At 51.5% G+C, this 117,423-nt stretch overlaps 5 protein-coding genes across 6 annotated transcripts in view; 1 reads left to right on the forward strand and 4 right to left on the reverse strand.

The window, feature by feature from the left end:
- The window catches only part of LOC122725844 (fatty-acid amide hydrolase 1-like), a 12,201-nt gene extending 181 nt beyond the window's left edge, over nucleotides 1-12,020 (reverse strand). The window contains exons 1-15 of the mRNA XM_043963187.1: nucleotides 11,545-12,020; nucleotides 10,291-10,404; nucleotides 9,430-9,576; nucleotides 9,101-9,234; nucleotides 8,686-8,892; nucleotides 8,286-8,326; nucleotides 7,670-7,794; nucleotides 7,290-7,415; nucleotides 5,850-5,947; nucleotides 4,581-4,680; nucleotides 4,230-4,270; nucleotides 2,689-2,728; nucleotides 1,588-1,696; nucleotides 757-902; nucleotides 1-255 (exon numbers count right to left, since the gene is read on the reverse strand). The exon at nucleotides 1-255 is cut by the window's left edge and continues 181 nt beyond it. Of these exons, the coding sequence (XP_043819122.1) occupies nucleotides 127-255; nucleotides 757-902; nucleotides 1,588-1,696; nucleotides 2,689-2,728; nucleotides 4,230-4,270; nucleotides 4,581-4,680; nucleotides 5,850-5,947; nucleotides 7,290-7,415; nucleotides 7,670-7,794; nucleotides 8,286-8,326; nucleotides 8,686-8,892; nucleotides 9,101-9,234; nucleotides 9,430-9,576; nucleotides 10,291-10,404; nucleotides 11,545-11,736 (1,749 nt within the window). The 5' untranslated portion in view covers nucleotides 11,737-12,020 and the 3' untranslated portion in view covers nucleotides 1-126. The remainder of the gene's footprint in view (nucleotides 256-756; nucleotides 903-1,587; nucleotides 1,697-2,688; nucleotides 2,729-4,229; nucleotides 4,271-4,580; nucleotides 4,681-5,849; nucleotides 5,948-7,289; nucleotides 7,416-7,669; nucleotides 7,795-8,285; nucleotides 8,327-8,685; nucleotides 8,893-9,100; nucleotides 9,235-9,429; nucleotides 9,577-10,290; nucleotides 10,405-11,544) is intronic.
- Nucleotides 12,021-51,854: 39,834 nt separating this feature from the next.
- Nucleotides 51,855-65,784, reverse strand: NSUN4 (NOP2/Sun RNA methyltransferase 4). Its single transcript, XM_043964646.1, has 6 exons — nucleotides 65,563-65,784; nucleotides 61,905-62,281; nucleotides 56,328-56,482; nucleotides 54,701-54,852; nucleotides 53,976-54,100; nucleotides 51,855-52,535 (listed from the first exon to the last, which is right to left on the reverse strand). The coding sequence occupies exons 1-6, from the start codon at nucleotides 65,659-65,661 to the stop codon at nucleotides 52,259-52,261; spliced, it is 1,185 nt and encodes a 394-aa protein (XP_043820581.1). The 5' UTR covers nucleotides 65,662-65,784; the 3' UTR covers nucleotides 51,855-52,258.
- Nucleotides 65,785-67,570: 1,786 nt separating this feature from the next.
- On the reverse strand, nucleotides 67,571-74,323 carry LOC122754175 (cytochrome b-c1 complex subunit 6, mitochondrial). The gene is made up of 4 exons (XM_044002332.1): nucleotides 74,177-74,323; nucleotides 69,162-69,191; nucleotides 68,426-68,587; nucleotides 67,571-67,809 (listed from the first exon to the last, which is right to left on the reverse strand). The coding sequence occupies exons 1-4, from the start codon at nucleotides 74,225-74,227 to the stop codon at nucleotides 67,777-67,779; spliced, it is 276 nt and encodes a 91-aa protein (XP_043858267.1). The 5' UTR covers nucleotides 74,228-74,323; the 3' UTR covers nucleotides 67,571-67,776.
- LRRC41 (leucine rich repeat containing 41) lies at nucleotides 74,226-85,043 on the forward strand. The gene is made up of 11 exons (XM_044003081.1): nucleotides 74,226-74,326; nucleotides 74,430-74,791; nucleotides 77,797-77,883; nucleotides 78,097-78,167; nucleotides 79,204-80,203; nucleotides 82,895-83,146; nucleotides 83,613-83,777; nucleotides 83,890-83,988; nucleotides 84,241-84,363; nucleotides 84,450-84,525; nucleotides 84,610-85,043. Exons 1-11 carry the CDS (start codon nucleotides 74,226-74,228, stop codon nucleotides 84,833-84,835), a joined length of 2,562 nt encoding a protein of 853 aa, XP_043859016.1. The 3' UTR covers nucleotides 84,836-85,043.
- A 369-nt stretch (nucleotides 85,044-85,412) lies between these two features.
- RAD54L (RAD54 like) lies at nucleotides 85,413-111,746 on the reverse strand. 2 transcript variants are annotated; one of them, XM_044002330.1, is made up of 19 exons: nucleotides 111,559-111,746; nucleotides 108,424-108,506; nucleotides 108,241-108,330; nucleotides 105,369-105,488; nucleotides 101,601-101,661; nucleotides 99,823-99,958; nucleotides 97,474-97,543; nucleotides 97,034-97,322; nucleotides 96,436-96,560; nucleotides 95,211-95,361; nucleotides 94,322-94,448; nucleotides 92,449-92,523; nucleotides 91,806-91,936; nucleotides 89,814-89,924; nucleotides 87,738-87,861; nucleotides 87,057-87,135; nucleotides 86,243-86,422; nucleotides 85,798-85,961; nucleotides 85,413-85,633 (listed from the first exon to the last, which is right to left on the reverse strand). In XM_044002330.1, exons 2-19 carry the CDS (start codon nucleotides 108,424-108,426, stop codon nucleotides 85,432-85,434), a joined length of 2,238 nt encoding a protein of 745 aa, XP_043858265.1. In that variant the 5' UTR covers nucleotides 108,427-108,506; nucleotides 111,559-111,746; the 3' UTR covers nucleotides 85,413-85,431. The 2 variants fall into 2 exon arrangements, with proteins under 2 accessions (XP_043858265.1, XP_043858264.1); XM_044002329.1 differs by lacking the exon at nucleotides 111,559-111,746 and adding an exon at nucleotides 111,273-111,301.
- Between the last annotated feature and the right edge of the window lie 5,677 nt (nucleotides 111,747-117,423).

Consider the following 117,423-nt stretch of genomic DNA (forward strand, 5'->3'; position numbering starts at 1 on the left):
GGGGGGGAAAGGGTGTATAAATTCATGGCTTTAAAGGGTGGGGGCTATTGATGCCCCCCTTGAAGACTGAAGGCTGAGGGCGGCTGCTGAGAAGAGAGGGCCCTGGCTCAGCCCTCAGAGAGGCATCTAGGCCTGCTTCTTGGCCTCCTGGCTCACCCTCTCCACCTCACGCATGAATCGGAGGCAGAGCTCTTCCTGCCACGGCAGGGCCACACACTGGACTGCCACGGGCATTCCCACGCTGTTCTTCAGGGCCTACAGGGGAATAAAAGGACTGACACCTGATGCCCCAGAGAAGAAGAGGGGGCCACGCCAACCCACCCAGCTCCAGCCCCCAAGAGCTGCACGGCAGGGCTCTCTCTCCAATCCCAGTCCCTGACCAGGTATAGGGCCAGGAAGCACCTGCTTCCTAGAAAAACCCACCCCACTCCCTTAGATTGAGAGCTACAAGGGACAGAATGAGCACTAGAGGACTGAGGGGACCTGCCCAGGGCCACAAGTCTAGTGAGTGTCCTATCCACAGGACCAGACTTCCATGCTCCCAGTGGGAAAGCCACGGAAAGACTGGCTACTTAGAGGGGGCTGGCCAGCGTTCTGGCTGTGCCCGACTCACCTGGGAGCCTAGGCAAGAGCCCATGCTGGTCCTTCACCAGAGCCCTCTGGGCTCCACTGTCTCCATGAGATGAGATGGCTGGGTGGGTGGGTGCCCTCCCAGGGCCCCTCCCTCCTTCTCCAGCTGGGATGGAGGAGACTCACCTTGCGGAGCCGCAGGTCCCAAATGTCCCCAAAGTAGCCCCGATACTTCTGCAGATCCTTCTCATCCTCCTGGGTCACTGTGGTGACAGGGACCACACCGGCAGGGAAGTCCAGGCAATTGTAAAGCATGGTATAACTGACGGCCCCTGAAAAAAGCAGGCTTCCAAGTGGCTATGCCACTGGGGCCCAAGTGGCCAGGCCAACTGGGGGCCTGTACCATGGAGGAGAAGGGAGGTAGGGCAGGGGCCTCCACTGGGGGCCTCTCTGGTCCTCAGACTCCTGCTGAGAGCCCTGGGCCTGGACTAAGCTCAAATCTGGCCTCAGACATTTACTAGATAGATGACCCTGGGCGAGTCATTTAACCTGTTTGCCTTACTCCACTGGAGAAGGAAATGGCAAACCACTTCAGTATCTTTGCCAAGAAAACCTCATGGACCACAGGGTCATGAGGAGTGAGACACAACTCAATAATAACAACCAAGTAACACATTATGACAATAATTTGGACCTCATGGTCTCCCTGAAAGGGTCTTGGGGACCCTTTGAAAACTGTAACTCCAGCTAGCTCCTTGGGTCTAGTTGGGTATCTGGCCCATGATGACCTTGGGGCACAGAGACAGAGCTGGAAGGCTGGGGTTCCAGATGCTGGCCTCTCCCGCCTAGCTGATGCCCAGGGACATTCCTGCCCCAGCTGAAGTCCAGCGCTCAGAGCCTGAAATGTCTGGATCTGGCTGGACCAGATCACAGAGAAGGAAGCCTGGATGGATGGTGGGCCCAGTCCACGCAATGGGGGTTAGGCTGCTCAGGGCAGGCCAGGCCACGAAGTCTTACCTGTGACTTTGCCTGGGTAGTTGATGCCCAGGGCAGGACTCAGCATGGGGGTCAGAACCACATCCAAATTCAGCATTTTCCACTGGTTGATGACACTGTGACGGTATTCCTAGGGGGAGAAATGGGGGCTGTGGGCCAGGAGGAAGAGAAGCATGCAGACCAGGGGGCTTTCCAGTCTCCAAAGCACTTTGCCCACAACCCTGCAAGGTCAGTATTACACAGAGCCCCATCTAACAGAGGGTGAAACTGAAGCCCAGAGAGAAGGGACTTGACCACAGTTACAAGGTCCTTGTTAGATGCAGGAGGCAGGGCAGCCAGATGACCCCTCGAGGCACCCAGCATCCTCTCCCTGGTCATTTTGGATGGAGGAGAACAGGAGGCCGGGCTAGGGAATGGGGGCTGGGATGGAGAAGGAAGGATACAAATGAATCAGAAGCAAGAAACTGCAGATTTGGAGCAGGCTGGCAGGAGGAGTACAGAAGGACCTGCCGGGGTCTCCCTCACTGTGCCCCCTGCTGCCCCACACACACCTCCCTCACAGGCCTCCTTTGGGAAGCCCCTCCTGAGCCTGGCTGCCCTGACCCACATCTCACTGTAGCATGGCCATCCCCCAAACCAGCTTGCCAGGAGTTCCCGGGCGGAAGCCCTGGTCTGGCTGTCTCTGTTTCTCTCACAGCTGGCTTGTAGCCAGGGCTGGGCACTCTGAGGCCGGAGAAGCCAAGGACAGACAGGGAGGGTCTCAGAGTAGAGGCGGGTGGTGCCCAGCAGTCAGGGGCACAGCTCACACTGCCGTGGGCATAGGGAGAATAGAAGTAGAGACCCCCAGGCAGAGCATTTCAGGACAGGGGTGGGGGGGCTGGGCTGAGCAGAAGACTCACCAGTCTTGTTCAGTCTCAATCGTCCCCTTAAGTCTAAATGCAAAACGATTCCCACATCAGCCTCAAGTTAAGGTGGGGCTCCCTAGCCTGGCAGCCCTGGCTGACCCTGCTGTGGGTGGCTCTGGTGAGGCCAGCCTGCCATCTCTGGACTATGTCAAACACTGAGTCACCTTGTGCCCCAGAGATCAGCCACCCAATGCCGGGGCACCTGGCCCTCCCTCACCTCAATTTCATGATGTAACTTCCAAAGCTCCCCAGCTGACCTGGAAGAAAGAGAGGAAGAAATCCCCCCCAAAAAAATGACACCCCCTCCTCCCCTCCAGTTTTTGGGCCTGGTACCTCATCTGGTAAACGAATGGGTTAGAGTGGGCCCCCTCCGGCTCCTCCCAACTCCTCCCTGGGTCTAGCCTCCATCTGCCTGAGTTCACCTCTCTTTCAAGGCCCTAGAAGGCATGGGTCCTTCCACTTAGGTCTCCAGGGACAAAGGGAACCCTTCCTTTGTCTGGCTCCCAAGGGCTGGACCAGGAGCAATTGGGGTGAGGGTGGGGAATTGCAATGAGGCAGATTCAGGCTGCCATCCCAGAGTGGAACGAGCTGCCCCCAGAGGAGGTGGGCACCCCCTCACAAGCAGAGGCTGGGTATGTTATGATGGGGTTCCTTTGGGGTAGGAGGACTCACAACCTCTGCCCCTATGGCATTCTGTGACCACCCTCCCAAATGGCCTCTCCCATGCTTGCATTCATAGGGATGTCCGGGCTTCAGCCCCACTCTGCTTCTGATGGAGGCTGCTTTCTGTTGCCCGGTCCTTGGACTCAGGGGACAAATGGGCAAAGCAGGGATGGAGCAGTGTTGGCCTGCCGGACTGAGCCACAGGAAGGGGCAGAGCCAGGGCCTGGAGCTCAGCTCTCAGGGCCTGAAGGGCCCAGATGGCCTAGTGTAACCTCAGGGAGGCTCCTGCCCCCAAGATCTCCCATCATTCCTCCACCCTCTGCCCCCACTCAAGTGAAGCCTCTGAGGTCAGCAAGGCCACAGCAGGCCCCCACGGCCACACCCACCACCCACAATGTCTGGGCCCCTGGGTCAGATATGGAAGCACACCTTTCTACTCCGCAAAGTCCAGTCTGAGATTTCCCAGCCTAACTCAACCAGCTCAGGCCACCAGGGGGCAGCCAAAGCCAGGCCCAGCTCAGACTGACCAAAGTTGATTGGCTCAGACTGATGGGGACCCTGGAAGGATGGCAGGGGCCTAAGAGGCCACATCGCCCACCCTCCACCACTGCCCCATTGAAGGCAGAGCAGGGAGGTTTCTAGGAGCTGCCCAGCCTCTGGTCACTTTCCAGCTTGCCAAGGGCTCAGAAGTCTAGTGGCTCAATGCTGGAAGGAGTCTCATGGGCACCTAGTCGAGCCACACGTGGAAGGGAACCCCCCTATGGCAAACTTTGACACATGGGCCCCCAAAAGGTAAAAAACCAAGGCCAGATGCCCAGTCTGGGGACCAGGAGGGCCAAGAGTAAACGTCAAGGCTTCCCCTAATGTCTTTAAGGGAAAGAACTTGTCCTTGACCCCCTATTGTGGACCTGTCTTAGCTTTCGCATCACAGACCTTCAGAGAGCACTGATCCAACCAGAACCTGAGCAGGAATTCCCTCTTGGACTTCCTGCTTGGGCACCTGCAGTGACAAGCAGCTCACTACCTTTCTGGACCTACTTCCCTGATGGGGAGCTCCCAGTGGGGACTGCGCTGGGGCCAGGGAAGCCTCCTTACCGGGACTTCATGCTGCAGAGAAAAGTGGCCAGTCTTGGGAGCTGCAGAGGAAAAAACACCCCTTGCTTGTAGGCCTGGGCCAGACTCCTGCGCCTTTGTCCACCACACAGGCAAGACGACTGAGAGAAGCCTTTCCCACTCCTCCCCCCAAGCAGCCTGGGAGCCCAGTGAGGGAAGGGGCAGGGGCTCCATCCCCAGGCTGGGCCAAGGCCTAGAATACAGCCAGGGCTCAGAGCTGGCAAACCCGAAGTACGGGAAGGGCTGAGCGACCGCAGGAGCCCAATGGCCTTCCCATGCATGGCCACAAGAAGACAGGAGCAAGGTGTTGGGGAGCACCCTCCCCCAGCTCACCAGAGGCCGGAGTATTATGGACAGCAGCCCTTTCATCCAATTAGGCAGCCTGAGGATGATGATCAGCTCCCCCAAACACGGATCTACAGAGTCGCCTTTGCTGCAGGGGGGGAAGGTGAATGAGGTGCTGGGCTGAAGGAGGAAGGACTCCAGCTCCTGAAGCTAGGGAGGCCACCCCCTCCAGAACACAAAGTACTGAGGGGGAGACATGGGACCTCCCCTGGAGCAGGGCCCCTCCAAGGCAAGGACAGGGAATTCAATGGAGGCCTGCCTGGCTAGGCCCTGGGGGCAATAGGAAGTAACCCAGTGCCAGGCACCGGCTGGGCACACAGGGCCTTTGTGCTCCAGCTGCTGACCAGGCAAAGTGGGGAAGGGAGCTGGAATCTCTGGAGTTACCTAAAAATTAGCAAAGGACTTTACAGATCCCATCTTAAAGGAGCCTCACAGCAGCCTGCAGGGCAGGGAGCGTAAGCTTTCTTACCTTGCCCCTATGCTCTTTCCCCATCTGCAAAGTGGGTGTAATAAGAGCACCTAGTGTGCCAGACTGTGGTAAGGAATTGAGGTGACATTTAAAGTGCTCTGCGGAGCTTCAAGTGCTTTATTAAAATCTAAGCTGTTGTGACAATGATGGTGGAGCAGGGGCTAATGACTCACCCAAAGCCACATAGCCCATAAAACATCAGAGGCAAGATTCAAACCCAGGGCTTCTAACTCCACCCACTGATTGCAGGCCTCTCCCTGGAGAAGAGGAGAAGCCCAGGCCCAAGAGAGAGGAAGGGACTTGCTTTCAGTCACACAGCCCAGGGCTCTCTCCACCAGGATATAAGGTTTCCAGAATCTCCTGGGCCCACTCCCTCAGTTTATCTGCTCCCTAGGCCACAGAGGGTACAGGATGCAGGAGGGAGAAGGCCTGGGTTCAACTCTACTTCCTTTGCTGTGTGACCCAGGAGAAGTCCCAGTCCCTCTCTGTCCCCAGTCAATAGGGAGGATTAATTACATCTACCCCCTTGGCCAGGGTCGAGGAGGGTGGTTTTAAACAACATGGGGGGGGGCAGCTAGGTGGCACAGTGGATAGAGCACCAGTCCTGGATTCAGGAGGACCTGAGTTCAAATCCAGCCTCCGACACTTGACACTTATTAGCTGTGTGACCCTGGGCAAGTCACTTAACCCTCATTGCCCCACATAACAAAACAAAAACAAAACAAAAAACAACACATGGGGTGGGTGCCCCCTGGGCAGGAGTGTTGCAGTTCCAGCCAGATACTCACAACTTTTCCAGGAAGGCCTTGCCTCCATCAGTAAAGAGCCCACTTGCAGTCAGCGTCTCCATGACATAAGCAATGTTGTGGGGCATGAATGGGACAAGCTGAAAGACACACAAGAGGTCCAAGCGGTCACTGGGTGACAGCATCTACGATGCACCTAATGGCCCCCGCCCAGGCCCTACCTGTCTGCCCCTACAGATCCCCACCCAGACCTCCCTGTACACTGGCACCTGAGCTGCCCCCAAGTCACAAATAAAAGCAGGACAGGCCCTGTCTCTAGAGGGCTCATGGGAAACCACGGTTCCACCCAGCCTGGCTATGGGTGAAGGAAGACCTGAGAAAATGTTCCTCCTCCCATCACTGCAGAGGGCATGGAGCAGTCCACACACTCAGAGGCTGGTTGGTTTTTAAAGTAACTTTGTTAGGAGGCAAGACTGAGGAGGGGAGTGACCTAGTCAGAAACAAAGATTGTATAAAAAACCCAGGGCATTGGGGGCAGCTAGGTGGTGCAGTGGATAAAGCACTGGCCTTGGATTTAGGAGGATCTGAGTTCAAATCTGGCCTCACTTGACACTTACTAGCTGTGTGACCCTGGGCAAGTCACTTAACCCCCATTGCCCCACAAAAAGGGGGGAAAAAAAACCCAGGGTATCAATGAAAGCTCATTAACACCAGAAACACCCTTGGAATCAATGACTCCAAACTCTCATTGAGAGGGGAGGAAATGAGGCACGAGGAGGAGGAGGAGAGAAGGAATAGGCACTTATTATTAAGCTGTGTGCCCAGGGCCTGGGCTAAGGGCTTTACAAATATGAACTCATCTGAGGCTTGGGGTGGGGGGCAGCCTCCAGTGAGACTCCCACCACATATAAAAACCAGTCAGCAAATTTCCAGGGGCTGCCAACATCTGGCACCTCCCTACTGGCCCTGCTGACCAGACCAGGAAGCCCAGGAGTCAGTTCCATCAGCCCAGGGGAAATGGAGGGAGGCTGGTCTAATGTTACAAAGAATGGATTTCTTCCTTCCAGTCCCTTACCCCATCTCCTAAGGGTAACGGCATCCAAGAACTAGTACTGGGAGGATTCTGGGAGTAGCCCGTGCAGAGCAGCAAGCATCACCTCCCTCCTAGCTAGCTGTGTGACCCTGGACAAGTCCCTTCATCACTAGGAAGTTCAGTGCCCTCCCTCTTGAAAATGGGGTTGGGGGCAGCTAGGTGGCTCAGTGGATAAAACACCGGCCCTAGATTCTGGAGGTCCTGAGTTCAAATCCGGCCTCAGACACTTGACACTCACTAGCTATGTAACCCTGGGCAAATCACTTAACACTGATTTTCCTGCCCAAAAATTTTAAAATTTTAAAAAAGAAAGAAAGAAAGAAAAGAAAATGGAGTAACTCAAGGGCCAGGCCAGGCATTTCCCCTGGGGTGCGCCAGCGAGGACATACCGTGTGGCCAGCTGCCTCCAGGAGCGCCTTGGTCTCCAGAACTGCCCTCTTCATGGAGGGGCTGGGCATGGTGTATACATCAGACTCATAGTAGCCAATCCGCAGGGGCTTCGTGCTGGCATAGACCTGAAAGGAAGAGCACCGGGCCCAGGCCCTCCCTGAGCCCTCCCCACTCCTTTCCCAACGCTACACAGAAACCAGACATTGGACAAACACCTGGTACCCAATGCTTCCCCACAGTGATGCTTCAGAGCCCAGAGGAGGATGGGACCTGGAGGGGTTAAATGTCTTCTCAGGCCTGAGGGGGGCCTCCCCAAGTCCCTGCTCCATCCATCCCTGGCAGCCTATTCCCCAGGGGCTTGGGTCAGGCCTTCACTCACCCCTTCCCTGAAGGGCACAGGAGGCACCGTGGGATCCAAGTGGAACATGTCCTCAGAGAGCAATGCTCGCAAACACAAGGCAAGGCTGTCGACATCCTTGGCCAGGGGCCCCACAGAGGTGATGACTGGGGAGAGAAAGCTCTGGTCACCTAACCGCAGGTGTGGCCACCCAGTCCACCCCCAATCAGGGCCTCTGGTCAGCCTGGGCATGGCCCAGGGGAGGAGCAAGGTAGGGATACTCTCACCAATTAGGGGGCCATCCCCTTGTGGTCTGTAGCCCCAGTGACTGGCACAGGGCCTGGGGTGCAGCCTTGGCATTTCTTCCAGCCCTGGCCAGGCCCTCCCTTCATCCCCAAACATCCATCCCAAGTTGCAGCATGATGAGCAGAGAGCTCTCCCATTCCTCTTTTTTCACCCTTTATCCATGTTCCACAGACAGGGAAACTGAGGCCCTGAATCCCTCAATGCCCCAGGTTCAGACAGTGGGCCAGCCTGCTGGACAAAGCTGCCCTGACCTGGAAGCAGTTCTGTCTACAGTGGGGAGCTCTGGCCCAGACCCTGCCCCCATGCCCTACAACCACCCACTGAGCTTCGCTCCCCACAAGGAAGGCCTCACCTGCCAGCTGCCCATTGACACAGTTCTTCAGCCCACGCTTGCTAGAAGGTAAGACAAGAAACAAAGTCATTTGCACCGCATGCTGGCTCCTTCCAAGGCTATGAAGAGCCCTAGGGGCGGGGACCCTCTTACACAGCAGGGCATCAGGATGGGGCAGCATGGGCACAGCACGTCCTCCAGGCTCAAGCTCCCTCTCCCAGCAAAGCGGAGGGGAGAGGGAGAGAGGACCGAGGAGGGGGGAGGGGGGAGAGAAGAGAAGAAAGGAAGAGGGGGAAAGTCAAGGGGGGAGGGAACAGGGGAGCCAGAGGAGAGCCCCTGCCTTGCTGAACTACACTCTTCATCCCTAGCTGAGGGCGTCTCCTCAGGGCCTCTTCCCCTCCCAGTTCCCCCAGCCCCATACCTGATCCTGCCTGAGGTAGGCTTGAGGCCACAGATGCCACAGAACGCTGCAGGGAAGCGGATGCTGCCCCCAATATCGGTGCCCAAGCCCAAGATGGATCCACCGCCCGCTATGAGGGCACCCTCCCCACCTGAAGACCCACCAGGGCTCTTGGCATAGTTCCGGGGGTTCAGGGTACGGCCAAATAGGGGGTTGCTGCAGTCGAAGCTGTGGGAAGAAATCCACAGCTGGGCATCCAAAGAGGACACCGCTCCAGCTCCCTCCCACAGCCCCCAAGGGTCACCAGGCCCTGGGGTTCTCCCTCTCCATCCCCATGGCTCAGGCCCTCACCACCACTGACCCTCCTCACCCGGCTCCCGACCCGCCCCGCAGCTTCCAGCCCCCCACCCCCCCAGCCCAGCTCCTGGCCACTGACCTGAACATGGACTGGGGCACGTTGGTTTGCACAAAAGGAATAGCCCCCTGCTTCTTCAGCACCTGCACTACCACGGAGTCCTCCGTGGCCGGGAAGCCAACGTTCTGGCACAGGCCCAGGGACGAATCCTGGTCCTTGGGGCAGAGGGAGGTGGGCTGGGGCAAGCACCAACCACTGCTGTCCAGCCCAGCAGCCCTCATGAAGCACTCTACCATCCCCTGGCTCCCCTAGAAAGCCTGCCCTCCATGCCAGGGACGACACCCACTGGCTGAAGCCATTTAACAGAGGGCACCAGGGGGGACCCCGAGGCGTATGTGTGGGGGCCATACCTTGTACTGTAAACACTCCTTGAGGCTGACGGGGACCCCATAGAGGAGGCCGCCCGCCTCGGGCTGCCGCACCACCTCTGCCAGCTGGGCCTTGCAGTCGCCCAGGTAGTTGGTCACGCAGTTGATCTCTTTGGTTACCTCCCACGCCTGGCCAGGACATGGGCACCAAATCAATTCCTGCCCATGGCCTGGTCCCTCCCCCCAGCTCTTGTGCATAGTCAGTCCTTAAAAGCCAGAACTTCAGAGCAAGAAGGAACCTGAGAGACTGTAAGCCAGCCCCATCAAGGTAAAAATGGGGAAACTGAGGTCCCGGAAGGGAAGAGCACCCGCCCAAAGGTCTTGCTCTGGGTCCAGCTGGGGCCTGCCCTCAGGGAGCACCCCATCTGGCTGCCGCCAAGGTGCAGGAAAATAGACACTGAGGCTGGGAGAAGGAAGGCCCACCCACGCGCACCCAGGACACATTTACACTCAGTCACCCATACATGGTCCTCAGCCACCCAATCCCTACAGGGACGCACACAAGAGGAACCCCAGCCTCATCCTGGCACATCCTGGGCAATGTCCAAGCTCAGGCGGGGACCAGCCTGCACTCTCGCCAGCTCGGCAAGTGTGGATTCAAGGGTGCCCCACCCCCACACAGCATGGTAGGCAGCATGCCCACCTCCCTCTACCACCCACCTGACCCTGTCCAGGGACCCAGGGGTGGTCAGTGGCCAGTAGGTCCACCTCCCCCTGGCTCTGCTGCCCACATGACCTTGCCCCCAGGGCCCAGGGGTGGCCACTGGCCAGTAGGTCCACCTTCCCTTGGCTCTGGCACCCCTGGCAGACATTGCCTGTGCCTTGGGCACTCAGACCCCTTACCTTGCCCAGGTAGCTGTAGAGGGCGACCTCTGGGGACAGCTCTTGGCTCTTGAGCTTCTGGACCAGCTGGGCCAGGGACAGGGCCAGGACACTCTCTTCGTCTAGTCCTGGGTTCTGAGGGCACCGAGAAAGGGACGAGGCTCAGTCCAGACATACAGCCCAGCAGCCCCTGGCCTCCCATACCCACATGGGATCACCCATGCCATGGCCCTCTGCAGGCAGGGGGGCACGCTGCTGCTGCCTCTCTAGGTGGAGAGCCCACAGGAGGGCTCCAGGGCAATATGTGGTCCCTGACTGGGCCAGGGCAGAGCAGAGCCCCTTAGACCAGACTGGCAAAGAGAAGAATGGGAATGCCCTGTGTTATGGAGAAAAAGGAGAATCCCAGACTTAGAGCTGGGTCAGACCTCAGAGATCACTAAGTCCAATGCCCTCGTTTGACAAATGAGGAAACTGAGGCTTGCCCAGTCACATGTCTATTAAGTGAAAGAGGCAGGACTCAAACCCAGTGCTCTGTCTACACTATTCCAAGTTGTTTCTCCAGAAGAGGGAGAAGACCTGGGTTTAAATGGTGGCTCCTAGGATGAGACACTAACCTTCCTCCCTTGAGAGTTTGCCTCTATACAATCCCTAAGAGATGGGTACCTGATTTGGATACTTCAGGTGCTGGGGAGCTCACCACCTACCACAGCAGGCCATTCCAGAGGAAGACTTACATATGGAGGGGAGTCTGCCCCCTCCCTGCCCCTATCCTGCTCGGTCCTGCTCTCTGGGCCAATGAGGCCTTTTCTAATCAGGGCCTATTCCCCCCAAGGAAACCCAATCCATGCTAAGTATCCCCTGGTAGGATGCCAAAATCAAAGACCCAGCTGCAAGAGACTCCGGTCTCCCCCCACCCACCCTGGGGACCCCTTTCCTCAGACCCACAGCCATCCCTATGTGAGTAAGCCAGAGTTGTTCTAGTCTTACAAGTTATGTTAGTGGGCATGAATGGAGGCCAAAGGTCGGAAGGCTGCGTAGTGGGTGGAGCCTTGGGTAGCAGAGTGGGGAGGGGGGGGGCAGGTGGGCTAGCGAGCAGACAGACGCGCTGAGGGCCAAGGTCAAAGCCATGGCGGGTTCCAGAGTGGCGCGAGTGGGGAGGGGGAGATGGGGAAGGAGGCAATGCAGGCTCTCCCCGCCCCAGCCCCGTCCCCGTTCTCTCGGGGGCACCTGCCCGGCCCCGCCCCCGCCCCCGCCCCGGCCCCGCGTGGGGCTCACCTGGCGGCGGAAAGCTTGCACTGTCCGGCCCATGGCCTCCAGGGCCGCCTCCTGTTGGCGGCTGGCCAGGCAGAGCGCCCGCCGGCGGCCCCGCACGGCCCAGCAGCGCAGCGCCACGGCCGCCGCCACCAGGCAGCACGCCAGGGCTGCCCCCGCCAGCCCGGAGCACCCGAGCAGCTGCTCCCGGGCCATGAGCGCGTTCTGCACGGACGGACGGACGGACGGACGGACGGGTGGACGGACGGGTGGACGAGCAGGACCACGGATGGGCGGAGAGCAGGCGGAGCCCGGAGGGAGGCCGGCGGCGAGGGGTAGGGGGGTGGGGAGAGAGAGTACTTAATAGCAGGCCCCGCCCCCCGCCTCGGGCCCCGCCCCTTTCCCAGCGGGAGGCCGCTTGGCGGCGGCCAGGGTTGCCCCGACAACGGCGCGGAGACGGGAGCAGCGACCAAGTTCGCTAGGTCTAGAGGGAGCACCTGCGCGGGGCACGCGCGCGCGCGCACACACACACGTAGGGCGCACACACGTGCGCGCACGCGCACTCGGGCGCCCACCACGTGCAAGGGCCCAGTCACACCTCCCCCCTTCACACCCACAAGTTCACACTCCCCCTCCCCCGAGTTCACATTCACTGTAGCCAAACTCACTCCCCATCCCCGACCCCCACACACACCCCATGTTCACATACACCTCCCCCACTCTCACACGCACTGTGGCCAAACTCACTCGCTCACTCCCCCCCCCCCGCCTCCTCCCCCAGGGTTCACACTCCCCCTCCCCCACTCTCAGACGCACTGTGGCCCCTCACACTCCCCACCATGTTCACGCTCCCCACCATGTTCACACTCACTAGCCAAATACTCCCCACCTCAGTCCTCCCCCCCAGGGTTCACGCTCCCCCTCCCTCACCTCACACGCGCTGTGCCCCCCCCACACTCCCCTCCAGTTCTCTCTCCCCCTCCCCCACTCTCACACGCACTGTGCCCAAACTCACTCCCCACCCCTGCTTCCCCCTCCAGGGTTCCTCCTCCCCCTCTCCATTCCATTCCCCCCCTCACCATTGCGCCCCCCGAGGTCCCCGCGGGCCTCCAGGACTATGGTTCTGGGGCCTCGCCCGCGGTGCTGCGGCTGTGGCTGCTGCTGCTGCCCCGATGCGCTGCCTACTGGGGTTTCCCAGGCTGCCAGCCCAGGGGCAGGAGCCAACTTCCGGGGCACACCCTACCCGGAGTCCCCGTCACCTCCCCACGTGGTGCCCCCAGCCGGCTTCGCGCCTGCGGCCTGGCCCGGCGTCCTCGTGCTCGGAAGCCCCCCCCCCTCCCGCTGGGCTGCTACTGGGCCCTGTTAGGCAAAAGTGCCAATAGGCCCTGCCCTCAGAGAGCTTCCACTGCGCCTACAGATGGGCAGGGAAGGAGCCATGGGACATTACGGGCTGTCCGTGCCATTTTACAGAGAAGGAAACTGAGGCCCAGGAAGGGGAGGGGCTTCTCTCCCAGACTCCCCCTCCCCTCTCGGGGCTCGGCTCTCCTTACTAAAGGCCCCTCAAACGCCATACCTTGCTCCTCCCTCTTCCTGCCCAGGGCACGTCATGCCAGACTGACCACCTGGGTGCCCTCCTGGATCACCTCGCCCCACGCGCCCGGAGAGGGGGTGTCTCCACAAGCCCCCACCTCCCCCCCCCCCCCGCTTCTCTCCATTCTCAGAGCCCCTCACTTTCACCCACGTCCTCATTCCCTCTCACCAGACCACGGCTCTAGCCCCATTTTCAGTGTCCAGTCCTCCAAATAGCCCCCAAAATGACCCTCCTGAGACACAAGCAAACCTAGCCCGTCACCCCTCTTCCCTAGAGTCGTGCTTGGCCCCCTAGTACCAAGAAGATCGGCTGCCATGCAGTGAACCGGCCCCAGGGGACTGTCCTTTCCAGCCTGGAGCCCCTTCCTCTCCTTCCGGGCCTTTTCTGTGTCCTGACTCGAGAATATTCCAGGACATTGGTGGGGCAGGCCCGCTGCACCCCACAAATGTTGGACTGGACAGATTTTGCAAAAGGTGGAGCTAAGCCATGAGGCTGCTTTGGTTGTCAAGAGATTTGGCCTGAGATCCGGCTGATTTTTTTTCCCCTGTCATAGAGCCAATTAAACAGATCGTTTGGCAGGTGAGAAAATAGGACCCCAGACACGGGAAGTCCCGGAGCCGGACTAGACCTTGGAGAGACCCTTGGCCGTTTTCTATCCACCCAAACACGAAATTCCATCCAGATTTGCCTCCCTTGGTCGGGAAAATTCTCCTCCGTGCTTGCCCAGACACAGCTTTCCCTTTTCCTCTTTTCTAGATCAAAACCTGCTTTCCCTATTTGCTGGTACCTATTCATTCTAAAGTGTCAATAGTTAATGGGGCTTGCTTTGCCGTCCCTAATTATTTCACCATCCATTCAACAAATTCCTAACATCTATTAGGCACTGAATGTAGTAGCTAAGTTCAGATAAAACTGTCTCTGCCCTCTTGACGCCTTCCATACAGTAGGAGATAAAATACTACGGTAGCTACACAGCACAGAGAATGAGCTAATAAAAACGCTGATTGAAGGTGTTTCAGAATTCGGGACAAGCGTGTCAGTCAGTCGAGAAGCCTTTCCCAAGGGCGATTTTGGGCAGAGCACTGCTAAGCTCAGGCAAAAACAGTCCGTGTCCTCCAGGGCCTCACAGTCTCATGGGGGGGGGGGGGGGAATGAAAATAAGCAGGTTCATACAAAACAGAGAGAGAGGAGGCGGAAGGCAATCTCAGAGGGGAAGACATTAGCTGTGGAGGGAGGGTGGAGACCTGAAAAGCCGACAAGGAAAAGCAGATGTCAGGGCTGAACTGAATCTTGAAAGAGGAGGGAAAGGGGCAGTTGGGTGGCACAGTGGATAAAGCACCAGCCTTGGATTCTGGAGTACCTGAGTTCAAATCCCGTCTCAGATACTTGACATGTACTAGCTGCATGACCCTGGGCAAGTCACTTAACCCCCATTGCCCTGCCAAAAAAAAAAAAGAAAAAGAAAGAAAGAAAGAGGAGGGAAAGGTGAGAAGGGAGATCACTCCAGGAATGAAAAGCCGGCCATTGCAAAGGCATGGAGACAAGGTATGGAATATGGTGGTCAAGGTAGGGCAAGGAGACCAGGGGAGGAGGATCGTAGAATGCTTGGAAGGGAGAAAAAGGTAAAACTGGCAAGGTAAGAGGGGGACAAGCTGTGAAGAATTTTATATTTGATTCTGGAGGCAATAGGGAACCACCAGAGTTTATGAAGAAGGGAGGTGACAGTGTCAGAGCTGAGCTCTAGGAAGCTCATGTTGGGAGCTGAGTGGAGGATGGACCAGTTCTGGGAGACTTGTGGCAGGCAGCCCCCTTCCCCCATCGACTATTAGAGTAATCCAGGTGTGAGGTGTGGAGGGTCTGCACCAGGGTGATCTCGGTGTCCAAGGACACAAGACTTGAAATGGGGGGTGAGGGAAAGCGGGAGGAATCTAGTATGACCTTTGGTTGGGAGCTTGGGAGACTAGGAGGATGGCAGTAATCTCAACAGTAACTGGGAAGTTAGGGAGATGGAAGGGTTTACTGGGGAAAGAATGAGATCAGTTTGGGACACGTTGAGTTTCAGATGTCTAGGGCACATCCAAGTTCAAGACCATCAAAAGGTGATGTGTGACCAGAGGTCCGGAGAGAGGACTGATCTGAGCATCCTCTGGGTGGAGATGGTCATTGAACCCATAGGAACTGAGGAGGCGACCGTGTGAGATGGCATAGAGAGAAAAGAGAAGCAAGCCCAGGATGGAGCCAGAGGGGACAGCCACCCACAGGTGTGTGTGAGAAGCCAGCAAACACTGAGAAGGATCGGTCAGAAAGGCAGGAAAAGAGCAGAGGGACAAAGTATCCAAATCGAGATTCGAACCCAGGCCTGCCCACACCAAGCGCACAGCTCTTTCCTGCCTCATCATCCATTTCATGCCCCCTAGCTGTGGGTGCCCCATATGGGTTCTCTCCTGCGCCCTCTTCCTCCTCCTCCTTCTCTGTGTGTGTGTGTGTCTGTCTGTCTGTCTGTCTCTCTCTCTGTCTCTCTCTCTGTCTCTGTCTCTCTGTCTTTCTCTCTGTCTCTGTCTCTCTCTGTCTCTGTCTCTGTCTCTCTCTCTATGTGTGTGTGTGTCTCTGTCTCTCTCTGTCTCTCTCTCTGTCTCCCTCTGTCTCTGTCTCTCTCTCTCTCTCTTTCTCTCTGTCTCTCTGTCTCTCTCACCCACCTCTTTGAAAGCCATGGGTTTAAACATCATCTCACAGATCACTTTCGATGACTCCCTGATGTGGGATCCAGCCTTTGTTCCTCCCTTGACTTCAATCCCTCATCATCGGTTCTAGACATTTCATATCGGATGACCCTCCCACAGACCGCTCAAACTGGATATGTGATTTTCCCCCCAAAATTGCCCTCCCCTCTTCCCAATTTCCCAATTTCCATAGAAATCACCATCGTCCTTCCAGCCTATGTTGGTCATCTCAGCACCATCCTGCCCCACATATCCAGGCTAGTCACCAAATCTCACCATTTCTACCTTGACAACACCTCTCCCATTCTTGCTCTAATCCCATGACTACCGCCTTAGTGGATGTCCTCATTACCTCTCACCTGGATTATTGCATTAGCCTCCTACTTGGTCCTTGCCTCAAGTCTCTCCCCACTCCCATCTACCTGTCCCTATGTGCCAAGGTGATTTTTCTCAAGCCCACTGGCCAGGCCACTCCTCTTTAAACTCCTCTAGAGTCAAACCTACTGCCCATTTAGCTTTTAAGACCCTTGACAACTTAGCCCCACCTATCTTTTCAGCTTCACTGGACAGTTCAGCCAAACCAGACACCTCTCTAACCCTTGCCCAGACCCACCATATCCCATCATCCCGCCTTCTCATTGTTCCTCCCCGTGCCTGACACACACTCCTTCCTTACCTCTGCCTCATAGAGTCATTCTTACTATAATACCACATTCCATGTGCAGCCTTTCCTGACTCCCCACACCCATGCTAGCGCCTCAAATCAAGTCAGCAGGCATTTATTAAGCATCGACTATATGCCAGGCACTAAGCTAAGCCCTGGGCTCCCATTTAATTATTTTGTATGTATTTGAATTTGTTCTCCTTATGGTGGGTTTTAAAAAATGCATGTCCTTTGTTGCTGTGCACCACTCCCAACCCCTCCCCCCATCTTGAGTGTATTCAGTTCTTTTGAGCAGGGAGTGTTTCATTCTTTGTCTTTTGTAGCCCCAGTGCGTGGCACACAGTAGGCATTCAATAAATGCCTGCTGGTTGATAGATTTCCATAGTCCCTTATTACCACATCCCTGGGTCTCCCCGTGACAGTCTCCCAGGGCATTTGAGGACAGCTGGAGCCTCCTCTGAACCTTGTCCCCTCATGACAGGGCCCCAAACAACCTTCTTGAACAAGTCCCAGCCCCAGTCCCCAGGCAGGGTCAACATTTCTGGAGATCTTCCCCAGGGGCCAGAGTCTACTGCAGTGGGAAGGAAGTGTTCCCCTACCTGCACCGGATTTCCAGGGTGCCCGTACCTTCCTACCTCTGCCTAGGCCTAGAATGGCCTCCTCCTCTTTTTTTTTTTTTTTTTTAGTGAGGCAATTGGGGTTAAGTGACTTGCCCAGGGTCACACAGCTAGTAAGTGTTAAGTGTCTGAGGCCGGATTTGAACTCAGGTACTCCTGACTCCAGGGCAGGTGCTCTATCCACTGCACCACCTAGCTGCCCCCCTCTTCCTCTTCTTCACCTGCTGATTTCTCCGCAACCTATAAACCCCAACTCTCATATCGCCTCATACAGAAAGCCTTCCTTGCTCAGCAGTCAGAACCCAGAAGCCCACGAAGGCCTCAGGTGCATAGAACAAACTGCCTGGTCCAGTCTGAAAAGCAGAAGGGCTGGAGTCAGAAGTGCTGGGTTCCAATCCTGCCTCTGAAGCTTTTAAGCTGTGCAAATCTGGGCCATTCCCTTCATGTCCCTAGGCCTCAGTTTCCTCCTTTGGGAGCTGGAACAGATGACCTCTGAAGGCCCTGTCAGCTCCAGAGCTTCTAGAATCACTGGGGATCACGGCTAGCATCCTTCCCCAATTGTAGACGCTGTGGTTGGGCCCAGAGGGCATCCACCAAGGGTCTGACAAGCTAGTGCCAATGGCAGAGGCCCCTAGGAGATGTCCCTCAGTGGGGGAGCAACTGAAAACTCAGCCCCCTAGGGCCCACCGTGAGAGGATGAAGAGGGGAAGCAGCCCTGCAGGCCCAGGACCACACATCAGGGCCAGCCACTTCTCTATGGAGTGCTTCCTTCACGGGCCCCTAAGACGCCAGTAGGGCCCGTATCATTATCAAGCCATCAAACCAACTGCCTGTAGATGAAGCACAAGCCCTGCGTCCGGTTCTGGGAGGTTCAGCGACAAAGAATGAAACCCTCACTGTTCACAAGGGGCGGAAACCAAGTGCATCAACCCCCCCCCCACATATAAGGCATCAATATAAAGGGGAGAAGTACAAGGTGGTTTGGAAGGGGGAGGGGGATCAGGAAAGACTTCATGCAGAAGCTGGTATCTGAGCTGCACTTTGGAGTGCCTTCTAGGCATGGGGAATGGGGTTCCTCACTGAGATAGGCCATGGAGAGTCAAGTGAGGAAAAGAAGGAAAGCTAGTTTGGCTGGATGGAAGAATGTGGGAGGAAGAGCAATGTCCTATGACACTGGAAAGGTAAGGTGGGGCCAAACAGTGAAGCTTCATATTACCCCAGAGGCACTAGGGAGCCCCTAAAAATTAAAGAGTAGGGGAGCGATGTGGTCAGACTTGGGCTTTAGAAAAAAATCACCTTGGCAACTCCATGGACTAGAATGAGAAGAGACTTGAAGCTGGGAATAGGCCACTGCAATAATCCAGGTAAGAGGTGGTTTCATAACCCAGCCCCCTCCTGCCTTTCCAGTCTTTTTTTCATTTTACTTCCCACCTCGTACTCTATGACCCGGACATAAGGGGGTTTTTTGTTTGGTTTTTTAAGAAATCACTGATTCAGAGAGAGGAATGATTGAGATGAGAGAAAGGAGAGGGAGAAAGTGAAGACTGGTTTCTCCAGGAGTTTGGTTGAGAGAGAGAGAACAATAGCTTGAGGAAAAGGTAGGATAGGGTATAATTAAGGCTTCTAAAGGACAGGGAGAGTGAGGAGGGAACTAGTTATTAAAACTGATCATCTGAAATAAAAAGGACACCGAAGACCAAGTTACCAAACCATCTGTGATTTAATGGGCAAAGCCAGCATCTATGTATGAAATCAGGTCACTCGACTGCTCAGATATCAAAACCAAGGGGTGACTTACAGAGAGGGTTTTTATAACCAAAAAAAAAAAAAAAGAGGAACTGGGAAAATGACAAACTGCTTTTGAATCGACAAACCTTTCTATTAGACAAGGCAGATCACGCAGCTGTTAGTTTCTCCCAGACTTTCTTAATCCTGTGCCCGATATCCTTTCCTCCAGGTGGTACCTTTTATAACCAGAAAGTATACTGGGAAAGAGGAACTGGTTGGTCAGTGGTTAGCAGCCTCCCCCCCACCCATCTTCCTTAACAGAGTCCATGACTCAACTTAGACTTGAGCTCAAGAAAAAAGAGAGCTTCTATACAAAGGCTGGGAAAAAAATAACAACCTCTGGCTAACCTTTCTCCAGCTGCCAGAAAGGGGAACTTAGCCTCTGGTCAACCCTGCTTTCTGCTAGAAAGGGAGACTTAGCCTTTGGAAAAACCTTGGGATCTTATGATTGTTTTACTCTTTTAATTTGTCTGCTATTATCTTTTCACTAATTCTATAGGTAACCAAGATTTAAGAGACTATTCATGCTAGTCTGGCTTAGTTTAGGGCTAGCTCTTCCTAAAGAAGGGAGTTTAATCCTATGATCAAACTAAAAGTAAATCAAGGGGCAGCTAGGTACCGCAGTGGATAAAGCACCAGCCCTGGAGTCAGGAGGACCTGAGTTGAAATCCAGCCTCAGACACTTAACACTTACTAGCTGTGTGACCCTGGGCAAGTCACTTAACCCCAATTGCTTCACCAAAAAAAAAAAAGTAAATCAAATCAAGAAATAATAGAGGATTTTCTCGTCACAATACAGAGGGAAGAGGGTGAAGATTCAAGATACGGGGAATGATTGAGGTGGCAATATGACGGAGAAAATGGGAGGAGATGAGATCAAGGATAAGGGCCACCTCTTTGTAAGAGACCTGGGGAAAGGAGGGGAGACTGGGAGAGACTAACATAAAATTGTCGGAGAGAGTGGTGAAACAAGCATAGTAATGTACTATTAGTGGGAGCTGGGGATTGATCTGGTGCCATTCTGGAAAATAGTTTAGAACTTTGCCCCAAAAGTTACCAAATTGCATGTCCTTGGACATAGTGATTACTGCTACAAGGCCCATAACCCCAAACAAATCAAAGAAAGAGGAAAAGGACCCGTGTGCCCACTGTCTCTTGTTATAACTGGAACTTAAGGAGGTGCTCACCAGTTGGGGATGGCTGAACAAATTCTGGTATATGAACATAATGGAATATCATTGTACCCAGAGAAATGATGGAAAGGCTGGTTTCAGAGATACATGAAACAACTTGTATGAAGTGAGACAGAATGAAACAAGCAGAGCCAGGAGCATGATTTATATGTAGATGGCAATGTTGTAAAGACAAACGACTTGGAAAGCTTTGAGAATTCTGATCCATGCAGTGACCAGCCGCAATTCCAGAGAAGCAGTGATGAATCCTGCTACACATTTCCAGATAGAGAGGGTGGTACACTCAAGGTAAAGAATGAGAAGTGCATTTGGGGGCCTGGCCGATGTGTGGCCTTGTTTGCTTTGCTTGATTATGCATATTTGTTACAAGGGTTTTGTTTTTCTTTTTTTTCCAATGGGGGGAAGGGAGGGAAATTTGCCAGAGGATGGGAACTAGTGATGATATTATAGAAAGGAAAGAAGGAAGGAAGGAAGGAAGGAAGGAAGGAAGGAAGGAAGGAAGGAAGGAAGGAAGGAAGGAAGGAAGGAAGGAAGGAAGGAAGGAAGGAAGGAAGGAAGGAAGGAAGGAAAGTGTCATGGGGTGCAGAGCACCCCAGAAGTTCTCTGGGGCACATCAAGGAATCTTCTCCTTGAGAAACTAAACCAGAGGACAGATAATGCCTAGAGAGATAAGCTGAACCAAATCAGACAGAGCTATCGGACTGAGCTAGCTTTGGATTCCCATCCTTCATTCTGGTCTCCCTGGGGAGATAAATTTGGGTGTGACTGCGGCCTTTGTGTCCTGAAGAGAGATACATAGCCACCCCTCATCCAATTCCTCTAGTCACTACCAGTGGGGGATGGTCCTCCACTCCTCACCCAACTCCCCCAGCTACCACCAGTGGGGGATGGTCCTCCCTCACTAAAGGAACTTTCCACAGTCAAATGGTCACTCCCCTCCCCCATCAGTCCTCCATAAAAGTACCTGCCAGTCTTCTGTTCGAGGAGATTGGTACCTCTAAGCCATGTGCTTTGTGCCTATCTCCCCATGAGAAGTCCGAGGATTTCTGTCATGGTTTCCCTTCCCTTGCTCCTAAATAAATTACCACCTTATTCTAACTACTTTTGTGTGCAAGAGGGTATAATTCTTTTTTTTTTTTTTTTTTTTTTTTTTAGTGAGGCAATTGGGGTTAAGTGACTTGCTCAGGGTCACACAGCTAGTAAGTGTTAAGTGTCTGAGGCCGGACCTGAACTCAAGTACTCCTGACTCCAGGGCCGGTGCTCTATCCACTGCGCCACCTAGCTGCCCCGAGAGGGTATAATTCTTTAAAGAGGAATTCCTAAGAACCCCAAACCCGTACCCCATTTTCCCCATTACAAAGGGAGAGAGGAAGGAAGGAAAGAAGGAAGGGAGAGAGGGAGGAAGGGAAGGAGGGAGGGAGAAAGAAAGGAAGGAAGGAAGGAAGGAAGGAAGGAAGGAAGGAAGGAAGGAAGGAAGGAAGGAAGGAAGGAAGGAAGGAAGGAAAGAAAGAAAAAGAAAGAAAGGAAAGAAGTGCATTTTTAAATGCACAGAGGGGAACAGAAGGAGATACAGACAAGCGGGACAGGTTTGAAAGCAGCGTGCTAAATTAATGATGTAGCACTCACTCATAGCTCTCTTTCCCAACTCACTCTGTTCTAGTTGATTGGATCACCGTAAAACAATGAATTCTTTTCCCCTCAGGGTTCAATGTGTGGGCGGAGCATTATCCAGTCTTTTCCCCCATGAGCTCCCCAACCAGCATGATCCTCCTACTTCACTTATCATCAATTAGCCAGCTAGATTTAGTTAAAGTTTAGAAAGTGGTATTTGCTATGCAGGAATTGCAAGAGCAGTTGTTACAGAAACAATCCCCCAAACTCAGGGTCATCTCCCCCAAATACATACAGAGTCCCAGGAAAAGTAGACTCAGGCTTAGAGACATGGGTGGCAAAGGAGGGATTCACAGCTCCCAATTCCCAGCCGTTCTTTTCTCCCTTTGAGGAGGCTTCAGGAAGTTTCTCCTCGGTGTGGGCTCTGGGGCTCATTGCTCACTTTGCAGATCCCTGGGGTTGCCTTTCCTTGATGTGGTGCCTGGTGCAGATGCCCCCCCCCCCCATCGGCTGCTGCTCTTCCAAGATCACTGCTATGGATGCTGAGAATTGGACTTGGACGTCCTCTGACCTTTAGAAATTCACACAGATTTAGTCAGAGACTCTCTCCTTCTCACCTCCCCCCAACCTTCCAAAGGACTCTCTTCCATAGGCTTGGCTAGAACTGACCACTCCATCACTGGGATAGCCTGCTGTTGGAACAGTGGAGAGGTGTGCTCACCCAAAGGGCTCAAGAGAGACATTCACTCAGGAGGTCACTTAACCAGCATTTATTAAGCGCTTACTGTGTACAAGAAACAGGTACTAGGGATACAAAGAAAAACAAAAACACAGTGCCTCCTTTCAAGGAGGATTCTCTTCATTCTAATGGGCAATGTAGCATGTAAACTGCTAGAGATATACAAAATATAGACAGAGCAGAGGGATGGCAGGCAGGCAATAGATGGGCAGTGTTTCTGAGCTCCAACTTCCTGTCCACAGGAGGGAAGAATATTGATCTCCTAGGCAGCATGATCCCAACATCAAACTTTCTAATCAGAGAAGGAAGATTTCTCGGGCAGTGACAGTTTCAGGGATTACCTCAAGAGCAGGTCTGAGAGAGAAAGACAGAGAAACAGAGAGAGACAGAGAGACAGAGACAGAGAGAGATCCTGAAAAGGAAGGGGATTGACCTTATGATTCCTACGGGTGGAGAGCAGTAGACATTTAAGAGCCACACAATGAAGAAGGAAGATTGACTCTCTAGTCATCCCAAAGCCCCTGTGGAACAACTAGAGAGTCACTGTAATGTCAATGTTGCCTTGATGGCGATCCCAAGTTCATTTCCTTCCCAGGCTCCCTATGACTATGAGTGCTTTATGTATTTGTGTATCAGTTTCAGGGTCCTGTGAATGCTATAAGTACCTTGCTTGTTTTCTGTGTCCATTGACAGGCTCCCAGGAATTCTTCGTACCTTTCCTATTGCATGAAATAGAGGGCACTCTCTATTCAACATGTACTTATTACCCTGAGTGCTTATACATGAACTGGGATCTCTTTGACCTGTTGCTACAGAAGCCTGTTTAGGGGGAAAAAGGCAAAGAGAAAATCATTCTCTTGGTTCAGTTCCTGAGATGGAATTCAGTTTGTGTGACCCTAGAGCTTGTGGCCACAGAATATACTTGGTGTTTATGGAAGCCAGTAGAACATAAGCACCATGAAGACAGGGGCTATTGTCTTTTTTCCTTTATATCCTCAGAGCCCAGCCCAGTGTAGCACAGTAGGTGCTTAAGTGAATTGCATCATCAGGTCATAGAGCCTAAAGCCGACTGTCTCCTCTGTCCATCACATGTATGTGCCTGCTTATATACATAGTATCTCCCCTGTTAGACTGTGAGCTCCTAGAGGAAGGAACTGTATTTGTGCCTTTCTTTGTATAGCCAACACTTAGAACAGTGCCTGGCACATAGCGGGTTCTTCATAAATGCATCATCTATCTGTCTATCCAAGTCTCTCTATCCATCTCTCTATATATCTCTGTATATATGTACGCAAGTATGTATCTATGTATATATCTGTCTTTCAATCTATCCATCCATCCATCTATCCATCTCTGTCTGTCTATCTATCCATCTATGTATCTATCCCTCTATCCATCCATCCGTCCATCCATCTATCTGTCTGTCTGTCTGTCTGTCTATCTATCTATCATCTCCATCACCTAGTTAGGTAACTAGCTAACCAAGTATCTCACCATCACCAATTATATTGGAGGCCTGCTGATTTCCAGTCCTGTGGGCTGCCTTGCCCTCCAAGTGGTAGATGGGGCAGCCTTGTATGGCCTCCTTTCCTCCCCAGGCCTCCTGCCCCAGTTTCCACTAGGGAGCCTCACGCTGGGCTCTCAAGGCCAAGGCTGGAACCACAGGCCCTTGGGGCCATGATGCCCAGCCCCTGCCCTCTTGCCCCAATCTCTGTCCTCACCAGAGCCTCCAGCTGAGTTGGAGGGCCACAGATAGACAAGGGCACATGGATGCTTCAATTCATGCCCCAATCAGGCCCTAGAGCTGAGTCCCAGGCTAAGTCTTCTGACCAGAGACCTCCCTGGAGCTGGCATCTGGGAGGAAGGCAAAGGAAAAGAGAGTAAGACTGAAAGACTTAGCTCAAGGCAGACATTCTCCATCCCTTTGGTGACCCCCTTCCTCGCCCCCACTCTATGTACCTTGGATACAAGCTAGCGTGGACATCAGTAGCTTCCCAAGCAGTGACTGCCCCTGCAGCCTCCCTGTCAAGGAGTCATCCAGCCCTTGCCTGAAGACCTCCAGTGCCCAGAAGAGAGCCTTAGAGGAGGGATACAGTGGAAAGACCACTGGGCTTGGCCAGTTATTTCCCATCCCTGGGCCTCGGCTTCCTCTCCATTAGATGCAGGCTGCCCATCCCAGTTGCCCTCTGCTCCCCCCAAGAATGGCTGTAAAAGCTTTGCTAACCTTGATGGCAGGAGGACCATAGAGAGACCATGGGTCCAACCTCTTCCCCTTGTGAAATGAGACCCTGAGGCCCAGAGAGGGGAAGGGGAACTTCTAAAGCTCCTGGCTCTACTCCTTTATTTCTCCTCCAGTCTGAGGTCTCAGAGTGAGGACTCAGGTGTCCTGCAAGCTTTAAGTCCCACCTGCTCCACTTCAGGCCGAGTTCCTTCCTCTTCCTTCTCTAAAATCCTGCTTGGGTCCCTGGGGCAGGGGGCTACCATAAGGAATTCCTTGTGATCCTCTTTGCACTTCATGGTCATGGTCATTCTCAGAGGCAGGGGTGAGCTCCTGGTCCGCTGGCTAGCTCTGACTGATGCCCGTCTCTTACTGGCGCAGATGTGATCAGGTTTCTGGAAGGCCTAATCCCAGCAAAAGGCAGCATGAGTGAAGGATACAATGACTGGGTTAAGTTGGGCCAAACACGCCCGAGGTTGGTGTTAAGTGCTAAGGATATAAGTAGAAGCAAAAGAAAAGATATTCCCTACCTTGAGAAAACTTACATTCTAATGGGGGGAGATGACACATAGATGGTAGCCAAGAAGGGGGTAAAGATGAGAAGAAGACCAGAGAGTGAAGAGTGAAGCCAGGAATGAAGTGAGTATGGCCCGGGGACCCGTGAAGCAGCATTCTAGGCTTACCGATCAGAAGAGAGTGTCACAGGGCACACGTATGCCCAGGGTAAGAAGGCTACTGCCGGGGAAGTGATAAGTGGAAAACCCAAAGTCCACCAGGGATCAGGAAGCTCCCCACCTGGCCAGCAGCCAGCCTCAAATTGCAATTTGTAAATTATAAAACTATTTTGGGGGCAGCTAGGTGGCACAGTGGATAGAGCACCGGCCCTGGAGTCAGGAGTACCTGAGTTCAAATCCAGCCTCAGACATTTGACACTTACTAGCTGTGTGACCCTGGGCAAGTCACTTAACCCCAATTGCCTCACCAAAAAAAAAAAAAAGAACATTGATAAATAATAAAAATCCCTAGCTTAAAAAAAAAACTATTTTAGATGAGAGATAGCAGGGTATATGGAGAAAGAGTGCTAGCATTGCTAGCATTGGGGTCAGGGGTCCTGGGTTTGAATCCTGACTCTGTTATTTCCTACCTGTGTGACTTTAGACAAGTCCTAAGAGCTAGGAGGGACCTCAGAGGCCATTGAGTCCAATGTCTTCATTTCACAGATGAGGAAACTGAGGCTCAAGAAAGTGAAATGACTTGCCTCAAATTGCTTAATCTCTTGGGGCCTCAGTTTCCTCACCATAAAACAAGGAGAATTGGAATATATGGCCTAAAAGGCTCCTTCCACTTCTAAATCTATTCTATCAGGCCTAAATATGCATCTTTGCAACAGTCACCCATAGCTCCTTATCTAAACCTGACCTGGGGAACTTTAGCTCTGAGATGAATAGTCTGGAAATGTAAACACTGTTACTGCCAGGGGGTGCTGCCTGCCCCTTACTTATAATCCCATATTTATGCGGGAAGGTATATGCTCCACCTAACACCAGAGGTCCCTCCAGGGAACCATCAAATTCACCATGGCTCTCTGAGAGCTGGTTACCTCTGTCTCTAGCTCTGCCTCTTTCTAGGGCTGGGTGGAGGGTGGGGGTAACATGGGAGGAATGGGGGGGCATGGATGTGGGTGGGTGTGTGTCCCTGCCATGTGGCATATGTATCTTGTATCAGGTTACCCAGAGAGAAAAACTTTCCAGTCCCCTTCCTCTCTTTTCTGAGAGATAGAGACAGGGGCAGCTAGGTGGTACAGTGGATAAAGCACTGGCCCTGGATTCAGGAGGACCTGAGTTCAAATCCAGCCTCAGACGCTTGACACTTACTAGCTATATGACCCTAGGCAAATCACTTAACCCACATTGCCCTGCAAAAAAAAAAAGAGACAGAGGGAGAGGGAGAGAGGGAGAGAAAGGAAAGAAGGAGAGGGAGGGAAGGAAGAAAAAGAACATAGGTATATAGGAAGGTAGGTGAGAAAAACATTGATTAAGCACTTTTACCAGGCACTGTTCTAGGCAGTGAGGCTACAGTTACAAGAGAACAAGACATTTCCTACCCTCAAATATTTCCCTAGACTTGGGCTATTTACCCCAGCACAGACTGTACAATCCTTCACTTGTAGCACAGCAAGAGAGACAAAATCAAACATATTAAAACCACTCCCGGAGGCAGCTAGATGGCGCAGTGGATAGAGCACCGGCCCTGGAGTCAAGAGTACCTGAGTTCAAATCCGGCCTCAGACACTTGACACTTACTAGCTGTGTGACCCTGGGCAAGTCACTTAACCTCAATTGCCTCACTTAAAAAAAAAAACACAAAAAACCACTCCCATGCTTGGTCACATCCTAGGGTATTTTCAGCCTCCACACTGATCCTGCTGGTCTTGACTCCACGGGCACCACACACAGCTTGACCTCACCCCCATTATCTCTGAACAGATAGACTCTGTTCACTTGTAAATTATATCCCAGCTCAAAACCCAGAGGGCTTGGATGTGGTAAGGCAAAGAGGAGATGGGATCTCTGAGACAGCAACAGAAGGAGGGAGATGATGAGGGGTCATGAATAGCCAGTCTCTGAGGCCAGGGAGCCAGGCAGGCTCAGTGGGGCAAGAGGGCCCAAGTGCTCAGAGCCCCTACCTGTGCTGCAGAGAGCAAGGAGATTTTACACCATGAGGCCAAGGGCATAGACCCTGCAGCAGCCCAGAACAAATGACTGTCACTCGGCAAGATTTCTAGTGAAGGGCAGGGTCTGTTATGGGCAGACTTGGGATAAGGCATTGGAATCTGAAGACCCAGATCCCAATTCTGGTATCACTGGCTCCATTCCCTTCCCCTCTCAGGGCGTCAGCTTCCTCCTCTGTAACCTGAGGGGGTCCATCTCAATGGCCTCTGAGGGTGTTCCCCTGCTCTAAAACCTATGCTTCTAAACAGTGAGCTCCCTGTCGCTAGAGGTCTGCAAGCCGGGCCCGGACCCCGAGGAAGCCACAGAGGTGCTTCCTTCCAGCTGGAGCCTTGTGCCTGCATGACTCCCAGCTAGAACTCTGGATTCCCTAGCCACTTAGTTACTTGTGCCTCAGTTTCCTCATCTGTCAAATGAGGGGCTTGGGACTAATGACCTTGGAGGTCCCTTCCAGCTCTAGACCTAGGATTGGGGCCCTGACTCACCTTGCCAGGAGACAGCAAGTGTCAGATGGAGGACTTTGAAGCTGGCCCTCTGCCCATAATGCCCAGCTTCCTGATTTAATAAGAAACTCATGGATATTTCTTGAATTGAATGGAAGAGATGGCCAGACGTGCAAGGATAATGACCCCCAATTTTCTTTTCTTTTTTTTTTTTTTGTGAGGCAATTGGGGTTAAGCGACTTGCCCAGGGTCACACTTCTAGTAAGTGTCAAGTGTCTCAGGCTGGGTTTGAACTCAGGTCCTCCTGAATCCAGGGCCAGGGCTCTATCCACTGCGCCACCTAGCTACCCCATGACCCTCAATTTTCACTGAGACTCAAACAGGCAAGAGATTTGCCCTGGGTCACACAGCAAGTAAGTAACAAAGTCAGGATTGGAACCCAGAGCGCTTGCTTCCAAGTCCAGGACTCTTCCCACTGCAAATAGGATACTGTGGGCTTGCTTTGAGGTCTGGGCTGTGCTCCTCAGAAGGTGGAATTTTTGTAATCTGGAAACAATTGTAAATGCATTTGGCCAGTTCTGCAGTGGAAAGAAACCAATGGGGGCTCTTTTTGCAAGCTCAGAACTTCATAGAGGGGATTTGTGTGCATCACATTCTCAGGTCAAATGTGAATGTTTGTCAGTTGCCTGAGCCCTAGCTCCCCTTCATTGGCAGGGATGGTCAAGGGCCACAGCTTCCCCTCCATGCCTCCCCTTCCCACCCAGGGCTTCCTCAGGGCAGAGGCCAAGCCTCCTTCTTCCTCCATCTCTCCACACAAAGCACCTAGGCCCAGATGGAGGCTTGGGGAATGTCAGAGGCTGGATCTGACCCCAGAGGCAGCAGGATGGTCCTACTCCTCATGTTCTGGACAGCCACAAATCCAGACACTGTGAGACCTAGGCAAGGCAAAACATGTCTTTCTCTGTGCCTCAGCTTCCTCCTTTGTAAAATGAAAGCCTAGATGAAAGCTAAGGGCCCTTCTGGCTTTGGATCCTATGACGAGGAGACATGTCAGCCCCCAGAAGCAAAAAAGACAGTGACCCAGGCACCAGTGGCCAACTCACCTCCTCTCTCTTGAGGGATCATCAGGCTTAGAAGGGAGGTTGGGAGCCAGGAGGGACAGAGATGGGGAGGCTGCTGCATCGTGAAGCCCCAAACTGTGGGGAGTCCAGCGGAGTAGCCAGTCTGGGTGGTGATGTGGAAGGAGGGGAGGGATGCCTTGAGGCAGGATGGAGTCTGGCTAGGGGCCTAGGATGGGGGAGGTGTGGCTGCTTCCTGGGAGCCTGAGACTGACAGCTGGGAAGGGAAGGGAAGGGAAGGGAAGGGAAGGGAAGGGAAGGGAAGGGAAGGGAAGGGAAGGGAAGGGAAGGGAAGGGAAGGGAAGCGAAGGGAAGGGAAGGGAAGGGAAGGGAAGGGAAGGGAAGGGAAGGGAAGGGAAGGGAAGGGAAGGGAAGGGAAGGGAAGGAAGGGAAGGGAAGGGAAGGGAAGGGAAGGGAAGGGAAGGGAAGGGAAGGGAAGGGAAGGGAAGGGAAGGGAAGGGAAGGGAAGGGAAGGGAAGGGAAGGGAAGGGAAGGGAAGGGAAGGGAAGGGAAGGGAAGGAAGGGAAGGGAAGGGAAGGGAAGGGAAGGGAAGGGAAGGGAAGGGAAGGGAAGGGAAGGGAAGGGAAGGGAAGGGAAGGGAAGGGAAGGGAAGGGAAGGGAAGGGAAGGGAAGGGAAGGGAAGGGAAGGGAAGGGAAGGGAAGGGAAGGGAAGGGAAGGGAAGGGAAGGGAAGGGAAGGGAAGGGAAGGGAAGGGAAGGGAAGGGAAGGGAAGGGAAGGGAAGGGAAGGGAAGGGAAGGGAAGGGAAGGGAAGGGAAGGGAAGGGAAGGGAAGGGAAGGGAAGGGAAGGGAAGGGAAGGGAAGGGAAGGGAAGGGAAGGGAAGGGAAGGGAAGGGAAGGGAAGGGAAGGGAAGGGAAGGGAAGGGAAGGGAAGGGAAGGGAAGGGAAGGGAAGGGAAGGGAAGGGAAGGGAAGGGAAGGGAAGGGAAGGGAAGGGAAGGGAAGGGAAGGGAAGGGAAGGGAAGGGAAGGGAAGGGAAGGGAAGGGAAGGGAAGGGAAGGGAAGGGAAGGGAAGGGAAGGGAAGGGAAGGGAAGGGAAGGGAAGGGAAGGGAAGGGAAGGGAAGGGAAGGGAAGGGAAGGGAAGGGAAGGGAAGGGAAGGGAAGGGAAGGGAAGGGAAGGGAAGGGAAGGGAAGGGAAGGGAAGGGAAGGGAAGGGAAGGGAAGGGAAGGGAAGGGAAGGGAAGGGAAGGGAAGGGAAGGGAAGGGAAGGGAAGGGAAGGGAAGGGAAGGGAATGAGGTATTTATAGAATGGGACCATCCAGAGTCCGGACCAAATCAATGCCCCTATGTTACAGATGGGGAAATTGAGACTCAGAGAGAAGATAGGCCAGAGACTGGCCAAAAGCCACTCCCCCACCCCCCCCATCCACTCCACCCCCGCCACCCCCAAAATAAGCGGGAAATGGGAGGAACATTAGAACCCCATTCTTGAGTTTCCCCTCAGGCTTCACATTGACAGTTGTGTGAACTGGGAACTGTGTAAACTGCTTTCTAGTCATGGCTCTTGTCTATGTGACCTTGGTAAGTCCTTTCCCCTCTGGAGACCTCAGTTTCCTGCTCTGTAAGATGGTGACAGAAATAGCTGCTCTGGCTCCTTCACAGGGTGCTGTGATAATCCCAGGAGGTCACGAGCAGTGAGGGCAGGAACGACAGAGGAGCCATCAAAACACAGACCTAAGGGACATTTGACAGAAAAGAAAACTGAGGTTCAGAGAAAGTCGCTGACTTGCCCAAGGTCACACAGCGAGTCGGGGCAGAGATGAGATTTAGACTCAGGGTCTCTGATTTCCAAGCCAGAGAATGTTCTTTCCCCAACCCCTGGGCTGGTCAAACAGAGAAAGAAGCCCTGAGCCCCAAGCAATTCCTGGGCTAAGCAGGATGGAGAAAATGAAAGTAACCACAAGCTGCTACTCTAAACAAAGACATGCCCCCAGCACCTTTGGAAACAAAGGTGTCTGTGCCACCTGTTCCTGGGGAGAGAGGGAGGGAGGGAGGAAGCGAGGGAGAGAGCAGTGAGTGTCAAAGGAAATGTGTCTGTACTTGATAAAGGTCAAGGGTCTGAACCTAGCCTGAAGGTCGGACCTGAAGGCTGGTTAAGAAGGATTAGCATCTGTGGGTCTCCGAGAGACTCTGGGCCAAGTGAAAGGACCCGAAGAATCTGGTGTTGCCCCAGAGCCCAGAAAACCTCACAGGCTCCTGCCACTAAACATCTATCCTTCAATTTACTAAACACTTACTAACCACCTGCTACAAGTAAAGGCTTCTTTATCCTTTCCTGAATGGTAATGAGGACGTTAGTCCAGTAAACATCTATTAAGCCTCAACTGATTGCCACTGTGGTAGCTTTGTGTTGAGAATGTAAAGACAAACAACTGGATGTTTGTGGAATAGATATGCCACAGGAGACTTTAAGTAAATGTTAGATAAATGGATAGATGGATGGATGGATGGATGGATGGATGGATGGATGGATGGATGGATGGATGGATGGATGATGGACAGACAGACAGGTAGGTAGATAGAAAAAAGATTATAGAGATAGATGAAAGAGAGGAAGTGTCATGGGGTGCAGAGCACCCCAGAAGTTCTCTGGAGCACATCAAGGGAACCTTCTCCTTGAGAAACTAAACCAGAGGACAGATAAGGCCTAGAGAGATAAGCTGAACCAAATCAGACTGAGCTAGCTTCGGATTCCTACCCTTCATTCTGGTCTCCCTTACCCTGGGGAGATAAATTTGGGTGTGGCTGCGGCCTTTGTGTTCTGAAGAGGGATCCATAGCCACCCCTCACCCAATTCCTCTAGTCACTACCAGTGGGAGATGGTCCTCTACTCCTCACCCAATTCCCCCAGCTACCACCAGTGGGGGATAGTCCTCCCTCACTAAAGGAACTTTTCACGGGCAGATGGTCCACTCCCATCAGTCCTCTATAAAAGTACCTTCTAGTCTCCTGTTCGAGGAGATTTGGTACCTCTGAGCCATGTGCTTTATGCCAATCTCCCCATGAAAAGTCCAAGGATTTCTTTCATGGTTTCCCTCCCCCCACCCTTCCCTTCCCTTGCTCCTAAATAAACTATCACCTTATTCTAACTGCTTTTGTGTGCAAGAGGGTGTAATTCTGTGTGTGTGTGTGTGTGTGGTTTTTTTGTGGGGCAATGAGGGTTAAGTGACTTGCCCAGGATCACACAGCTAGTAAGTGTCAAGTGTCTGAGGCCGGATTTGAACTCAGGTCCTCCTAAATCCAGGGCCTGTGCTTTATACACTGCACCACCTAGCTGCCCCCGAGGGTGTAATTCTTTAAAGAGGAATTCCCAAGAACCCCAACCCCCAACCCAACCCATACCCCATTTCCCACCATATCATTAGGAAGGAAGGGAGAGAGGGAGGGAGGGAAATGTAGGTAGGTAAGAGCATTCCTTAAGGATTTAGTGCTGAAGCACACAAGATACCCTTGCCTTCACTCTAATGGAGGACAACTGTAAAGGGATTTTGGAAAGGGGGTGGAGAGATGGCATGCTAAGTGGGTCGTGATACGGAGTGCCTGGAAGTGGCTTGGAGGCCTTCTCAACTTGACCAAGTGACACAGTACCTCCTGCCCAAATATACTTGGATCAAGAAAGCTCCTAGAAATCAAGAGTCAGAGGATTTGGGGCAGCTAGTTGGTGCAGTGGATAAAGCAATGGGTCATGGAGTCAGGAGGACCTGAGTTCAAATCTAGCCCCAGATACTTACTAGCTGTGTAAACCTGGGCAAGTCACTTAAACCCAAATGCCTCAAAAAAAAAAAGTCAGAGAGTTCAGAGCTGGCTTCCGAGGCCCCCCTAGTCCAACTCTCTCCTATAGAGAGAAGGGAGTAGCCTCAGAGTGAGCAAACAGATTCGGGGAGGATGGATTGAATTGGGGAAAGACTTGAGATAATGCTGATTATTTTTCTTAAAAAAAAAAATGTTTAATGGAGCAGCTAGTGTTCATCAACTGTTATAGACTTGACTCTTCTCAGCAATACAATGGTCCAAGATAGTTCCAAAGGACTCATGATGGAAAAGGCTCTCCAAATCCAGGAAAAAAAACAAAAAACTGTGGAATCTGGATGCAGATCGAATTGTGAGAAATGGGTAGTTGTCTCCTCTCAATGTGGATATAACAGTCAGTCATACTTCCCTGACCTGTTTGTAGGACAAAGGTCTCAGATCCCCTCCTCCCCCTCAGGTTAGCAAGGTCACATGGTTCAAGGAGCCCTGGTCTCAATTAGGTCCTCTCCAGAGTTCTATCCATATAAGGAAGTATAAGGTCCACTCCTGAGTCATGCCCATATAAGGAAGAGGAGTGGGAATACTGCATTCCAATTAGCTAGTTTTTGCTCGTAGATTGTAACCCCGACCAGTGATGAAAAAGGTCCATTCGAGTTTGGGACTAGGGTATAAAACAGGGCCTGCGAGCCCCCTTTAGGGGCATCCACTAGCTGCACACTAGGGTGTCTCCTTCTCATGAGAAGAAAATAAAGCCTTTGTCACCTCCATGCTGAGTTCCTGAGAATTATTGAGAAGAGGATGGATTTTTCCCTCACAGAACCATACTATTTCTATTGTTTTGTTGTTGTTGTTTTTCTTTTTTGAGGTTTTTCCTTTTTGCTCTGATTCTTCTCTTATAACATGACTAATGCAGAAATATGTTTAATGTGATCGTACATATATAACCTATATCAGATTGCTTGCTGTCTTGGGGAGGGAGGGGAGAGAGAAAAATTTGAAACTAGAAATCTTATAAAAAACAAATGTTGAAAACTATCTCTACATATAACTGGAAAATAATAAAATACTTTTATGGGAAAAAATCACCATTCTCTCGTCTCTCCCCAATTCAATCCATCATCCCCTCATGTTTGTTCACACCTAGCTGCCTCTCTTTCTTTCTTTCTTTCCTTCCTTCCTTTTTTCTTTCATTCTTTCTTTCTTTCTGTCTCTCTTTCTCCTGTCCTTTCTTTCTGTCTCTCTTTCTCCTTTCCTTTCTCTTTTTCTCCCTCCCTGCCTCCTTCCTTCCTTCCTTCCTTCCTTCCTTCCTTCCTTCCTTCCTTCCTTCCTTCCTTCCTTCCTTCCTTCCTTCCTTCCTTCTTTCCTGCCTTCCTTCCTGCCTTCGTTCCTTCTGTAATGGGGGAAATGGTGTACGGGTTGAGTTAGGGGTTGCGGTTTTTAGGAATTCCTCTTTAAAGAATTACACCCTCTTGCACACAAAAGCAGTTAGAATAAGGTGATAGTTTATTTAGGAGCAAGGGAAGGGAAGGGTGGGGGGAGGGAAACCATGAAAGAAATCCTTGGACTTTTCATGGGGAGATTGGCATAAAGCACATGGCTCAGAGGTACCAAATCTCCTCGAACAGGAGACTAGAAGGTACTTTTATAGAGGACTGATGGGAGTGGACCATCTGCCCGTGAAAAGTTCCTTTAGTGAGGGAGGACTATCCCCCACTGGTGGTAGCTGGGGGAATTGGGTGAGGAGTAGAGGACCATCTCCCACTGGTAGTGACTAGAGGAATTGGGTGAGGGGTGGCTATGGATCCCTCTTCAGAACACAAAGGCCGCAGCCACACCCAAATTTATCTCCCCAGGGTAAGGGAGACCAGAATGAAGGGTAGGAATCCGAAGCTAGCTCAGTCTGATTTGGTTCAGCTTATCTCTCTAGGCCTTATCTGTCCTCTGGTTTAGTTTCTCAAGGAGAAGGTTCCTTGATGTGCCCCAGAGAACTTCTGGGGTGCTCTGCACCCCATGACATTTCCCTCCTTCCCACCTTATCTTTCAGGATTGGTGTGAGGATCAAACAATATAATAATTATAAAGTACTCTGCACTATATAAATACTATTATTATTATTACCTCTAGCATCAAAATACAAACTTCTGGAGCATTTAAATCCCTTCTCAAGCTGGTTCTAACCTACTTTTCCAGCTTTGTTGTGTGTGACTGAGTCCCGTGGTCCTCCTCGAACGCTCTGCTCCCAGCCGACCCTCTCACTCTTCTCACTCAGCTATTACATTTCCTTGACGTCGCTAGGCGCTCACACTTGGAACGTGCTTCCTTCTCACTTCTCCCCTTTTGTTTTCTTCAGAATTCAGCTCAAGCAGCACTTTCTATTTAAGGTCCTTTGTGATTCCCCCACCCCCATTACCTTGTATTTATTTTATATAAATATATAAAATACATATTATGCTTATAAATGCTTGGATATAACTTGGATAAATTTATATATAACATATGTAACTTCCATATAACATATACTTTATCTAGAACATACCTTACATATAATATAAATTTTATACATCTTATATATCCTATGTAAGATACATTTGTATAGAATACATCTTACATATAAAATTAATTTTCTATATCTCATATATAATGTACATTTCTATATAACATATATTTTACATCTGACAGATAGATACACATGTATATCTATTTCTAGAGCCACTCGGCTTACCACTAGCTAAGAATAATCCAGCCCAGCCGGCTAAGCAGCTTTGCCTCCAACAGTAGGAGGATGAAGGGGAACAAAGAGGGAAGAGGAAGGGGGGACAACTGCTCTTTCATAAACACCCTCCTCCCCACTCCCAACTTGGCCAATAATGCAACTTCTACAGAGCAGAGACTTTCATTTTCTGTCTTAGAATGTGAGCTTCTTGAGGGCAGGGACTGTGTTGTTGCCTTTCTTTGCACCCTCATTCTGCATAGTGTTGGGCATACAGTAGGTGCATAATGAATGCTTGTTGACACATTCATTCGTTCATTCATTTATCTATTTTTTTTATCCACAACATCTCGTACTGTCTCTAAGGCCTGCTTCATTGCTCAGATTCTCTGAATCCCAAGGGTCCCCATAAAGCTCTGCCAGTCAAGTCCTGCCAGTCAAGAATCACCATCCTCATGAGCATCCATGTCCTCTTCCCTCTAGTGCCCATCCTTCCACTGTTGGAGGCAAAGCTGATTTGGGGGCTGGAGTATTTTTAGCCAGTGATTATCTGAGCAGCTCTATTTGCCAGGGTCTCAGAGCTGGAGCAGGGAGATGAGAAGATGTCTCTCTTGGGGGGATTCAGGGAGAACTTGAGCAATGGGGACACTTCACCCACAAGCAATTATTGAGCACCTGTTATGTAGCCCCAGGCATGATGCACAGCATCAGAGATACTGGGAAAACCAAAGCAGACCCTACTTTCTTTCTCTTTTTTTTTTTGAGGGGCAGTAAGGGTTAAGTGACTTGCCCCTGGTCACACAGCTAGTAAGTGTCAAGTGTCTAAGGCTGGATTTGAACTCAGGTCCTCCTGAATCCAGGGCCAGTGCTTTATCCAATGTGCCACCTAGCTGCCCCAAGACCCTGCTTTCTTTTTTCTTTTTTTTTTTTTTGTGAGGCAATTGGGGTTAAGTGACTTGCCCAGGGTCACATAGCTAGTGTTAAGTGTCTAAGGTCAAATTTGAACTCAGGTCCTCCTGAATCCAGGGCCGGTGCTCTATCCACTGCACCACTAGCTGCCCCTACCCTGCTTTCTTGATACAATATGGCCACAGAGAAATATACAGGGTAAAGAGTGAAGAAGGTAAAGGGGAGACCCAGCTGGCATGGCCTTGGAGGATTGGGGGCAGCCCGGAATGTGAGGCTGGTATAAAAATCAGGCCTGAGGTTCCTGTCACCGGACATAGGGGTACTCAGAAACTTAGGGAGGGAAGTGGGGCAGGCTTAAGGTTGCTTATTAGAAGACTCAAGACTCGAACTTAGCTCTCAGGACCTCTGTTAGTAGGCTGTATCCACTGTGGACAGCTCTGAAATGGGGACAGGGCTCAGGCCTCAGCTCCATCTCCTCTCCCCCTCCCCAGGAGGCCCTGAGAACCCTCGGCTAGCAAAGGAACAGAAGAGTTTGTGTCTGAGGCGACTTGTAGCCCATCAAGAAACAAATGAAATAACTGATCTCATGGGGGAAAGTTTGACCCTGTAGAAACCTGGGAAGCTGGCAAGGGATGGCAGGTGGGGCACCTAAGTACAGTGGTGGTCACTTGGCTGGTGGGGAGAAATCAGAGAAAGAGATGGACTGGAATGCTAACCATGTGTGCATTGATAACCAGATCAAAGAGTCAGAGCTGGAAAGTTAGAGCCCCCTAGACCAGGCCCCTCACAGATGGAGGGATGTGTTGTGGAACTTGGATTCTAGTCAAGGTCTGTGACCTGTGAGGGAGGAGGTCTTCCTGCAACCTGTTGGGCAACTTTATTTAAATGATTTGTTTCCTCTCCTAGAAAAGGAGATTTGAGGAGGGGAAACACCCACGGAAGCTTCAAAGGCAGCGGTCTGGGAGTGTAGGACAGAGGGGAGGGAGAAAAGTCCATTGTGGGGAGGGGGCTGGGAGAGGCAGGTGGAGGCTCCTCTTTTGAAATCTGACCCAAAGCATTGGACATTTTTCTTTTTCTTTCTTTCTTTCTTTCTTTGCAAGACAATGAGGGTTAAGTGACTTGCCCAGGGTCACACAGCTAGTAAGTGTCAAGAGTCTGAGGACAGATTTGAACTCAGGTCCTCCTGAATCCAGGGTGAGTGTTTTATCCACTGCACCACCTAACTACCTGGACATTTTTCTTGAGACACTTTGGAGCTAAGCTGGAGAGGAGAGGGAAGAAGAAAAGTCTTTGAGGGGGGAAAGTCTGCCAGATTCTGGACACTTGGGGAGTGTGGGTGCCAGAGCCCCAGGCAGTAGAAACAGAGCTCAAGTCCTCCCAACAACACTTCAAGAAAGGTGCTATTATTATCCCATTTTATAGATGTGGAAATTGAGGCAAACAGGGGCTAAGTAACTTGGCTGGTGTCATACAGCCAGTAAATGTCTGAAGTTGGATTTAAACTTAGGTCTTCCTGACTCCAAGCCCAGTGCTGTATCCACTGTGTCACCTAGCTGGTTCTATTCTTAAAGATTTGGCTCAGTTCCATTTTTTTCTTATTTACTTCTCTTCTAATTTTAGCTGCATTGTTTTTGCAGAAACTTTTTTATCTTACAAATCAAAATTATCCATTTTACCTCGTGTGAACCTATCTCTTACTTAATCATGAACTTTCCCCTATCCATAAATCTGACAAATAATTTCTTCCATATTCCACTAAATCACTTCTGAGGCCACCCTTTATGTTGAAATCATGCATCCATTTGGAGCTTTTTTTTTCCTTTTTTTTTTTTGTGAGGAAATTGGGGTTAAGTGACTTGCCCAGGGTCACACAGCTAGTGTCAAGTGTCTGAGGCCGGATTTGAACTCAGGTCCTTCTGAATCCAGGGCTGGTGCTCTATCCACTGCACCACCTAAGCTGCCCCATGCCACCTAGCTGCCCCATTTGGAGCTTATTTTGATATATAATGGGACATTTCTATCATGTCCAACAGTTTTCTTAGCAGAGTGTTGGGAAAATTTCCAAGTCCGATGGAGGAACAGAAACAACAAAGTCTCCAAGCCATAGAAAATAGGTTTATTGAGAAAAGGCTTCACAATAAAGCCAGTCATTCAGGGGTTTGATCTGAAAGACACTGAGTTACAAAATCAATGGCTGTTTATATCCCTCCAGAGCTCAAATGCTTCTGTACAATACTAATTAAAAGTATCTAAAATTAAAGCATATTCTTAGGAAATATTGAAACTGCCTATGTCAACATTTTCCAATACTCATATCAACCTTCTTGTGGCAACAGGGTCATAACTCTGCCTGCACGACTCTTTCTAATCAAGCATATCACTAGTGAGCTGCATGACCCCCTTGAGTCAAGCATAACACTCGTGGTTTCTAAAAAATAGTATTGCTGACTATTGTATCTTGTGATATTACTTAATGCTTGACATTGGAAAGTATCATCTGAAATTATTAAGTAGTAAGAAGAGAGACTTAATCTACTAATACAATCAAAATAAGATATCTAAATATAATAAATCATAATTTTTCAGTTAATATGCTGATTATTATCATAATTAAATCACTTTAAATCTCTTATAACTAAGGGATGGGGAAAATCTCACTCACAAGAGATACTGGAGAGGTTTGCCATTTCATTTTACAGGTGAGGAAACATTGTTAAGTGACTTGCCCAGGGCAACACATTATTAACTGTCTGAGGCAGGGTTTGAATTTATGAAGACAAATCTTCCTGATTTCAAACCCTCTATCCACTGCGCCACCTAGCTGCCCTACTCTATATCTAGTTTCTGCCAGACTATTTTTCCAGTTTTCTCAACAGTTTTTGTTGAATAGTGAGTTCTTGTCCCAGTAGCTGAGATCTTTGGGTTTATCAAACACTAGGTCACTGTATTCATTTGCTTCTATTTGTTATGTGTCTTATCTGTTCCACTGATCAATCTCTCTATTTCTTACCAAATTGTTTTGATAATTACAACTTTATAGTATCATTTACAATCAGGTAGTACTAGGCTCCCTCTTTTTCCTGTTTTAAAAAACTGATTCCCTTGATATTCTCTCTCTTTTTTTTCTTTTTCTTTTTTTTTGCAGGGCAATGAGAGTTAAGTAACTTGCCCAGGGTCACACAGCTAGCATGTCTCAAGTGTCTGAGGTCGGATTTGAACTCAGGTCCTCCTGAATCTAGTGCCAGTGCTTTATCCACTGCGCCACCTAGCTGCTCCCTCCCTTGATATTCTTGACCTTTTTTCCTACAGATTAATTTTATTATTAATGTTTCTAGTTCTAAAAAGTAGTCTTTTGGTTGTTTGATTAGAATGGCACTGAAAAGGTAAATTTAGGTAGTATTGCCGTTTTTATTATATTGGCTCAGCCTACCCATGAGCAATTAATATCTCCAATTATTTCAATCTGCTTTTATTTATGTAAAGAATGTTTTGTAATTGGGAGAGAAAAATGGTGAGCCAGGTATCAAAGGAAGGGGAGATCTGTAGATGACAGCTACCAGGATTCTGATTGGATGGTAGATAGGAGTAGTATGTCACCAGCAGGAGATGGAGGGCCCAAGGTGCTAGCATGTGGTGGCCTTCCCTGAGGAGGCTGGCTATGAGGTGCCATCTGGGTGTGAGACAGATGGGTCTTAGAACCTGGCCTGAGGAATTCCCCAACACTGACAACAGGCACAAAATGAGCAGGGGAGTGATGTGTGAGCTGGACCTCAGGATATTATGCTGACATCTGATTTGAGATGACTAGAACAAAGGAAGGGCTTTACTAAGGGGCTTCTAAGATATAAAACAGAAGAGGCGGCGTATGGCAAATAGCCTCTATTTCTTCAGTAAAGTGGAAGATGAAGCCCTCTGCTGAGAGAGATGGGAGGGCATGGTGTGGGAGGGTGGAAGAGAGAAGAGAAGATTTGGAACAGCTGCTGGGGCAGGGGAGGAGGGGAATGGAGAATTAATTAGAGATGAGTAAAAGAATTGCCCAGCCCATTCAGCAGCACACTGAGGACAAAAAAGGCAGCTGGGGTGGGGGTGGGGAGAGCAAATCAAGGTTGGAATGGGATAAGTCATGATTGATTGTGTTTATTTTTTCTTTAAATGTTTTTATTTAAAGTTTTGAGTTTTAAATTCTAGCCCTCCCTCCCTCCACCCCACCTCCCCAAGGCAGTAAGCAATTAGATATAGGTTATACATTTGCAATTATGTAAAACATTTTCATATTAGTCATTTAGTATAAGAAGACTAAGTCGTGATTGATTGAAGGCAGGAAAAGGGACCTAAGCAAAGAAGATGGTGTAATGTTGTACTGATTAAGTGGCATATTAAGATGAGGAAGGAGGAAGGTGAAGTCAGAGCAGGTGATGGCCTAAGCATGGAGGGGTGGGTGGAGAGGCAGGAGAAGACAGTAACCTATTGGTTTAAGAAGACTGAAGTCCGGGGACAGCTAGGTGGTGCAGTGGATAGAGCATCGGCCCTGGATTCAGGATGACCTGAGTTCAAATCCGACCTCAGACACTTGCCACTAGTTGTGTGACTCTGGGCAAGTTACTTAACTCTCATTGCCCTGCAAAAAAAAAAAAGAAAGAAAGAAAAGAAAAAAGAAAAGAAAAGGAGGGAGTATGACTTGAACACTGGGGATGGCTGCCACCAGGATCTGGATGGGTTGACAAGCAGATGGAGGAGGAAGCCCAGTGATGGGGATGAGTGGGTAGTGTAACGATTGGAATGATGCCACCTGCTGGAGACTTACTGTAGAAAAGCTCCGCCAAGAGGTGAAGGTCTCTGAGGGCAAGACCATGCATCTTTTCTTTAGCATCAGGAAGTGACATTTGCTTGTGGGAGGAAGAAGGGGGAGCCTGGTGCTCTGACTCACTTTCTTTCCTGAGGACTCCGGTGGAGAAGGGAGCGAGAAATTCACTCTCCCTTTAATAGATAGGAATCTAGGCCTTTTTCTCTCTCTTTACCAAATTCTTATTCTCCTTAATAAATGCTTAAAAGTCTAACTCTTGCTAAAGCTTATAATTTATTGGTGACCACTCATTAGATATTTTAGACAGTATAGCTAGAATTTTAGCCTTAACAGTAGGGTATAGGGTCTGGAGATTAAATGAAGTAACTGGGGTACAGAGCAAATTTTAAAGAACTATATGTTACGATCATTATCAATTTTTTTTTTTTTTTAGTGAGGCAATTGGGGTTAAGTGACTTGCCCAGCGTCACACAGCTAGTAAGTGTTAAGTGTCTGAGGCCGGATTTGAACTCAGGTACTCCTGACTCCAGGGTCGGTGCTCTATCTACTGTGCCATCTAGCTGCCCTGATCATTATCATTATTGTTGCCATTGCTGTTATTGGCCAGGAGTCTGGCTGAATTTCCTCCTTACCCAGTATATCGTGAGGTGGGAGAGGTGTGCCCAGTGCTGAAGAGAACAGCCAACAATGTGGGTCCATCTGGGGGAAGCTGCAGGAGCTGGAAAGGTCTCTGGCATAAGGAGGTTTATTAATTATAGAATGAGAGTTCCAGAAGGCACAATGGAAGGAATGAACTGAGCTGAGAGGAGACTTGGAAAGAGCAGGAGGGGCTGAGGCAGATAGAGAAGAGAGACCGAGAGTGGGAGAGGGGAGGAGGCTGCTTTTTACTTAGGCATTCTGTATCCTGTGGGGTTTGCTGGCCATAGGATGATCAAGTATTGCTTCCTGGTTGGGCTGCCCTACGAAACTTGGCCTCAGTTCCTTTTGGAGGACCAGGGAAGAAGAATGATCAGGTCTGATGCCAGCAGCCCCACTCCTTCCTCTGTGAGGTGCTGATAGCAAGAGATGTGGTGTCTGAGATTCTGATGCTGGGCCGGCTCCTGCGGGTGGTGTCTGAGGCTCAGGTCTGGCTCAGCGTGGGCACTAGGGAAACAAGTCAAGATCCCTAGAACCGCAGCTCCACTCCCCTGATGATGGCTGATATAGGAGTACTCCCGGCTCTCACTCCTTTCTGATGACTTTTTCCCTATCACCTTGAGTAGGAATACTAGTGAGTTCTATTCAACAAGGGAAAACTGGGTACTAACTGAATGTTAGTTTATGAGAATTCCTTGTTTCTTTTTTCTTTTTCTTTTTTTTTATGAGGCAACTGGGGTTAAGTGACTTGCCCAGGGTCACACAGCTAGTAAGTGTTAAGTGTCTGAGGTAAAATTTGAACTCAGGTCCTCCTAAAGCCAGGGCCGGTGCTCTATCCACAGGAATACTAATAATAACAGATTTCTCTAGTGTTCACCCAGCCATCCAGCATTTATTAAGAGCACATAGTAGGCACTAGATGCTCCCCTCTGGCGATACGCCTTCCCTTTCCAGTACTGGCTGAACCTTCAATCTCCTCATCTCACTGGTTGAGTCAGGGAAGTATTTGTATTTGGAATGAGGGATAAAAAGAAAGGCAAAAGATAGACCCTACTCAAAGAGCTCACAGCCTCAAGGGGGAAAACAACATGCAAACAACTTTGGATGAGTAAAATACGGACAGTAGAGCTCAGAGATAACCTCGGGGGATAATAGAGGGGAATCCATTTGAAATGCACTTTCCTCCCCAGGCTCCACCGAAGAAGTTAGCAGTGCAGATGCTACTGTATCCTTTAACAGATGAAGAAATGGAAGCTTGGAGAAGGGCCACATAGCTGGTCATTGTCATAGCTGCTTCCCAAAGGCAAGTCTCCGATTTCCAATGCAGTGTGTGTCCCACTTGGCTGTAGTTCTCCCTCTAGTTAACCCTCCACTATCCAGACTCATTCAGGTTCCCAGAAGCTGTGCAAGAACCTCTCTCTCTCGTACTCCGTGTGTGTGTGTGTGTGTGTGTGTGTGTGTGTGTGTGTGTGTGTGTGTGTGTGTGTCTGTGAATCCTAACCTGTGACATCATCCGGAGAACTGAGTCACCAGTTCTGAAGAGTTGGAAGGGACCCCAGCAGACAACCCCCAAATGAAAGAATTCCTACTATAGTATCTCACTGGCAGGGTGGGGACTGGGGGGTCTCCCAGACTGCATGAAGCCCTCCAAGGGTTGGGGGGAGCCCACCACCTCTCAAGACAGCCCATGCACTGTGGGACAGTTCTCATTTTTAGGAAGTTTCTCCTGATATCTGGCCTTATGTTACCTCTCTGAAGCTTCCCTTATTTATTCTGGTTTAGAATCCCTTTGGGGCCAAGTGGAACAAAGCTGCTCCCTCTGCCACAGATCCTTGAAGACCCGACCTACCTGTGTCTTCTCTCCTTGGGGCTCAACATGCCCAGGTCCTTCAAGTGATCTTTATGTGGCATGGGAAGGGCTGCTCATTCACCTTTGATACCCATCTGGCATTCACCTCTTACCCAAGAAGCCGTAGAATGCAGAGCAACCACACCCTACTAACCCTCTGGGCAGACCAGCTAAAACAGAGTTCTGAAGTCTTTCCAGTTCTTTTTCTTTTGCATCATTGTGGCTATTCTTTCCATTTGTATCAGTTCATATAGATCTTCCCAAATTTCTCTGAATCCTTTATAGTTGCCACATTTATGCCTTAGTAATATTCTGTTACATTTATATATCTAATAGGGTTGGGTTGTGGTTTTTTGCGGGTTAAGTGACTTGTCCAGGGTCACATAGCTAGTGTCAAGTGTCTGAGGTCACATTTGAACTCAGATCCTCCTGAATCCAGGGCCGGTGCTTTATCCACTGCACCACCTAGCTGCCCCCAGTATGCAAGCTTCTTAAGAGCAGGGACTGACTGTCTTTCTCTTTGCTGGTATTTGGATTCACAGCACTTAGCACAGTGCTTGGCACCTGTCCTCCCACAGCTTCTCCAACAATGGTCACTTTTATCTCCTGTCATCTTTGCAAATCTGATTGACACAAGGGGGAACCTTAGATTTATTTAAATTTTCATTTCTTATTATTAGTGATTTAGAACATTCTTTCATATGGTTGTTTGTAGTTTGCATCTCACTCATTCAACAATTAAGCACTTACTATGTTCCAGGAACTGAAGTAGAAGCAGACCTTGCCCTCAAAAAACTTACATTCTAATGTGGGAGACGATATGTAAATAAATAGGCACATGTAAGATACCTACAGAGCATATAGAAGGTAATCTCAAGGAGGGAACTAGCAGCTGAGGGGGACAGGAAAAGTGTCCTGCAGAAGGCGAGACTTGAGCTGAGTTTTGAAACCAGGGAAATCAGTAGCTGGAGGTGAGGAGGGAAAGCATTTGGGGAAGGAGGACAGTTGGCACAAAGACAGAGAAGATTGGGTGTTATATGAGAGGAAGGAGAGGTAGGTCAATATCAGAGTACCTGGGAGAAGGAGTAAGAAGTCTGGAAAGGTAGAAAGGGACCAAGTTAGAGCTTGAAATGTCCATCAGAAGACTTTATATTTGATCCTGGACATAATAGAGAGCCACTGACATTGACTGAATGTATGTGTGTATGTGTGTATGTGTGCATGCATGCACATGCATGCACGTGAATAACATAAGATCTACACTTTAGGAAAATCACTTTGATACTGATTGGAAGATGGATAGTAGTGGGGAGATCAAGGCTGAATCCTGCTTTCTAACACATTTGGCCATGTCTACATTTTATGGGTGAATTCATACCATTTGCATTCATGGTTATAATTGTTAAGTGTTTTCCCCCATTACAATATGCTGTTTCATTGGTTTTTGTTTTGTTTTATTTTTGCGGGGCAATGAGGGTTAAGTGACTTGCTCAGGGTCACACAGCTATTAAGTGTCAAGTGTCTGAGGCCGGATTTGAACTCAGGTCCTCCTGAACCCAGGGCTGGTGCTTTATCCACTGCACCATCTAGCTGCCCCCTATGCTGTTTCATTGTACAAAAAATATTTATAGCAACTCTTTGTGGTGGCTAAGAATTGGAAATCAGGGGAATGTCCATCAATTGGGGAATGACTGAACAGGCAATGGTATATGATTGTGATGGAATATTATTGTGCTGTAAGAAATGACAAGCAGGATGATTTCAGAAAAACCTGGAAAGATTCATATGGACTGATGTATAGTGAAGTGAGCAGAACCAGGAGGACATTGTGCAGTGACAGCAGTATTGTTCTATGGGCAATTGTGAATGACTTGACTGCTCTCAACAATGCAATGATCCAAGATAATCCCAAGGGGCTAATGATGAAGTATACTATCCACTTCCAGAGAAAGAACTGATATTAATTGAACACAGACTAAAAAAAAAAAAAAGAGTACTTATGGATTATACATATATAACCTATATCAGATTGGTTGCTGTCTTGTGGAGGGGGGAGAAAAGGGAGGGAGGGAGAAAAATTTGGAACTCTAAATCTTATGAAAATGAATGTTGAGGAGGCAGCTAGGTGGTGCAATGGATAGAGCACTGGCCCTGGATTCAGGAGGAACTGAGTTCAAATCCAGCCTCAGACACTTGACACTTACTAGCTGTATGACCCTGGGCAAGTCACTTAACCCTCATTGCCCAGCAAAACAAAAACCAAAAAACCACACAAACCCCCCCAAAAAATGAATGTTGAAAACTACTTTTAAATGTAACTAAAAAAAATGTAACAGAAAAAAAATTAAATTAAAAAATTTTTAAAAAACCAAAACAATATTTTGTTTTCTCTCTTTGCCCTTCCTCTCCCTTCCTTGCATGAAAGAATGTAGGGAAAGAAAAGGAATGAGATTAATGTTGGTAATCTATAATTGGAGTGATCTAATACTATTCTGCTCTTTCTCAATTCATCAAACACACCCATGCACACACCCTTTCTCTCTCCTTTTAATGCTAACCACTTTATAATCAGTCTTCTAAATCTTAAGTAATGAGTGGGCCAAAGAACAAATCAGAAACAATGAATAACTATGTAAAGGAAAATGATAATGATGAAACAATATAATCAGTCTTCTGTAGTTGAGATATTTAGCTTGTAACTATTCCCTTTCCAGCTTTATCTTTTCTAAAACTCCTCTCTTCTCTCTCTTTCTTTCTCTCTGACTAATATATTTTGACACTAACCTTTTTAGTGTTTGCTCAACCTTCCCTTTCCAAGTTTGGAGAAGAGTAAGACTCATGGGATATTTCTTCCTGTGACCTGACCACCTCACTGTATATTCTTCTTTGGATTTGCCTCAGTTGTGAGAAATAGCAACTACCTCCTTCTTCCTCATTTATTCCCTTTTGCATTCTGCTCCTCCTCTCATTTCTTATTCTTTTAGAAAAATAAAGAACAAAACCTTTCAGAGGACTTAATTTTTTTTTTTTGTTCCCTCTTTGACCACTGGGCAGTTAGGTGTTGAAGTAGTTAAAGACCTTGACCAGGAGTCAGGAACAGCTGAGTTCAAATGTGGCCTCAGACATTTACTAGCTGTGTGACCCTGGTTAAGTCACTTAACCTCTTTTTTTGGCCTCAGTTTCCTCAACTGTAAAATGAGGGTAATCACAGCACATCCCTTGAGGATTTGTTGTAAAGACTGATATGGTGGGAAAATGGGGTACGGTTTGGGGTTCTTGGGAATTCCTCTTTAAAGAATTACACCCTCTTGCACACAAAACGTAGTTAGAATAAGGTGATAGTTTATTTAGGAGCAAGGGAAGGGAAGGGTGGGGGGAGGGAAACCATGAAAGAAATCCTTGGACTTTTCATGGGGAGATTTGGCATAAAGCACATGGCTCAGAGGTACCAAATCTCCCTGAACAGGAGACTGGAAGGTACTTTTATAGAGGACTGATGGGGGTGGACCATCTTCCTGTGGAAAGTTCCTTTAATGAGGGAGGACCATCCCCCACTGGTGGTAGCTGGGGGAATTGGGTGAGCAGTGGAGGACCATCCCCCACTGGTAGTGACTAAAGGAATTGGGTGAGGGGTGGCTATGGATCCCTCTTCAGAACACAAAGGCCGAAGCCACACCCAAATTTATCTCCCCAGGGTAAGGGAGACCAGAATGAAGGGTTGGATTCCCAAACTAGCTCAGTCTGATTTGGTTCAGCTTATCTCTCTAGGAGTTATCTGTCCTCTGGTTTAGTTTCTCAAGGAGAAGATTCCTCGGTGTGCCCCAGAGAAATTCTGGGGTGCTCTGCGCCCCATGACAAGACTAAATGAGACAATGTGTAACACACTTAGCACCAGTGACTGGCACACTTAGATGCTATATAAACACTTATTCCCTTCCCTTCCCTTCCCCCTCAGAAGCAGCTGGATTTCGAAGGGGAAATAGACTCTTCTTTCTCGGTTAGGAAGTAAGCAATTCATTATTTAGCCCCTTCAAATAGTTCAAATTAATTTACTTAGCTTTCTTGCCTTCTCATCTCCTATGTTTGTGTTTCAAAGAGTCTACTCAATCCTAGTTTCCACAACAAAAATGCCTGAAAGTTATCTATTATATTATAGGTCTATTTTTTCCCCTATAGGATCCTACTCAATTTTGCTAGATGTTAATCTTAGTTATTGGGGCAGCTAGGTGGTGCCATAGTGCACCGAGCTCATCTTCCTGAGTTCAAATCTGACCTCAGACACTTACTGAGTAATCCTGGGCAAGTCACTTAATCCTGTTTGTCTCAACTTCCTCATCTGTAAAATGAGCTAGAGAAGGAAATGGCAAACCACTCCAGTATCTTTGCCAAGAAAACCCTAAATGGGATCACAGACACAACTGAAACAACTGAACAACAACAACAATCTTAGTTATAAGCTTTTTTTTTTTAAATTTGGCTTCATGTTTATTCCAGGCTTTCTTTTCCCTTAATTATTATATAGTCTTGTGTGATCCTGATGATGGTTTCTTGGTCTTTTCTTTCTTTCTGATAGCTTGTTGTTGTTGTTAACTTGGAAGTTCTCAATTTTGACCATAGTGTTTCCAGGGCTGTTAAATTTGGGATTTCCTTTAAGTGGTGATATGTTAATTCTTTCTATTTTCACTTTACCTTCTGAGCAGTTTCCTTTTATGATTTTCCTGAAATATGATATCCAGGTTTTGGCATGGAGAGTTTCAAGGAGTCCAATGATTATTCAATTATTTCTTCTACGGGGCAGCTAGGTGGCACAGTGGATAAAGCACTGGCCCTGGATTCAGGAAGACCTGAATTCAAATCTGGCCTCAGACACTTGACACTTTGTGACCCTGGGCAAGTCACTTACACTTCATTGCCCCCCCCCCCCAAACCAAACAAACAATTATTTCTTCTAGTTCTCTTTTCCAGGTCAGTTGTCTGTGAGAGTAAATAGCTTGTGTAGTATAATTGTTGAGTGTTTTGATTTTGTTCTAACATTTCTTGTTTTATTAATGAACTTCTATTTTCTACATTTTTGTTTTCCGGGTGTCGAAGGTTTTCTACCTTTTGTTTTTTCTCTCTCTCAGTGCTCAAATGTCCTTCTTCCACTCACTTAAGCTTTTCCTTCATTTTTTAAGTCCACCACTGAGTCCTTTTAGCCAATCCACTCCTTTTCCCCGGGGTTCTACTTGTTTTTGTTGTGGAATTATCTTCTAGAATTTCATCTTGCCATTCTCTTAGTTCGCTTTATTTCTCCACCATACGGTTTTCCTGTTTGCTGATGTATGCAGCCTTTGTTCCTGAACTGGTACTTTGTGACAGGGCCATACCCTGCTCCTTCCTGTGATTTAAGATGGGGTGGCTTGGCTGAGACCCTATCTCCTTCTGCAGTCCCAGAGGGAGACACTGCTGTAATGATACTGGGTGTGGTCCCTTTCCCCTTCTGTCTGGATGCCAGTGCCTTGCTGTAGTTTGGGGTTTTTTTGTTTGTTGGTTGGTGAGGCAATTGGGGTTAAGTGACTTGCCCAGGGTCACACAGCTAGTAAGTGTTAAGTGTCTTTAGGCCGGATTTCAACTCAGGTCCTCCTGAATCCAGGGCTGGTGCTCTATCCACTGCGCCACCTAGCTGTAGTACTAAAAGGACTATATCCTGGCCCTGGCTCCCTCCCCTAGTGCAGTTCCTAGCTTCAGGCTCTTCCGGTAGCTCCTAACAGAGAAGTCATGCTTGCCAAAGCTTTTCTCTGGGCATAGCCCCCAGATAGATCACGATGACCCTAATGGGCCAATCACATTTGATTGAGGTCTCGTTCCCAGGTACCTCCCACTCATTCCCAACCTGAATGCTCGTCAGGCACACAGCAGATGCTATAGAAATGCTTATTCCCTTCCCTTCCCTTCCCCCTTGGAAACAGCTGGATTCTGAAGGGACAATGGTCTCTTCTTTCTCTATTAGGAAGTAAGCGATGGGTTATTTAACCCCTTCAAATAACTCAAATGCATTTATTTAGCTTTCCCAGTTCTCATCTCCTATGTTTGTATTTCAAGGATTCTACCCAATCCTAGTTTTCACCTAGTTTCCAAGCATTTTCAGAAATGCTTGGCAGTTATCTATTCCATTATAGATTTACTAGCATAGGCCTGGATGAGCAGAGGTTCTTACTGATGCGTATCTTGACTGGAACCTTTCAGGTTGCCGTCCTTGCTGAAGGTCTTTTCCTCTTAAATAAGTAAAAATGACAACAGCAAACTCTACCTTTTATAATATGGTTGATATTGTAGCACTTGAGGTCCTGCCCACTTTCAGGGCAGGTTGGCTGCCTGGCTACCCCAGATGTTGCAAGGCACTCTTTATACATATTACATGTGCATGTGTGTGTTGGAGAGGAAGCTCCTTAGTGAAAAGGATTGTTTCATTCTTTGTATGCTCAGGGCCTAGCACAACACCTGATATGGAGTAGCCTCAATGTTTGTTGATTCAGCAGATGCATTTATCTTTAATAGTTAGACAGGACACATGTAATTGGGAAAAATGAAATACTATTAAATGGGGGGTAAAAAGCCAGGACACAATTAATACAAAGTAGGGCCATCTGATGAAATAGAGTAGTAAGCAAAGTCACAACCAAATATCCCCCCACGAATACACAAAGGATCAATGGTAGGAGTAGATACAGGTAAGGAACACCCAGGAAGAGGCATCGCATCTAAAAAGGTCCCAGGGCAATGGCAAGGAGAGAAGAGAGAGACCAAGACCTCCCCACCCCCACTTTTCCCCCCAATAGAAGTAGCATAGGGTGTACACGTCTGGGTGGGTTGGGGTCCGCATTGACCATCACATTATCTTTCCTCTCAACCCCACCCTCCCTTTTCCAAATTTCCTTCTTTCTTTCAAGGGTGCAACTTCATCCTTCCAGTCTCCTAGATTATTATCCTTGTTATCCTTGACTCCTCAGATGTTCAAAGCTACCGGTGATCTCCAATTGCTGAATCCTACGGCCTTTTCTCAGTCCTCCTTCTTGACCATTCTGCAACCTCTGACACTGTCCATCACCCACTCGGTCCTAGGGGGCTGAAAACGATCTTTGTGTGTCACCAATAAAAACTCTCACCCCTGTCCACTTAAAAAATTTGGAAACAAAGTTCTCTAACTCATTTTAAAATCTTCCCAAAAGGGAGTTTCAGTGCATTTGGTACCCGTTTGCCTTTTGTGAAAAATATAAAAATGCAAGACCATTCAATTAGTTTGCAAGAACACCTGACTGACATCCTGGAAGCTAGAAACTTACTGGCCAAATTTCAACAAAACCTTTTAAATAATTAGTTGAAAACAGGATTGAAAAATAAGCTTTGCACTTTAGTAAGTTCCATCTGAAGCGCACAGCCATAAAGAGCAAAGACTGGCCTAAAATGAGCTTAGAACCACACCTCTGAATCGCTGCATCAAAAACTTTAAATTGAGATTAAAAAACAAAACAGTGAGGCCTAGTCATTCACATTACTCTTACTAAAAATATCATTGTTAATAATATTTGGGTGAGGGGGCAGCTAGGTGGCACAGTGGATAGAGCACCAGCCCTGGAGTCAGGAGGACCTGAGTTCAGATCCAGCCTCAGACACTTGACACTTACTAGCTGTGTGACCCTGGGCAAGTCAACCCCAATTGCTTCACCAAAAATAATTAAATAATTAATTAAATAAATAATATTTGGGTGAGAACAATTTTTTTTTTCTCCTGCAACCATGTGTTCAAAATGGTTCTCTGATGGGGTGTGTGAACTGAAGTCTGGAGACCACTGAAAGGAAAGGACTGGGCGGAAAGAAACCTTCTCCAAAGCCTCAGATTCAGTTTCACCTTCCTGAAGGTGTCCAAGGGCACAGCTACCTGTTCCACAGTCTGAGGGAAGAGTCCTGTTCAGGTAGGCTGGAGCTCGGAATCCCTCACTCTTACACAAGAGGCTACCAAGACAAGGGCCCAAGTTGGGCTGTGAGGGAGGCAAGAGAAGCTAGAACCCAAACTCCACCTGCCTATATCACAACAGGGCTAGGCTTCCCTGGGGGGAGGGAAGTCTCCCCCTTCCCAACCTTTTGTAAAGTGGGCTCCTGTATCTCACGTTGTTTGCCCACGGAATAGACCCTCGGCAGCCACAGGCTGAAGTGGATGGAGCAAACAAAAAAACGGAGCCTCCTAAGTAGTCAGTTGATAGGCTTTTATTAAGTGCCTACTGTATGCCAGGCAACATGATGGGCTTTAAGGGAACAAAGGCTGAAAGAGCTGCCCCTCCAGCCCAGCAATACTTGGTAGTGGGCCAAGGCAGGTTAAGGAGCTGCCTTCCATCCCGTACTATGAAAAGCCTCCTCTGAGGAGAGACTGAGCCAGCTACAGAGAAATGTGGCCCAGCCTCTGCTCCCACATCTACAGGAGGCTCCTGCGAGGGCGAGGGCAAAGGAGCCGTGTTGGTGTTTGGGCTCTCCCATTTCCTGTCATCTCTTGCCCACTTGGACAAAGCACACCTGTCCCTCCCAGGTGCCCATGGGGACTCTGCTAGAGATGTGCAGAGGTTCTGCAGGAGAAGGGGGCTCGTGAAGCCGAGCTGCTAAGTCAGCCGACGTAGCCTGCAGAAATACATGGGTCCGAAGTTGGCCCAGAGGACAGGGAGGACCAGCTCCCCCATGCGGCATGACGGGAAGAAGGAGAAGGTGTCCTGGAAGAGGTGGCGGAAGCAGCTCAGGTCTTCCACCTGGACATCGGTCTGGTACTGATTGGCCAGAATGTCAATGGCCCCGCCTACAACATACTCATTCTGCAGGTGGGAGAGGGTGCAGGTGGAATAGACAGCCACCCCTCCAGGCCTGGTAGCAAGGAGGCCAGCCCTGTAACCAGAGAGAAAGGAAGGAAAAAAAGAGAGGTGAAGGGCCAGCCCTAGCAGGGAGTCCTCCTCCCCCAGGAAGTTCTCCTTGACTGACAGAGGACAACTGGGGTATCTCCAGTCTCTCCCAGACCTGGGCCAGGGTGGAGAGCTCACCAAGTGACTGAATGTCTCTGTTCCCTCTCCATGCATCAGCTCAATCCTTTACGGGCAGGGCCTGGGCCTGGGCTTAGGCAGGGGCCCCATGACATCTGTTCACGTTTCACATCCAGTCCTGGGATGTGACCTAGGCCAGTCCCACCATTCTCACCTGCACTTGTCACACAGTTATTACCTAGCACGGGTCCTTGCCATCTCTTACCTAGACTCTACTGTGTGGCCTTCTAACAAGCCTCCCTAAGCTCAATCTCCTCCTTTAGACTTTGTTTTTGTTGTTCAGTCTGACTCTTCATGGCCTTATTTGGGGTTTTCTTGGCAAAGATCCTGGAGTGATCTGCCATTTTCTTATGCAGAGGATTACAGCAGAAGTTAAGTGACTTGCCCAGGGTCACACAGCTAGTGAGTGTCTGAGGCTGGATCTGAACTCAGGTCTTCCTGATCTCAGGCTTAGCGCTCTATCCATCAAGCCACCTCACCGCCTCTGTGCTCTTCAGAGCGCAGCCAAAATAAGCTAGCTAAGGCTTAAGTATGACCATGTAGTTCCTGGCTCAGAAACATTCAGTGATTCCCTACTGCCCATCAGATAAAATACTAACTGAGCCCAGCAATCAAGGCCTCCACGGTCTGGATCCACCCTTCAGTCACATCCCACCCACTCAAGAGCAAACTGGAAAATGTCCAGGCAGGGCTCAGGGGACACTGGCCCCTGGTGCCCAAAGGGACACTTGGGGAATTTTGTCTTCTTTGTCCCATCCCCAGGAAAATTAAGGAGCCATGGCTGCCCAGTTCCAGGCCCCAACCCTGATGGCTTCACCCCCATTGCAGGGACCCAGCTCCCAGTGTGGGGTCAGAGAAATCAATACCAGGCAGAGCCAAAGTCTGTTCAACCCTGTGCAGGCTGCCTCTGTCTGCTGCCCAGAGGAGTGGGGCCTGAGGAGTGGAAAGAAGCCAAGCCCTGGACGTGGTCACATCATTCCAACTGGTACTGCCCATGTCCTTGGCCTGGAGCCAGAACAACAGCTCCCAAGATAGCAGATTCAAATACACGTTAGGGGACTCCCTGCCGGTATTCACTGGGACCTGGCTGGACATTAGTCTCCCCAGTGCTTCCTGCTCACACTGCACTGCAGTGGGCTCCTCCGAGCCCCACCCCCCCCTTCCTTCCCTCCCCTCTGTAGCAGTCTTAGCACCTGCTCCCAGCATGCCCCACAACCCTCCCCCGCCCCAACACACACACACACACACACACACACACACACACACACACACACACACACACACTTACACCAGGAGCTGCACCTGCACCATAGGCAGCATCTGGCGCTCAGCTTTCCGCAAGCGCTTGAAGATGTTATTGTCCTCTTCCAGGACAGAGTGCCGGTCAGTGGTACAGGGCACATCCACCAGCACCTGCTCCAAGAAGAAAAGGTCTTAGAGAGCAGCAGACCCAGTCCTGACAAAGGAGGGGGATGGGCACAAAGAAAGATGGAGAAACACAGTGGCTCAGTGGGATAGTGACCCTGGGCAAATCACATCACCTGCTTGTAAAGTGGGGACAATCACTCAAGGCTCCTTCATATTTCTTTCCTTCCTTCTCTCCCTCCTTTTCACAGGCACCAGCCCGTGTAGTAGAAAATCCCAGCAAACAAATGACTATAATGCAAAGCACAATGGGGCAAGGGCAAAGGAGAATCCAGCAAAGGCTTCTGGGAAAACCTGCTTCCTGAGTGTCACAGGGGGATGGCTGAGCTGGTTCCTGGGGTCCCCTGCTGTTCTAGATCTAGGCTGGTTAATGCAGAACGCTCTTCCTCGTGCACAACATGCAGGTCTAGGGCTCTGAGCTCATTCTGACTGGACTCCTCACAAGGAGCAGAGGAGGCCGCTCTTCCGAGGCCTAGTGGTGCCCAGCCCAAACATGGGCCCTTACGCTCACTCTAAGCCTCCTGGGACTCTGGGGTCTTGAGGAACCTCTTATGGAGTAGCTGGGACCCCAGAGCCAGGGTCACTCACCCGGTCATAGGTGCTCCTCTCCAGGTCTCCCCACTTTCTGCCATCCTGTGATGTGACCCGCACCTGGTTCCTGTCCTGAGGGACATAGCTGTGTAGAACTTGCTTCAATCTCCTGGTTCGGGAGCCAGAGATGTCATTAGCCGCCAGGTGGCCTGGGGGAAGGAGAGCAGACTCAAGAAAGCCAGGGAGGAGAAGCTGGCCAGGCGGGGCCTCAGCAAGAGGCTTGCTAGCTCAGGCCTCAGATACAGATAACTGAGGCCAGGCTAAGCACTCCCACCACCCCCACCCTCCCAGGGGAAGCAGAGAGCACAGGCTCACTGACTTGGTGCTGTGGAGCAGATAAACTCTCCGAACCTGTGTTCTCATCTGTTAAGGGGGGTTGATTACAGTCCTAGGCACTCTGGGAAACAGAAAGGAAGGACAGTCCCTGTCTCGGAGGGGCTTCCTCACTCAGCTAGATCAACATTATCTTGGGGGAGGGGTCTCATCTTTTCTCCCCCCTGTAGAGCTCATCCTTCAAACCGCTGACATCAAGTGACACCACAAGGTTTCCAGGACCCTCAGGCTCCTTCCTTTGTGTGACTGTCTCCAGCCCAGGAGGGAAGCAGTGAAAATGAACCCACTGAGCTTATGGAGGATTAGTGACCTACCCAATGGCACAGCAGTGAGCAGTGGAAAGGGGCTTCAAACCTGCTCGCAGTCACAGACTCCCTGTGTGGGCAACGACCCCAGATTGTGGCCCAGTGCGCCCCTCCACAGAAATCCCCCCTAGAGCATTCCTAAAACGTGGCTGCTCAGGCTCTCTAGGAAGACCTCCATCAAGAGGGCCACTACCACCTCCTGCGGAGGCTTGTTCTACTCTGGGACCTGCTCTGCTAGGGGGAGAGAAATGCCTCCAGGGACCCAGCCTAAAGGCGTCTCTTTGTCCCCATCCCCTGCATTCCTGCCATCCCTGCCCCACCCAGTTCTGCCTTCTAGGGCCAAGCAGGCTGACCCTCCTTTCACTCTGTGAACCCCCGAGGCCCTTCTCTACCCTGGCTGCACCCCAGGGGTGGTTAGACCAGGACCCCTGCCTCAACCCCCTTGACCATACAGCTCCACAGAGACAGAGCACATCTTGTGCATGGACTGTCCAAGCACTCCATACATGTGATCTCCTCAGATCTTCCCAACCACCACTGTGGCTGTGAAGTAAACATCACCGTACAAGGAGGAAACTAAGGTTCTGTGGGGCCAGCTACAAAGGTCGGGCATTCCTGACTCCCTTCAGGGCGCCCTCTCCCTCACCAGGCTGCCTCTGGTCATCTCTGAGGCCCCAGGCAGCTCCGGGATCCTCTGACCCAGTGCCCACAATGCCTTCTGAGACTCCTGTTCCCCAGGAAAGCACTGCTCCCTGCTTTGGGGAACAGTCTCCGTGATCTGAAGCCCAAGGGCATCACTCACCAACCTTTCCCAATCTCATCTGGCCCAGAGAGAGAAAATGATACACAGGGAGGGGAACCAGTGGGCACCACTGCAGGGCAAGGATATCAGGCATCTGCTCTCCCTTCCCCTCCCCAAGTGACCCTGATATTCCCAGGGCAGGTGGGGAGCAAAGAGCACCAGCCTCATCTGCATCTTTACTTACGGCAGCAGCCGGTGAGGAGCAGCGCCAGAGTTTTCCCGCCAGGCCCAGCACACAGGTCAAGGACAGTGTCCCCTGGCTGAACACCCAGGGCCAACACAGGCAGCAAGGACGAGGCATCCATGAGGTAGTAGTCGAGGACCCCCAGGCTGCCCACCCTGGAAGACAGAGCCGAGGGGCTTCAGGAGTTGGGATGGGAACAGAGGAAACCAAGAGCCACAGCCACTAGCTCCGCCCAGGGGAAAACTGCTACCCAGACACATCATGGCCTGAGACAGGGGAAGACAACAGGGCTTCCTCACCCCAGAGGGCCCAGGGGGCCCAGGGGCAGAGAAAAGGCACCTTCCCCCCCACCCCCCACAGGGCCAAGCACAAGGAGCAGAATTCCCTCTGCCTTCGGGTCTCCCAGCAGAGACTAGACAGCCACTGTTGTAGAAGGATTTCCACTGTGGGGCAGTGTGGATACACCCTGGGGTCATTTGCTACTTGTGGGTGAAATCCTCTGGGCCAGCGCAGACAGACAGCCCTGGCCTCTGGAGCTGGGCACCTGAGGACAGCAGGACACGCCAACCTTGGGATCGCAGGCCTCCTTCCTGCTCTGGGGGGCCGGAAGCCCATGTTCCCTCCCTGCAGTCACCAATTGAGTAACAGCACTAAGGAGATGTCTGTGTGTTGTGTTCTGCTCTCTGGAGCAGAGACCACCAGACCCGAGCCTCTGGACCTCAGGTGGGTCACGTGTGTCTCAAACCCACATTACTTTGAATTGACATCGAGATAAAGGCTTGGGTGGGCACCTGTCAGTTTCTTTCTTTCTTTTTTTTTTTAAAAAGAGGCAATTGGGGTTAAGTGACTTGCCCAGGGTCACACAGCTAGTAAGTGTCAAGTGTCTGAGGCCGCATTTGAACTCAGGTCCTCCTGATTCCAGGGCTGGTGCTCTATCCACTGTGCCACCTAGCTGCCCTGGCACCTGTCAGTTTCAAAGGCTACAGGAGCTGGCTATCCTCACCTATGACTTGTCCCAGAAAGTGAAGGTCACAAGGTCACAGCTTCAATGGATCAGTGACCAGACGCCTTCTTACCCAGAAGACTTCTGCACAGCCTGCCTTACATCCTTTGTGGAGGAAACACCCTAAGAGCAGCTGTGTCCTTCCCTCCCTTCCCAGGGAGACCTATGTAGCCCTCAGACAGCCACACCTCTTCCTGTCTCCCTAGCCAGCCTGTCTCCTCAGGCACAGCCCCAGGCCAATCTCCAAGGTCCTAGAGGTCAACAGTGGCCCACAATCAAAAGCCATGTGCTAGGGCGAACAAGACATGGCTTCCTTGGTGGGACTGGCCTGAGATCCCAAGAAGCACTGGGCAGCTTCCTGAAGGCAGCTCTCCCTCCAGTCATCCTTTTCAGCCTTCGGCAGCCTCTGCCCAAATCTGCTTGTCTAGACAACAAACACCATCCATCCTCTTGAGGAAGCCCAGGTGAAGCTTTAGGCTGAATTGGTTTTGCCCAGTCATCAATCTCAGTGAGGAGACTCTGAACCTGAAGGGTCCTGGGCTTTGATACCATTGATATGTCATTCCACCAAGAGGAGCACCTGAGGGACCCCAGCCTCCACAGGTCGAGATCTCTCCTCCACCAACATTCTGGCCTGGGTCTTCTCCATCCCAGGAGCAAACAACATTGGCAAGCATCAACCTCCCTGCTCTGAGCCTGATGGGACATTAATAAGAGGACTGCTCAACTGTGAAATGTGTCCCATAGTCAAAAGCCATCCCAACGGGTGTCCACGTCCAGTCTGCCAATCTTGAACAAGTGAAGTGTTGTTTCAGCACCTCCTAGGTGAACAGCACCTGGGATACAAATGGAGAAGACAGCCACTGCCTTCCTTCCAGGAGCTCAGTCTAATGGAGAGACACCCACCCCTGCAAGAAGATTCCAGCAGCAGGTCAAATGGAGATGTCCTCAGGGCCTGAGGGTGTGGCAGCCAAGCAGAAGGTCAGGCCTTTTCTTTGGGGTCACTGATATCAGTTTCTGATGCCAAACCTTTTGACAGAGCCAAGACTTGGGCATTGGTCCCCAGGCTGCGTCTCCCCAGGGGCTACTGCCCAGGAGGATGGCAGAGGGCACTGGGCTAGAAGCCTGGCCACTCCCCAGGATCTTGGGTCTTGAGCTGTTCCCACTGGAGTCAAGGTTTTGGCAATGGTGGCCTGATCTGCCTAGCCCTACGCTACCTCATGTCTGTCCCTGAGGATGCTACTGCTTCCCCCAGACTGCCTTGTGTGGGTATCACCTGGTTGGCAGTGGGTGGGGATGACTGGCTCCTTCTTTATTGGAGTTACTTTCCCAGGACTGTAGGTCTGGGAGATGCTGTTATGCCCCAGGCTCCTGTTCCCTTCTACCTATTGGTGGCAGTAACCATTGCTTGTGGTGATGAGGTGGGTCCCTTCTTTGCAGTGAATTTCTCCCCTCCAAAGGGGCTGGGCTGAAAGCAGCTCTGGTAGTCTGGGAGGCACTGCTACTCATCCCAGCCTACTTCTCAGTGTGAGGGGGAATGGTGGGCAAGGTGGCCTTGGCCATACTACCTCAGCTGGGCTGACTGCCCATCCCCAACACACCTGCAGGTCATGCTTTTAAGGCTGAGAGACAAGAATGGGGCCAGGACTGGCAGCTCAACTACAATGGAATCTCCAGAGCATCCTCAGGAGCCCCAGTGGATGGATGCTCAGGTGTGTAGCCTCAGGCCCACCACAAACAGGAGCAGTGGTTGGGGAGCAGGGGATGTGGAGCCTTGAGCCCAGAATGTGGAGAGCAGGGTTCCAGAGCTGGCCTCCCAAAAGAGCTGGGACATAGCAAAGTAGCAAGATATAAAATAAATCCACATAAATCATCAGCATTTCTATACATAACCAACAAAGTCCAGCAGCAAAAGATAGAAAGAGAAATTCCATTTAAAATAACAGTAGACAATATAAAATACTTGGGAGTCTACTTGCCAAGACAAACCCAGGAACACTATGAACACAATTACAAAACATTTTTCACAGAAATCAAATAAGATCTAAATAACTGGAAAAATATCAATTGCTCATGGATAGGGCAAGCTAATATAATAAAAATGACAATTCTATCTAAATTAATTTACCTATTCAGTGCCATACCAATGAGACTACTTAAAAATTATTTTATATAGGGGACAGGTAGGTGGCGCAGTGGATAAAGCACTGGCCCTGGATTCAGGAGGACCTGAGTTCAAATTCGACCTCAGACACTTGACACTTACTAGCTGTGTGACCCTGGGCAAGTCACTTAACCCCAATTGCCCCAGAAAAAAAAATAGAAAATAAAAATAATTTTTATTTTATAGAGCTAAAAAAATAATAACAAAATTCATCCAGAAAAACAAAAAGTCAAGAATATCAAGGGAACTAATAAAAAAAAATGCACAGGAAGGTGGGCTAGCTGTACCAACTCTGAAGCTCTACTATAAAATGGCAATCATTAAAACTATTTGGTACTGGCTAAGAAATAGAGTGGAGGATCAATGGAATAGGCTAGGCACAGGAGACACAGTAGTAAATGGCATTAGTAATATACTGTTTGATAAACCCAAAGACTCCAGCTTCTGGGATAGGAACTCAGTATTTGACAAAAACTGCTAAGAAAACTGGAAGATAGTATGGCAGAAATTAGGCACAGACCAACATCTTACACCTTATACTAAAATAACATCAAAATGAGTACATGATTTAGACATAAAAGGTGATACTATAGGAGAATTAGGAGGGGAAGAAATAGTTTACTTTCAGATCTTTGGAAAGGAGAACAGTTTATGACCAAACAAGATTTAGAGCTTATGAAATGCAAAACGGATGATTTTGATTACATTAAATTAAAAAGGTTTGGTACAAACAGAAGCAATGCATCCAAAATTAGAAGGGAGGCAGAAAGTTGGGAAACAATTTTTATAGCCAGTATTTCTGATAAAGGCCTCATTTCTAAAATATATCGGGGACTAAATAAAATTTATAAGAATCCAAGTCAATCCCCAATTGAGACATGGTCAAAGGATATGAACAGGCAGTTTTCTGATGAAGAAATCAAAGCTATTGCCATATGAAAAAATTCTCTAAATCACTATTGATTAGAGAAATACAAATTAAAACAACTCTGAGGTACCACCTGACACCTATCAGATTGACTAATATGACAAAAAAGGAAAATAATAAATGCTGGAGAAGCTGTGGAAAAATTGGCACACTAATGCATTGTTGGTGGAACTGTGAACTGATCCAACCATTCTGGAGAGGAATTTGGAATTATGCCCAAAGGGCTATAAAGCTGTGTATACCCTTTGACCCAGCAATACCACTTTTGGGTCTTTTTCCCAAAGAGATCATAAAAAAGGGAAAAGGACTGACATGTACAAAAATATTTATAGCTGCTCTTTTTGTGGTGGCAAGGAATTGGAAACTGAGGGGCTGCCTATCAATTGGGGAATGGTTGAACAAGCTGTGGTACATGAATGTAATGGAGTTCTATTGTGCTGTAAGAAATGATGAGCAGGTGGATTTCAGAGAAACCTGTAAGGACTTACATGAACTGATGCTGAGTGAGATGAGCAGAACCAGGAGAACATTGTACACAGTGTCATCAACATTATGTGTTGATCAACTGTGATAGACTAGATTCTTCTCAGCAATACAATGGTCCAAGATAGTTCCAAAGGACTCATGATGGAAAATGCTCTCCAAATCCAGGAGGAAAAAAAAAAGGAACTGTGGAATATGGATACAGATTGAACCATACTATTTCTTTTGTTTTTCATGCTATTGTTTTTCTTTTTTGAGGTTTTTCCTTTTTGTTCTGATTCTTCTCTTATAATATGACTAATGCAGAAATATGTTTAATGTGATTGTACTTATATAGCCTATATCAGATTACTTGCTGTCTTGGGGAGGGAGAAAAATTTGAAACTAGAAATCTTATAAAAACAAATATTGAAAACTATTTCTACATGTAACTAGAAAATAATAAAATACTTTTAAAATTAAAAAAAAAAACTGGGACAGGGGTGAGCACAATGAATCACCGGGCACCTGCTGCTTTATACCAGCAAGGCCTTAAGTAAGTCCTTCCCCATACAGGTCATAGGCTTCTAAACAAAGAAGATGAGGGGGCTGAACTGCATGGAGACTGAAGGCTCTTCCAGCTCTGAGCCCAATGCCCTTACCTGTCCTCTCCATTGCTTTCTTTGGCAGTAAGAGGCCACGTTCTCCTTCTCAGCAGTTTTCCCTCTTTTAGAAATCCTGGGAATTAAGCTGTCAGTTCCCTGGCTAGACTTTATCCTCTGAACTCTGGAGCTGCTCCCATAACCAGCATCTGTCTGGTGCCATTTTCCCTCCATAACCGCACACAGGGGGTGGGGCTTAGAGGCCACAGAGCATTTTTCTCCTCTCAGCCTGTTTCCTGAACTGGAAAATGGGGACATAGGTCCATCCTTCCCCTCTCAGGACTGCTGGTAGGCTACAGCTCTAAAGCCCCCTTCCCTTCCCCCCATCAGGGCTCAGGGCATTTGACAAATGTCCTACCTGGACGGATGGAAGCGGCTTACATCCCCTCTGGGAAACGTGTAGCATCGCAGGTTAGGGCTGCAGGGCCAGAAGGCTGCTGGGGGTGTGTGTGTCTCAAGCTCTGGAGGAAGGACTGGAGCACCAGGTTCTTCAGGGAAGGCCTGCTTCTGCATTCTTTGCTGTGCCACCATCACAAAATCTTTGGCCTTGAGCTGCTCTAACTCATGGGTGGTTTTGTCCCACGTGGAGAAGTTGTTGACCAGGGCCCCATACTTCTGCTCTGAGAGGAGACTGACCCGGATGGAGGGCCACAGGTCTCCAAACTGTACCTTGTAGTTCATGTCAAAATTCTGCAGGGCCAGCCGGGTAGAGGAGAACTTTGGCTCTGTGGAGGCCTGCAAAGGTGAAAGAGGGTCCTCAAGCTCTCCCTGCTGGTCTTCTGGGTCTATCCTGGGCCCTACTCATGCTCACAATTTCCATACACATCAGTCACAGGCAGCTGTTGAATTTTGCCTTTTGTGCTAAATCCTAATCCCATAAGTGAAGCAATCTGAGAAATTTAAATTCAACTCAACAAGCATTTTTGTCTACTCAAAGCATAAATCCAGAAAATATCTGGGTCCAAGCCCTGGCTTTGTGACCTTGAGCAGAAACCTCTTAGCACCCTGGGCAACCCTCTAAGACAGGAAGATTCAGAGAAGGTGCTAACCCACAGGGTTGGGTTGAAGTTTTCTGAATTCCGTACACCAATGAAACCGGGTGTGGCCCTCATCCATGGCCCTCTCTACCCTCATCCTGGCCCTGGGCTCCTACTCCCTCTCCCAACCCTTCTTTCCTGGCACCTTTTATGTCTTGTTTCCCAATTAGGATGCAAACCCCTTGCCAGCAGTGATGGACTGGCTTCTAATTTTATCTCTACATTATGCACAGTACACAGTACACAGTAAGTACTTAATAGATGCTTAATTATTTGACTTGAACCGGCCCTTGTCCTCAAGGAGCTCATACAAATCGGGAAAGCAAAACTGGTAGAGCCCACCCCCACCCTCATTTTATGGTGTGCCTTTTTTGTGGAGCCTGGGTAAGAATAATGGATGATGGGACTGAATCTTTCTGCATCATGGGTGAGAACTCCAGAATCCAGAGCAGTACAGACCCTTTGGGGTGTTTTGTATTTACATGGCTGTGCATTTTATCTTAGAGCAGCCAGATGTTGCAATGGACAGAGTGCTGGCCCTGGAGTCCTGAGGTCAAATCTGGCCCCAGACACTTACTACCTGTGTGATCCTGGGCAAGTGACCTAACCTGTTTGCCTCAGTCTCCTCCTGGGTCAAATAAGCCAGAGAAGGAAACGGCAAATCACTCTTCTTCTTCTTTTTGATGAGGCAATTGCGGTTAAGTGACTTGCCCAGGATCACACAGCTAATAATTGTTAAGTGTCTGAGGCCAGATTTGAACTCAGGTCCTCCTGACTCCAGGGCCGGTGCTCTATCCACTGCGCCACCTAGCTGCCCCCAAATCACTCTTTGCCAAGAAAACCCCAATGGGGTAACAGAGTCAGTTGTGACTGAAGCAACTAAACAACAAAGCGTTTACTAATGATGTGGGATGGAATTAGGGTCAAATTGATAGTTATATTTATAGTATAGTAGTAGTAGTAGGCCTCCACCAGTCACAGACGACCATGGATCAGCACCTTGAAGAGCCACAGGCCACAGTGTGGCTATGCAGTCCGATAAGGGAGCCGCAGCTCCTGAGTAACTTATAACCAGTAACTGCTGCATCCCATGTTGTATGAGGAATAGCTGGAGTATCCTCTCCAGGGGGCTGGCCTGGGCGGATCAATATGGAAAACAAGCTGTTGCCCATGCAGCAGGTTTTCCTTCTCCATGACACTGGTGGATCCAAAGGAGAGGCAGAGCCAATACAATTTGGCACTAGTGCCACTGCAGGAGTTGCCAGAGGGATGGGATGTCCAATATCCAACTGCCTAAGGGACTCCGACTCCTGATTTTTGGTGAGGCAATTGGGATTAAGTGACTTGCCCAGGGTCACACAGCTAGTAAGTGTCAAGTGTCTGAGGCTGGATTTGAACTCAGGTACTCCTGAATCCAAGACCAGTGCTCTATCCACTGCACCACCTAGCTGCCCAACTAGTTTCAAAACATCTTCATTTTTAATGTATTTCTAGTCTAAATTTCTATAGCCTGTCATTTTTTCACTGTTATAGTCTAAGGTCTTCATGGCCTCTCTCCCTCTGTTCCCGTTACGGGTACTGATTACTGTGAGTACAAGAACCTGACTTGTAAGTTATCCATTAACTGGGATCTGAATCCCTCTTAGAACTCATATCTGAATTAGAGCTTGGGTCTTGGGTTTTTCTATTAACCCCTTTTTGCCTCCTACATCACTATCAGCTCACAAGCACAGACTGAGGGCCTACTGTGTGCCAGGGACCATAAAGGGTCAGGTCAGACAACAATAAGACACAAGACAAGGCTATGGAAACACTAATGAAAAATGTGAAACTAGCTATGAGAAACAGAAAGAGACATGCACAGAAAAGGCCAAATTTGTCCCCAGATTCACCTTATGACGGGTAAACCCCCAAAACACACCTCCACGGGAAAAAAGGTACCCACCTCGAGGGTTGGCTTAGGACCCCAGGAACTCCAAATTAGGATAAGCCCCCCCCTGTACCTCCTCTAGGTGGAGAATATTATAATGAGTAGGACAGGCCTTCCCCAGTCCTCCAAGGTGGAGATTATGAGACTGATAAATCAATTTATCCATACTAGAAATATAAGTGTCTTTTCTTTCACTATTCGGGAGATACCTTTCCACTATTCTGGTTCTCTCCCTGTGGTCACGCACAGTATTGCAATAAAACTTGGGAAACTGAGTCACTGAGTCTTGTAATTCTTTTGGGACAACTCACGATCAATTTGACCCTAATTCCATCTCACATCACCAGGCACTGGGGACACAGACAGAAAAGAAAAAGTCACCGCTCCCGGAGGAGCTCACAGTCTAACTGGGAAGTCAAACACATCAACTACTCCGTAGAAACAAAGTATAAATAAATCCAGTGCAACTGGATGCAGGGAAAGGAAGGCACCAGCACAAAGGGGGCGGGGCCAGGTGGGGATTTGGGCTGGGACTTGGAGGAAGCCAAGAGGCCAAGATGAGGAAGGGATATCCCAGGAGAGAATATCCAGTCCAAAGGACTGTACAGGAATAACAAGGGGGCGGGGCGCACTGTGATCACGTGAGGATGCTGCACGTGATCCTGGTGATGCCGGGGAGCCACAGGTCAGAGCCTTGGATCTGACCCTCGCGCCCGGTCAGGGACGGGAGGAGGCCTTCCTCCCTACCGTGGGAAGGGCACCTCGAGTGGCTACTGGTCAGCAGCCAGCCCGCAGCCTCTTCCAGGCCACACGAGCCTGTACCCCACCCTTCCTTCCCCGACGAGGCCCAAGGAAGCCGCGTATCAGCCACGCACTCCTCCCAGAGAAGGGGACAAAGCGACCCAGAAACGCTTCGAGCGAAGTCCGGGCGCATGCGCACGCCGCCCCCCCGACGCGGCGCAGGCGCGCAGGCCCCGCCCCCACTTGCACTCTCCTCACCTCCCCCGACCCCCGGGCAGGGGACGCTTCCAGTGGGGCCCGTCACTCACCCATTTTTTCTTGTGCCGCAGCCTCCGTGGAATTAGCCAAGGCCCCGGCTGCCTCAATAACCGGCGCGCCCCTGCTACAACGTGCCAGGACGCCTCCATGTTGGCTACGCGTACGCACGCCTGCGCGTCCGTGACGCCCTCTTCCGGTGAGGCGCATTTGCCGCCTCGATAAGTTCCGGAACCCGGGTCGGGGAGCAAGGACTTTCATCAACATGGCGCCCGCCACGCCGGAAGTCAGGCTGCCACGGCGGGGGGGCGGGGAAGGGAGAAGGACCCTGCCTCACGTGACGCGGAGGGGGGTGGGGCCGAGTCTTAGGGGATGACGTCAGGACCATGGATAAAGGCGCGGCCGCCGGCAGGATCCTTTGTCCACCCCACTCCCACCCGGCTGGGCTCCGGGATGAGGGTCAGAGAGAAAGAGGCAATGCCCAAAAGCTCCCAGTCCCAGGGCCCCTGCCCCGCTGTTAGGACGGCACGCTCCCAGAGGGCAGGGGCTAGCAGCGGGTCGAACACTGGGCCTGGGGGGTCTGCCAGGGTGGTGGTGAGACTGCAGCCGAATCTTGGTATAGCGCCTGGCAGATAGCCTGGCACACGCTCGTCTGTCCTTCCTGCCTCCCCATTCTCGTGCGGACAGGATGGTTCAGTGCCACAGCGCTAACCTTCCGACGGCAGGACAGATAAAGGTCTGGGGGCACTGCACAAATACCTCCTACAAGGCAGGTGCGTGATGATGCCCCCCATTTTATAGATGGGGAAACTGAGGCCACAGGGACTTGCCCAGGGACACACAGCCAGTGAGTGTCTGAGGCCGATGCGAATTCGGGTCTTCCTGGTTGCAGGCCAGGTGCTTTCCACTTCATTACCAGCTGCCCGGCCACTAGCGATGAGATAAATGGCGACTTCTCTGGTTGGGACTCATGATCACAAGGGGTGCTGTGGGGACAGCTCAGAGTGACCTGGCAGCTAACTGGACAACAGCAGCTCTGATTTTAAAATTCCAGCTACACTGTCTAAAATATCTGAGTGGTCACCAATAAATGATAAGCTTTAGCAAGAGTTTAGACTTTTAAGGAGAATAAGAATTTGGTGGAAAGACCTAGATTCATCTATCATGGGGGGCTACAGTTCTCCTGCTCTGCTCTCAAGAGTCCTCACCCCCTTTTCCTCCCACAAGCAAAGGTCACTTCAACACCAAAGAAAGCCACGTGGCTTGCCCTCAGACACCTTCTCATGGCAGAGCTTTCTTTTCTTACAGTGTCTCCAGCAGGTGGCATCATTCCAATCATTACACAGAACCCTCACCATAATCCTGTGTGGCAGGCACTATTATGACGCCCATTTTACAGGAGAAAAGGAAGGCAGTCAGGTGAAGTGACTTGCCCAAGGTCACACCAGTGGTGTTTGAGAGGCAGGATTCCAACTCAGGTCTTCCTGACTCCCAAGTCCAGCACTCACAACTGAGCCACATGGTGGCCTTGGAGGTGCCTGGGCAGAGAGGGAAGAGTCAAGGATGACTCCCAGCTTATTAGCCTGGATGATGCTAAAGCGACCCAGGGAAGTTTGGGAAACTAGACTTGGAAGTCAAGAAGTCCAAGGGAAGGGGCAGCTAGGTGGTGCATTGGATAAAGCACCGGCCCCAGATTCAGGAGTACCCGAGTTCAAATCTGGCCTCAGACACTTGACACTTACTAGCTGTGTGACCTTGGGCAAGTCACTTAACCCCCATTACCCCACCAAAAAAAGAAAAAGAAGTCCAAGGGAGACCCAGAGGAAGAGGGTATGGGAGGGGGCCCTAAGATGGAAGGCCAGGACGGGGCTGGCAACCAGCAGGAAGGTATGGGGAATGAGCAGCTCCAGCCACCCGTGTGCTGGGCTCAGAGAAAGCTTAGTGACCCCCTTCCATGGGAAATCCCACCTCTACCCACCCTGCCCGAGGGGACACAGGCTCTCCCTAGGAAGCCACTACCCAGGGTTCAAGCAAGTTTTCAGAGATGACAGGAGATGCTTCCACAGATAACTGGGTTTTATTCCAATGGAACTGCTGTGAGTCACATGGATTCCAGGCCCAAGCCTAAGGTCACAAGGCCTCATGTGGACTAACAGGACACATGGTACAACAGCATTTGAGATCCAGGGTCACATGATGGGAAGTGAATCCATTGTGAAGCCCCCAAGGAGGCAGAGCCTGGAACAGCTGACAGCGTATGCAGATGTTTATTTCACATTTTCGAACAGTGTGTGAGCCACCTGGGGGAAGGAAAAGGGGAAGGTGAGTGGGGCTCTCCCCCCCCCCCACGGTCCATTTAATCCCACATCAAAGGCTGGGCAGTGGCCCAAACCCATGGTAGGAATAACACCCCCACAAGGACACAGCTTATAATTCGAGCCTCCATTTTACAGGTGAAAGAGAACAATGAAGCCCAGAGAGGGCAGGGACTTGCCCAGGATCACACAGCTAGAAGGGTCTAGAGGGCAGATTTGAACTCAGACAGATCTTCCTGGCTCCAAGGCCAGCGCTCTAACCACTGAACAACTGAACAATTGCACTGCAGCACCGCTGGGCACTAGGGATACAGATGAAAACCCAAACAGTTCCACTTCAAGTTGTTGACAGCAAAGGCCTAGGACCCAGCACCCAGGAGCCCACCAAGGGAGATCTGGGTCCTCTGCTCCCCAGGCCAACCCCATGCCAGTGCCTCCTGAGCCAGGAAGTCCTTAGTTCTAGGGTCTAAGTAGGGGAGGGACTTCAGAGGCCATGGAGACCCAGAGAGGAGGAAGGGGACTTGTCCCAAGTGGTGTCTAGGCCCAACAGCAGGAAGCCTGTGCACCTCCCTAAGGGCCCAGCTCCCGATCAGTGACTCACGCAGTGGTCTCGGGCGTGCAGGAAATCAAAGAGTTCCTCGGTGCAGTCCTCCTCAGTGTTGGGGTGCGAAGACACGCGGTCTGTGCACGTCTCCAGCCGCTCGCGGGCCTTCACGCATTTCTCGATCTGTTCACAGTATTCCCTCACAGTGGTCAGGGGGTCCTCAAGAGACACGAGAGGCAGAGTCAGGGGTCTGGGAGGCCTTCATGCACTGCCTAGGGTCAAGGCCTCAGACTGCTCACAGACCCTCCTTAAGCCTTAGACCCCTCACCACCCTCAGCTACCACGAGGCCTTGTCTCACCTGAATGGAATGAAATCCTGCTACTCAGAGGAGAAGGGTCCTAATAAGAGCAGGGCAGTTCCCTCTTCTAGGGCACCCACTTCTGAGAGCTATTGTACAGAGTATCCCCTATCAGAAAGGGGTAGAATTACGGCTCCTTCTGAAATTGGGGGTGGGGGCCTCTGGAGCCTCAACCGGTTGCACAGACAACAGACAACGCCTCTCAGCCTGGCCCGGGGGCCAAACGTTCAGTGCAGAAGCTTTCCAGGTACATGCGCCCCCTGTCACACCAAACACCCCATCTGTCCTGCTGAGGTCTACAAGGTCTCACACTTCTTCCCAGTATTCTCCCCTGCAGCACCAATGACAGAGGGCGTCACCACCTCAAAATCTTTTACCACAGCTTGAACCTTTAGTTTTTACAGGGATGATTTCAATTGTAAAACGATTCTTACCACCAATTCTTCCTCCTCCTCTTCATCTTCCTACAAGAGAAAGGAGAATCATAAGTGGCAGACAGTTCAATGGGACCCCTGGCTCTTGGGGTTCACAAATCATCATCTTTTGTCACCAAACATGAGGCTCACCGCCTCAGGGTCCCAACTCCCAACCCCATGTTCTTGCCTATGAATAGCACAAAGCCTCCCTTGCTGCCCAAACAGACACCAGTATGCTACGGTGACTTCCATGATAAATGTTAGCAGGAGTTTCAAAGGGCAGAAACAAAGACTCAGGAACCAACAACGTGAATGAGCACAAAGATCAGAGGAACGTTTGTATATCCAGGTAATTTACAAAAGCTACAAAGTCAGCAGCAAACTCAAGAGCAGAAGCTCATGACTGTTGCGTAGGAAAGGGCAGGACCATGCTGACAGCTAACATTTCCATAGCTGCCTGATGCGTCACAACTATCATCTCAATTGACCCTCCCCCCAGGTAGGTGCTATTGTTATCCACAGTTTAAAGATGAAGAAGCCGAGGCAAGCAGGGGTCACATGGCTAGGAAATGTCTATGGTAACATTCAAACTCGTGTCTGCCTGTCTCCAGGTCCAGAAGTCTGTCAGGCAAAGAGAAACAATATGGGTAAGGTAGGAAAAAGGATGGATAATGGATGGACAGACTGCTGGCATACTGGATAAGCCAATGGGTGGGCTCTGAGCAGAGACAGTGAATGTGAAGTGACCAAAGTTCAGAAAATTTGTCAAACTCAAGGGCACAAGACATTGGGGTGTAGACAAGCATGAAACCATCCCTGTCCTCGGATGGGCTCTCCCAGGAACAGGTCAAGAAGCTTGGGGTGGTTTGAGGCTAGAGAAAAGGAAGGATAAGTGGAAGAATGGAGGAATGCAGCAGAAGGAGGGAATGCTAATCCCAAAGCAGAGATGGCACTGATTGCCAGAACAGCCAAGGGTCCAGGGTGGCAGGAGCTTAGCAAACATAAGAAAAGGGCAGCTGGAGCAGCCAGTCCAGAGCCTGCTACCATCACATGGCAGCAAAGAACTGTAAACAAAGATGATCCCATTGACTGGGGGACCTGCTAAACAAAGCTGTGCCTCAGCGGACGGAGGGCAGGGGGCTAGAGGCAGGAAGATACCTTCCAAATCTGCTCTCAGACACTTTACTAGCTGTGTGACCCTGGGCAAGTCTCTTCCACTGTAAAACAGAAAAAATAATACCTCCCCTTCCAGGGTTCTTGTGAGGATCAAATGAGATATTTGTAAAGTGTATTACAAACTTTCAATCTTCTATAAACACTACAGGAGACCCCAACTAAGGCAGAATAAAGCAGTAGAACTGGGTAATGATGAGTTTGTCTCCAATGAGGTTAAGCAGACTTGTGCGACACCAGAACGGGTCCTGCCAGACCAATGACAGTGTTACTGACCTATGCTTCATTCACTTCTGAGCAAAGCTTGTCCTTATAGAGTTAGATATTAATATCATTAAATGGCTGGAGAACCAACTGCAGGGCAGTGTTAGTGGTTCAGTGCTCCAAGAATGTGTGCTGGTTCACATTTTTATCAGGAATTTGGATTGAGGCTTTCAAACTTGCAGATGACCCAAAGTGGGGAGGGAGCACTAACACACTGGATGAGAAGCCACAGCACTGGCTGAAATTCAATAGGGATGAATGTCAATTCTTGGATTTAGGTACAACAATCAGTTTCCAACAAATAAGGCATGTTTAGACAGCAGTCCTGAAAACAATCTGGGGGTCTAAGGGAACTGCCAGCTCAATCTTGGGCTGCAAGAAGAGGGACTGGGCTCCCAAGTAAGAAAAATCCCTCTGTCCTGTCCCGGGCCCCATGTATTTAAAGAGGACACTGGCAACCAGGAATAGTGATGGTCTATGACACAAGAAAAAGTGAACATGGTCATTCTGGGGACACATGACAACTTTCTTCAGGTACTAGAAGGGACGTCAGATGGCAAAGGATCGTTGGCTCCAGAAGGTGGAACCGGGAACAGTGGGGAGAAGTATTCAGGCTGAGGTCAGGAACCCTTTCCTGCAAGGTGTCCCAAAACAGGATGGGCTCTCCTTGGAGCTCTTTGAGAAGAGGCCCTAGGCCCAGTGCTGGGTGCCAGTTTATTGCAATTTCTATTGGGGTGCCCAGAAAACCACTGCCCTTCCTTCCAACTCTCCAGTCTGGGGACATGACATACGAAGACCCGTGTGGGTCAGCTGTTTCTGATTTCCTTTAAATTTTTTGATAGGAGGGATGGCTCACTAGGAAGGGAAAGATAGGAAGGTGATATCACAAGAAAAGATACCAATAAAAATTTAAAACTGCCAAAATGCCAACAAGAGCTACACGCTATATCACTTTCGCAGCCAAGATTGGCCCTGGAGAAGATAAGAATTGGTAAAAATGAGCCTCCCTCCCCCTTCACTGCAGGAGGGAACAAGAATTGTGAAATACTGGAAAAGTGATTTGACAAACTGTTTCTGCTGAACTGTGGCACGCTGCCGCCACCCCCCCCCCTCCAATGAGGAAAGACTTATGGGATGGAGATATATTTGGAAACCGACGTGAAGCAGAAACAAGACACCAAATTTAAAAGGCCAAAAGGCCAGACCAGGCAGCTTGTTTTCTCACTAAAGGTTTCTAAGCAGCTTGAAAGGCCTCAGGACAGAGGTCCCCTGTGCTAGAAGCAGCAGCAACACCACCTGAGAATATCCAGCCAGGTGCAACAGGTATTTCAGATATGCTGCCCAGCCCAATGACCTCCAAGCAGTGCCTCACATGGCCAGAATCTCTAGCCCCAATGTTACCTTGCTCTGGCCAATCTGTCAGACTTCCCCAAAGCCCTGGAGCACCAAGCCAGCAGAGGCTCCTAGCACTCAAGTCCAGGCTTCCTAAAGAAGCTCTCAGATCTTGACAGTAGCTTATGGGAGTACAGACTTAAACCTAGAAGGGACAGCCTAAATCACTGATTTACAGATGAACACACATGCCCAGAGAAGGAAACAGCACTGGCCCGTCGGTCCAGGAGCAGAGTTAGCATCTAGCTTCTGCCTCTCATCCCCTGACCCCCAACCCCCCAGCCCCCTGACCCTCTTGGGTGTTTGCTGCCTTCTCATTCTATAACTCCCGGCCCCTTTCAGTGTCCGAAGTTTTCTAACCCCGCACAGGTCCCCTCTCCAATGGGGAAGCTCTTCCTATAAAGGCCCCAGGCTCGATACCCTTTCATTTCCTCCCTCTGGTTTTTGCCTGGATACCACTAGGGTATGTCTCCCAACGAACCCCTCAGTTCCCTATTAGAGACATCTTCGGATAAGAAGATAAGGTGGATAGAGCACGGGCCCTGAAGTCAGGAGGACCCGAGTTCAAATCAGGCCCCAGACACTTAACACTTACTAGCTGTGTGACCCTGAGCAAGTCACTTAACCCCAAATGCCTCACCAAAAAAAGATAAGCTCCCTGAGGGAAAGGCTTTCTTCTCCTTGCATATCTCTAGCATTTAGCAGTCTCTGGTGCTCCTCCCCCTACACCACTGAGTCAAATCAGGAATCCTTTGAGGGTCCTGAAGACATCTGGCTCAGAAAACATGAATCTTGGAGAGAGCCGCTGAGTGAAGAGGTCAGAGGCAGACCCAGAGGGGCCGCAACTGGCAAGCCCAGACAGCTTTTTCTAGGAGTTGACTGAAAAAGGGTAATAGCTTGAGGCCTACAACAGTGGAGAAAGGGTTAAGCATGGGGGACACTCAGGGGGTTTCTAAGCAGCAGAGAATGAGTTAGTTAAGCAGGAGAAGCTGAAGGTGAGGGAGTGAAAAGGTTTGAGTGGGGGTGGGGAGAGGGCTGCGGAGAAGAAAGAAGGGGATGGGCTCCTGGGGGCGAGGGTCGGCCTGGACAAGAATGGCTGCAGTGAATGGGCGATGACGTCAAGGGATTGGGAGGCGAAGTGGAGAAAAGGGGGAGCCCGATGAAAGATGCCATTTTCTCCGTCGAGTGGAGGGGGAGGACAAAGAGGAGGTCCGAGCAGCAGCTGCGGAGAGAGAATCAATTAGGGGCAGTGAAAGGGCCCTGGCTGCAGAGGGCGGGCGGGGCGGCGGCGGAACCTGTTCGGGAACAAAAGGGAGGATGGCGGGAGCGGGGCTGGGTGGCCCCAGAGGCTCGAGGGTAAAACGAGGGCCGGTTACAACCGGAGCGCGGCCCGCCGCGGGGATGACCGGGGAGGGGTGACCCCGAGGCAAGTCGCCATGGGGGGAGGGCGCGGGCGTGGTCCCGCAGACGCCCCCCCTCCCCCGCCGGTGCTGCGGTGGGGGAGGGGGTCGAGTCTCCCGCCTTCGCCGGGTCCGGGGATGAGGATGGGCAGCAGGGGGAGGGGAGCCAGGGCAGCAGCAGCGGGTGGGCCCGGAGGGACCCAGGGCCAAACCGTCCGGGTGGGAGAGGGCCTGGATGAAGATCCTTCCGAGAAGGTCACGCGGGGAGCCCCTGAGGAGAGCGGGGTCAGCAGGGTCAAAAGCTGCAGAGGGGGAGGGAAAGGTGATCACTCACACTCCCGCTGCTGAGCTTGCAGTCTGCTAGGACCCCCAAATCTTCTTCGGACAAACGGCCTCGAATCAAGCGTCCCCGTGTTCACCAGCTTGCCCCTATACAAGGCCCTGGGTCCGCATCCCGCCACTGCCACCTGCGCCTTCTTTATGGGGTCTCTCAGCAAAAGGAGGCGGACTAGGGGATCCCCAAAGAATGTCTGCGCCCCGAACCTCCCCTCCCCCGCCCTACGGCCTGATTCCCTGAAACCCTCCACTAGACCTCCGGCGTGAATGGGGTATGTGAATGGCTCCCCCACGGCTGGAGGCCACCCAGAACCTCGAATCCTTTCCTCGGTCGCTCCTCCCGTAAGGAAGGCCGAAGGCCTGAGGGATCTCAAAGTGCGTGGGCAAAGATGCAATTCCAGGCCTTTCGACGATGAGGAAACCCGAAGCTGCAACCCTAGGGCTCTATAGCTCGCTGTGTTCCCTCACCTTCTTGGGGTCCCCGCCGCCCAGCATCTTCTTGTCGCTCCCCCACACCATGGCTGGCGTCCGCTCCGGCTTCTGCGAGCACGACTGCTCCCTGCGGGCCAAGAAGGACTCGCCAGGGTCACGGACCGGAAGTCTAGTCCACTACCGGAAGTAAAGTGGCCTCTTCCAACGGCGTCTCTCGAGGGGGTGAGCGGTGCACCCGGAACTTCTGGAGGCCCTCAGGAGAAGGCTGGCTTTCACGTATAACGGAAAGCCTAAGTAATCTCGTTGTCCGGGCACAAGCTCACGGGTTCGTGGCCAAAGAGCGGGACCGGCTTTTTATTACCTCCCCGCAGAGCGCGTCCCATGGTACGTCCCAACCATATCAAAGATGGCGGCCAGTAGCTCTGCACTTGCGCAGGCGCGAGCTACTACCCAATATGGCGGCCTCCGGGCCTCACGACGTCAGCGCAAACCTGGACCTGCGTGAGTTTATCGCAGCGGCCGCCATGGAGGCCTCTTCAGGGGAAAGGAACCTCACGACAGACTTGGAGTCCAGCGGCCCCCCAGCGTTGTTCGTGCTATGTGGCTGGGCTGTGAGCGCCCACATGGGTGTCCTGGAGAGCAGGGTGTGGGGTGAGTGAGGACTTGGGGGCGGGGGAGGGGCAACGGACGGCCCATTACTATGGAAACCGGGGATCGCCATGGGGCTGGAAGTAGCACTCCCATGGAAACAGGAAGCGGCCCAATTGGAGCCCGTGCTGAGTGCGGGCACTGTTGCCATGGAGACTGAGCCCAGGCTCCCAGGCCAGAGGAAAGACCCAAAGAGGCCCTCCCTCTGTGGGAGGCTCGTGGTCCGCTCAGGACGGCCCTCTTAAAGGAGGGCATTGATGAGCTGGGGAGGGCCTGTAGTCCATTCCGTAGGAGAAGCCAGGGTACAGCTTGGAGCAAGGCTCGGGCCAGGCTTTCCTGGGCAGGAAGGGATCGGCCTGGCTCTTCTGGGTGCCAGGGGGCAGGACCAGGACCCCTTCCTGAGAGCTAACCCAGCCTGGAAGATGCTGCCTGGGGAGGGGGCGAGCTCCCTCCCCGGCCCTGAGAGGTTTCCAGTATGGTCACTTGTTGAGTATATTGCGACGTGATTCCTATGAGATGGCGAGTTGGGCAGTCATAAAATCAGAATTTGAGATGGAAAAGACATTTGCAGTGTCAAGTCCAACCCATACGCAGAAGGACCCCATGACAAAGTCAAAGTCGGGAACGAAACAGGTCTCAAGGAGCCGATGTCCTGCTGGGGGACACTGCGCATGGGTGTATGTGTGTGCATGTAGGTATGTGGCCATGAACCTGTGATTTCATTGTCATAGAGAACTCCCAGGAAAGAACCTTCCCCTTACCAGTGCAGGTCACCCCTCCTTTGTAACCTACAAAGTAGACGTTTTCTAGAGCTGCCCTGCCTGCACCCTTCCAGGCAGGCACACAAGAGCTCCTGCGGATAATTATAACTTACACGAACTCATTCATCACTGATTAATGTTCTTTCACCCTGTCATACCATTCCCATCAAAGTGATTCTGGACCTCCAATTGCTATTATTTAAACTCCATTCTCCATCTTCCATTGACCACTCCCATATTCCCATTCCCCTCAACCCAGCCTCCTCTCAAACTCCCACCTCTAAATCTACCCAACCCTTAACACGGTGCTCTCTGGAACGAATGCATGCTCTTTACATAATAAACTTGCTTTCATCTTAAACCTTTTCTGGCTTCTTGCTAATAGAGCCTCCCTGGCTTCCCTTCCCAGCACTGGGTAGAGGATTCTGAACATTCCCTACCCTTCCTTTGCATTTCTGATTCTCTCCCTCTTATCTTCACTCAGTAACCTCTCCTCTTTTGAGATTCATTCAGTCAATATCCATCACCTAATCAAAATCATGGTATTTGTTGTCTACGGATCCCCGTGTACTCCCCTTCTTCCTCAGTAAGCTGTGCTAGCCTCACAGTTTCTCTCCTCTCCAAGGCCTGCTCTCAAACTAGGAGAGTTTAACATTTACTGATAATCCCTTCATTTACTCATTTCCCATGCCCTCCCCCTCTGCCTCACACAAAGACAGTCATTCCCTTCATCTGTCACCCATGAATATTCTACGTTCATGTTCACAAACTCTGAAATTCCTGTATCTTATCATAATCTGTTATGATTCCCCCTCTCTCTGTCTTCCAATCCCCAAACTCTGCCCTTTGTCCTCGCTGTGACCTCCATACCAGTCCCTCAACCTCTCAATTCTTAAACCATCCCCCTTGTGGGGGCTACCCTCTCCTCCTATCCCAATCTTGACCCCTTGGTGTTCCAATTCACTAGACTTTTGTCTTGAATCCCTTGCCCCTTTATTCTTTCGGAAATCCTACCCTTCTAAACCCTAACCTTTGGAATTATTCCCACCATCCATTGCCATTATTGCTTTCCACATGATGCTTAACAAAGCTGGAGAAAATCATGAAATCAGAATGAGTGGGACCATGACAAATGAACCTCAGCTGAGCCCTCACAGCTGCTAGGCAAACCTACTACAGCTTCTTCGCCCCCCTCCCCCTCCACAGCGGCCTTTCCAAATCTTCTCAAACCTCCTTTAGTGCCCCCCCCATCTGAGAACCTTGGCTCATATTTTACTGAAAAAAATGAGGTCATTCACCAGAGCTCCCTCTTCTCCTTGTGTCCTACTCTGTCACTATCTCAGAGAAGAGGCCCTTCTCCCAGCTAAAGCAGCCTCCTCCGCAGGCACCAGGCGTCCGTTCCATGCTGTCTCCTCCAGTAGATTGCCTCCCTTCATCCCCTTCATCTCACTTAGCTTCAGTCTCTCCCTGTCTCCTGGTTGCTTCCCTCCTGCCCACAAACAAGCCGAGGCTCCCGTCCTCAGAAACCCCTTCCTTGATCCTCCGTTCCCACCAGCTCTTGTCCTGCATCTCCATCCCTTTGTGGCTAATCTCCTCAACTGGATGGCTGCCATCCTGCCTCAATTTCCTTTCACTCTCTTCTAACTCCTTTCAAGCCAACTTCCCGCCTCGTCCTTTGACCCAAGCTGCTCTCCCCCAAGTCGCTAACAAAGTTACTCATCGCCAAATCCAGTGACGTTTTCTGGATCTTCCTGACCTGTCGGCAGCCTCTGACGCTGCAGGTCACCACCTCCTGGAGCTCTCTTCTCTAGCTTTTCAGGAGAGGCAGGGAGGGGACTCAGGAGCTGGAGGTGGTGCTGGATTGAGCTTTAAAGGAAACTGGGAATTCTGAGTTGGAGGGGAGGGGGAAGAGCATTCCAGGCACCAGGAGCTGAGAAGCTGGGAGGCTGCTTTGGCTTGTCTGTTACTCGTCGCAGTATCAACTCCTGGAGAGCAGAGGCCGAGGCAGCTTTCCGGTTTTGCCAGCAGGGTTTTCGCCCACAGTGGGTATGCAGAATGCCTGAGCAGGGACACTCACTCCTGCACTCAGCAGTCTCAGAGGGGACGAGCCTGGGACCTCTGGCCAAACATCCCCTCTTGATGCCGAAGGTGCTTCATGCAGGGATCAAGTGTGGAAACGAGATGTGTGGTGAGGGCCCGTCTCCATCTCTCTGCCTCCGAACCCAGCATTTTGTCTTGTTTTCCCAGCTCTTCCAGCTCCCATACTTCAAGGCATCTTACCGCTGCTCAATATCTATTACTTGGAGAGGGTCGAGCATGCAGCCCAGAGGAAAGGTGAGCCATGGAGAGGTATGCTTGTGATACCCTGGCAGGTATCAGCCACACCCTTTCCCAGGGGAGTACATGGGGCAGACCCTCTATCCATTCCCCAGGGGACACCAGCAGGGGGTGGGTAGAGTGTGGCACAGGGCACCAGGCAGAGCTGCCTACCCAAGTCTAAGGGGCCCCTGGGAATTACAGGGCGCATGGTTTTTCTGCTCTCCACAGGCCTCTCCACACAGGCCATCTGGCATCAGCTCTGGGACGATGTGATGAGGACAAGGCCACCCCGTTCTGAGGTAAGGGGAGGGTCTTCAGCCAGCCCCTCCCAGCACTGACATAGTGCAGAGGGGAAGAGGCAGCCCCTCAGCCACACACTAGAGCTCCAGTCCTGGGCAGCCTCACGAACCCCTGCACAGACCACCTGCTCCAAGGACCAGGAAACAGTGGGGTCAGGACCCGGGGTGGGGGTGGGGTGGGGCCCTCAGGGCATCTTTTGAATGAACCAGAATGTGGGTTTAGACCAGAAAGTGCTTTGGGAAAGGAGAGCTTGTGAGAGAAGTCACTGGGCCTCCAGGCTGACGTTACCCAGTAGCACAACTTCAGATGTTTCTGTGCCCAGGATGGGCTGATTTGGGCAGAGAAAAGCCTTTAGCTGTGGCCTGGAATGATTGGAATGATGCCACCTGCCATGAGGAGAAGGCGCCTGAGGGCAAGACATGTGGCTTTTCTTTGGCATTAGGAAGTGAGGTTTGCTTGTGGGAGGAAGAAGGGCTGAGGCTAGCTCTCTCTCTTTCTCCAGGACTCTCATGGGGAGTGGAGCAGAACTGTAGCTCCCCGAGATAGACAGCTGAATCCAGGCCTCTTTCTCTCTCGCTTCACCAAATTCTTATTCTCATTAATAAATGCTTAGAAGTCTAACTCTTGCTAAAGCTTATCATTTATTGGCGACCACTCATTAGATATTTTAGACAGACTAGCTAGAATTTTAGCCCCTTACAGGCCACTGGCCAAGCCAGCAGAACGCAGGGACAAGGCAGTGACAGTGAGAGTAGCTCAAAAAAGGCTCTTCCTTCCAACAACCTTGAGCCCAGGGAGTGTTAAGTAGTGAAGAAGCTGAGGACCTTGGCCTAGGTCTCCCAGCCAACAGATGTTGGAGCTAGGGTCCAGAGCTGGATCAACCAGGACCAGGGCCTGGGGCCTAACTGGGTGGCACAATCCTGGGAGCTGGGAATGGGGCTGCTGGGACAGGCTTCAGCCTGGGGGGACAGGGCCAGCCTGGCCCACAGGAGCTTGGCCTCACCAGTCTGTCTCTCCTCCCCAATCTTGCCACAGAGCGTGCCCTGCTGGCGGGCCAAGTTCCTGGAGACCTTCTTCTGCCACGTGCTCCGAGGGACCCTGGACCCGGCATGTGACTGGCGCCTCCAGGACAGCCATTTCTCCGCCCTCCAGCACAGTGCGCCCTATGTCACCCAGCTCACCATCTGCAATGCGCTGCAGGGAGTGGGGGAGCTGGTGGCCAAGGTCCATCACAAGGTGCTAGAGACCCTGGCCCACTCCCTGCACACGCTCAAGTTCCGGCACCTGCTCTTCTCCGATGGAGCTGCTCACCAGGCCCTGCAGGGGCTGCTGCACCGACTCATTCACCACGGGGCCGTCCGGCAGGTGTCCATGTACTCCTGGCCGGTGCCCGAGACTGCATTGTTCATCCTCATCCTCACCATGAGTGCGGGGCTCTGGCAGCCCGCCCCCTGTGATGAGCCTTGCCGTCTGTGTGGGGAGCATGCCCCAGGGCAAGCCTCGGACCTCAGCGAGCCTGCTTTCCTGCTGGGGCCTGGCTGGCCGTGCCGGAATACCACAGAGCGGTCGGCGGCCGCCCTGATGACCACTCGGTGGGAGAGGGAGGCCAGGGAGGCTCGAGAACAGGCCGTGCTAGTGCAGGAGAGCCGGGCGCTGGGTGAAGCAGGCCCCGGGAGCCCCCCTGCCCCATCATCAGGCCCTTGGACACCAGCCAGCCCAGCCCCGCAGCCCCGGGTGGCTCCCAGGAGGAAGAGTCCCTGCCCCCAGCCCTGGCAGCGGCCCGGTACAGAGCCGGATGACCTCTATGACTTTGTCTTCCTCATTGCCAGCGAAAAGGAGGAACAGGAAGAGAAGAGGCAGAGCCGTCCGTCCTCTAGAACGTGGGACCTTCCTTCTCTGGACAGTGCCCAACGCTTCCGTAGCATCTCTGCTCTGGAGCTGTTAACCATCCCACTGTCCACGGAGTCGACGCTCGTCCTGTGTCACCTGCTGCGCTCCTGGGTGTCCTTGGAGAAGCTCACCCTCTCCTATAACGGTAAGGCATCCTCCGGCCGGGCCCATGCTCTGCAGAGCACCAGCCATGGTTCCTGGACCAGTCACAAACCCGGCCTGTCTTTGCCGACACCCAGGAGGCAGGCAGATGGGAAGCGAGGATCCCCGCACCCCCATGTCCCCAGATCACTCCAAGCGCTTTCCATGGGACACCCTCCCTGTCTTCACTCACCCACAGGCAGGTCAGGAAGAGCTGTGGGAAGCGCCAGAGCCAGCATTTGACTCCTGCCTCCGGCCCTGGGAAGTGTCTTGTTCAGTGATGATCGAGGGACGTGCGGTCTAGGTTATGGTCATCCCTTAGTGACCCACTCCATGCACTTGGTCCTGACGCTCCCCCTTCACAGACCTGAAGGCCAATTCCTCCATGCTATGTCACCCTCTGTGTCTGAGTCTCGTCCATCCCATCCCATCCCAATGACCGTGTCTGAGGACGTGCTGCCAGATGTGGGTCTGCACCTCATTTCTGTCAGGCTGCTTTCTCCAGGGCCTGCTGGTGGCCCTTTTAGCTCCTGGCTCACCTCCCTCCAGGCCTTCAGTGGGCCCGACCCTCCCATGTCTGTAGTGTTCTGAGGGTTAGTGTCCCCCTAGGAGAGAAAGGGGGAAAGGAAGCATGTATGGTTATCTCCATTGTCCAGAGAGAAAGTAGAGGCCAGAGGGGGCAGGGAGTGTCAGGAGTGCCTTGGAAGCAAAGTCTGATGACCTCTTCACTAGGTTAGATTGCATCTCAGAAGCAAACTCTTGAGTTTTCTTCTCTTGCTTCAAGGCCCAGCTCGTCGGGAGTCCCTTCCCCAGGGGTTAGGGTGCTTCCCACCTCATTCTACCTCTAAAAATAATAAACAAAACTGACGTGTCTCTAGGTTGTAGTTCCCAGTAGGAGTTCCTGAGAACAAGACCGACTTTGTTTTTCTGGTGATTTCACTAATTTAGGGAACTCCTAGGGAGGAGATGCCAAATGATGCAGGTCAGCACCTTCTCTGTAACTTACAGCCCCAGAGGGTTGCCAGGAACCTTTGGGAGGCGAAGGGATTTGTCTGGGGTCATCCATTCAGGGGGTCTGCATGATTGGCTAACTGGCCACTGTCTTTGTCCGTGTATGCCCCGGCCCAGCGCTAGCAGGGGCGGATGATTAATGAATGTTTGCAGAAGTGAATGGAAGAGACTGGATGGGGCTGACCCCTGCCCCCAACACACACACACACACACACACACACACACACACACCTGTTTGGTGCCTTTAGGATGAGATCTGCCCATTCAAAGCCACGTGCAGGTCATGGGTCTCATCCCACTGATGAGTGAACCCTTGGAGGTCCAATCAGCCTCCTTATAATGATCCTCCTTCCTGACTTTGGACTTGATGTTAGGCCTCGGCTAAATGTCTATACTGCCCTGCTGCTGCTTTCTTGGGATAAGGAGTTTCATATTACTCCAGGGTCTCCGGGAGAGCTCAGGCTGGGGACATGCAAGCTTTTCCTGCTCCCAGTGGTGGTCATGTTCTGCATAATCCGCCTGGGGGCTTAACCCTAGTTGGAACTCCCAGTAGACTATTTTCAGCTGCCTAGAAAGCTCTGCCAGTTCAATGGGACCGCAGGCTTCTCCCCAATCTGGAATTCTTGCCCTGGATGTTCTACTACAAGACTCAGACTAAGGGGCAGCTAGGTGGCGCAGTGGATAGAGCACCGGCCCTGGAGTCAGGATGACCTCAGATCAAATCTGGCTTCAGACACTTGATGCTTACTAGCTGTGTGAGTGACCCTGGGCAAGTCACTTAACCCAGATTGCCCGCCCCCCCCACACACACACGACTCAGACTGAGCTGGAGGCCAGGAGCCCCACAGCCACTGTTGGCTTCTGAGCTTGTTCCTAGCTCAGTTCTCAGCCCAGCCCATGTCTCCTGCTGACCCTGGTACACTCTCTCCCTACCCCTCTGTCCACTAGGGTCTGGACCTGGAACTGAGTCGTGAACAAAAGAGCTGCCCGTTGGTTGCTATTCCCATACCCTACACGAGGCTCTCCTTTTATGGGCCTGGGCCCTCTTGGTCTGCTGTGTAGCCTTCCTGTACCCTGAAAGGCACATCCTGGCCATACCCGGGCCACAGTGTCCATGGGCCTGTGTCTTCCCTTGCTGACCTGGAGGAGAATAACGGCTCACTGTGATGAATGAATTCTTGGATTTTCCTGCTCCTGCCTCCAGTGCTTTCTGGCTGTGGACCTTGGGAAAGGTTCCTCACCTGTAAATGGGGACAGTTGCACTACCAAGCTCACAGGGCTGTTTGGGTAAAAGTACTTTGTAAACCTGAGTGGCGGATAAATGAGTTATTTATTTGTGCTTCTTAATAGGGTCTCAGATCAGGGTGGGTGGAGGGGATTGATCTGGGGAACAGATGGGAAGACATCCCTAGTGAGACCCCTGCCTCTGTAGTGGTACAGTAGATAGAGCATTGAGCCTAGAGCAAGGAAGACCTGAGTTCAAATCCAGTCTTAGACATTTACAAGCTGGGTGACCCTGGGCAAGTCACTTCACTGCCTCGGTTTCCTCAACTGTAAAATAGAAATAATAGGACCTCTACCTCCCAGGGTTGTTGCGAGGATCAGATATTTGTAAAGTGCTTAGCACAGTGCTTGGCCCACACATAGTAGGTGCTTAATAAATGCTTGTTTCCTTCCATTGCAGGACTAGGCTCCAATATCTTCCACCTGCTGGAGGGTTTGCAGGCCCTCTCAGCCCAAGCCAACTGTTGCCTCCACTCCTTCCACTTCACTGACCTCTTTTCCCCTCTGTCTGTGCTGGAGCTGGCCCACAGCACCCTCAGGGTCCTGCCCGGGCTGCGCACCCTAGCCATCCGCATCGACCATCTGAGCCCAGAAGACAGCCCCAGATCCCCTGGGAGCGCTAGTCCTGGGACAGGGCACGAGGAGATTCCAGGTGAGGGGACTGGAGAATGGGGAGATCTGGGCAGGCCAGAAGCCTAGGCATGCTGCCCAGAACAAGTAAGGTGAGTCACAGTGTCCTCTGTCCTCAAGAGACCCCGTCCAGCGTTAAGTGCTAGATAAAGTTGTTGATAAACTGCTGAGATCTTCATGGGATCACAGACCCAGAGCTGCGAGGGACCCTGGAGGCTGTCAGGGTGGTGAAGGGGCAGTGCCTGGGAGCTCAGTGCCCTCCTCGGTGCCGCTGAGGCTGCCTGGGGTCTGGGCCCCTGTCCTCCAGTGTAGAGTCGCCTTGGTTCAATGTTCACTTCCACTGGTTAGGCCCCCACTCTGTAGGGGTCACAGCCTGGAGGGGGCACACGGTGGTCTCAGTGTGTAAGAAGGTCCTGGGCCACAGGCTGACTGTCCCAGGGGCCGAGGCTGGTGGTCGAAGCCTTCCACCCTTCCTCTCTTTCTGGCAGAGAACTGCCTAGAGCAGCTGGAGCTGGGCTTTCCCCGCAGGCCACAGGCCAGCCAGTGGCTGTGCCGGGTCCTGGAGGCTTCGCCCTCCTTGCAGCAGCTGGCCCTGGACAGTGCCACCTTCACCTCCCCCAAGGAGCTGGGCCAGGTGCTCCAGACACTGCGAGGTATCTCCCATCTGGGGAAGGGGATGGGCCGGGCGGTGGAGACCCGGGGTCCCCAGCGTGGGCCGCCCCACTCAGTCCCACGGGCTACCTGCCCTCTTCCTCCACCCCTCAGAATGCAACCCAGCCCTGCAGAAGCTGAGCTTCCATGACATGAACCTTGCTGATTGCCAGAAAGAGGTGCTCTTGCTGCTCCGGGACCCCACCCTCCGAGGTGAGCAAGAGAACTGGGAATAGGGCAGGAAGGGACCCAGAGTCAGGAAGATCTGGGTTCATAGACACCTCACGTGCTTATTAGCTCTGTGACCCCCTCTGTACCTCAGTTTACCCATCTGTAAAATGAGGGGCTTGGACTCAGTGACCTCTGACGTCCCTTCTAGCCCTAAATTCACTGTAAAATGAAATGGGGGCAAGGAGTTGAGACCTGAGAACAGGCCGGCCCAAGTGTCCCTCTGGTCTCCCACAGAGCTCACCCTCTCTTTCTGCCGTCTGCTGGAGAAGCGCCGGACCCACTTTCTGCCCAAGCTGGTCACGGCCATGAAGAGCAATTCCACTCTGAAGAGCTTCCGGCTGCCCGGGAACCGCCTTGGTGAGTGCAGGGGCCGGCCCAGACCAACCCAGGCCGGGGCTGGGCGGCTCGGCCTCCTGGCTGACCCAGCCCCTCTCCTCCTTCAGGGAGCTCAGGCCTCGTGTCGCTAGCTGAGATTTTCTCCAGTGACTCCTCCTCCTCCCTCTGCCATTTGGACATCAGGTATGTGGTGGGAGCAGGGGAGCAGGCCCCACCTCCCCTTCCTTCAGGCCTCCCTTCCTGACTCCCGTCCTCCTCCCCTCCCAGCTCCAACTGCATCAAGCCAGATGGCCTCCTTGAATTTGCCAAGCAGCTGGAGCAGAGCCACTCGAGCCGTGAGACCTTCGGCCACCTCTGCCTCTTCCAGAACTGGCTGGACCAGGACCCCAGCATGACTCAGGAGGCCATTGGCCGGCTGCGGGCCACGTTCAGCGTGGTCAGTGACACGTGGGACTCCTCCCAGGCCTTTGCCGACTACGTCAGTATGATGTGACTGTGGCCTTCCTGGACAGAAAGGCCCCAGTCCTAGGCTTCCCCCCAGCCCCTTGTGGGCTACAGCATGGCACCAGAAGCCCAAGTTCTGGCCCAGAAGGCTGACCACGTCCTCAGCAGGGAAAGAGAAAGCAGGCAGGTCCTGGCTCCCCATCTCCTCTGGGCTGATAGGCCGTGCCCAGGGCCCAAGGACCTCAGGGATCAAGGGGAAAAGTGACCCCTAGGAGTACCCGGGTGCCTAGGGCCTGGACCCACCCAGAGCCCACACCATGTGCTCGACTCTGCCACCAGAGGTTTTAATGCCTTTATTATTATTATTCCTCTGTGCCTTTTTACATATTTAAAAATAAAAAGTCTATTCTGTACATGTCTGACTCCTAGCTATGTGGTGGACCCCTCCCCCAGCTGTTGGCTAGTGATGGCAGGAGGGTGCAGGCTGAGTAGCTCTGGCTCCCGGTGCAGCAAGCACTGGCTTTCTACCCAGACCAGCCTGGGTGGCTGCATCCAGTCAACAGGCTGGGCCAGCCTGGCTCTGTCCTTAGCCCCAGCTCTGGGCCCAGCCCCAAGCCCAGGCCAGCCCAGCTGCAGTCCAAGGGCTCAAAGGACCCCACGCTGCTCCTCGTGTGAACGCTGGTGGAAGGCAAAGGTGACTGCAGCATCCCACGCTGCCAGCAACACAGCATCCGCAAGCCCCTTCTTGTCGGCACTGTGGTGCCACTGGGCCAAGTCAGAGGTGCAGTCGGAGCCCTCGGCAGGAGGCCAGACCTGGCGCCCGTTCACACAGCGGCGACAGCGCAGTCTACAGAGACAGGATGCGATGCCAGCCGCTGGGCCCAGCCCTCCTCCCAGCCCATGAGACCCTGGGCCTGAGCCCAGGCCGGCGGCAGAATACAGAGGACACCCGCTCCGTGCTCAGGTCTTGCTTGCCGGGAGGCAGCAGGCCACCCCCCCACCCCTCCTTACTTGTCATGGGTGTCGCTGGGTGTGACCTCATTGAGGGTGAATAGCTCCCGCAGCTCCCCCAGGGAGAAGTGACGCTCCACATCCTGCTCTTCATCCACCACACAGCTGCTCAGAGCCTTCTTGTGAGTCTGACGCTGAAAGATCTTCTCCTCAATTGTCCCAGCCTAAGAGGAGGGGGCGTGGGGGTCAGCTCCATCATCCATCCCCACCCACATGGCCTCGTCTGACTGAGCTGCAGGACAGCAGGAGGCTCAGCGTGGCCTCCGTGGGGCAGCCAGAGATGGTGTGAGCCTGGGCCACGGCAGAGAACTTGTGGTCAGGAGAGAACGTGGCGGCACCGAGGACTGCCGAAGGAAGAGGACACTGACCCGTGGGGTCTCCAGCCCCTTAGCCCAGAGCTTCCCCCCCCCTCGGGCCGAGGCCTTGAAGGCCAGACAGAACTCACCGAGAGCAGGCGGTAGATGTAGCAGGTCTTCTTCTGGCCATCTCGCCAAACACGGGCCATGGCCTGCTCATCGTTGGCGGGGTTCCAGTCAGGATCAAACATGACGAGCCTGTTGGCCCCAATAAGGTTGAGGCCGCAGCCACCAGCCTTGCTACTGAGCATAAAGATGAAGTCTGGGCTCTGGGGAGACAGGGAGGGGAGGGGCTCATTAGCACTCTGGGCGGCAAAGCCCCCTGGAGAAAGGAAGACCAACCGCAACGGAAGGAACAACCCACAGGAGTCTTGTCCCCTACTGAGCCTGCCCTCAGATGGAGGTGAGCAGGAAGGGCACATGCTGAACCCTGGCTTCAGGGAGCTCACTACCTCAGCTCTAGAAAGCCTCAGGCTCCCCTGCAGGGCCAGGGGAAACGCCCATTTCCCTTGCTCCGTGGCCTCCCCCTCCTCCCAAGCCTCTTCTTCCAGTCCTTTCCTGTTTGGGGGATTGGGGGAGGGGTCCCAGTAGCTGGGGAAGATCCAAATGCAGGGACCCACTTGAGGCCTTAGTACCAATGTCACAACATGCCTACCCAGGGGGCCCAGCCTGGGACCACAGGCTGGAATGAGCCTGGCCCTGGAGCTAGGATCTCCCTCAGCCCTCGCTCCCCGCCCAGTGCCTCTCAAGCCCTGGGCCTGGGCCCCATCCTCAGGAGCCCCCAGTGAGCACATTTCTGCTCTCCCTTCTAGCAGCCCAGTGGGAAGGCAGCATTGCCCTGAGCCCCCCACCCCAATCTCTGGCAAGGGGCCAGCTCTGGGTTGGGGCAGCCTGCCCACTCACCGAAGGGTTGTTGAATCGCTCCACCACCTTGGCCCGTTTCTTGATGGACATGGTGCCATCCAGCCGGACATAGAGATACCTGTGCCAAGAGAAGGGAAGCAGACACAGGTCAGCTCACCAGAGCCCAGCCAGAGGTCCCCATTTCTTCACTGACAGGACACAAGGAAAGCAGAAACATAAGGAGGGGAGTGTGGCGACAGTGGGGAAGAGGCACAGGGACAGCCTCAAGAGTGAGGGATGTTCCTTCTGAAGCCCCTGAGGTGGTCAGAAAATCAGATTGGCTTTGCTTGGCCCCAAAACCGGCAATAATGGGAGGCAGGTTTCAGATAGAGCAGAAGGCACTTGCACCGTCTGGGGGTTGACCTGCATCCACCCTGGAAGGAGGGATGATGACGATCTGAGGTCACTCTTGGCTCAGATGCCAAGACGTACGAGGAGGGTCCTGCCATCCCAGCCCTGGCTCCATGCCAGTCACCAGACCCCACCTGATCATGGAGTCTTGGCATCACAGGCCCCTGACCCTCTGACCAGCTCTAGGCAAAAGGGGGCCATGGGAAAGTTCCTCTGTCCGGTCCTGGGCTCTGCTGAACAGAAGGGCCTGAGCCCTGGAGTCGAGCAGTCACAGGGGCCCACCCCAAGCTAACCCAAATGGGGCTGGCCCACCCAGGCTCCAGGACGTACCTCCTGAGCCGGCAGAGCTTCTCAAACAGGTCCAGGGTCTGGGTGTAGTTGGACACCAGGACGACCTTGTCACTGCTGTTCCTTCGAGTCACAGCCAGAATATAGTCCAGGACCAGCATCTTCCCTGGGGAAAGACCCAAGTATGGTCAGGCCCCTGAGTGGAGGAGCCTGGGGCCTAGACCCAGCACTCCCAAGCAACTGGGTTCAAAAAACCACAGCAGGACAGACAGTGCAGTGTCTCCATCCAGAGGAAGCCAAGGGCAGTCCTGGCATCAGACAGGTGCCCTCCCAGCTCTGCCACCACCTGCCTGCTGCCAGGACCTCGACCAAGGCCCTTCCCAGGTCCCTTGTTGGTCTGGGGTAGGGGTAGCTGGGGGGCGGGGGTGGTCCATGAATCCGAATGGCAAAAAAGTCACCTCTCTATTTTCACTCACCTCTAACCGAAATTGGCATTTTCTTCAGGTATTTGTGTATTTACAAATGTGATTCTGCTCCGAGTCCCTTGGGCTTTCCCAGACTGCCTTGCCAAAGGGGCCCAAGACACAACAAAGATTAAGAACCCCTGAACTAGAGGCTCTCCCCAGTCCCTTCCAGCTGTGACATCATACTGTGTGCCAGCCCCAGTCCCAGGCTAGTGCAAGGGAGAGACAAAAGGGAGAAGACGTGCCCGGGGAGACAACGTGCCCGGGCCGACCTAAGCACACCCAGAATAAATGAAGAACGCCCTGCTGGTTGGGGAGGGACCGAGGGGCTCAGAAAGCCCTCGCAGAGCCTGGATGCGTGAGCTGCATCTTGGGGGGAGTGAGGGATGCTGCAAGGCCGGGGCAGGAGAGCAGAGGGGGCAGCGGCTGCGAAGGCAGGAGGTGAGAGCTGGGGCTTGTGTGAGGGACAGAGAGAGACCAGTTTGGTCAGACCACAGGCTGTAGGAAAGGGAGTGATAGGAATGGGGCTGGAAAGATGGTTGGTGGCTTCCCTAAGAAGGGCCTTAGGAGCTAAACTGAGCACCTCATATTTGATCCTGGAGGTAAGAGGGAGGGAGGGCTGAGAGGGCCAGATCTGTGCAGAGGATGGGTTGGAGTGGGAGCAAATGGAGGCCGGGAGGCCAGGAGAGAGGGGAGGAGGCTCTGGACTACAGGGGTGAGCCCAGGAGAGTATACAAGGGTCAGGCTGTGCCAGAAGCTCGAGGCCTGAGCTGTGCTGTCCCCAAGGCTCTGTCTCCAAGCAGGCCGGGCCACAGCCATGTGTTCATGGCCTTCACGCCAGCTCCCTATAGAGGCTGGTAGAGTTTCTGCAGGGACCGCCTCACCCCCGTCCCCCAAAGATGGCAGCTGCTTCCAGCAGTGGAGTGCCCAGTGGAGTCCCCTAAGGAAGTCTCGTGAGAGAGTGCCCAGACCCACCCTGTAGCCACGGCCTTCCTCCCCTCCCTCTATTCCCTCCCACCCCTCATCTCCGGGGCTGTACCAGCCCCCTCTCTGTAGGGACTCTGGTTCAAAAGCCAAGGACTTTTCCCTCAGAAACTCAGAAGTGTCCCCAAAAAAGTGAAGCCTGGGAGGCCTGTGATCAGGTGCAGGCTCAGAGCTGAATGGGCCTCTATGGGTCCTCCAGTCTAACCTCCCATTTTATTTTATTTATTATTTTTTTTTGCAAGGTAATGAGGGTTAAGTGACTTGTCCAGGGTCACACAGCTAGTAAGTGTCAGGTGTCTAAGGCCAGATTTGAACTCAGATCCTCCTGAATCCAGGGCCAGTGCTTTATCCACTGCACCACCTAGCTGCCCCTAGCCTCCCATTTTACAGAGAAGGACCTGAAATTTGGGGTAGGGGAGGGAGGGCCATCCAGGGAACAGCTGGAAATGGAAGCCAGGCTACAGGAATCTTCCTGGCTACCTCCCCATCCAGACTCCATGTTTCCCAGACCTTAACCCGACCTGTGTTCCTGCTCGGTCCTGTAATCCTTGAGGTGGATAATGCAAGGCAAGGCCTCCTCCCCCTCCCCTCGGGCCTTGTGGGGACCAGGCCATAGGCTCAGTTCCCAGCTCAGGCTTCCTGGGGATGATGCGGCCAGGGCAGCACTCACCTGAGAGCTGTGGCTCCACCGACTTGCAGCTGTAGTCAGGGGGAAACAAGTCAAGGGCTCCCGCGAAGCCTTCTTCCGCCTCCACACACTTCTCATAGATCAGGCCTGGGTCTGAGGCCAGAACACTGGTTCAGCACTTGGCAGGCACCCACAGGCACAGCCCCCTGGCCCTACATCCTCCTAAGTTCTACTCTAGCCTCAGCCCTGGCCCCCTGGAGAAGGCCCGACACCAGGGCTCCAGCCCCATCAGAATGCCCAGGGCACGAGGTCTGGCTCCCATAGCCCAGCCTGAGCCCACCCCATCCTTGAGGTGTTTTCTCTGGGTCTCCCCATTGTCTCTGACAGCTCCTCAGCCTGCCATCCGAGGCCTTGAACATCAGGGCTGCAGCCCAGTGGGCAGCCTCAGCTCACCCAGTGCCCTTATTCCTTGGTCACCTGGCCAAGCCATACCCAACCTCATCCCACCGAGCCTTTCCAGCCTCTGCACTTTCTCTTTTTTTTTTTTCTTTTTGGTGAGGCAATTGGGGTTAAGTGACTTGCCCAGGGTCATACAGCTAGTAAGTGTTAAGTGTCTGAGGCCAGATTTGAACTCGGGTACTCCTGAATCCAGGGCCAGTGCCCTATCCACTATGCCATCTAGCTGCCCCAGTTAGCTGTTTCTTTTTCTTTTTTTTTCTTTTTGCAGGGCAATGAGGGTTAAATGACTTGCCCAGGGTCACACAACTAGTAAGTGTCAAGTGTCTGAGGCCACATTTGAACTCAGGTCCTCCTGAATCCAGGGCCAGTGCTTTATCCACTGCACCACCTAGCTGGCCCCTAGCCTCTGCACTTTCTCAAACCCCCAGACCTAGACCTCCCTCCACTCTCCCAACTTTAGAACCTTCCTCCTATGCTCAGCTACCAACTGAGCCAGAGCACCTACTGTGTGCCAAGCACAGGGCTGGCGCTAAGGAAGGGACAGTGGCTATTCTCAGGGGGTCAACGTTCTCTGGGGAGACGACTAGTACAAATACAAGTAGGGGCACAACAAATAGGAGGGAAGAGGGTACTGGCAGTTGGGTAGACAGAGGGCTCCATCATGGGGAAGGTGGGTCTTGAAGGAAGAGAGGGATTCTGGGAAGCAGGGATAAGGACAAAGGGCCCTCCGGGCAGAGGAGACAACCGATGCAAAGGCGTGGAGATGGTAAATAACTGTCATCTGTGTCTCCTGGTTGGACTGTTGCATGTGGGAAGGGGAAAAAAATGGGTTGGAGACTGGGTAGGGCGGGGGGAACTTTAAGAGTCAAAGAGGGCAGCTAGGTGACACTTACTAGCTGTATAACCCTGGGCAAGTCATTTAACCCCCATTGCCCCACAAAAAAAAAAAAAGTCAAAGAAAGGAATTTCTATCTGATTGGAGAAGCAACAGGGACCAGTGGCATTGATTGAGTAGGGGGAGCTTAAGGAAATCTCTGTGACAGCAGCGTGCAGGACAGACTGGAGGGGAGAGAGGCTGGAGGCAGGCAGTGAAGGGGGCTGAGCCAAGGCCATGGTTATGAGAGTAGAGAGAGGCCTGGAAGCCAGAGGTGGTGTGAAGGTAACAATGGCAACACCTAGTACTGAATGGGCAGGAGGTTGACGGGCTCTACAAGAGGTGAGGGGCTTCAGGGAAAGACAAGCTGAGTGCAGGTGCCTCTGGGACATCTCGTCTGAGATGCTGAAGGCCAACAAAGGCTGCGGGACTAGAGCTCGGGAACAAATCCTGGGGCTGGAGGAGTAGCTCTATGAGCCTCCTGCACCCAGCTCACCCCCAGGCCTCTTCTGGATGCCAACGAGGGACAGGGGGGATGAGTCGGGTGGCCTTTCTTGAGCGCATTCAGGACTTGTCAGTACGCAGGGAGGAGGCTGCAAGAGGATGGGGGGCCGAATATCCCTGCGGGGATGGGTCTATGGCTGGCAAGGCTAGTGAGATGGAAAGGACAGGCTGCGTCCCCCGCAGGGAGGCCCACTCACGGTTACACAGCTTCTTCAAGGATGTGATGGAGGACAAGGAGGACACGCTCATTTTGCCCTCTCTCAGCTCCTCCACGGGCTTGGCTTGTTTGAGAAATCGTCTGTACAGCTCCGTCTGCAGCGGGGTCAGCCTGCGGCCCAGAAGAACACGGGGTCGGGGAGGACCCCAAGACATGCCCTGGCCTCCCCGCCACAGCCACGCCCAAGTGCGGCGGCCCCCAGCCCCTCTCGCCTTCAGGAAGCAGAGGGTGGCTGAGGCCCCTTGTGCCCATGAGTCTGACAACAGCCTTGGAAACCTTGAGAGAAGACACGCAGGGACCCAGGGGATCACAGAAAGAGAACCCTCCACTCCCACCTCTCACCATTCACGGACACTCGTGTCTGGGCTTAGACCTTGACATGAGCAAAGAGTTTTTCTCTTTACTTGAGATTATCTCAGGCCCATGAGGGAAAGCCGAGGTCAGAGATAGTCGTGAGCCGACTGGCCAAGCCGGGACTCCAGGCCTGGCAATCCCAGCCCACGATGCTCGACTTCCACCCCAGGCTGCAGGTAGCAGCTGCTTCAGCATAAAGGAGGCCCCTGAATTTGGGGCTCCAGGAGAACAGGCCTTGGGGAGGGCGGGGAACGTGGCATGCAGCATACCTGCAGCAGACCACCTGCTCGATCTTCACAGGCAGGTACTTGGAGAGGATATCTGAAGTCCTCCGAATCAGACACCTGTAACAGAGACGTCAGGGCCGCTCAAGGGCTGTCCCAAGCCCCCAGGGCTCAACTGAGCCATCTCCACCGCCAGCAACGACGGCCATCACCCCCAACCTTCATCTCCTTTGACCCTCACATAGCACTCAGCATGAGCACCGCCCCCGCAAGCCTCGTATTCACAGACAAGGAAGCAGAAGTTCAGACAGATCACTGAGACCACTGAGGAAGGACCCATGCCAAGGTCTCCCCTGCCCCGACGTCCAGCGCCTGCCCCATCTGCTGGGCCCGCCCTCTCTGGGCCTTCCCCTCTGAGATGACCGCCCATGAAGACTGTGTCTATGTGGCTGGCACATAAATAGCTATTTCCAGCTTGTCTCCCCTGCTAGGCTGGGGGCAGGGACCACTGGTGCCTTTCTTTGCCTCCCCAGAGCTTAATGTAGTGCCCGGCGCATAGCAGGCACTTAATAAATGTCTGCAGACTGACTGAGCCTCGGTTTCTTCCCTCGTAAGATATGGGGCTCAGGCCAGCTACAGTAGTAAAGCAGCATGGGCAAAGAGGGCAGGACAGGAGAGTGGTCAGGGTTAGGGGACAGGGGTCAGTCAGCACATCACACGAGACGAGGCGGGCTGGACTGGTGGGCTCACCAGGGATGTCTTCCAGCACTGGCTGACTTGCAGGCACCGGGCACCCTGGGGAGCCTCCCCATGCCCGCTGCTGCCCAGGGAGCACGGTGCCCAGGCTCGCCCGAGCCCACCAAAGGCATCTGTTCCCGCCCTGCCCAGGGCCAGGAGGCACTGCCACAGATGACAGACTCAGCCCCAGGGCCCAGGGCAGGGAGGGACCAGAGGCATCTGTTCCCGCCCTGCCCAGGGCCAGGAGGCACTGCCACAGATGACAGACTCAGCCCCAGGGCCCAGGGCAGGGAGGGGGAGGATCACTTCCCCAAATGTTCCTGGTCCAGCATGGCCCCAGTGTGCAGCATGGACATCACTGCCTCACCAAAAGGAACCACCTGCCTGGCACTTCTGCACAAAGACAAATCTAAACCTGACCCCGTGTCTGCAGCTGGAAGAGACCTCCAAGAGAAGGGAAAGGACTTATCCGAGGCCACAGAGCGAGCCAGGAGGTGGGCCAGGCCCCCTGCTTCCTGCTACACCAAACGTCCTTCATTTAGAGGAGGACCGATGGCATGGTGGGCAGTGTCTGCTGATTTCAGGGAGGCAGAGCTGCACAAAGCAGCATCCTCTCTGCCTTCCTGAGTCATCCAGAAGTCAGGGCAGCTGGCGATGGCCCAGGGGGCAGCGGGTGACCTTGGCGGCTTCAACGTCTGCCCAAGCTCTAAGGGCCCCAGCGCGCCTGTGTCAGCCACCTTCAAGGCCTTGGAACAGATCGTTCTCCTCCGCCCGTCCCACTGCGGGGAGTCTTCGCCTGCTTGGGGTAGACATCCCCCTGACTCACCGACAGGTTTGAGACCCCTTGGGTTACCCTCCACCTGGCTCAGCCCATCTGCAAAGGAGGTCTCCCAGGGCATGGCCCCTCACATGCTCCAGCTTCTTGAAGCCACAGGTGACAGTTGAGTGAAGGTAGACACCAAGGGTGGACGAGCAGCCCTCACACCAGAAGGGCCGGCCCTCCCTGAGCACCCCATACACCCCCCACACCACCTTGTCAAAGACCCAGAAAGGCTTCACGTGTGGCTGCCCCCACCACACAGACCAACGCAGAGAAAGTAGCCGAGGGGCATAGCTTCTGATGGTGCCCAGCAGGCCTCAGGCACATCACCTGGCCCCATGTCCCTTGTCCCCACGTCACCTGTTCACGATGCTGACGAGCTCTCGGAGTCGCTCCTCCCCCTTCTGCCGAGCTTCTTCACTTGCATCAGCATCTCTGCCCTTCAAGATCGGCAGCTCAAAGTGCTTTTTGAACTCCTGGGCCGTCCCTAATGACGGGAGAGCAGGATGAAGCCAGTCAGCTGGTGACCCTGAGGTGGCTTCTCGACATGCCCCTCAGCCCCAGGTGTACTAGAAGACAGACAGACAGGCAGACAGCAGGACCTGACAAGGCCCCATCCCCTTCCTCTCTCCCCCTCGGGAAAGCCGCAAGTCCTTGGTGCCCCATCAGAACGGCACCACAATGGAAGAATCACAGCCCTTTTGCAATCTCTGCATCCTCCTTTTCTTAGGATCAGAGGCCTGGAAGGGCTCCAGAGCCGACCCAACTCCTTCATCTGACAGGAAGGAAACAGGCCCCACAGAAGCAAGAGGCAGAACAGGCTCCAAAGTCAGCTCCTCCACACGCTTTCTCTCTAGAGGCCTCCCCAACAGCAGCAAGGCTGCCATCCCCTGGCACTGAGACCAGCTCAGGGGCCCAGGAGCCACCAGGTGAGAGGCAGCCAGCCCCGCCCTGCGGCTGAGCATCCTTGGTGAAACCGCCTTCACGTGACGGGTCCCACTCGTGCCCCGCCCCCACCACGGAAAGCACACGTGCTTTTTGGGCCTGATCCAACAGTAATGGCCAACCCCTGGAGACAAAGCACCACGGAGGCCGGGCCTTCATCTGCATGACCTGCTGAGTGCAGGGTGAGGGCAGAGTAAGGCTTCCACTCCTCCGTGGCCAACTATGCCAGGAACTGGGGGCAGCCGGGCACCCCCAAGGTGCCAGAGGGGGCAGAGAGGCCCAAAGAGCTGGCCGGAGCTCCTACCCAGGATGCCGGAGTTCACAAAGTGCACCAGACTGAAGTACTCCAGCAAGTCGTTCTGTATCGGGGTCCCTGAGATGAGCACTCGCCGGCTCGTGTTTAAGCTGTTCAGGGCCTGGTACGTCTGGTTCTCTGAGTTCTTAAGTCTGTGGCCCTGAAAAACAAGCAGTAACTCTCAACACTGGGCCGGATTCAGGAAGAAAATGATGCCTGGGGCAAATGTAAAGTCTTATGTTGAGTTTTTAAAAATCAGCTTCGTAAGACAGGAAAGGTTTCAGGTCAACTGAAAGAAGATCTGGTGGTGTTAGAAGAACACAAGCTCAATGTGACAAGAGTTAGAAGGAAGCCCTGGAGCCAAGAACTGGTTCCAGAACCTACCTTTAGAATCCCCCAACCTCTACCTGACTTCTCCCCTGCACCTTGTTTCAAGCAACCGAGGTCCACCCAACCCCACAGGGAGCCCAGAGCAAACAGGGAAATCCCAGGTCAGGGAACAGTGAGACTGGACTGGGCCCCTTCTGGAAAAGTGGAATTGCTAAATTATTGGGTGGAAAGCCATTCCATTCTAGTTGAATATCGGATGGGAAATGGCCCATGCCAACATCCCTTATGCATCTGCCTCCTGTACTCAGGATGTCCTGTTCAGGGCCAGAAGGAACACCAAGATGGAGCCTGGTGACCCTGGCCCCTGTCTCCAAGGGGTGGGGGTAGGGTGGCTCCGCAGCACCAGTGGATTCCAATCTCATCTCTGAGAAAGACTTCCAGATCTCCACACGCACCCCTCCAGCGCCTCCCAAACTCCAGCCCCACATCGCCACCTCCCAAATTCAGCTTGTCCGGCTTTCCCTCTAATCCTTCCCTATTTCTGCCAAAGGTGCTATGCTTGTCACTCACATTCAAGGCTGGATGTGAGTCATCCTCAACACCTCTCATCACCCGCCCCCTTCTCTTCACTGCAGAGCCACCATCCTATTTCGTTCCTGCCCTGCTCACCAATCCTCCACCCAGCTGCCAAACCCGTGCCCCTTAGGCATGGCCATGTCACTGCCCTGCTCGAGAATGAGTTTTGCTGCCATGTCCTTCATCTCCCCTGTGGTTCAGCCTGATGCTCTTTGAGGGCGGCCCCGCCTCAGGCCCTGGACAGCAGGCACCAGGGACAGTGGGCACCAGGGACAGCGGGCATCAGGGACAGCAGGCCCAAGGTCCTCCAGAAGAGAGAGCTGCCTACCTCATCACAGATCACCAGCCCCACACTTCCTCGCTGCAAGGCTTCGGCATGCAGACGGAATGTCTCATAGGAAATGATGAGGATGGGAGATGGGACCCTGGTGCCTCGCTGGTTCATGAAGCTGGCTGGGAGTGGGGGCAGAGGAGGGGAGAGAGGGAGAGTGCAGTCAGAGGAAGAGTACAGCACGAACCAGAAGATTCAGAGGGGTCCCATTCTCCTGCAGAACTGTTCTCCAGATGCCCAACAGAGAGCTATTTTAGGGGGCAGCTAGGTGGTGCAGTGAATAAAGCACCGGCCCTGGATTCAGGAGGACCTGAGTTCAAATCTGGCCTCAGGCACTTGATACTTACTAGCTGTGTGACCCTGGGCAAGTCACTTAACCCTCATTGCCCCACCAAAAAAATTAAATTAAATTAAAAAAAGAGAGAGAGAGCTAGTTTATCATGGAAATGTCTTGTTTCTGGAATCAATTCCTTTCTCTTCCCCCACATAATGCCTTCCCCACCTCCCAACAAAAGGGATGGGAAACCCAGCCAAAGAGCGTATGTGGAAGTTGAGAGAACAAGCCACACACAGGGTGAATGTGCTCAGCCAGTACCCAGTTTCTGGTCGATCTCCTCCTTGGAGCCCCCATCAATGGCGAGGGGCTGGATCCGGCCCCCCAGCCACTTGTGCACTTCATTGGCCCAGTTCCTGACCAGGCTGGAAGGGGACACCACCACGGCCTTGTCGATTTCAGGCTTGCCCTCAGGACTCTGGCGCAGGAGCGTCCACATCAGCGTGATGCACTGTAGGGTCTTGCCCAGGCCCATCTCGTCCGCCATGATGCAGCCATGGCTGCCGGGGATGCGCCGGCTGGTCACGCACTCCCAGAGGAATTTGACGCCCTGAGGAAGATGGGCATCCTGTTGTGGGGCTGCTCAAAACAAGAGCCAGGGCCCAGAAGCAGAGCACTACAATGGGGACCTCTCACCCCCACACATCCCAGCAGGCCCCCCGCCTCAGCTCCTGGGCCCAGGGCAGCTTCTCTTCACTCACCTCTCTCTGATGGGGCCGTAAGATCTTACTGAGAACAGGATCGACCACCACATGGACAGGAAGTTTCTCCCTGAGAAAACAGGCCAAAGGAAATACAGTGGGGCAGCTAGGTGGTGCAGTGGATAGAGCACCGGCCCTGGAGTCAGGAGTACCTGAGTTCAAATCTGGCCTCAGACCTTAACACTTACTAGCTGTGTGACCCTAGGCAAGTCACTTAACCCCAATTGCCTCACTAAAAACAAACAAACAAAAGAAATACAGTGAGGATGTAAGGCCACAGCCCTCCAGGATTTTGTGGCTACTGCTGCAGAGGCCCCCGAGAAAGACTGCCCAATACCTGGCCACTGACCATGCCCTGACCAAGGCCCCCTCCCCAAAACAGAGGAAGGCTGGTCACTGCCATGTGACAGGCATCATGCTCTGGTTTCCTCTCAGAGCACTAGGCAGATAAGAAACGTTGATGCTAACACACCCACCGCACAACCTCCTCAGTGACCAGGGGACAAAGGGGACAAGGCTCACATACTGCCCACCCTCCCCTTTCCCTTCCATTCTCCCCTTTCCGCTCCCACTCCCCTGTGTGTCGTTTGAAAATTTACAGGGGTATCTATCTCTGTCCCAAGTTTTAGGGAATTTAGCTGGGGTTTCTATTATACTGTTACTTAGAAATTAGAGGCTAATGCACCAGTTTGGGGCATTAAGCATTTATTAAAGCAGACTAAATGTTAGAGAAAGTGAGAGCACATGGTTAGAAACCCTACATACCCAGGATAGAGAGCAAGACCCGGAGGGCAGCGTGGGAGAGGGAAGAGCATGCCAAAAAGAGCACAAAAGACCCCGCCCAAGGGTTTTGGACCTGTCTCAGGTAGAGGTGGGTCACTCCACCTTGATCCAAGCTAATTGGCCAGTAACATTCAAGTCCATTGATTGACGTGACTTAAGGGTGGTCTTAAGGTGAGCTAACTTCCTTTGAAATTCTCCTGACTCAGGGCTGGCCTTAAGAAAGGTCAGGCTAGATGGCACAGTGGATAAAGCACCGGCCCTGGATTCAGGAGTTCCTGAGTTCAAATCCGGCCTCGGACACTTAACACTTACTAGCTGTGTGACCCTGGGCAAGTCACTTAGCCCCATTGCCTCTTAAAAAAAGAAAAAGAAAGGTCAGGCAAGGCTCTCTGGGACCCCTAGAACTCCATTATTTTCTCACACCCCGACGAGCTAAACGCCCTCCCTCTTCTCTGAAGCCTCTGCCTGGGCGGCCTCCCTCCTGCCACCCTCAGCCATCAGTCCTTCCCACCACTGGCCCTTCAGCCTCCTCATGGCTCTCTTTGAGTCCCAAAGCTATTAAACCGCACTTCCCCAGGGACACCGTCCCAAAAGACCAAAGAAAGAGGAAAAGGAGCCATCTGCTTAAAAATATGGACGGCAGCCAAGAGCTGGAAACTGAGGGGCAGCTCATGTGCTACAAAAAATGAGGAAGGGGGTGGTTTCAGAGATACCCAGGAAAACTTAGATGAACTGACGCCACTTTGGCCACCAGGTGGCACAGTAGATAGTGCTGGGGCCTGGAGACAGGAAGACCGAGTTCAAATCTGCTCACAGATGCTTACTAGCTGTGTGACCTCTGGGCAAGTCACTTGACCCTGTTTGACTCCATTCTTCAGCTGTAAAATGAGAATAATAGCACTTCCCTCTCCTGGTTGTTGTGAACCAAATGAGATAGGAATCGCCAAAGTGCTCAGCACAGCGCCCAGCGCATAGTAGGTACTACATAAATGCTAGCTATTACTCCGATCATTACTCCTCAAGGACACCACACAAACAACTCTGAGAAACTCGGAGCCCTGAGGACCCATGCTGCTCCTTCCTGATAGAGAGCTGAGGGGCTTTTCTTCAGGACGTGGTCAGGGCAGGCATTGGTTTGGCTTGACACTGCGTGTCTAACTGGGTTTTGTCTTTCTGTCTTTCTCAATGGGTTCAGGGGAGGACGGAGGGAAGTGGGGGGGCAGGGTACACATCTGAAAACAAGATAAAATTGAACTAAAAACAATCACCATGTATTAAGACCCTGGTACAAATAAACTCTTTTCAACAGACCGATGCCTCATCACAGACAAACCCCTCTGGTCATGCCCTACCAGGGTCCTCTCATCTCCAATCCCCCATCCCTTCAATGATGCTCCTACTGCTGGACCTCAAGGCCTTGCTCACCCCCTGCAGCCTCCTCTGGGCATGGGGGACAATAGGGCCATCTTCCTCCAACACATCAATGGAATTCCTAAAAGATGCTGCCCAGAACCAAACACAAAACTCCACATGCCCCGCCTCATCCGGCCCCACCTGTTCACTCACCTGTCCAGCTTCAGCTGGTCATGGGCACTCAGAGGCGGCGGCTCATAGAGGACCAGAGCACCCTCCTCAAATGGGTCATGGAGGGCATGACGGAGACCTGCCCGCTTGATGCCCAGGGCCCGGAGGCCCAGAGGACCTGAAAGCAATCACAATCATAGTTACCAACTTTGCAGGGTGGCTTTCTGGGGACGTCTCTCAGGCTCGAGGGCCAGATCCTCAAATACTTCATTGGCGCCTTTTGTTTTGGGATCACAGTTACTTCCCCAATATTGCAGATTCCCCTCTCCCCATGAGGCTACCCTCCCTCCTAACAAAGAAAAACAGGCCAAACAAGTCAACACAGGACTTAAAGTGTATGCAGCGTTCAGCACCCACAGTCCCCCGCCTCTTGACCACAGAAGAGAAGAGTGTGTCTTCACTGGTCAGCATGAGCAGGTGGAGGCTGACTGCTGTCACTGTCTCAGCATCACTGCCTATCCTTCTCCTGGCTGGGCCTTTTTTGGCCTTCCCAGGACTCCCCACAGTCACTGTTTTCTAGCACAACAGGATGCTCTTGTAGCCCTTCTTGGTCTGCCATCCTCACTGACTCCCTGTTTCCTGTCTCTCATTACCACATGATGATTTGGGAGCTCAAGGGAGGGACATGACCAACAGTGGGAAGGACAAAGAATACCCAGGGGCTACAGGAGGATGGTACCATTGCCCCCCATGCCAACAGGGATGGGCTTCAGCTTTCTCTTCACTTTTTCTTTTTTTGCAGGGCAATGAGGATTAAGTGACTTGCCCAGGGTCACACAGCTAGTAAGTATCAAGTGTCTGAGGCCAGACTTGAACTCAGGTCCTCCTGACTCCAGGGCTGGTGCTTCATCCACTGTGCCACCTAGCTGCCCCCTTCTCTTCACTTCAAAGAAGGTGCAGCCTCCTTTACCCCACAGCCTCTGCCTAAACTGCTCTCCCAGGGCCTAGGAGAGGCCGCTAGCACTGAGCTGCACCCTGCTCTGAACACCGCCTCACCCTGGGCCAGGGGTGGGGTGAGGCTGTCCAACAGTCCAGTTGGACCCCCCCTTTCCCCCCACCCCACCATGGGAGAAACCAGATCAGGAAGTGAAATGAAGGAAAGTGGGCAGCCCTCATCAGCCACAGCAGAGAGCCCTCTGGGAGCTGAGCTTCCATCTGAATTCAATGTGCAATAATAACATTTCCACAAAGCTCCATAGTTTTGAGAGCACTTTACATGAACACCTCATTTCAGCACCAACCCTGGGAGGTAAGCATTGTAGTTATTACCCCTTTCAAAATGAGGAAACAGGTCTTAAGAGGCAGTGGGAGGTTTTAATTAATGAGTCTGAGGTCCTGGGTTCAAGTCCTCACTCTGTGACTTACTGTGGGATCCTCAGCAAGTCCCCTCCTCTCTGTAGGCCTCCCTTTTGTCCCCAGTAAGATGAGAGGACTGGACTCAATGACCTCTAGATGCCCGACCCCCACGTACAGTATCACCTGCCCAGGGTCACATGGTTAATAAGTATCTGGGGCAGGATTTGAACCCAGTTCTTTGTAAACCCAAGCCTCCTTTCCCTTTCCCATAGATTCTTATCTCCAGTGGGGAGGAGTAAAGCTCCCAGCACGTTATAGCATCAGTTCTGTAAAGGCAGAGCCAGCACCCTTACCACAACCCTCTTACAGCAAAAGCCCGACCCAAAGGCAGAGCCCCCACACCTCTGCGTCTGTGCTAGCCGTGCACGACAGACCCAGGGCGCCCAGCATGCTCTCCATTTTACCTTGGTAATTGGGGATCGGGACTTTGAAGGGCTTTGACAAGATGCTCCGGATAAACGCCTCCTGAGGGGGAAGAAGAACACATAGCCCATTACCGGTTGGTCAAGGCTACCTCCTAAAAGGAGGCAGGGAAGGGAGTGAGGCCAGGGGCTTTGGGTCAGAGCCTCAGACTTCCAAGCACATTAGGAAAATGCAATGACAAGTGCAAAAGCATTTTTCTACTGGACCTTCTACGTATTTCATATTTTAGCTAGATGGTGCTCAAATTTTAGTCTCAGACTCTTATTAGCTATGTGGCCCTGGGCAAGTCACCTTACTGCTACTGCCTGCCTCAGTTTCCTCATATGTAAAATGGAGATACTAGTACCTATCTCCCAGGGTTGTAAGGATTGAAAGAGATAATCTATGTTGAGCACTTTGTAAAACCTTCAAGTGCCATGTAAATACTAGCTAGTGTTATTATCATCACTTATACCACTCAACAAAGTGATTGGGTATTCTAGAGGTGGCATCCTCAGCTTATCAAATGCTATTCCTGTCTCCCTCTAGAGGCGTGACAGCGGGAAGGGACCTCAGGTCTGACAGAGGGGCGATGATCTGCCCAAGGCCATCGTGGAGCCCAGAGCAGCCTTTCCTCACCTCTGCCCCGTACCTGGGAGGCAGCCAACCTGCTGAGCCCCGCTCCCCTTCTCTACTCCATGCCAAGCCTGGATGGCGCCACCTCTCCAAGTGCCACAAAGCACAGCACTGGGACACAGGAGGGAACAAGAGCTGCCGCCCCTTCCACGGCTCTCACACTGGCAAGGGTGATCAGTAGGAACTTGTGAATTCCTCGGTTGGCCTAAGCCTGCTCTAGACTTCTTGTGTGGGTGATGGGCACCATCCATCAGCACCCCCAAGGGGTTCTACAGAAGCAGTGGCAGAAAAGGCCCAAAGGAAAGAGCTGCTGCTATGTCGGGGCTCTACACTCTGCCGTGGCCTTGGAAGGGCTGGGCCTCAGCCACTCACTCCCACAGTGTGCCTTCCCAGCATGTGTGAATCCATCCAATTTCATTGCATGTAGCTCTATCCCTGCCTCCACAGTTCCTCAAGGCTCCTTCTCCACCTGTTCTACTGTAGCCATGAAGGTCAAGGCCACATTCTGCCCATGGGCAAGATGGAAATAGACTGTGGCTTTGTCTAACCTCTCACCCTGCTCCACTGGGAGGGAGCCCACGGGAGACACAGGTTCTCAGTTCCCAGCCAAGGAGCCTTGGAGGGACGAGCAAGCTGTGCAGGGGCTGGCACGTAAACCTTCTTAAACAGCATGCACGGCTGGTTTAACACAGATTCCCCTGCCGGTCCGTGCCCAGCAGCCTCCGTTCCTTGTATGCCAGGCTTCGGCACATCAATTACCACTTTTTGCCCCAAGATACAGATTCTTCACTGGGACCAGGTAGAGCCTCTCAGGAGCGGCAGCTCCAAATGCTGGCTTGGCTCTGTGCCCGCCCTGCCCCCCGGGGTAATTACAATATTCAGTGAAGCGAGCCCCTGCTCCAGCGGTAATGGGAGAGTTGGGAGCGGCAGCCCTGGGAGTGATCTTTAAGGAGAATGAGGTATAGTCGGGAGTTGTAATAGGGAAAAAACCCTCCTCTCAGCTAGAGGCTAGTTCAGCGATGGCAAAGTGAGCCCCTGCCACAGAGGAATTCCTGCCTTTGTAGCACAGCCCTCCTTTCAGCAGACAGGCGCTGGTTTTCATGAATTTCTAGTAAGTTCATGCATTTTAAAAGGCTGCTGCAAAGTCATGAATATATTTCGATAAGGAGATGGAAGGGGTGGGGGGGGGTGACAGAGTGATGGCTCCGGAAATTAACATGATCGCTAAGATTATGAATAGCAATGGGGTGGGGGTAGGGGCGCCCATCGCCCACCCGCGGCCCCACTCCCACCAGCCAAGGTTCACGGTTCTCATTCAGAAGCAGCATTTGAACTTTGCCAGACTGCAGGGTTGCTAAGGTGGCACTGATCCCAGGCTCCTCCACCCTGGCACCCCCTGCACGACATGGACTTTGAGCCCCCTGACTCATGGATGCTCTTCAAAAAGTGCTGAGCCCCCCAAACTCACCGCCTTGTGGCCAAGCGGTATCCTGCTGGGGGACACTGAGGACCAGCAGCAATCAATAAGCAAGCCCGTGGCGAGCATGCTAGGCACTGTGCTTGGAGCAAAAGGGAGGCGGCCCCTGCCCTCAAGGGGTGAGAAAACACCAGACCCATCCCCAACAGATGCAGTGATGGGGGGGCACCTGGGGGGGGGCAGGGATGGTGAGCTCAGTCTCAAAAGGAAGTAGGGGGTCTGTCAAATGAGAAGGCAGAGCATTCCAGGCAGGGGGAACAGCCTAAGCAAAGGCAAGGAGGCGGGAAAGGACATCATGTGCAGAGAACACCAACAAGGCCAGTCTGGCTGGAGCACGTGGGGACAAGGGAGATGAGTGATCAGCCCAGACAGAGAAGGGCTTTACACACGGAGCAGGAGACCTTGTATTTGGTCTTAAGGCCGGGGTCCCAACCCTCTGTGGTTTTGCCCCTCCTCTGTTCAGTTTACTGTGCTTATGCACAATTGGAGAACAGAATTGTTTTCTAATCATCCCCGTGGCCCCTGGGTGGCAAGCCTGTCCTAAGGCCTATGAGGAGCTTCTTGAGGGGAGGAGTGACACGGTCAGCCTGCAGCTCACAGAGCATGCACTGCAGAAAGGAAAGACGGGCTAAGAGAGAGGCCCAGGAGGAGTGCCTGGGCTAGGGTCATCTCGGTGTGAGGAGAGAGAAGGGGGTGGGTGGAGGACAAGACACAGCAGGGGCCTGGTTCTGGAGGATGAGGCTCCCAAGACGAGCCCTAGAGATAGGAGCTGAGGACCAAGGGCGCAGGGGCCAAGCGGCAAGAGGAGGGGGGCCAGAGGGGCCAGGAACACGTGGCTGACAAAGAGGGGGAGGTGGGATGGATCAGGGGGACAGCGCCGGGGGAGACTGGAGAACAACAGCTCGCTTGTGGAAGGAGGGAGGGCTGGGGCCTAGAAAAAGACAAGCCTACACAGGACCCTGGGGCACGGAATTCAAGAGGCTAGAACTGATTAACTTCAGGGTGCGCATTGTGGAGGCAGCAGACTGGAGGCCTTGGGAAGGGCCGAGGAAGGGGACAGATGGAAGGACAGCTCTGCACCCTGGGGCTGGAGCTCTTGGCATAATGCTTGGGCTGTCCTGGCTGAGGGGGAGGTGGGACTCCCAGAGAGCCCTTCTCTCAGGCTCGCCAGCACATCAGCATCCCTCCGGCTCCGAGTGGAGAACCTGCACATACTGTCTAGGCTTGGCATGCCCAACGAGCATCCTCGGCCTTGTCTCCTGCCCTCCTCACAAAGGCCAAGCACCCAGGAACGAAGTGCCCGGGGTCAGGGCTCAGGAGCCTGATTGGTCCCAGATCTAATGAGAATGCCAGTAGAGGTCAGATCGCTGCCAGCCACCAGCCAGGCTGCTGGACCAAGCCAGGGGCTGCATGTCAGCACCACTAAGGCACACAAGCCAACATTGTGCCCAACCAGCCCTGACACAGACACCCTGAGTTTGCAGACCAGAGGGCTATGTTTGACAACACACACACACACACAGACACACACACACACACACACACACACACACACACGGCACACACACAACACTCCCCACACCATGCTAAGCAAAACCATATCCAAGGTCCCCGTACTCCTCCCTGTCCCACACACCCATAGTCACAAATGACTTACATGTTGGCTGCTATCCAGGCAGTGTGGCCTATTAGTCATCTGGATCAGGGGTTTCCGAAAAGGTGACAAGAAACTCTCACGGCAATTGGCCTCACTGCTTGATTTCCGCCTCTTGGGAGTCTAGGAGAGAGAATCAAGGCTCAAATGGGCCCAGTGTGGACTGTGATGCTCAGAAACTAGTAAGTCAGAAAGTGGAGCCACCTAAGGTGACAAATGGTCAGAGCCTTCAGAATGGGTGAGAGAGCTACATCGAGCCCTGGGTTTTCCTATCTGTCAGTGTCAGCTCTGCCAGGGCAGGGACATCAATCAGAGTTAACAAGACCTCAACTAGGAAAAGGGAGTAAAGGCCATGATTCTAGGCGTCCACCCGCACTCTGTGCTCACCCACCCATGATCTCTCCATCCAGGCATTCTGCTCAGGGCTGCTGGAACTAGCTGTGGCTACTGGGGTGGGGGGCGGGGGCAGGGGCTCTGCCCAGCTGCTGAAAGGGGTAGCTTCCCTTTTAGGGCTGCACAGATCCTGGACAGCCACAGCTTGGAGCCTCAGCCTTCAAGGAGGCTGTCTCCTAGATTTAATAGAAGAGGAGACAGAGGGCCAAAGAAGCCAACCCAGATCTTTTAACAACTCGCCCTTTATTAAGCACCCCCCTACCTGCCCCAATGCCACCCCCCCAAGTACTCTGCTCTGCACTTGCTGTCACCACCTGCTGCCTCCCTCTTCTGGAAGTACAGGAAGGACATTTTCCCATGGACTTTCTCATCAATGCACCTCTCTCAGAGACTACCCCTCTACCTTGGTGTGGAGCTGGTGAATCTGTGATCCACTAACCTCCAGGTTGCCTGGGGGGGGGGGGGGAACAGGAGCATGCTGGGGGAGGGGGAGGCCAGAACCTGAAATTGCCCAGATTTCAGGCTGGCCAGAACTAAGTCAACCCAACCCACGGCTGTTGGGCAGCTCTTGTAGTGGACAGAATTATAGCAAGGGAGGGGCCCAGACACTGCCATGTCCTGAAGGCTCATGGGGTCTATGGTGGGATGTGAACAGTGCAAGAGAGATGGCAGCTTCTCCCTCCTGGAGCTCCCCCTCCCCTCTCCTGGAGCACCCCTCCCCCTCCCCACAGAGCCCAGAAGTTGGCAAATCCTGCCATTCTACCTCCACAACAGCTCTCCAGCCACCACCTGAGTTGGGCCTTCGTCAGGTACCACACAGAGCAGCCTCCTGAGGACCTCCTGCTCGGGTCTCTCTCCACTCTAATCCATCCTTCACTCAACCACAAGTAATTTTCTAAAACTCAGGTCTGACCATGTCACTCACTCCCTACTCAATAAACTACAAGATCAAAGGTAAAACCCTCTGTCTGGCATTGAAGCCCCACCCTCCCCTCCATTTCCAGTCTTCTCACAGCTGACTCCCTGACATACTCCTTGATCCAGTGACACCTCCCAGTGTTCCACAAACAAGAGCCTCTCAGCTCCTCTGGCATACCCTCGGGCTGCCCCCACTCCCCCCTCCACCCCCCAAGGCTCCTGGCTTTCTTCAAGTCTCAGTGAAAATACTGCCTTCTACAGGGAGCCTTTTCTCATCCTCTTAATTCTAGTGCCTTCCCTCTATTGAGTTTTTCCAATTTATCCATCTATGTTGTTGCTGAATCATTTCAATCATGTCCCACTCTTTGTGACCCCACCTAGGGTTTTATTGGCAAAGATAATGGAGAGGTGTGCCATTTCCTTCTCCAGCTCCTTTGACAGCTGAAGAAACTGAGGCAAAAAGGGTTAAGTGAGGGGGCAGCTAGGTGGGGCAGTGGATAAAGCACTGGCCCTGGATTCAGGAGGACCTAAGTTCAAATCTGGCCTCAGACGCTTGACACTCACTAGCTGTATGACCCTGGGCAAGTCACTTAACCCTCATTGCCCCCCCCCACGCACAAAAGGTTAAGTGACTTGCCCAAGACCACACAGCTGGTAAGTGTCTGAGTCCAGATTTGAACTCATTTAGATGATTCCAAGCCCAGCACTCTGTGCACTATGGTGCTACCTAGCTGCCCATAATCTTGTCTAGAGCTTGTTTCTACATAGTTGTTTGCATGTTGTCTCCCCCAGTAGCCCCAGTAGCCAGTGAGCTCCTTGAGAGGAGGGATTGTCTTTTGCCTCTTTTTGTATCTACAGGTACATAGTAGGTGCTTAATCAATGCTTACTAACAGACTGAGAGCCGGGATGGAAGTCCCATCCTCCTTTCACCACACCACAATGCCTTTTGGAAACAAAATCTCCTTTTTCCTAGCACATAAAACTCCATCTCCCAACTCCAGGCATTTTCTCTGGCCATGCCCATGCCTGGACTGGCCTCCCTCCTGACCTCCTCCGTCTGGCCTCCTCCAAGTATCAGCTAAATGTCCTCCTTCCCTACTCCTCTATAATCCCAGTGCCTTCTGTCCAAGACTATCTCAGATTTCTGCTGCTTAAGGTGAGTTTGTACATCCATAGTGGTTTGCATTTCATTGCCCCATTAGACTGTGAGCTCCTTGAGGCCAGGTCCTGCCTTTTTTTTTTTTGGAGGGCAATGAGTGTTAAGTGACTTGCCCAGGGTCACACAGCTAGTGAGTGTCAAGTGTCTGAGGCCAGATTTGAACTCAGGTCCTCCTGATTCCAGGGCCAGTGCTTTATCCACTGTGCCACTGAGTTGCCCCCAGGTCCTGACTTTTGCCTTTCTTAGTATCCCCAGGGCTGAGCTCGGTGCCTGGCACAAAGTAAACATTTCATAAACTGCTGTTTCAACTGAATTTTGTGACTGGCACAGAATGGCACAGCCTCTTAGTATTCAGATACCCGGAGCACAACTTGTGGGAAGGGCACCAAGGATCGAGGCCTTACCGACGTAGACTCCGGCCGCCATTCTTCTTCATCAGAGGCATTGCCCTCGGACTTCCTCTTGGCAAGCTGACTCGGAGCCAAGCTCCTCCTCTGCAGAAAGAAAAGGACATCAGTCTGCACAGAGCCCCTAGCAAGGAAACAAGGGTGAATTCAAGTGCCCCAACCTACATGACCGATACTCACCATGCTGGCTCCAAGCGGGGTGGACCTTTAGGTCCCCATGGATCTGACAGCCTTGAGAAGTCTAGGTGCTGGGAGACCTGGGCCTACAAGAAGGGATGACAATAGTGGCTGGCAAGAGGCATGTCTCATTAAGGAGATGTACATTCAGGAAAAGGCAAACAAAGATAAGTGGAGGGAGAGATGAAAACGAGGAAGAACTGCTGGCTCCTGAGAAAGTTATTAGCAAAACCTAATCACCATCAACAGGCACTTAGGCTAATAGCGAAGAGTGAAAAGTGACTTCACAGAGCACCTGGTTATTACTCACATTTATCAGAGTGGCAAATGTAACAGAAAAGGAAAACATGGAATGTTGGAAAACTAGGACACTAATCCCCTGTTGTTAGGGTTGTGAATAGAGCCAACCATTCTGGAGAATAATTTGGAACTGTACCCAAAGGGCTATAGAACTGTGCATCCCCTTTGATCCAGCAACACCACTGCTAGGTTTATATCCCAAAGACATCCCCAAAAAGAGAAAAAGACCTATTTGTACAAAAATATTTCTAGCAGCTCTTTTTGGGGTGGCTAAGAATTGGAAATCAAAGGAATGCCCATCAATTGGGGGATGGCTAAACAAGCTGTGGTATATGATGGTGATGGCATATTATTGTGCTATAAGAAATGACAAGCAACATGACTTCAGAAAGGTCTGGAAAGACTTATATGAAGTGAACAGAACCAGGAGAATGTTGTGCACAGTGACAGCAATATTGTTCCATGTAGAACTGTGAATGACTTAACTATTCTCAGCAATACAATGATCTAAGATCATCTCAAAGGACGGTTGATGAAGCAGACTATCCACCTCCAAAGAACTGCTATTGATTGAACACAGACTGAAGCATGTTATTTTTCACTTTCTTTCATTTTTTTCTTTTATTCAATTTTTCTCATACAAAATAACTAACATGGTAATGTTTTACACAAGTGCACATGTATAACCTCTATCTGGTTGCATACTGCCTCAGGGAGAAGGGAGGGGAGAGAGGGAAGGAGGGATAGAATTTGGAACTTAAAACTTTAAATAAAATGTTTATTTTTTTTTCCTAAAGAAGCCACCTAGTCCAAACATTTTATTTTACAGACAAGGAAACTGAAATCTAGAGAGGTTAATTAATAGACTGCAAATTACTTGGGGGTTTTGTATCCCTGATCCCTAGCAAGTCTCTGATGCATAAAAGACTTATTATTTGCTAGTTGATCAGCTAAGGGACTTGCTCAAGATCACACAGGTATTATGGAGGCAAGATCTGAATTCAGATTTTCTGACTGCAAAACCCACACTCTGGAGCACCTACTCTCTGCTAGGTCCCATGCTGGGCCTTGGGGATACCCAGATCTTTTTCCAGGTCACACCAGCTAACCGTAGGTATCCCCCAACATGCCGTCCCAGGTCATCATTTCTCTTACATGTCTCTCATCAGCCCCCATATCTATACACAGGATTCCCAGGACTATCCAGTCCTCCAGTCTCTCATGACCTCAAGTCTCAAGTCTCCAACTACCTACTGGGCATCTCCGACTGGATGTCCTGAAGACATCTCCCCCTTTGCCACGTCCAAGACTGAACTTTTAATATCATTTCCCCTAAATGCCTCCCCACCTCCTACCTTCCCTATTACTATAGCACATAATACCATCTCCCAGCCCTTCAGGCTCACAACCTAGGAGTCGTCCAGTTCTCACTCTCTCTCACCCCCCATGTCCAGGCCTGTCCATCCCATTTCTACAGCATCTCTGGAATCTGCCCCCTCCTTTTCTCTGACGCTGCCCTTATCACCTCACACCTAGACTTTTGTTATAGCTGCTGGGGGGAGGGAAATCCCGCCTGCCTCCAATCATCTCTTCTCATTCTGTCATCCATCCAGCCACCAAAGTGATTTTCCTAAAGCTCAGGTCTGATTATGTCAACCCCCTACTCAGTAAACTCCAGTGGCTCCCTAGCACCTCCAAGAGTAAATGCAAGATGCTGACTTGGCATTCAAAGCCCTCCTCCCTTTCCAGTGTTCTTACACCTTCTTCCCCAATAGGTACGCTTCCATACAGGGACCTTGGTCTCCTGGCTATTCTTCACCCAGGACACCCCATTTCCAGATTCAGGACACTCTCTGGCTGTGACCCATGCTCAGAATATCCTCCCTCCACTTCCTGTTTTCCTTCAAGTCTAGGCTAACCCCTCCTCCCTTAATTCTAGTGCCTCCCTCTTTGAGTATCCCCAACCTAGCCTGCATGTTTTATATGTACCTAAGGTGTTTGAATGCTGTCTCCATTAGACAGTGAATCCCTCGAGGGCAGGACTTGCCTTTGTATCCCTTAGCATGGTGCCTGGTACACAGTAGGTGCTTAATCAGTGCTGTCAACCTCCTCCAGGGAAGTGAGTCCTGTCTACCCAGGGGCTGGGAACAACTCTAGAGACCTTCAGACTGACCAGGACACCTAGGGCCATGCCAGGGATGGGGGTGGAAGGAGGGGACGGGGACTTGGATTCAAATCCTGCCTCTGACACTGACCAGCTGGGTGTCAAGCCCTTTTTCCTCTCCGGGCCTCAGTTTCCCCAGCAGTCAAAGGGGGGGGTCCTCGATGACCTCTGGGGGCCCCCTCCCAACGGCAGACACATGACCCCATGACTCCACGCCCCACCCACCCAGCCGCCTAAGTTTCTCTATCTGCAAAATGAGCCCGCAGCCCCAGCCGCTGCCTGTCCTCGGTCCCGATCCTGACCCCGACCCTGGTCCAGTCCCGCTTCCCGGCTCCGGGCTCATCCCATCCCGCGTTCCCAGCCCCGCGCTCCCGCACGCCTTAGTTACCGTTTCTTACTGCCCGCAACACCCGCCGGAACCCGAATTCCCGCCCCCGCCGAGCCTGACCAATCGGGTGGCGGCTCACCCAGAACGACCGCCCATTGGCTGCGTCTCCAGAAAACGTCATTGGATGAGGGCGGAGCCGAGGACGCGTTGGGCCGAAGCGAGGGACGAAGGTGGAGCTGGAGGGTGCCTCGGTGCGCAGGCGCATACGGAAACTGACATTATTTCTGCGGCCTAAAGGGAAGCCTGGCGTTTTTTGACTGGGAAGCATCCTTGCAGAGAGACTCACCTGCCCGCCGATCCGTTTGCACTGGTAAACATGCGCTGAAAGCCTGCCAGTTCGCACCGCAGATGGGACAGGAAACAGAGGCTTCTTTCCTTTCCATTCCCTTCTGTCTTCTCTCCCTGTCGGGCAATTATGGGGAACTAGGGAGACAATTGGTATAACATGTAAGAGGCAGGGATACCTGGAAGAGGCCTGGGCTCTATCCCTTCTATAACACTTCCCATCTGTGTGATCTTGGACAAGTCGCTTCACCTCCCTGGGTTTCAGTTTCCTCAACTGTAAAATGAGGAGACTGGACTAGCTGGTCTCCAAGGTTCAATGCACTTCTAGACCCATGATACTAAAGGAACATCAGGCAAGATCTCCAAGAAGCAAAGCAGGACAGCGGCAGTCAATCTGCTTACCTGGAGGATTCTACCTGAGTCTGTGCTTCCTCTCTATAGAATGTGTGCCTCCAATTGCCTCACCAAAAAAAAAAAAAAAGAATGTGTGCCTCCCTTGGAAGTCTCTAAGTCATTGAGGGCTGCCTGGGGTCTTAGACTCAGCTGGTCTGTGCTCAGTCTCTCACCACCTCCTGAGCCTTGCCCAGTTCATTCTCTTGCACATCACAGGTGTTCAATCCAGCAAAGTGCAGTGCCAAGACTACTGGATTGGGAGTTGGAACACCTGGTTTTAAATACCTGTTCTTCCACTTACCACCTTATGACCTTAGGTAGTTCACATCTCTCTACCTCAGTTTATCAATATGTTAAGAGTCAAATTTTCCCCAGGTATAAAATGAAGGATGGTCCTTCCAGTTTTTTATTCATTATTCTATTACTCTAACATATACACTGGCATCCTCTGGATTAAAGGACTAAAGATAAATCAAAGATTCACCAAAGATCTTATCCAAAGATGCCAATGAAGTATTTCTTTAAAAACAGATTTGGGGGCAGCTAGGTGGCGCAGTGGCCCTGGAGTCAGGAGTACCTGCGTTCAAATCCGGCCTCAGCCACTTAGCTGACACATGACCCTGGGCAAGTCACTTCACCCCAATTGCCTCACTAAAATAAAATAAAAAAAGATTTGTATTGATATCTTTTATTTTCAAACAACATAGATTTCCCTCTGTATCCCTCTCTTCCCCTTCCCAGAGAGACATCCCATATAACAAATATTTTTTTTTACAAGACAAAGGAAGAAAAGAAAAAAATTAAACAGGAGTGTAAGATAATATGATAGAAATATACAATTGAAATCATGACTACGAATGTGAATGAAATGAACCTGTCTATAAAACAGAAGGCAAGGGGCAGCTAGGTAGCCCAGTGGATAAAGCACCGGCCCTGGATTCAGGAGTACCTGAGTTCAAATCCAGCCTCAGACCCTTAACACTTACTAGCTGTGTGACCCTGGGCAAGTCACTTAACCCTCATTGCCCTAAAAAAAAAATATATATATATATATATATATATATATATATTTAAAAAACAGAAGGCAATAGCAGGATGGATTGGAAAGAATCATCTAACAATGTTGTTTACAAAAAATTCACTAGAAACAAATATTTACACAAGATTTTAAAAGGGAGCTAAAGCAAATATATTATTCTTCAGTGGAACTCAGAAAAGCAGGGGTAGCAATCATGATCTCAAACAAAGAAACAGCCAAAAAAAAGCCTTAATTAAAAGAGATAATCTGAGAAACTTTTGTTAAAAGATACTGTATAGGGGCAGCTAGGTGGCACAGTGGATAAAGCACCGGCCCTGGAGTCAGGAGTACCTGAGTTCAAATCCGGCCTCAGACACTTAACACTTACTAGCTGTGTGACCCTGGGTAAGTCACTTAACCCCAATTGCCTTACTGGAAAAAAAAAAGATACTATATAGGGGCAGCTAGGTGGCACAGTGGATAGAGCACTGGGCCCTGGAGTCAGAAAGACCTGAGTTCAAATCTGACCTCAGACACTTGACACTTACTAGCTATGTGACCTTGGGCAAGTCACTTAACCCCAACTGCCTCACCGGAAAAAAAAAAAAGATACTGCATAGACAATGAACTATTTCATTACTTAACAAATAAGCAATGAATAGAATAACATCTAAATGTTAAAGGAAAAGCTAAGCAAGTTACAGGAAGAAATGGAGTGAAACTTTATAGTGGGGGATCTCAGTATACCCCTTTCAGAACTAGGCAAAACTGACTGACACTAAAAAAAAAATCTGAAATCATATGCAATGTTCCACATTCATGGGCCCCAACTTCTTCAGGACATCAGGGAGAAGTATCATCTAATATCTCTTCTTTAAACTTGTTCTTTATCATTTCACAACATTCATCTCCAATTGTTTTGTGGTCCTTAAATTTACATTGTTATAGTCATTGCATATATTGTATTCCTGGTGCTACTTACTTTATATTGTAATGGTTCATGTAAGTCTTTCCATGCTTCTTTGTACTTCTTTTTCTTACAGAGCAGTAATATTCCTTTAGATTCATGTGACACAGTTTCTTTAGTTATTTGAAAATAGATGGGCATCTACTTTGTTTCTAATTCTTTCCTACTACAAAAAGTGTTACTATAAATATTTTGGTAAGTATGGAGCCTTCCTTTCTGTCAATGATCTCCTCGGTCTATAAGACTAGCAGTAGATTCCCTAGGTCAGAATGTCTCAATGTTAATTATTTTTTTTGCATACTTTGAATTTGCTTTACGTAATGGTTGGACCAACCTGTAGATCCACCAACAATGAACCAGCGTACTGGTCTTTTCACAATATCTCCAACATTGACCATTATCATCTTTTGTCATCTTTCCACAATTTCCTGACTGTGAAGTGAAACTCGGGGTTGTTTTGATTTACATTTCTATGGTTATTAGTGATTTGAGCAGTCTTTCATATGGTTGTTGATAGTTTGCAATTTTTTTTTCTTTTGAGAACTGTTTGTTCATATCTTTTGGTGAATCTCTTTTGGGGACCAATAATACCTTACAGCTTTTTCCTCTCCACTGTATTTGGCACTCTTAACTAGTCCGTTCTCCCAGGTACTATCTCTTTTCTCTAAATTTTCTCGGCGTTACTCTCTCTCAGCTCTCATCCTACCTGCCTGACTACTCCTTCTAAGTCTCTTTTGCTAGACTTCATCTTTCACATAATGTCCTATGTCCCTGTGTGTACATCATCGCTCTATCATCGGCCCTATTTTTTGTATATTTCCTTTCAATTAGTGATCTCATCTCCTTATATGCATTTAATTAAGAACTCTATGTGGATGACATAAATATATGTATAATGTTGTTGTTGTTTAGTCATGACCCACTCTCTGTGACCCCATTTGGTGTTTTCTTGGCAAAGATACTGGAGTGGTTTGCCATTTCCTTTTCTAGTTCATTTTACAGATGATGGAACTGAGGTAAACAGGGTCAAGTGACTTCTCTAGGGTCACACAGCTAGAAAGTATCTGAGGCCAGATTTGAACTCACAAAGATGAGTCTTTCTGACTCTAGGCCCAGCACTCTATCCACCACACCACCCAGTTGCCTATATATAATAATAGCTAGCATGTATTTAGTACTTTAAAGTTTGCAAAGAATATGTCATCTTATTTAGATGCTTTGTGAATTCTGTGAAGTAGGTGCTATCATTATTCTCTTTTTAGAAATGAGAAAACTGAAACAGATGTGAAATGATTTGCTCAGGCTCAAACAGCTAGTAATTGTCTAAGGAAGGATTTGAACTTTTCCTCCTGACTCCAAGTCTACCCTACCCTTAACCACACCTAGTTTCAGTTTGTTTCCTGAACTCTAGTATCACATCACCAACTGCCTATTGGACATTTCACATAGATATCCTGGAGAGATCTCAATCTCAAAAAAACCCAGAACTTACTATGTCTCCCCATCACTGAAATCTACCCCTCTGCTCAACGTCCTCATTTTGCAGAGCACCACTATCTCCCAGCTTCAGATCCTCAGCGTTGTTGCCTCACTCTCCCTCCCAACATATCCAATCAGTTGCTAAATCTATTCCTTATTCCTTCACATGTTACATGTTGTATGAAAGCCTAGAAAAAATAGTGAATAGTCAATAATCAATAAATATTTATTAAGCACCGACTGTGTGCCAGGTAGTGGACTAAGTGCTGGGGAAAGAAAGACAGTCCTTGCCCTCAAGAAGCTTATAGTCTAATAGAGGAAGATAATACATTTTGGGGGGGGGCAGGGCAATGAGGGTTAAGTGACTTGCCCAGGGTCACACAGCTAGTGAGTGTCAAGTGTCTGAGGCCGAATTTGAACTCAGGTCCTCCTGAATCTAGGGCCAATGCTTTATCCACTGTACTACCTAGCTGCCCCGCCCCCATAATACATTTTTTAAAAAGCAGAAAAGGTAGAGGAGGTGTCAATGAGGGGGAGCACGGTAGAGAAGACAGAGAAGTCCCAAAGTAGTGTAGCCAGGTGAGAAAGGAGACATCTGAGCTGAGCTCCCTCCTTAAAGGAAGTTTTGGAGTTTATGACTCCACCTTCAATCAGAGGGGAAGAGGGTGGTGATGAGATGGAGTCCCAAGACTGATGGGATCTTGCCAGGATGATGAGATTATCCCAATGTTGAGCTTCCTATGGCCTGGTGTAGAAGTGGAGATGTCCCAAAGAAGTGCAACCAGTTGAGAAATGAGAAATAAATACACCAAAACTAAGGTTTTTAGCATGGGTACTTTGAAACTGGGATCATCTTCTCTGGGAGACCCATCCTTTGGGTGGGTAGCCATCCCAGTTGCTACAAATGTAAAGTCCTATATTCAAAGCTAAAAAAACAAATTCACAAACAAACAATGAGGAAGTCATAATTGGTTGGCTGTTGATTTGGAAAAAAAAAGATCTGGTGATTTTCATGAACTATGAGCTCAAAAATTAACAATGGCAGTCCAAAACACTAATGTGATCTTGGAGCCTGGGTTGAGAGGCATCATGCCTATATTTGTCTAATGGCTATGAGTCTTGAATATCCCTGCAATGTCAAGAGGAAAAGGAGGAAGCAGCAAAGCACCCCGAGGGAGAGAAAGGCAGGTCAAACTCCAACCCCCCCCCCCCATCACTATCTCTCCTCACACCTTGATGGAGACAGCTCAGCTTTGGAAGCCAAGAGCCTGGGGAAGATCACTGCTTCCAGCCCAGTGTCCTCAGCCACCATCTTGGGAAGCAGCACCTGTGAAGATGCAGCCTGGCTCCTGCAGACCCAGACAAGAACGTCCTTATCTTCAGTGTCCTTGGCCCTGTCCAACGGTTCTACAACAGAAACTGATATTTTTTCAGGGGAATTGAGAAATAACATGAGCTTCTGCTTGGCCACTGTACCCCTCCTTTCCCTCTCAGACAAGAGGTGGCCCCAATGATGGTTCTCCTGCTTTCTGTCCCATGTGCTCAGCCCCCAGTAGGCACCAGAGTTTCGGGAGGACACTGACAATGCAGAGTGTCCACAGGAGGGCAGCCAGGCTAGAGAAGTGCCTTGAGTCTCCACCCTCAGTGCTGATTGCTGCAGGGAAGGGGAACATCCCCTCCCTCCCACTCACCTGCTCCTAGGGGGCTTTTTTTTTTTTAAGTGAGGCAATTGGGGTTAAGTGACTTGCCCAGGGTCACACAGCTAGTAAGTGTTAAGTGTCTGAAGCAGCATTTGAACTCAGGTACTCCTGACTCCAGGGCCAGTGCTCTATCCACTTCACCACCTATCCGCTGGGGCTTTTTCTCAAAGAGGACTACAAGCATGCTCTCATCCGACCAATCCTAAGAAAGGTTGGATAAGCTCCCTTTTAAGGCCTTATGGTGACATTTCCTGGAGGCCTAGGGACAATGCCCTGACAAATCACAGACCTCAGAAGGCACTGAGCCCT

Source organism: Dromiciops gliroides, chromosome 4 (genome assembly GCF_019393635.1).
Source record: "Dromiciops gliroides isolate mDroGli1 chromosome 4, mDroGli1.pri, whole genome shotgun sequence".
Lineage (NCBI taxonomy): Eukaryota > Metazoa > Chordata > Mammalia > Microbiotheria > Microbiotheriidae > Dromiciops > Dromiciops gliroides.

What these genes read in the sequence shown, in the direction of transcription:
- NSUN4 (XM_043964646.1), bottom strand. Translation starts at nt 65,661, where the DNA reads ATGGAGGCGTCCTGGCACGTTGTAGCAGGGGCGCGCCGGTTATTGAGG. An exon ending in TGCGGCACAAGAAAAAATGG is followed by an intron (nt 62,282 to 65,562) that starts GTGAGTGACGGG and finishes TCACCTTTGCAG; the next exon opens with GCCTCCACAGAGCCAAAGTT. An exon ending in GCTCCTCACCGGCTGCTGCC is followed by an intron (nt 54,853 to 56,327) that starts GTAAGTAAAGAT and finishes TCCTTCCCCCAG; the next exon opens with GCCACCTGGCGGCTAATGAC.
- LRRC41 (XM_044003081.1), top strand. Translation starts at nt 74,226, where the DNA reads ATGGCTGGCGTCCGCTCCGGCTTCTGCGAGCACGACTGCTCCCTGCGG. An exon ending in AGGGCACGAGGAGATTCCAG is followed by an intron (nt 83,147 to 83,612) that starts GTGAGGGGACTG and finishes TCTTTCTGGCAG; the next exon opens with AGAACTGCCTAGAGCAGCTG. An exon ending in GCTGCCCGGGAACCGCCTTG is followed by an intron (nt 84,364 to 84,449) that starts GTGAGTGCAGGG and finishes CTCCTCCTTCAG; the next exon opens with GGAGCTCAGGCCTCGTGTCG.
- LOC122754175 (XM_044002332.1), bottom strand. Translation starts at nt 74,227, where the DNA reads ATGGTGTGGGGGAGCGACAAGAAGATGCTGGGCGGCGGGGACCCCAAG. An exon ending in AGGAGGAGGAAGAATTGGTG is followed by an intron (nt 68,588 to 69,161) that starts GTAAGAATCGTT and finishes GTGTCTCTTGAG; the next exon opens with GACCCCCTGACCACTGTGAG. An exon ending in TGCACGCCCGAGACCACTGC is followed by an intron (nt 67,810 to 68,425) that starts GTGAGTCACTGA and finishes TCCTTCCCCCAG; the next exon opens with GTGGCTCACACACTGTTCGA.
- RAD54L (XM_044002330.1), bottom strand. An exon ending in GGCTGGTGATCTGTGATGAG is followed by an intron (nt 95,362 to 96,435) that starts GTAGGCAGCTCT and finishes CTTGTTTTTCAG; the next exon opens with GGCCACAGACTTAAGAACTC. An exon ending in CTCGTCAGCATCGTGAACAG is followed by an intron (nt 92,524 to 94,321) that starts GTGACGTGGGGA and finishes TCTCTGTTACAG; the next exon opens with GTGTCTGATTCGGAGGACTT.